The sequence below is a fragment of the Microtus pennsylvanicus genome, chromosome 17 (assembly GCF_037038515.1).
Source record: "Microtus pennsylvanicus isolate mMicPen1 chromosome 17, mMicPen1.hap1, whole genome shotgun sequence".
NCBI lineage: Eukaryota > Metazoa > Chordata > Mammalia > Rodentia > Cricetidae > Microtus > Microtus pennsylvanicus.
The window spans coordinates 13,229,418-13,373,596 of NC_134595.1; the positions used below are offsets into that span (position 1 = coordinate 13,229,418).

Sequence of the window (144,179 nt, forward strand, 5' to 3'; positions counted from 1 at the left end):
AACTTAAAGGAGAAGCCGATAAAGGAACAAGAAGCATACAAAACACCAAATAGATTGGGCCAGAAAAAAAATTATCCTTGACACTAATAATAATAAAGAAAAAAATGAATATTAAAGATGCAAAGGAAAAAATCGAGTAACATAGGAAGGCAGACATACTAGAATTATATGCGCCTTCTCAAAGGAGACTCTAAAATCAGAAGGGCCTGAACAGATGTGCTTAACACTCTAAGAGACCAGATGCCAGTCCAGACCACTATACATACATAGAAAAACATCCAATTGCCTAAGCCTAACTGCTAACCCTAAACCCTAACACCCCTAACCCTAACTCCTAACCCTAACTGACTGGTGAGAAGTCTGGCTATAACTGAAGGTGTAGAAGCAAGGTCTGCTGATACCTAGAGCTCTGAAAAAAGGTATCCTGACTGTTAGAGTCAGGCCTTGCCTACAGCTGTGAAGGGAAAGTGCACTGGATACCTACAGCTATGAGGAGAAAAGGTATCCTTGTGGAGGTCCAAATCCACCTGAAGGTCAGAGTTTGAGGTTGTTAAAGTTGTTACCAGGTGTGGTTCCACACTCTGACCTAAGATGTGGTTGTCTTGTGTTTTGGACTATAAGAGGGCCCACACAGGTAAATCTATTTCCCCCTTGAGGAAAGGGAGAGAATTCAAACATACTTCTCCTTTTGAATTAAGAGGTTGACTTAGGTAATGACTGCCTTTAAGGTACTTAGTATAGGGTGGATTCACTGCCTGAATAACAGAATGTTTTTCTCAATAATCATGGACTTGATGGCTCAAAGTATTGAAGCAAGGAACTGATTTATTTGTCCTATGCATCACGTTAAAGCAGTCTTTTGTCTTCTTCCCCCTGTTGTATCAGGGTATAAAAGTATATGAAAAATTAAATGCAGGCCGACTTACAGTATTCACTGGAACTCCCTCTCTATCTATGCTTCAGCTTCATTCTCCTCACTGTGTCTTCATTCTCTTTACTTATTTTTCGATTCCCCATGCCCCTAACCTGGTAAGTGGTATACTTGTCAAAGATGGTCCCTGATACATACTGACAATTATAAAGTCCAGCTATACCCAATGCTGTGTACCAGTGGTAGAGGTTCTTCATGCAGGATATACTGCTCCTCTCCAAGAAAGGCATAACATATGGGCCCTGTTTCATTCTGTTAAGAGAGCTTCAAAGCAGAGATGTCTATTGCTGTTCTGCTCTACTTTTCTAAGGGAGTTTGCTAGCAGAGGTTTCCAATGCTTCCCTGTTCCACCACACTAGGGAGTTTTCTAATACAGAGGTGAATTTCTCAGCTTCAGCCCAAATTGTTACTTCTCTGCTTCACTGGAGTTAATGGGAAACTGTTGCTGAAATGTTCCAGTCTCTGGTGAAGCATTGCTACTTCTGCCCTGTTTTTTTAAGAGAGTTTGCCAGCAGAGGTGATCAAAGCTTCTCTGTTAGAATCCAACAGTTTCTTATCACTCCAGTGAAAGTTCTTCACCCAAAACTCATTCAAGAAATTTATTTGGAAGGGAAGAATCCAGGAGAGGGGCTGCCTCTGCTAGGACAGAAATGAAAAGATGCCAAGTGAACGGGTACAGAACTTATATAGGACTCATAGGGACAGAATTTTCCCAGGGAGAAGATTCTCAGGGTGGGAATTGGTTCGATGTTCATCTCTAATCTTGAACAATGCAGAGATTGGCTGAATTGCATGCTCAGGGGTTGGTAGATCTCCAGTTTAGGGATTAGCTGGTTTTGTGCTCAGTTGATCAAGAATAGAGTGTGTATCTTTGGCTTTTGTTTCAGAGTCAAAGTGTGTTATTTTACTTACCCCTTAAAAATCTTTTGAGACTGGTTTCAGGGTCAGGTGTTTCTTTCATTGGCTCTGGATTCAGGAACAAAGTATGTTTCTTTGTCTTGATTTTGGAGTCAGGATATATTTCTTTGAATTCAGTTTCAGAGTCAAAATTATGTACTTCACTGGCTCTAGTTTCAGGGTCAGGATGTGTTTCTTTGGCTGGCCCATTTACCCTATACAAAGAGCTTCATATACTCATTTTTACCATGACTTTCTAAATAAAAACCATATAAAAAGGGCATAATGCTTGAAAAGATTGTTAACACTGCAAATTTATTTCTATAGAAGAAATACTCTTGTGTTATAGGCAGAGGATTCTTGTTCATTCCTGTCTCCCTAGACTGTAATAATCACATAGAATATCTATTAATTAAAACACTGCTTGGCCTATTAGCTCAGAATTTTTTTTTTTTTTTTGGTTTTTTGAGACAGGGTTTCTCTGTGGCTTTGGAGCCGGTACTAGAACTACCACTTGTAGACCAGGCTGGACTCGAACTCACAGATATCCACCTGCCTCTGCCTCCCAAGTGCAAGGATTAAAGGTGTACACCACCACGGCCCAGCTAGCTCAGGATTCTTATTAACTAACTCTGACATCTTTAATTAACCCGTTCCTATTATTTTGTATTTTACCACAAGACTTGTGATTTTCCAGTAAGTTTCCAGGGTATTGCTTTCTTCAGCAGATACATGGAGTCTGACTACACTTTCTTTTCTCCTCTGTCTCTGTGTGGAATTTCTGTCTTGCTCTATTCTGCCCTGCCATAGACACTGTTGTTTTTTTTTTTTTAAAAATGCTGCCAGATCCCTACGGCAGTAGGCAGCAGAAATGCTATAGGTCCCAAATGGTGGTAGCGGGCCATGTGGTGGCAGGCAGCTGGCTCTGGGAGCAGCCAGTCCCAGGCAGAAATGGCTGCCGGTCCCGAGGTGGTGGAAGGCAGTGGGCCCTGGAGCAGCCAGTCCCAGGCAGAGACAGCTGCTGGTCTCAGAGCAGTGGTGGCTGGCCATATGGCAGCAGGCAGTGGGCCCCAGGCAGAGAGACACATGGCAGGCGGGCAGGCAGAAGACAGAAACATGGATAGACAAGACATGCAGGGTGAGGTAGAATGTTTATTCAGGAGGTTATGGAGGAGGAAGGGTGAAGGGGGGACAGAGAGAGAGGGAGAGAGGCAGAAAGAGATAGAGAGAGAGAGAGAGAAGGGGGGAAGCAGAGAAGTGGGAAGAGAGGCAGAAGCGAAGCTGCCTCTCCAAGAGCAAGATGGAAAAGAGAACAAGCTCAGGCATGAAGCTGAAAATCAGCCTGCATCAGCAGATGGGGAGGGGAGTGGGTGTGGCTTGTCTCTTAAAGGGACCAAAACCATAACAGACACAAAGCAGCTTCTTTATTAAACAATGTTAACAAAATACATTCACAGAATACAGAGGGGAATCCCAAATCACTGTGTAGCTGATTATAAGAGTTTTGGCTAAAGATCTTACCAAATACTTTATAATAAGAAGTCCTCAGTATCTTTTCCAGGTACTCAATATCTACTATAATATACAAAGATTTTAACAGATTGTTGCATACAAAAAGTTTTGCTCTTATATAAAGTACAAAATTTGATCACACTGAAAACATTTATAGGATTATTCTGCAATATGAATTTTCTTATGATTTAGATTATTCATACATGCAAATGCTTTACCACACTGATTACATTCATAGAGTTTATGTCCAGTGTGTGATCTTTCATGCATTTAGAGTACTGTGAAGTGAAAAGGCTTTAACACACTCATTACATTCATAGGGTTTCTCTCCAGAAAGTGTTAGTTCATGTCTTTGAAGATGACTGTGATAAACAAAGAATTAACACACTAATTACAGTCATAATGTTTCTCTATGGTATGGGTTTCTTTTAGGTTTTCGGAGACTACCTTGACATGTAAAGGCTGATTACATTCAACACTGATTACATTCAAAGGGTTTCTCTCCAGTATGGGTTTTTTTTTATGTCTTTGGGGACTACTGTGATGAGCAAAGGCTCTACCACTCTGGTTACATTCATAGGGCTTCACTCCAGTATGGCTTCATTTATGCCTTTGATGATCTGTGGCATGCAAAGGCTTTACCACAGTGATTACATTTATATGGTTTCTCTCCAGTATGGCTTCTTTTATGTCTTCATAGATTACTGTGACGTGCAAAGGCTTTACCACAGTGATTACATTCATAGGGTTTCTCTCCAGTATGGCTCCTTTCATGACTTTGTAGATAACTGTGGCATGCAAAGGCTTTACCACAGTGATTACATTCATAGGGTTTCTCTCCAGTATGGGTTCTTTCATGAATTTGTAGATAACTGTGGCGTGCAAAGGCTTTACCACACTGATTACATTCATAGGGTTTCTCTCCAGTATGGCTCCTTTCATGACTTTGTAGATAACTGTGGCGTGCAAAGGCTTTACCACACTGATTGCATTCATAGGGTTTCTCTCCAGTATGGCTTCTTTCATGCATTTGTAGATGACTATATTGTGCAAAGGCTTTACCACAGTGATTACATTCATAGGGTTTCTGTCCAGTATGGGTTCTTTCATGAACTTGTAGATAACTGTGGCATGCAAAGGCTTTACCACAGTGATTGCATTCATAGGGTTTCTCTCCAGTATGTGTTCTTTCATGAACTTGTAGACGACTGTGTTTTGCAAAGGCTTTACCACACTGATTACATTCATATGGTTTCTTTCCAGTATGGCTTCTTTTATGAGTTAGGAGATTACTGTGACGAGCAAAGGCTTTAGCACAGTGATTACATTCATAGGGTTTCTCTCCATTATGGGTTCTTTCATGAATTTTTAGATGAGTGTGATGAGCAAAGGCTTTACCACAATGATTACATTCATAGGGTTTCTTTCCAGTATGGCTTCTTTCATGAATTTTTAAATGAGTGTGATGAGCAAATGCTCTACCACACTGATTACATTCATGTCGTTTCTCTCCAGTGTATGTTCTTTTATGCATTTGAAGAGGATTGTGTTGTGAAAAGGCTTTACCACACTCATTTTCTTCATAGGGTTTCAATCTAGTATGTGTTTTCTCATGCCTGTGAAGATGACTGTCACAGCGAAGGCTTTAACACATTCAGTATATCCAGAAGTTTTCTCTCTACTTTGACTTCTTTCATGCCTACAATGATAATGGTACATGTGAAAGCATTACTACATTTAATACATTGTTTAATTTTTTTATCTGTATAAATTAATTTTACAATTTAGTCCTATTTTAAAGAGGAATTATATGTTAAGGTTTTATCACCATGTTAACAGTCTTGTTTTTCCCCTTCATTAAAGCTTGCTTTTCATCTTTAAAGAAAACTGATAACAGCCTTTATTACATGGTTCACATTTACAGAATCTTTTTTTTCCTGTATGAGAATTATCATGTATTTGAAGAGAACTGAAAAACTCAGAGCTTCCCCACTCTTATTGTATTAATAAAGATTTCAATACTGTGTGTGATACTATATTTTCTAATGAACTAGGACAAACAGAAGTATTTACACAGTCCTAGTACTCATGGTACTTTTCTGAAATGTGAGCTTATCGATAGATTAACAATAAGAGTAGAAAATCAATTACTTGTATACTTGTACTCAAATTCAACAAGTATACTCAGCATGGTGTAGGCTACATTTCTTCTGTCTATTCGGAGAGAAAGAGAGGTATGTTATACCTTTTCCGATCCCTATGCTCACGTGGTTTGTGTCCAGAGTAACATATGATATACCTACTCAAGGTAGAATAACAAATATAAGGTTTTCACATTAACTTCACAGTTTGACTTTATGTCCTCATAGACTTGTGGTATCTGGATTAAGGTCTCTCCACAACAGCTACCCGTTGATTTGTGACTCTAACTGCCCCCTCATTAAACTTAACAAGTATATGGGTTAAACTACTCTCTCTATGGACTATTAGTGTAATAGAGAGTTTTGCAGATATACTTATCACATTTTCAACATGTATATCTTTTATACTATGAATAATATGAAATAAATGGATTGGCAATTTTTCAGTATAGCTCTCATTGTACTATGAATCAAATGGTAACATAGGTTAAGACATTGTTTCCTTGACTTCTTTCTTAAAAGAATGACTTGCCCAGTAATCTTGTCTACTTCCAATATGCAGGGGGATAATTATATGTTTTCATTTGGTTTCACCTACTTATGTAGTTTCACTGGGATTATGAATTATAGGCTCAATGTCCTTTATTTAAGGCTAGAAATTAATTATGAGTGAGGACATCCCATGTTCATCTTTTTGGGAAATAGGGGGTGGTGTGGGATGGGGGAAAGGGAGATGGGATAGAAAAGTTAGAAGGGGAGGATGGGGAGAGCTTGGGGGAATGGGATGGTTGGGATAAAGGAAGGGTGAATATCGGAGCAGGGAATCTTAATTCCGGGAGCCATTTTAGGGTTGGCAAGAGTCTTGACCCTAGAGGGGTTCCTAGGGGTCCAGAGAGAAGTCCTCAGCTTGGTCCTTGGGCAGCTGAGGAGAGAAAGCCTGAAATGGCCTGATCCTACAGCCATACTAATGAATATCTTGTATATCACCATAGAACTTTCATCTGGTAATGGATGGAGATAGAGATAGAGACCCACATTAGAGCACTGGACTGAGCTCCCAAGATCCAAATGAGGAGCAGAAGGAGGGAGAACATGAGCAAGGAAGTCAGGACCACGAAGGGTGCACCTACCCACTGAGATGGTGGGGCTGATATAACGGGAGCTCTCCAAGGCCAGCTGGATTGGGACTGAAAAAGCATGAGATAAAACCGGACTCTCCGAACATGATGGACAATGAGGGCTGCTGAGAAGCCAAGGACAATGGTACTGGGTTTTGATCCTACCGCATGTACTGATTTTGTGGGAGCCTAGCCTGTTTGGATGCTCACCTTCCTAGACCTAAATGGAGGGGGAAGGACATTGAAATTCCCACAGGGAAGGGAACACTGACTGCTCTTCGGATTGGAGAGGAAGGGGGAGGGGAGTGGGAGGAGGGCAGTGAGAGGAGGGGAGTGAAAGGAGGGGGAGGGAAAAGGGACACAGGGAGGACGTGGAAATTTTTTAGTAAAAAAAAAAGAATGACTTGCAAGTGCAGTTCACCTATCTGAAATCAAGGTATACGATTTTGTAAGTATTTAATAATCATTGAGGCACTTTATTATTTACTCTGTTGCTTTACTTTATAACATATAGGATACATTACAAATTCTTCAGAGATACATTTGTATCAGGTTATACATGAAAATTACCTTTCATGTCTTCTAGAACTTTGACAATGTTCTTCAATATTATGATCTTTCCAACTGTATCCTAAAAATATAGTGCCAGAAAAAATGTATGTTATATTAAAAATTGTAAAAAAGTTTAGTTTGCATTTGAAGCAAACCTTACAACCATGCCTGATTTATTTACCCCATTCTTTTATCTCAATAATATTACAAAAGAGTATCACTAACCAATGAATAGTTGTCTCCTTATTTGAAACATGAAAGATAATTAAGTCTTACCTATACTAGTGAGGTTCCTGTAGATCTCCCCCATCACATCTTTGTAGAGATTCTTCTGGGAAGGATCCAGCAAAGCCCATTCTTCCAAAGTGAAGTTGATATGCACGTCATCATAGGTCACTGCATTCTAAAATATCCCATACATGTGTACAACAGAAAGCATGAGTTTGACAACACTTTTAATATATACTTCGTTGACAGTATAATCATTTAATTCTGGTGCTCTCCATACTTATTCCATGACATAGACATCATAATTTAATCAATGAGTCACTTTAGAAGCAAACTGAATAGGAGGTTCACCTCTGTCATATCTAAATCCTTTGAATGGCTCACCTTGCAAGAGAAATGGGTACTAACCAAAAATAAAAGATATGTAAACAGATCAACAGTACAGAGTTAAGATAATAGAAATTGTACGAATGGTTATGTCCTAACTACAAAAAAGAAAAGATGAAAAAAGCTGGATGCGTTGAATCATGCCTCTTATCCTTGCACTCAGAAGGTAGAGGCATGTATTTCTCTATCTGCATCTGAGTTGAATATAAGCCTAGTCCATGCCATCACTTCTAGGAAATTTAGAAATACATATTAAATACCTGTTTCACATAAAAAATGATAAAACAAACATTAAAGATAGAAATAACTCATAGATTTTTGCTGAAGTTTCAACAAAGCGTTATGCATTTACTTCAACTCTTTATTCATCAACCAGAAACATGAAGTGCCCCAATTTAAACTGCAACATAAATAAGCTTTTACTAAAAGGCCCGGTATGTTTAAAAAGTTACAAATGGACAAATGAAAACAATAGCAATTAATATGCTGATGACAAATAATCAACACAGAGCAGGAAAGATGGTTCAACAGTACAGAGTCCTCCTGGTCTTGCATATAGGTGGGCTCATGGGTGATCATAACTATCCATTATTCCAAGTTCAGGGTTTCTAGTACCATGTTTTGATCAATATAAGAACCAGGTACTCACATGGTGCATATCCATGCATACAGGTTAAACACTCTTTTTAAAATAAAAATTCAAGACAAACAAACACAGGCAGGAAAAAGGATATGCACCTGCAATCCAATGACTAAGAAGGCACAGGCAGTATTATCATGAATACATGCCATCCTGAGAAACATAATGATAGACGCTCTGTAAAATTTTAAAATTCAAGACATGGGTGAAGCTCAGTACAACAGCATATGCTTGATAGGAACAAAACCATCATACAACAATATAAAAACAAAAAAGCCAGGAATGCTGGCCCACCTTTAATCACAGCACTTGGAAGTCAGAGCCAGAGGATCTCTGAGTTTGGAGCCATCATGGTATATATAGAGAGCTATTTTCAAGATAGCTAGGGATACATAGAGAAACCTTGTCTTCAAAAATAAACAAACAAAACTGAAAAGAGTACGCTACCAAACCACCTTAGCACTAGACAGCAGTTAATTCTACCGAATCTTATGTGATTTAGTGATAGAGTTCATAATGGTGGGGAAGTTATGACAGCAAAAGAAAAAAACTGACTGTTTAGTTTCAACCACAACACAATAGGCACAAAGAACAGGAAATAGGTTGAGGCTATAGAAACTCATATTGTGGGATTCCCCTCTGTATGCTGTGATTATCACTGGTTATTAAAGGAAATACTTTTGGCCTGTAGCAGAGCTATAGGATCTTAGAGATCTTAGAGAGCTTGGAAAGGAATTCTAGACACTAAAAAATGAAGCTTAGCTGCATTTATTTCCCCAGATGGGCTTTGCTTACTGATGACATGCTGTGGCTCTTTAAGAGAGGTTTTCCTGATTTAGAGGTAGAAATCAAAACAAAATCAATAATAAAAAAGCTGTGCCATTTTGAAATGCCAGCATTCTGGGCCATATTGCCAGCACAAACTCTTACTCTTTCTGGAAGACCAGCTATGGGGTCTATGAGCAGATTGCTAATTGCAACTTAGATTCCTTGTTTTCCTGAAAATGGGACAAGGTAAATGGCTCTCCGAGGCAGCAAACATACCTCTACTATGTTGGACTGGGTGGAGCAAGCTGGCAGGCCATATGGCACAGCCTAAGTTCATAAGTAGTCCTTAGCATTTTAAGAAGCACTCCTGAATAGTAAAAAATTACAGATACACAATAGGACAGACTCATACATAAAAGACCTCTAAATGAGACATAGTGTGTTTTAAAAATGTACATAGGCTTGGGAGAGAGAATGAAAAAATATAGTTATAAATACAAGTAAATGGTTTATAAAAAGTGAAATGAAGTCTTTAAAGGACAGTACAGGCAGTCATAAATTAAAGGAGTAAATAGAATAAAATAAATATCACAAAGTAATAGAATAAAGACAAATAAGGCACATAAAGATGGATTATATAGAGTGTCTAGATTATGTATATTATTGAGTTTTATTTGTATTTTTTGACTGTAAAGGAGTTAAGTAACCAACATATATGCTTTAAAGGTATGATGTCTTCACAATTTAGGTCTAAAGATTGATTGCTTTGGAAAAGAAGTTGTTCTTTTGTGTCCACAGAGGATGACAACCTGTGGAATACTTCCAGACTAATGTGGTTTGATGAATCAAGACTGCCCAAAAGGTCACTGTGAACACCCCTAAAAAAATCACTTCACCAAATAAAAAGCAGGAAGCCATTTAAAGAGAACTTTGTCCATATTCCCAAATGCTATTCATAAATGTTTTTTTTTTTTACAATTAAAGGGGTATATGCTATAGAAATTTGCATTGGTATGGATCTGGGTTTATTGATATAATTTTTTTTTTTTTTGATTTTGAGACAGGGTTTCTCCGTAGCTTCTTTGGTTCCTGTTTGGTACTAGCTCTTGTAGACCAGGCTTGCGTTGAACTCACAGAGATCCGCCTGCCTCTGCCTCCCGAGTGCTGAGATTAAAGGCATGTGCCACCACCACCAGGCTTATTGATACAAATGTAAGGTCAATTTTATTATATGCATTTCTGCTCTTGATTAAGCTATTGTATTTGTGCAGCTCCTTTTAAAATGTAATGTATAATTATGATATAGGTAAATAGAAAGTCATCTATAATAGTAATAGTCAAGTTTGTAGTCATGTTAGTTAGATTTTCTAGATGTACAGAGATGTATTTTAGATAGACAGGGATTCTTCAAATCTTTCAGAGACTGGCAGAATATGACATTTAAAATGTTTTAAGAGCTTAAGAGTTTCATGACAATGAGACACATCTGCTCCTGGCAGCACCAATCTACTGCAAGAGGATGATGGGCATTGAAGAAGCTCCTTATGAAGTTTGTTAGCCATTTGGGAAAGAAACTACTCTTGCCTGGACTGCTTGATGAACTGGATATGTAGGACCCACAGAGAAATGACTGCTGAACTTGCCTAAAGGGGATATGATTCTTCTGGGTTCCTGATTCATGAAAGACTCTGCCAGACATTCTGCAGGACACAGAAGAAACTGATGCACTTTTCCATTGCAAGACAGAACAGGTTTTCAAATTTTCTGCTTCCTGGAAATGTCTGCTGGATACTATGGGCCTGTGGGCTGAAGACTGGATGCCCCAACAACACAGAAGAATTTCTGGTAATTGTCCGGGCAACAAGATATCTGTCATTTATAGAGATTTGGAAGTTGCTTACAAGATACTTCCTGTTTATTTAGGTAAAATTATGTCCTTCTGGGGTCTTTGATGGAGTTGAAGAATTTGTAGTTGTAGTTAGTTTTCCTTAGTTACGATAAAAGACAAAATAGATAATAAGTATTGTAACTGTAATTCTTGCATGATACCTGTTTTGTTATGTGTAATTTTACTATGTTAAAATTACAAACTTCCTTTTCATTTAAACTGAAAAGGGGAGGTGATAAACAATTCCCTTATGCATGCTGTGATTATCTGGTAAGAAACAGCCATCTACAGGCTTTTGTAGTAAGATCTAATGACTCTCTGAATTTCCTCTGTGTTTGTGGTTATGTCCCCCTTTTCATTCCTGATCTTATTAATTTGCGTGTTCTCTCTCTGCCATTTGATTGGATAGGGGTTTATCAATCTTGTTGATTTTCTCCAGGAACCAGCTTCTTGTTTCATTGATTCTTTGTATTGTTTTCTGTGTTTCTATTTTGTTGATTTCAGCCCTCAGTTTGATTATTTCCAATCTTCTACTTCTCCTAGGTGAGTCTGCTTCTTTTTTTTCTAGAGCTTTCAGGTGGGCTGTTAAGTGTTCAATATGTGCTTTCTCTGTTTTCTTTAAGTGGGCACTTAGTGCGATGAACTTTCCTCTTAGCACTGCTTTCATAGTGTCCCATAAGTTTGAGTATGTTGTTTCTTTATTTTCATTGAATTCAAGGAAGACTTTCATTTCTTTCTTTATTTCTTCCTTAATCCAGGTATGGTTCAGTAGTTGACTGTTCAGTTTCCATGAGTTTGTAGGCTTTCTGGGGGTAGCATTGTTGTTGAATTCTAACTTTAATCCGTGGTGATCTGATAAGATGCAGGTGGTTACTAATATTTTTTTGTAACTGTGTAAGTTAGCTTTGCTACCGAGTATGTGGTCAATTTTCGAGAAGGTTCCATGAGCTGCAGAGAAGAAGGTATATTCTTTCCTTTTCGGGTGGAATAATCTATAGATGTCGGTTAAGTCCATTTGCTTCATTACCTCCATTAATTCTCTAATTTCTCTGTTAGGTTTCTGTTTGATTGACCTGTCCATTGGTGAGAGAGGAGTGTTGAAGTCTCCTACTATTAGTGTGTGTGGTTTGATGGCTGCCTTGAGTTTTAGTAATGTTTCTTTTACATACGTGGGTGCTTTTATATTAGGGGCGTAGATATTCAAAATTGAGACTTCATCCTGTTGAATTGTTCCTGTTATGAGTATAAAATATCCCTCTCCATCTCTTCTGATTGATTTAAGTTTGAAGTCAACTTTGTTAGAAATTAGTATGGCCACACCTGCTTGTTTCTTAGGTCCATTTGCTTGATAGGCCTCTTCCCAGCCCTGTACTCTGAGTAGGTGCCTGTCTTTGTGGTTGAGGTGTGTTTCTTGTACTAATTTTACTAACTTTTACTAATTTTACTAACCACCTGTGTCTTATCAGACGCCCATGGATTAAAGTTAGAATTCAACAACAATGCTACCCCCAGAAAGCCTACAAACTCATGGAAACTGAACAGCCAACTACTGAACCATACCTGGATTAAGGAAGAAATAAAGAAAGAAATGAAAGTCTTCCTGGAATTCAATGAAAATAAAGGAACAACATACTCAAACTTATGGGACACTATGAAAGCAGTCCTATGAGGAAAGTTCATAGCACTAAGTGCCCACTTAAAGAAAACGGAAAATGCATACATTGGGGACTTAACAGACCACCTGAAATCTCTAGAAAAAAAAGAAGCAGACTCACCTAGGAGGAGTAGAAGACTGGAAATAATCAAACTGAGGGCTGAAATCAACAAAATAGAAACACAGAAAACAATCCAAAGGATCAATGAATCAAGAAGCTGGTTCCTGGAGAAAATCAACAAGATTGACAAACCCCTATCCAAACTAGTAAAACAGCAGAGAGAAAATTTGCAAATTAATAAGATCAGAAATGAAAAGGGGGACATAACCACAAACACAGAGGAAATTCAGAGAGTCATTAGATCTTACTGCAAAAGCCTGTTTGCCACTAAACTGGAAAATGTAAAAGAAATGGACACTTTTTTAGATAAATACCATTTACCAAAATTAAACCAGGACCAGGTGAACAATCTAAACAGACCTGTAAGTCGCGAAGAATTAGAAGCTGTTATCAAAAACCTCCCTACCAAAAAAAGCCCAAGGCCAGATGGGTTCAATGCGGAATTCTACCAGAACTTCCAAGAAGACCTAATACCTATACTCCTCAATGTGTTCCACAATGTAGAAACAGAAGGGTCATTACCAAATTCCTTTTATGAAGCTACAGTTACTCTGATACCAAAACCACACAAAGACTCAACCAGGAAAGAGAATTACAGGCCGATCTCACTCATGAATATCGATGCAAAAATCCTCAACAAAATACTGGCAAACCGAATCCAAGAACACATCCGAAAAATTATACATTATGATCAAGTAGGCTTCATTCCTGAGATGCAGGGCTGGTTCAACATACGAAAATCTATCAATGTAATCCACCATATAAATAAACTGAAAGAAAAAAAACCATATGATCATTTCATTAGATGCTGGAAAAGCATTTGATAAAATTCAACATCCATTTATGTTAAAAGTCTTGGAGAGATTAGGGATACAAGGGTCATACCTAAATATAATAAAAGCTATATACAGTAAGCCGACAGCTAACATCAAATTAAACGGAGAGAAACTCAAAGCCATCCCGCTTAACTCAGGAACACGACAAGGCTGTCCACTTTCGCCATACCTCTTCAATATAGTGCTGGAAGTTCTAGCAATAGCAATAAGACAACATAATGGGATCAAGGGGATTCGAATTGGAAAGGAAGAAGTTAAACTTTCGTTATTCGCAGATGATATGATAGTGTACATAAGCGACCCCCAAAACTCCACCAAAGAACTTTTACAGCTGATAAACAACTTTAGTAATGTGGCAGGATACAAGATCAACTCCAAAAAATCAGTCGCCCTCTTATACACAAAGGATATGGAAGCAGAGAGGGAAATCAGAGAAGCTTCTCCATTCACGATAGCCACAAACAGCATAAAATATCTTGGGGTAAATCTAACCAAGGAAGTGAAAGATCTATTTGACAAGAACTTTAAGGCATTGTAGAAAGAAATTGAGGAGGAGACCAAAAAATGGATGGACATCCCTTGCTCTTGGATTGGGAGGATCAACATAGTAAAAATGGCAATTCTACCAAAGGCAATTTATAGATTCAATGCAATCCCCATCAAGATCCCATCAAAATTCTTCACAGATCTGGAGAGGACAATAATCAACTTTATATGGAAGAACAAAAAACCCAGGATAGCCAAAACAATCCTATACAATAAAGGATCTTCTGGAGGCATTACCATCCCTGACTTCAAACTCTATTACAGAGCTACAGTAATGAAAACAGGGTGGTACTGGCATAAAAACAGAGAAGTCGACCAATGGAATCGTATAGAAGACCCGGATTTAATTCCACAAACCTATGAACACCTCATTTTCGATAAAGAAGCTAAAAGTATACAATGGAAGAAAGAAAGCATCTTCAACAAATGGTGCTGGCACAACTGGATGTCAACCTGTAGAAGAATGAAAATAGACCCATATCTATCACCGTGCACAAAACTCAAGTCCAAATGGATTAAAGACCTCAAGATCAGCCCGAAAACACTGAACCTGATAGAAGAGAAAGTGGGAAATACCCTACAACAGATGGGCACAGGTGATCGCTTCTTAGGTATAACCCCAGAAGCACAGACATTAAGGGCAACATTGAATAAATGGGACCTACTAAAACTGAGAAGCTTCTGTAAAGCAAAGGACACTGTCACTAAGACACAAAGGCAACCTACTGACTGGGAGAAGATCTTCACCAACCCCGCAACAGACAAAGGTCTGATCTCCAAAATATATAGAGAACTCAAGAAACTAGACTTTAAAATGCTAATTAACCCAATTAAAAAATGGGGCACTGAACTGAACAGAGAATTCTCAACAGAAGAAGTTCAAATGGCCAAAAGACACTTAAGGTCCTGCTCAATCTCCTTAGCAATCAGGGAAATGCAAATCAAAACAACTTTGAGATATCATCTTACACCTGTCAGAATGGCTAAAGTCAAAAACACCAAGGATAGCCTTTGCTGGAGAGGCTGTGGAGGAAGGGGTACACTCATCCGTTGCTGGTAAGAATGCAATCTTGTGCAACCACTGTGGAAGTCAGTGTTTCGGTTTCTCAGGAAATTCGGGATGAACCTACCCGTCAAACCAGCAATACCACTCTTGGGAATTTACCCAAGAGATACTCTATCATATGTCAAAAGCATTTGTTCAACTATGTTCATAGCAGTATTATTTGTAATAGCCAGAACCTGGAAAAAACCTAGATGCCCTTCAATGGAAGAATGGATGAAGAAAGTATGGAATATATTCACATTAGAGTACTACGCTGCGGTAAAAAACAATGACTTCTCGAATTTTGCATGCAAATGGATGGAAATAGAAAACACTATCCTGAGTGAGGTATCCCAGACCCCAAAAGATGAACATGGGATGTACTCACTCATAATTGGTTTCTAGCCATAAATAGGGGTCACGGAGTCTACAATAGGCGAATCTAAAGAAGCTAAGTAAGAAGGTGAACCCAAGGAAAAACATATAGTTATCCTCTTGGATAAGGGAAGTAGACAAAATTGCCGGGGAGAAAAGTGGGATGTTGGGGGTGGGGTGGGATGGGGGAAAGGGTAGATGGGGAGAGAAAAGGTAGAAGGAAAGGAGGGGGGACTTGGGGAAACAGGAGGATCGTGATAAAGGAAGGTTGGATAGGGTAGCACGGAACCCCATTTCTTAGTTAAAGGACCCACTTTAGGATGGGCAGGAGACTTGACCCTAGAGGGGCTCCCAGGTGCCCAAGCTGAGGCCCCCAGTTAGTTCCTTGGGCAGCTGAGAATAGGGAACCTGAAATGACCCTATCCTAGAGCAATACTGACGAATATCATGCATATCATCCTAGAACTTTCATCTGGCGATGGATGGAGATAGAGACAGAGACCCACACTGGAACACTGGATAGAGCTCCCAAGGTCCCAAGGAGGAGCAGAAGGAGGGAGAACATGAGCAAAGAAGTCGGGACCACGAGGGGTGCACCCACCCACTGAGACAGTGGAGCTGATCTACTGGGAGCTCACCAAGGCCAGCTGGACTGTGACTGAAAAAGCATGGGATAAAACTGGACTCTCTGAACATGACGAACAATGAGGGCTGATGAGACGCCAAGGACAATGGCACGCAGTTTTGATCCAAAGCAATGTACTGACTTGGGGGAGCCTAGCCAGTTTGGATGTTCACCTTCCTAGATATGGACGGAGGGGGAGGACCTAGGACTTACCACAGGGCAGGGAACCCTGACTGCTCTTTGGTCTGGAGAGGGAGGGGGAGAGGAGTGGGGGAAGGGGAGAGGGGTGGGAGGAGGGGGAGAAGAGTGGGAGGAGGGGGAGAAGAATGGGAGGAGGGGGAGGGAAATGGGAGGCTGGGAGGAGGTGGAAATTTGTTTTTTTTTCTTTCTTTTCTTTATTCTCCTTTTATCAATAAAAAATGTTAAAAAAGAAATTCAAATTCAAATATCAAAAAAAAGTAAAAAAAAAGAAACTGCCATCTAGCAATACACAGATTAATAACAATGGGATAAATTAAAATGTAATAGTTAGCCAATAAGAAGCTAGAGATAATGGACCAAGCAAGATTTAATTCATACAGTTTCTGTGTGATTATTTTGGGGCAAGCAGCTGGGAACAAACAAGCAGCTATCCTTACTATATCATATCACATCCCCAATGAGAAATTTCATCCAGAAAGGCTCCTCCTACTAATGGTTTCACAAGCAATCAAATGAAATTTACCAAAAAGAGGCATATATTAAAATACATCTTCCTATCTGGGAGGTTTTTCATTCAATAAATTACATTCTGACCTGGGTCACTATAGGCTCCTGGTTATTTATCAGGAAAATTAATTTAGTCACTCATAGTCCACAATAGCCCCTACATTGTTCAAATGTTCAAAGTCTCTTCTGATGCTCATGACGATCATGTGACAGTGACTTGTCCCACAGTCATTCAGTCCCAAAGAAACACACAAAGGTCTACATTAATTATAAACTGGTTAGCCTATTAGGACAGGCTTCTTATTAACTAATTCTTACATCTTACATTAGTACATAATTCTTATCTGTGTTAAGCACATGGTTTGGTACCTTTTATCAGTGAGGCATTCTCATCTTGTATCCTCTGCATGTGGGTGATGACTGCAGACTGAGCCTTTCCTCTTACCAGAATTCTCCTGTTCTGATCACCCCACCTATCCTTCCTGCCTGGTTACTGACCAGTCAGAATTTTATTAAACCAATATGTGACAAATCTTTACAAGGTACAAGACCATTGTCCCACAGTAAGTAACATCTTGTAGAAATCAGAGAACAAAGTACATCTTTCCAACATACAATGGTACAGAATACCATTCACAATCCAAAGTAGAGAAATGGAGACATAGTGAGGGAAGATTGAACCAAGGCAAGACTGAAGCATAGCAGGACAAACATTAAATCTCATAGCTCTGTCTCAGATGCACAGGGCTTCAGTTTCAAAGGGCTTAGATGGCCCTATCCCTGCATCTTCTCATACATCTCTCTCTTTGGTTACTTCTACTCCCTATATTCAGCTAGCTCTCCATAGAAGATGTCTAATAGCTTAGGCATCTCTATATATTGTGGTACCAAACTGCAACCTAGGCTGTACCAAAATAAAACTCTGGCTGTTGTGGAATATTATTATTAAGATGTATTATATTTGTTGATGCTGTGAAACAATTGTTTCAATGATGCAAATATGTAATGCATTCTTTTATGTTGCATTTGTTTAATTCTGTAAAGATATGATACTGGGTTGGTCTAAAATGCATGTTTGGCCTAATGAACAGTCAATGGCTTGGTAGGAAAGATTAAGAAGGGCTGGAAGGCAGAGAGAATAAAAGGGAGTGTTGTTTTTCTCCACAAAACTGTCTATTCATTTCTTTCTACAGCACTCATATTTTTTTCTGCTTTAGACCTAAATAAATAAATAAATCAAAATACAATGTTCCCACATTCTACACAGCAACAAAATCACTTTGGGTGCACCACATTTTGACCTAATTATGTTTGTTTCTTGCTGTGATTAAATTCTCTAAATAAAAGCATATGAGGTAATAAACAGGCTTGTTTGACTGATATTTCCAGATCACAAGCCACAACTGTGGAAGGTTAGGATATAAACTCAAGTTAGAAACTAAATGCCAGAGACACAAGGAAAAAATGTTTACTGGCTTTCTTTCTTGCTTAGTCATTCTCTCAGATCCAGCTATCTTTCTTATCCCACTCAGTCACACTTGCTTAGTGGGTGATAACCTCCACCATCAGGGAAAGAGAAGAGCAGCCCCAAATTAATCATCAATCAACACAATTTTCTCCAAATAGTATGTAGCAATTTTGATCTGGGCAAAGCCTCAATTGATGTTCTCTCACATGTCTGTAATCTAAATCATGTTGGCAGCTGATGCTAATGAAGGAAGAGATGAAAATATATAAGACGATTGTTTTAAACACAAAATCAATATATTAACCATAACAAACACCAAGTTTTCATAACAAACATGTGTTTCCAAAAACACAGATTGGTCAAGAAATGGGAAAAGAGAACCTCTAAGATCAAGAAGAGAAAACTAAAACTGTCTCTGCAAAGAAACTTCCTAAACAAAGAAATGATCAGGGACCTCATAATATAGTATATTTTCTGAAAAAGAATCATGAAGATCTATCATTTTCCTAGAGAAACAACAATAAATTTAGATCATAATTCATAAAATAAAAGTATATACGGTATCATAGGCAAAACAAGACACAAAGACAGGCCTACAAATACATACCAGGGTTCCTTAAACAAGAAAGACAAGATACTAACAAAAAGTAAATAACAAGAAATCACTGGCCAGTAGTCATCCTGTGCACTCTAGTTCTCTCCTTGACTGATAATAGAAAATGGATTGGGTGAGGAGAGCTGTTCCACCAAAACTGGAAAATTTGCATAAAACTTTCAAATGTTTTAATTTTATACAATAGTTTTGATTACTAAAAGAATTTCATTCTGTTATAAAAAGAAAATTATATTGATTAAGATCACTTAGGAACCATTTTGTTTCTTATGACTGAAGATTGCCTGTAAGTCTACATCAGAGTGACAAAATAAAAACTTTCTCAAACCACATGCGAAGTAAAAATATAGAAAAACCAGTGTATAATTTGTATTATACACCTAAAGCAATTTGTTTTGCTCTAATTGTTTTAAGAGGCAGAGTACTTTTGAAAAGAAGTTTATCCCCACATTTTGTGTATGTTTATGTGTGAGAAAGAAAGTCTTCCATGTGTATAACAACAGAGGGTGTCATGTCAGATCCGCTGAATCTGGAGTAGAAGGTGGTTCTGAGCCTCCCCACTTGTATATTGGGATAGGAACAAGCCTAATAATTTCAAGTCAATGAAGAATTCTTAAAATATAGACTGGCATGAGCTGAGCAACACTTTAGCTATATCACTCTGGTTATCTATTGGGAAAAAACTTGTACAAAATTATAGAGTACAATGAAAATTAAGATGGTAGCTCCTCAGAAAATTGGGAATAGATCTACACCAGGATGCTGTTGTACCAATCTTGGGCATATACCCACAGATGATCCATTGTGTATTTACTGTTTTGTTTTGTTTTTACTCTTTGGCTATTGTGGGAGCCCACCATCCAGCTCCCAATTATATCACATGTAAAATTATTTTTACCCATGAATGCCCAGTCTTAGCTAGGTTCTAGTCAGCTTTTCTTAATTTAAATTATTCTATCTACCTTATGCCTTTGGGCTTTTATCTTTATTCTATATACCCTTCTTTACTTCTTACTTGTGGCTAACTGTGAAGTTGGTCCCAAACATTCTCCTCTTTCTTTTCTTGGTCCTCAATCATTCTCCCTTTTTCTCCTTTTATTTATTCTCTCAGTCTGGCATCCCAACCTATCCCTCTCCTGCCTAGCTACTGGACATTCAGATCTTTATTAGACCAATCAGGTGTTTTAGGCAGGCAAAGTAACACAGCTTCACAGAGTTGAAAAATGCAACATAAAAGAATGTAACACACTCTTGCATCACTAAATAAATATTCCACAGCATAAATAGATGTAATGTTTCACAACATTTCCCCTTTTGTCTAAACAAAAAAAATGAAAGGTTATAATTTTTCACTTTCTCCACAGCTGCTGTTTCCTTTTCATTAGCATTAAAACATTAAAATTAATAAACTACTGTGCAATCTATATCTAGGGGTATTAATTACCTTTTTCTGTTTATTAAGCATAGGTTTTAGGGGGACAGATAAAACATTAACTAATTAATCTTTATCAATAAAAATTGGGAGTCAGATATTACAGGTAAAAACCTGAAAGATCAGAGAAGTGGTGAAGAAGACACCAGTGACTCTCTCTGTTCCATTTCTCTATCCAAAAAAGGCCAAGATCCTCTCTCAGCCCAACATTATTACTTGTCTCCTTTCTATCCACAGTCCTCCAACTTCTATAGTATCATTGTAAGTAAATAGCTAGCTCTGTTCTCTGACTCCAAACATGCTTTTTTTATCAGAATATAAAAAAAATATCACACAACACCCTGCAACCTCATATATATCTCACTCTTGCTACTTCCACACTCCTATGCAGCTCTCCATGGAACATGTCCCATAGCTTGGGTATCTCAACATCCTGAAATCTGAAATGTGATCCAATTTCATATCCACCACTTCATGTAATGAACCCTCAAAATCTCTTCTTCACTGCAGCTCTGACTCTGCCAAACATAGATGGGCAAAATAGTGATGACCTGATCACAAAAGAAGAATCCATGATCTTTATATTTTGCATCTTTCATGTTTCCTGAATCAGTATGACATAGGTGATCCTGCCAAGATTTGATAGACTCTACCAAGCTTGGACCAAATTGGCTGCAAGTTCTATATGATGATGCTCCTGGGACAAGGAATTACTTTGTGTACTTCTTCCAAAAATTAAGGTCTTAGTTAGATGCAGTCTTACACTTGGAGCATCTTCCTAGGCTTCAAATGCACAGACAGGCTCTTTCCTTTAATGGTGCTAAAATTTTTGATAATCTCTGTACCTTTTTTCACCACTAGACTGCCATCTGAAAGTACCTAGTATTATTTTTATTAAGAAAACAGACTTTTTCTGATGTAAGCTGTGAATATGTGCTGCTTTTATTGGTTGATGAATGAACCTGTTTTGGCCTATGACAGGGCAGAATATAGCTAACAAGGAAATCCAAACAGATACAAAGAGAAAGAATTCAAGAAAACTCCAGGAGCCGCAGGAGGAAAAGGATGTGAAGTAATAAGTCATGAATCATGTAGCAAAGCAGATATACACAAACTATGGGTTATGGGTTAATTTAAATGTAAGAGTGAGCCATTAATAGTCTGAGTCATTGGCCAAATATTTATAATTAATATAAGCCTCTGAATGGTGATTTTGGAGGTGGCAGATGGGAGAGAAACTTGCAGCTATATTTGTCATCTCTTTATTCTTCATTTTTTTCACTATACACCTGAATGAGTCATCAGTAATCACCATCCAATAGAAGCAATGTTTTGTACAGGAAATCAGTTTATTCCTTTGTAATTCTACCTACACACTTTCTTAAGACATGGAGAGAATAAGAAAGATTAGGACAAAGATATCACACACATGATCTCTAGATAAATTTTTCATGAAGTCTTCTAAGTACCTCTGCTTATGTATCATGCTAAGATCACCTGATACATAAGGGGCCACAAGAAATAAATACAGACTTGTGCTGGAAATGCTACAGCAAGACAAGGCTGTGACTGTTTATTGAGGACAATCAGACTTTTCATTGATCAAAAACAGAAGATAATGGCAATTTCTATGACCACTACAGTTATAGCTTCCAGGAAGATGTGGGATTCCCGTTTGTAAGCTGTGACTATGTTTTATTGCCATTGGTTAATATAAAAATCTACTTTGGACTTAGGGCAGCACATAATAGCTAGGTGGGATTTCTGAGCAGAGAGAGAGGTGAAAAGAAAGGAGAGTTAGGAAGACACAATGTAGCTGCTAAGGAGACACATGCCAGATAGAACCTTACCAGTAGTCCACAGCAATATGGCAATACATAGATTTATAGAAATGAGTTAATTAAAAAAAAATTAAGTGTTACTTAATAAGAAGTCAAAGCTATTGGCCAAGCAGTGTTGTAATCATAGATTAAAGGAGTATAGAAAAATAAGCCATATAAAGATGTGACATACACAGAGTCTAGATTAAGTGCATTATTGTGTGTTCTTTGAGTTTTTTTGTCTGTGAATGAGCACAGAGAGACATTTCATTGTATGGGTTGCTAAGGCAAACCCACATATATACTTTAAAGGTATCTTGACTTCAAAATTTGGGTCTAAGAATATGTTGCTTTGGAAAAGAGGGCATCCAGAAACAAACAAATAGCCTCCGTTAACCAAATGGTGCCAAAATGAGGCAACTACAACACAAAATCTGAGAGAGTTAAAAAAAATCTAGACACAAAGAACAGAGTAAAGCTGACTTCTTGGTAGCCACATATTTTTCCAGATGGGATTTCTTAGCTGACAGCAAACAAGGGTGCCACAGCTCCTATAAGAGACGTCATCCTGATTCAGCCACAAAAAATTGACAGCTTTTTTAGGGAAGGGCTTCTTGGTTTGTGCTGGCACAAATAGCTCTGACCCTCTGGGAAGTACTGCACCTGGGATCTGTGTGCAGCATGTTACAAATTGCTTAATGGAGACACAGAAATGCCATGTCTCTTGAGCTGTGGCAGAAAGAATGGCTTGCAGAGCTGGCAGTAAACATACCTCTGCCATGTTGGACTAAGTAGAGCAAGCAGGCAGAGCTGAGGAGTTGGTCCTAGCCATGCCTGTTCAGCATTCTTTTTAAAAAAAAAAAAAAGTACTTCTGGTCAGAAAATAATTACAAGTATGCAAACAAGGCCAGATTCAAATAAAAAGAATTGTAAATGGGTCACAGTGTATAAATGTATGTAAGCTTCATAGATTAAAGGAGTATAGAAAAATAAGCCATATAAAGATGTGAAATACACAGAGAGTCTAGATTAAGTGCATTATTGTGTGTTCTTTGAGTTTTTTGTCTGTGAATGAGTACAGAGACACATTTCATTGTATGAGCTGCTAAGGCAAACCAACATTTATACTTTAAAAGTATCTTGACTTCAAAATTTGGGTCTAAGAATATGTTGCTGTGGAAAAGAGGTTCTGCTTTTGTTTTTGTATAGGATGAGAACCTGTGGATTCCTTCCAGAATAAGGTGGTTTGATGGACCAAGATATCCTGATAGGACTCCATGAACCCTCAAAAGACTTTGTCCAACAAAAAGCAGAAAGCAGTTTGGCGAGAAGTCCTCCAAAATTCCCAAATATTGTTTATAAATGTGTGTTTACATTTAAAGGGGATATGATATAGGGATAATCCTTTGTATTTGTATAGACTTTGGTCTATTGATACAAATTTAAGGTCAATTTTGTTAAATGAACCTCTGCTCTTGTTTAAGGTATTATATTTGTTCAGTTCATTTAAAGATGCAATGTATAGTTAAGAAATACAAACTAATAGATAGTCATTTATGTTAGTTAAAATTGTAGTAATGTTAGTTAGGTGTTCTAGATGTAATGAGATATATTTCATATGGATTGGTATTCTTCAAATCTTTCAAAGACATACATAATATGGCATTTTAAATGTTTTAAAAACTTAGGCCTTTTCATAATAGTAAGACATGTCTTCTTCTGGTAGCACCAATTATTTCAGAGAGGTTGATGGGTATTGGAAAAACTCATTATGAAATTTGCCTTCAATCTGACAAGGCTAGCCATTTGGGCAAGAAACTGCTCTTGCCAGGATCACTTGGTGGTAATGTTGTGTTGACTGGACATACAGGACCTAAAAAAATGACGGCTAAAGTTGCCTAATGAAGGTGAGATAGTTTCTGCTTCATGAAAGAGTCTGCTAGACATTCTGCAGGACACAGAAAAAAGGTGATTGTGAAACTGGCAATACAGGGGTAACTGTCTTTGAAATTTTCTGCTTCATTGAAAGGTCTGCCAGATACTATGGGCCTATAGACTGAAGATGGATGCCCCAATATTACAGAAGAACTTTGGGTGACTGTCCAGGCAGCAAGATGACTTTGTCAATTCTAGAGTTTTGGGTGTGCTTATAACTACTTAGGTAATATATGTCCTTCTGGAGTCTTTGATGGAGTTGAAGAAAGACAGTTTTGTAATTATAAAAGCTAGATTAGATATAAAACTTTAGACTCACAAAGATAGAATAGATGACATAGTATTTTCCTCAGTTTGCCAAATGTAAATGGACTAAATATTGTAACTATAATTCTTGTTTGATAATTGTTTTCTTGCATGTAATCTTGCTATATCAAAGTTAAAACCTTCCTTTTTACTTTTTACAGAAAAGGGGAAGTGATGTGCGATTCCCCTCTGTATGCAGTGAATATGTATTATTCCAGTTGGTTAATAAAGACACAGCTTGAACCTATGGCAGCAGAGAATAGAACAAGGGGTGAATTCCAAGGAGAGATAAAGGAGTAAAGAAGGAAGAATCAGGGAGATGCCACCTAGCCACTGCAGGAAACAAATGCTGGATGGAACCTTACTGGTAGGCCACAGTCATGTGGTGATACATAGATTAATAAATATGGGTTAATTTGAGATGTAAAAGTTACATGATAAGAAGCCTAAGCTATTGGATGTGCAGTCTTAAAATTAATACAATTTCTGTATAATTACTACAGGTCTGAGCAGTGTGGAAATGACCGAACAACCTCTGTTTTGGGGGTTTTTATTTATTTATTTATTTGTTTGTTTGTTTGTTTGTTTATTAAAGATTTCTGCCTCCTCCCCACCACCGCAGCAACCTCTGTTTATACCAGGATATAATGAAGTTTGCAAACTATATAACATACACAAGATTAATGCCTAAATTTAATTGTCCTGTTAAGCATTCATGATTCCTTGACTACTAAGTGATTATACAAAGAAGCACAAATCAGCCTGAATGATTCACTGCCTGAGGAAATTTAAAAGTCTGTCAGGAACTTAGAGGTATATAGTGACCCAGCAACCATGAGCTTTAACCTGAAAAACCTACAACATAGGTCTCTCAAAACACTTAGGTTAGGCCAACTCCATGGTTCCCTAAATAACCCACTGCCCAATAAAATCCTATGACCTTGACCTCTACTGTCTGTCATTACTCTCAACATTCCCATCTTCTAGTTCATACAGGAACAGCTGATTAAGCTCTTTGTCCAGTTTTCTGATATCTTCAGCATTCCTATAAGAGTCAACATTCCCAGGTCTTTTGCAGCAACAAAATCCCCTTTGAGTCCCATTTTTCTTCCACCTTTCTTCTCTGTTGCTTTTATTAAATTATGCAATCAAAAGCAACTCAGGTAATGAACATGTTTATTTGGTTGTTAGCCCTATTTTACAATTCCTCCTTATGAGAGCTTAGGATAGATACTCAAGCTAATAACTAAAGGCAAAGCATGTGGAATCATTGTTTTCTGGCTTTTCCTCTTGATTTGTCAAGGTTTTGTGCTCTAGAGCTAGCTCTCCTATCTATCCCAGTGCTGCTTGGTCAGAGATATCACCAACTCAGTGGAAGAGCCTTCCTACATCAATCAAAATCAACACAATCTCTCAGATACCTTAGTCAGATATTCTGATCTATGCATACTCTCAATTGGTATTTTCTCAGATCACTCTAAGCTATGTTATGCTGACAGCTGAGGCTAATTAGAAGAGTTAATAATATACAAGAAGATTTTAAAGACCCACAGGCAATGTACTAATCATATCAATCACTTCAGTAGCCAAAACACATAACAGGAAGATAGATATGCCAGGAAATGGAAAGAGGCAAACATCTAAGATAAAGAAGAGAAAACAAAAACTGTCTCTCCACAGAAATTTCCCAAACCAACAAAAACTCAAGGAGCGCAAAACATGAGAAATCTGAATACAAAATTGGTGAGACCTTATTTTCCAGAAATTAAACAGTATAGTTAAACAACAATGAGTAAAATTAACAACATGGATGGGGGGCACTGACAAAGACACAAAGACATAATATGCTCCTTTAAATGAAAACTACAAGATTCTAACCAAAGTCAAACACTAAGAAATCACTGACCAGCACTCATCTTATACACTACAGTTCTTTTTTGTTTTGTTTTGTTTTTTGTTCTTTTGATTTTTCAAGACAGGGTTTCTCTGTAGCTTTGGTGCCTGTCCCAGAATTAGCTCTTGTAGACCAGGCTGGCCTCGAACTCCCAGAGATCCACCGGTGCTACCACCTCCCGGCTACACTTCAGTTCTTTATCTTTTACCAATAATAGAAAATTGCTTGGGCAAGCAGCGCTGTTCCACCAAAATTGAAAAGATTAACCTAAAACCTTCTCATATCTTAACTTTATAGAAAATAGTTTTGACTACTAAAAAATTTTCCTGATCTTATAGTAATAAAAGTCTATTAGGATCACTTAGACACCATTTGCTCCCCCTGATTGATGAGTGCATGTAAGTCTGCAATCAGAGTGAGGAAATGGAAACATTTAAAAACAAAAATCAAGATAGCAGATTTTTAAAGAATCAGTGGACACCTAAAGCAACTTGTTTTACTCTAATTGCTTTATAAATCACAAGCACTTTTGAAAACAAGTTTGCTCCCTCTCCCCCTCCCTTCCTTGGTGGCAGAGGCCTCCCTGCTCTGCATGCCTGGGCGTTGGGTCCTAACCCAAAGCGGAGAGTAAAGGGGAGCTCGGTAGCTCCTTTGTCTCCATAGCCTGCCTGTAGCAAACAGGGTGGGCCTGTTGTTTGCGAGCTAACCAAGCAGCAAGGAGATCCGAACTGGACTCCTGGAGAAACATCACTGGGGAGTGACATCACTGGGAAGGTACATCAGTTGGCAAGAAGACCTGATCCTGTAAAAGAAGATCCATAGGAGAATATTGGGAGGAAGAGATGGGGAGACGCCAATGCAAGAATTCACCCAACAATCTGAAAAACAACACGAAACCACCAGAAGCCAGCGACCTCACAACAGGAGGACACGAACACCTTAATCAAGAAGAAGTAGAAAAAACTGACTTCATGAAAGTGATTGACGCCCTTAAACAGCATGTGAAAAATGCCCTTATAGAAATGGATGAGAAATATAACAGAAAGTTTGAAGAATTGAATAAATCAGTGAATGATACCCTAGAAAACCAAGGAAAAACAATCAAACAGATAATGGAAACAGTTCAAGACTTGAAAACTGAAATGGAGGCAAAGAAGAAAACACAAACAGAGGGCCGGCTGGACATGGAAAATCTAGGTAAACGAATAGAGACTACAGAAACAAGCATAACCAGCAGAATACAAGAGATAGAAGAAAGACTCTCAGATTCTGAAGATACCATAGAGAAAATAAAAACTATGATCAAAGAAAACAGCAAGTCCAACAAACTCTCATCACAAAACATTCAGGAAATATGGGACACAATAAAAAGACCAAACCTAAGAATAATAGGAGTAGAAGAAGGAGAAGAAGTGAAGCTCAATGGTCCAGAAAATATATTTAATAAAATTATAGAAGAAAACTTTCCCAACCTAAAGAAAGATATACCTATGAAGGTGCAAGAAGCATACAGAACACCGAATAGGCTGGATCAAAAAAAAACGTCCCCTCGCCATATAATTATCAAAACACAAAGCATACAGAATAAGGAAAAAATATTAAGAGCGGCAAAAGAAAAAGGCCAAATTACTTACAAAGGTAAACCTATCAGACTTACACCGGACTTTTCCATGGAAACCATGGAAGCCAGAAGGTCCTGGATAGATGTACTGCAGAAACTGAAAGACCATGGAAGCAAGCCCAGATTACTATACCCAGCCAAACTTTCATTCACTATAACTGGAGAAAATAAAATTTTCCAGAATAAAAACAAATTCAAACAATATGCAGCCACAAATCCAGCCTTACAGAAAGTAATAGAAGGAAAATCACTAACCAAGGAGTCCAACAATGACCACAATAACTCAGACATCTAGAGACCCTTCATCAACACAAACCAAAGAAGGGAAACACACAAACTCTACGACTAAAAAAAAAATGACCGGAGTTAACAACCACTGGTCATTAATATCACTTAATGTCAATGGACTCAACTCACCTATAAAAAGGCACAGGCTAAGAGATTGGATAAGAAAACAGGATCCAACATTCTGCTGTTTACAAGAAACACACCTCAACCACAAAGACAGGCACCTACTCAGAGTAAAGGGTTGGGAAAAGGCCTATCAAGCAAATGGACCTAAGAAACAAGCAGGTGTGGCCATACTAATGTCTAACAAAGTTGACTTCAAACTTAAATCAATCAGAGGAGATGGAGAGGGGCATTTTATATTCATAACAGGAACAGTTCATCAGGATGAAGTCTCAATCCTGAACATCTATGCCCCTAATATAAAAGCACCCACGTACATAAAAGAAACATTGCTAAAATTCAAGGCAGCCATAAAACCGCACACACTAATAGTAGGAGATTTCAACACTCCTCTCTCACCAATGGACAGGTCAATCAGCCAGAAACCTAATGGAGAAATAAGAGAATTAATGGAGGTAATGAAGCAAATGGACTTAACAGACATCTATAGAACATTCCACCCAAATAGGAAAGAATATACCTTCTTCTCTGCAGCTCATGGAACCTTCTCGAAAATCGACCACATAGTCAATAACAAAGCAAACATCCACAGTTACAAAAAAATATTACTAACCACCTGTGTCTTATCAGATCACCATGGATTAAAGTTAGAATTCAACAACAATGCTACACCCGGAAAGCCTACAAAGTCATGGAAACTGAACAGCCAACTACTGAACCATACCTGGATTAAGGAAGAAATAAAGAAAGAAATGAAAGTCTTAATTGAATTCAATGAAAATAAAGAAACAACATACTCAAACTTATGGGACACTATGAAAGCAGTCCTAAGAGGAAAGTTCATAGCACTAAGTGCCCACTTAAAGAAAACAGAGAAAGCACATATTGGAGACTTAACAGCCCACCTGAAAGCTCTAGAAAAAAAAGAAGCAGACTCACCTAGGAGGAGTAGAAGACTGGAAATAATCAAACTGAGGGCTGAAATCAACAAAATAGAAACACAGAAAACAATCCAAAGAATCAATGAATCAAGAAGCTGGTTCCTGGAGAAAATCAACAAGATTGACAAACCCCTATCCAAACTAGTCAAACGGCAGAGAGAAAATTTGCAAATTAATAAGATCAGAAATGATAAGGGGGACATAACCACAAACACAGAGGAAATTCAGAGAATCATTAGATCTTACTACAAAAGCCTGTATGCCACTAAACTGGAAAATGTAAAAGAAATGGACACTTTTTTAGATAAATACCATTTACCAAAATTGAACCAGGACCAGGTGAACAATCTAAACAGACCTGTAAGTCGCGAAGAATTAGAAGCTGTTATCAAAAACCTCCCTACCAAAAAAAGCCCAGGACCAGATGGTTTCAATATGGAATGCTACCAGAACTTCCAAGAAGACCTAATACCTATACTCCTCAATGTATTCCACAATATAGAACAGAAGGGTCATTACCAAATTCCTTTTATGAAGCTACAGTTACTCTGATACCAAAACCACACAAAGACTCAACCAGGAAAGAGAATTACAGGCCGATCTCACTCATGAATATCAATGCAAAAATCCTCAACAAATTCCTGGCAAACCGAATCCAAGAACACATTAGAAAAATTATCCATTATGATCAAGTAGGCTTCATTCCTGAGATGCAGGGCTGGTTCAACATACAAAAATCTATCAATGTAATCCACCATATAAATAAACTGAAAGAAAAAAAACCATATGATCATTTCATTAGATGCTGAAAAAGTATTTGACAAAATTCAATATCCATTTATGTTAAAAGTCTTGGAGAGATTAGGGATACAAGGGTCATACCTAAATATAATAAAAGCTATATACAGCAAGCCGACAGCTAACATCAAATTAAACGGAGAGAAACTCAAAGCCATCCCGCTTAACTCAGGAACACGACAAGGCTGTCCACTTTCGCCATACCTCTTCAATATAGTGCTGGAAGTTCTAGCAATAGCAATAAGACAACATAATGGGATCAAGGGGATTTGAATTGGAAAGGAAGAAGTGAAACTTTCGTTATTCGCAGATGATATGACAGTGTACATAAGCGACCCCCAAAACTCCACCAAAGAACTTTTACAGTTGATAAACAGCTTTAGTAATGTGGCAGGATACAAGATCAACTCCAAAAAATCAGTCGCCCTCTTATACACAAAGGATATGGAACAGAGAGGGAAATCAGAGAAGCTTCTCCATTCACGATAGCCACAAACAGCATAAAATATCTTGGGGTAAATCTAACCAAGGAAGTGAAAGATCTATATGACAAGAACTTTAAGGCATTGAAGAAAGAAATTGAAGAGGATACCAAAAAATGGATGGACATCCCTTGCTCTTGGATTGGGAGGATCAACATAGTAAAAATGGCAATTCTACCAAAGGCAATTTATAGATTCAATGCAATCCCCATCAAGATCCCATCAAAATTCTTCACAGATCTGGAGAGGACAATAATCAACTTTATATGGAAAAACAAAAAACCCAGGATAGCCAAAACAATCCTATACAATAAAGGATCTTCTGGAGGCATTACCATCCCTGACTTCAAACTCTATTACAGAGCTACAGTAATGAAAACAGGGTGGTACTGGCATAAAAACAGAGAAGTCGACCAATGGAATCGTATAGAAGACCCAGATTTTATCCCACAAACCTATGAACACCTCATTTTCGATAAAGAAGCTAAAAGTATACAATGGAAGAAAGAAAGCATCTTCAACAAATGGTGCTGGCACAACTGGATGTCAACCTGTAGAAGAATGAAAATAGACCCATATCTATCACCGTGCACAAAACTCAAGTCCAAATGGATTAAAGACCTCAATATCAGCACGAAAACACTGAACCTGATAGAAGAGAAAGTGGGAAATACCCTACAACAGATGGGCACAGGTGATCGCTTCTTAGGTATAACCCCAGAAGCACAGACATTAAGGGCAACATTGAATAAATGGGACCTACTAAAACTGAGAAGCTTCTGTAAAGCAAAGGACACTGTCACTAAGACACAAAGGCAACCTACTGACTGGGAGAAGATCTTCACCAACCCCGCAACAGACAAAGGTCTGATCTCCAAAATATATAGAGAACTCAAGAAACTAGACTTTAAAATGCTAATTAACCCAATTAAAAAATGGGGCACTGAACCGAACAGAGAATTCTCAACAGAAGAAGTTCAAATGGCCAAAAGACACTTAAGGTCCTGCTCAATTTCCTTAGCAATCAGGGAAATGCAAATCAAAACAACTTTGAGATATCATCTTACACCTGTCAGAATGGCTAAAATAAAAAACTCCAATGATAGCTTTTGCTGGAGAGGCTGTGGAGGAAGGGGTAACCCCATCCATTGCTGGTGGGAATGCAATCTTGTGCAACCACTGTGGAAGTCAGTGTTTCGGTTTCTCAGGAAATTCGGGATCAACCTACCCCTGGACCCAGCAATACCACTCTTGGGAATTTACCCAAGAGATGCTCTATCACATGTCAAAAGCATTTATTCAACTATGTTCATAGCAGTATTATTTGTGATAGCCGGACCTGGAAACAACCTAGATGCCCTTCAATGGAAGAATGGATGAAGAAAGTATGGAATATATACACATTAGAGTACTACGCTGAGGTAAAAAACAATGACTTCTCTAATTTTGCATGCAAATGGATGGAAATAGAAAACACTATCCTGAGTGAGTTATCCCAGACCCAAAAAGATGAACATGGGATGTCCTCACTCATAATTGGTTTCTAGCCATAAATAGGGGTCACGGAGTCTACAATAGGCGAACCTAAAGAAGCTGAGTAAGAAGGTGAACCCAAGGAAAAACATATAGTTATCCTCTTGGATAAGGGAAGTAGACAAAATTGCCGGGGAGAAAAGTGGGATGTTGGGGGTGGGGTGGGATGGGGGTAAGGGGAGATGGGGAGAGAAAAGGTAGAAGGGAAGGAGGGGGGACTTGGGGAAACAGGAGGATCGGGATAAAGGAAGGTTGGATAGGGGAGCACGGAACCACAATTCTTAGTTAAGGGACCCACTTTAGGGTGGGCAGGAGAATTGACATTAGAGGGGCTCCCAGGTGCCCAAGCTGAGGTCCCCAGTTAGTTCCTTGGGCAGCTGACGATAGGGAACCTGAAATGACCCTATCCTAGAGCAATACTGATGAATATCTTGCATATCATCCTAGAACTTTCATCTGGCAATGGATGGAGATAGAGACAGAGACCCACACTGGAGCACTGGACTGAGCTCCCAAGGTCCCAATGAGGAGCAGAAGGAGGGAGAACATGAGCAAAGAAGTCGGGACCACTAGGGGTGCACCCACTCACTGAGACAGTGGAGCTGATCTACTGGGAGCTCACCAAGGCCAGCTGGACTGCTACCAAAAAAGCATGGAATAAAACTGGACTCTCTGAACATGGCAAACAATGAGGGCTGATGAGACGCCAAAGACAATGGCACGTGGTTTTGATCCTATGCAATCTGCTGGCTTGGGGGAGCCTAGCCAGTTTGGATGTTCACCTTCCTAGATATGGACGGAGGGGGGAGGACCTAGGACTTACCACAGGACAGGGAACCCTGACTGCTCTTTGGACTGGAGAGGGAGGGGGAGAGGAGTGGGGGGAAGGGGAGAGGGGTGGGAGGAGGGGGAGAAGAGTGGGAGGAAGTACTTAAAGAAGGAGAAACTGGAGGTCACTCATTAGCTGGTCTATTCTTCCTTCTCAAAGACCAGTCAAGGCCCAGTCCTGAAGGAGTTGCAGGACTGTCTATCCAGCACTGGGCGACAGAGGCAGCATTAGGTGTTTAAAGCAATTTTCAGTTACATAGCATGAGGCAACAGGATTATAAGCTCATAGTCTCCCACACCATTATGGCAGAGCCTCCCCTTCCCCCAGGGAATCCACACTCAACAAAGATCAGGGGCCAATTGCCACTACCCAGGTCACCAGACTAATAAACAGACCGTGTCTCACTAATGGTCCACTCCTTTCCAAGCAGCTCTGACAGCTCAGCCAACCTGTTCTTCTTGGTCTGGGGACAGTGGTTCCTAAATTCACCATGGCCTGGTTTTGTGGTCCTCCTTACATCTCCCTTCAGCAAAACAAGAGAATCCTGGAAAGAACCTGTAAGCTACCTCCTACTGATGCTCCTGATTGCCAAGTAGAGTCCTTCATTAGCTAGAACCACCCAGCTGGGCTTCAAGACACTAGCAGTTACCATACTGTGTGAACAGAAATCAAATGTCTCAGAGAGCAAAAACCCTCCAGGTTTGGCCTTCCACACTAGGGTGAGACAAGACCCTAATCTTGGAAATTTGTAGTTTAGTACAATCCCCCATGACCCCAGAGCACTGTCTGTTCCTCCTCCAAGGCACAGGGTCCTACATGAACACATTCCATTACACAATCAATGTCAATAGTATCCAACCCTTTACTTCATAGCTGGGAGGTCATGCAACCAAACACAGGACACATTCAAACAGTAACTGTTAAACAAAAAGAGGCCATGGATTAGAACATGATAAAGGTTCCATGGAAACATTTGGAAGCAAGAGAGAGATAGTGAAAATAATGTAATTATGATATCAAAAAATATGGTTAAAAAGTTGAAACAAGCTTCATGGTCATGTGCTCCAGAGACTAGGGATCTGTATTAGAGCACACCAAGTACATCTCACATCATTTTTCTCAGGGTATAGTCATGTTAGGCAGGACCACACCATTTTATCCAGTTCTTCTAGTTTGCTTGAACTAATGTTGAAAGACCCCCGGTGAGGGGAGACTCTCACTCAAGTCTCGGGATAACAGGACCCCCACCAAAACTCAAGAGAGACCATCCTTGCTGCAATCAATCACACAAGGCTTTAATCCATGACATGAGATGAAACGAGAACCTGTGCACTGGGGCCAAGACTCACAACCCAAGCAGAGAAAGAGTTCGACCCCGAGTGACTGCGAGAACTGATTTTTAAGGGAAGAAACCACAGCCCAGTTAACTGGAATTGGCAGGGAGTGTCACAGAAAATTCCGAAAACACCAGTGAAGAACACAAAGGGGCAACTCCCTGCCTCCCAGGACCACTCCCAAGGTCATAATCAGCTAGTTCTTAAAACACAGCACAATGGGGGAAACTCCCTGTTTCTCAAGATTATTCTCAAGATTACAGCCCAACTTTAACTTCAGCTAGTTCCTGAAACACAGTCACCAAACTGGCTAATGCTAGATTCCTGATTCTTCTCTTCCTTGTTAGATTTTTGGCTAATTTTTTCCTGCTTGGGGGGGGGGTAGGAAACCTGGATTTATCCAGGGCTTTCTTTGGGGATACCAGGAGTTATCCAGGTCTTTCACTGTAATCGGAATTTATACCGATTCTTGAAGGCATGGTCTGTGGGGTTTCACTACTCATTGCTAATGTCCACTAATGTCACAGCAGAAAAGCTTTCACCCTCTTTATTGCCCACCCTTTTCTTTTGTGACTATGCTTGCTTTACAGTTGGTCAGTGAACTAAATTCTTACACAGGTCCTACTTCAGTTATAAATTCACAATAAAATATGGAGAAGTTGGAGGATACTCTTTCACTAATCTATTTCTCCTTCCCACAGAACAGTCAAGCTCCAGCTTATAAGGAGTTGCAGGATTGTCTTTCCAGCACTGGGTAGCAAAAGCAGGATTAGGTGTTCAAAGCAATTCTCAGTTACATAGTGGGAGGGAAGCCTGAGCTACAGGAGATATTAATATAAACCAGCTGTTCTCAGTCTTCCTAATGTTGTGATCCTTTAAAACAGTTTAGCATTGGAGTGTTACTTATACAGGAAATACTGTTTATAAGCTCCACAGAATTAACTCCTGAGGGATCCTAAACCTAAATAGTAAATGTTCAAGGTGCAGAACTTCCGGGACAGAAGTTCTTTGTGACTTTGGCAAATCTATGTTTCATTGCGTCAATACAAGCACTAAGGGAGCCCGCATTTCACAGGGAAGTCAGCAGCAATGGTATTTCAAAGCACAGTCCCATTCCCAAATCTCTAACAGGCGCAGTAAGGATAGTGAAGTTACTCAGAGGCTGACAGCCACTCGGAAATTTCAAAGAATATGCAGAATCACGCGGAATCGCGCAGACCCTGCTGGGGCATGCAGGACCAGCAGGACCAGGCAGAAACAGGATGAACTCTACATCTGGTCAATGGCTCCCACATGGCTATAGGAGGAAAAAGCACACTGTCTCCAAGGCTCAACTAGCTGCCTCTCCCGGTCTGAGAATAGCCCCAAGCTCACCACATCATGGTTTTCCAACTTGCCCATGCTCCTTGCTCAGCTTCCTGCACTCACAGCAGAGCACACAAAACCACTGAGGCGGACTTGTCCTCAAAGTCTAGCTTGGAAATGGCTGAGGCTGCCGCAGCCTAGGCTGCGGCCCCCTTGGCCCCCTCTGCCTATGCCTCCTCAGGAAGAATCTTGCAAAACTTCTGACTTGCAGGACACCTGGAGGGCCTGATTGGCTAGTGAGGCCTGAGTGACAAGAGCACCTCCCATAGAGTCCTACTCTGCTTAAAGACAAGGCTCAGCAGGGTGGTAACAGCAGAGGTGCAGGCCTCTAATTCCAGCACGTGGGGGGCAGAGGTAGGTGAATCTCTTTGATTTCTAGACCAGCCTGGTCTACAAGAGCTATTTACAGGAAAGCTGGAAAGCTACAGAGAAATCCTATCTTGCAAGACAATAGATAGATGATAGATAGATAGATAGATAGATAGATAGATAGATAGATAGATAGATATATCTACAAGAGCTAGTTAGCTCCAGGACAGGTTAGAAAGGTGCAGAGAAACCCTGTCTCTAAAAACTAAAAGTAAAAAAAAAATTAAATAAAAAATTAAAGAGAGAAAGAAAAAAAGAAAGAAATCTACAAATGCTAGTTCCAGGAAAGGCTCCAAAGCTACAGAGAAATCCTGTCTTGAAAAAAAAAATTAATAAATAAACTAATTAAATAAAAATTTAAAAAATAAAAATTAAAGAAACAGCTCCCGTGTGGATCTCTGTCTCTATCTCCATCCATCACCAGATGAAGGTTCTATGTTGGTATGCAAGATATTTGTCATTATAGCTATAGGATAGGATCATTTCAGGTTGCCTATCCTCAGCTGCCCAAGGGACTAACTGGGGACATCACCATGGGCTCCTGGGAGCCACTCTAGGGTCAAGTCTCTTGCCAACCGTAAAGTGGCTCCCTTAACTAAGAATTGTGGTTCCGTGCTCCCCTGTCCAAACTTCCTTTATCCCAATTCTCCAGTTTCCCCTAGTTCCCCCCCCCCCCTTCCTTCCCTTCTAACTTTTCTCTCCCCGTCTCCCCTTACCCCCATCCCACACCACCCTCAAGATCCCAATTTTCTCCCCGGCAATTTTGTCTACTTCCCATAGCCAAGAGGATAACGATATGTTTTTCCTTGGGTTCACCTTCTTATTTAGTTTCTTTAGGTTCACCAATTGTAGTCTGAGCTCCCAAGGTCCCAATGAGGAGCAGAAGGAGGGAGAAGATGAGCAAGGAAGTCAGGACCACGAAGGGCGCACCCACCCACTGAGAAGAGGGGGCTGATCTAGTGGGAGCTCACCAAGGCCAGCTGGACTGTGACTGAAAAAGCATGGGATAAAACCGGACTCTCTGAACAGGGCGAACAGTGAGGGCTGATGAGAAGCCAAGGACAATGGCACTGGGTTTTGACCCTTCTTCATGTTTTGGCTTTGTGGGAGCCTAGCCAGTTTGGATGTTCACCTTCCTAGACATGGAAAGAGGGGGGAAGACCTTGGACTTTCCACAGGGCAGGGAACCCTGACTGCTCTATGGACTGGAGAGGGAGGAGGAGAGGAGTTTGGGGGAGGGAGAGAAAGGTGGGAGGAGGGGGAGGGAAAAAGGAGGCTGGGAGGAGGCAGATACTTTGTTTTCCTTTTCTCAATAAAAAAAAAAGACACAGCTCAATGGTTCCTGACCCTGTCTTTCATCCCAAAGACCTTTTCTAGTTCAGCAGAGATGCATTTCCATAGCATGTGTCCATGGCCCCAATAGCAGACCCTGCTATCTTCCTGCTTTCCACAGGCACTTCCCATATTTCTCCTTGACACAATGTGGCTATCTAGCTTATGCGGGCCACAATATACTATGTCCCTGTCCCACAGGTGGAATGATGTCCAGAATATTAACAGGTAAATGGAGATGTAAAGATACAAAAGGAGATTTGGTTATTGTGAGACCCTCACAATGTGGGGACCAGTCATGAAAGCTAAGTCTGGGCAGGTTATCCAAAGGAAGTTCTTTACTTCCAACCATTATCACCTGGGACTCTGGTCATCAGTGCATTTAAATGGAGTCTGGAGTCTGAATAATTTACTTTGAGACAATGCCTAGCAGGCCGAGATTCCCCAAGGCCTACCCAAGAGCAGACCATTTAAAGGAAATTCCTAGCATTCCACGAACTGTAGATAGAAACACTTACCAGCAGGAACCAGGACACCCCTAGACAAAGGTCAGCCAATCAGGGGTCCTGAACCTCAGAGATTCTTCAGGATACTTTGAGAGATAAGCCAAGGCCACTCACTCTCCCATCCCCCAGAGGCAGCTCTTCCTTCCTGTTTGCAGGCTTTCTCTCTCTCTCTATCTCCCTCTCTCTCTCTCTTTTTGGGTTTTTCGAGACTGGGTTTCTCTGTTGTTTTGGAGCCTGTCCTGGAACTAGCTCTTGTAGACCAGGCTGGTCTCGAACTCACAGAGATCCGCCTGCCTCTGCCTCCCGAGTGCTGGGATTAAAGGTGTGCACCACCGCCCCCTGGCTTTAGTCTCTCTTTTTTTCCATCTCCCTCTCCCTACTTCTCCCCTTCCCCTGCTTCTATCTCCCCCTTATCTCTTTCTGCTCTTCTCCCCCTTTTCCCTTCCCCCTCATAATCCACCTAGTAAATTTCAACCTCACTCTGCAGGGTGTGCCTATCTATCTGTCTCTCACCTGCTGCCACCATAAGGCTCACCACTGGGGACCAGCCACCTTCAGAGACCTGTGGCATGGTCTCATGCTCTGTCCCTGCGTGGGACTGGCTGCTTTGGGACCCCGTGCCCACTGCCTGCCGCTGTTGGGATTCTTGCAGCAATTTTTAATAATCTGTTACACTCACCCCAACCTTTACTAATATAAAACCCTATTCTAATTGAGCTCCAGACTCTCTAGTTATTCCAATACCTTGGACATGTGGACAGACCGAGTTTGCAAACTTGATTAAAATAAAGGCTCTTTGCATTTACATATGGGACTCAGTCTCCTTTGTTGGCTTTTGTGGGGACCTACGGATTTGGACAGAACACACCCCTCATTCTCAAAGGGATGAGAAGGAATTTCCTAGTAAAATATTTTAAATTAGAAACTAGAATCACGTTCCCCTAAAGATAGTGGCTTTCCCTCCCATTTGGGAAATTCCAAAGCACAAGGACACCTGGCCACCTGGCTCTTGAAGACTGATAAAGATGGCCTGATTCAGGGGCAGGGTAGCCTTGCTTTGAATACAAAGAACAGCTGACTAAACAGGATGGGAAAGGGAGCAAAATCTCCCACCCATGTCAAACCCCTGTGATGGCTTATCTTGTAGTCTATACCTTTCAAAATGCAAACCCAAGAGAGGGACTCCAAACTCCTCTCTACCTTGCTGTGATGGAATGTTGGAGACAGTTTCGAACTAGTTAGTATTACACTATTTCTAAACCTTGCTTATTGCAGTCTGGGTTTCTCTGGTTTCTGGTGGTCTCTCTGGGGGTTGTAATCTGGGCACAGCAGGTATGTGACACCATACTGAGGGCAGATGAACTGAAGGCAATTTTTACCTGGTTGTCACAGGAACTTCAGATAAGGGGAAAAAAAACAAGAACTAGATCACAGATTAAAAACAGATAAGAAGTCTTTCTCCTACCAGAAAGCTGCATGATGATTCCCTTCCTTTGGAGTTTCATTCCTGAAATTCGGAACAAACTGTTGGCAAATGGATAATAAGAAAGGATAGTCATAAGGGAAAGTTGAATACTTAGAGAATAATGAGACTAGGAAAAAGTGTTTGCACACTAAAGCCATCACATCTTCCTCAATGGGCAGGTGAAAAAACCCACAGCAGCATTATTCAAAGTTGTCTCCATGAATAGCACTGGTAGAATGAATCTCTCCATGTATATAAAAAGTGGATTTATTAGACTGTCTTACAAGCTGTGGTCCAGGTAATCCAAAAATGACTGCCTAACAATAGAAATTTGAAGAATCTACTAGTTAAGTTCATGAGGCTGGATATCTCAGCTGGTCTTCAGTGTATACCAGAATTTCAAGGAAGTAAGCTCCAATGCTGGTAAAGGAATGAACTTGGTAGCCAGAGATAGGGCAAGCAGGCAAAGAGAAAGTTTCCTTTTTCAATAACGAAGAGTCCAGGAATAAAATATAAAACTTAAGGGTCTATTCCAGAAATACAGAAATGTAAAGCTGTAACCACAAACACATTATGGAGAGAGAGAGAGAGAGAGAGAGAGAGAGAGAGAGAGAGAGAGAGAGAGAGAGAGCTGGCAGCCACTGTTAACCTATAACAAACACTTTTTGCCTTAAGAGCAGACATTGTGGCAGCCACTGTGTACAGAGGTAACCTTTTAACTTTCCAGCTAGGCAGGTACTAGCAAAAAGGTTAGCTTCTAGCTATTGCCTCTATGGAACCCTCTGCTTGTATTCTTCTAATTTTTAACTGACCCTTTATGTTACTCTACTCTCTGCCTTACATTCTCTCAGGCACAGTGAAAAGTGGCTGTGCCAGCCACTGACTTTCACAAACAATCTAAGTTAACATTCTAATGTTCTAGAAACAAAAGTTGCAAAGCTAACAATGGAACGTGACATCAAGCCTGACCTCAAGGTTGTAAAAGCTCTTTGACACACACCTGGTGCTTGACTTTACTGTAGGAAGAGGCTCCAAACAAGCCCCCAGGGCCACAGTTTCAGGAGGTGATCTCTGGCTGTTATCATAGCTATAGGTTTCAAGCTTTGTGTGCCCATGGTGTTATATTCGTTCTCTAGACTAAAGCTTGCTTCTGGTCTAATGGATTTTGGTGGTCTATCCAACATCGTTGTGCGACCACCGAACACAACAAACATCCTTTATATATGTAGGTGACTACCAGAAAGTGTGATCCAGATTTAAGGCAGATCTTATTCTTTGTCTCATTGGTTCTTTTTGCTGTTGTTTTTGTTGTTGTTGAGATAGGGTTTTTTTTTTGTGAATCCCTGGAATTCATTTCTGTAGATAAGGCTGGCCTCACATTCCAAAAATCTGGCTGTTTTAGCCTTCTGAGTGCTGGGGATAGATGTGCACAAACAACCAAGCATCTGAAGGTGGATATTGCCTAAAATGATCCAGATTAAAGACGGGTCTTTAATTTCAAAACCTTTAGAACTATCCCTCATCGGTGTGCCCATTGGGTTTTAGTTAATTCCAGATATAGTCGATATGACTTCCAAGATTAGCCATCACAACAGTGAAGACAAAGAAATGAGAAAAATTGTTACCTGCAGGTGGCAGGGAAAGCATGGGAGTTATTTCCAGAACAATGCTTTTCAAAACAAAGGAAGCATGTGGATTTCACTAAGGGAATCTCTACACATTTATATGGAGTTCCATATATTCCTAAGCAGGCTCAGATAACAAACCCGTTTTTGAACATGACGACAATGTAAAAACAGGACATTCTCACGTCAAAGTCATGTAGAAACATATAAATTATAAAAATGATGTAAAGAAATGCCTCTGGCATGTTCATCTTGTACCACAAGTGTTAGTATTCAGGCATCTGTACTGGGCTGCCCCTGGGGTGCTGACAGGCTATGTCCTCAGCTGCAGTCTCTAAGAGCACCTCCTATGCACCTTAAAGGTGGGCCATTCCCACTTCCTCTCTCTCCCTCTCCCTCCCTTTCTTTTTTCCTTTTTCTTTCTACTTCTTTGCCTGTCTCTGTCTGTTCCTCTCTTCCTCTCTTTCTCTTGTTGGACTCTAGCATCCAAACACAGAGGAAGAGTCATCCCCAGAGACCATCTCATACACCACAGCCAATGCAAAATCATGAGGGTTTTATTAATTCTGTCATGACAGGGTCCCCAGCATTCGGGAAGCTGAGGGAACTCGATAGCTGGTACAGTCTACTTTTTTTTTTTTTTTTTTGGTTTTTCGAGACCGGGTTTCTCTGTGGTTTTGGAGCCTGTCCTGGAACTAGCTCTTGTAGACCAGGCTGGTCTCGAACACACAGAGATCCCCCTGACTCTGCCTCCTGAGTGCTGGGATTAAAGGCATGATCCACCACTGCCCAGCTACAGTCTACTTTTAAAGGGGCCACAGAAGCAAGAGGAGTTATTCTTTGACTATTCTGATTGTCTTATTCAAAAGAGCTATTACCAATAATTGACTGGAGAGCTGTTGCCAGATCAGATGAGGTAAGAGGTCATTTTGACCCCATTTCCCAGGGACCGAACCAAAACATACGTATATGGGTTATTGTTCAGGAGGTGAGTAAGGGCTCGTGTAGCTGTTAGGTCCTTGGTTCCCAGGGGAGGAGGGGAAGCACTATGGCACAGAGGCTGAGAGGATTCAGAATTGTCAAAAATGGCTTCAAGATTGTCTTAAAGTCTTACATTCCCTCCTCTTATTTGGTCAAATACCTCAATCTTGAGATATTAGTAAATTTGAAGGACCAATTGGATCTGTACACAGAAATTAACAAACCAGTGTTGTAGACCCATCATAGATCAATAAACTGCCAGATGAGTCTATTCCCTCATATTAGGGAGGTCCTGCTGACAAGCATAGCCAACAAGATTGGGTCCATTGGGGGTCAGTACTATTGAGCAAAGAAAAGGCTCCCTTATCAGATTAAACAGTCACTGGCCTGTATTAGAGCTTGCCAGCAGTGAAGCAGGGCTTGCAGAAGGGATTTTAGCACTAGGAGTGGAACCTAGGGCCCTGGCGAGGGGGCTACCTCAGGGGCTAGCTGGCCCTGGTCAGGTAATACCGGGTTTGGCCCTAGTACTATGGTCATGGGAGGTGTTACAACAACTCACAGGGCAAACAGAATCCCTATGTCTTTTTTTTTTTTTGGATTATATAACCATAAACCCCAAGTATTGTGTATTAACCAGTTAGCTCTTTCTCCTCAGTGAAAGTGATTGTGATTTCAGATTTTTTTTTCTGGTGTGGAACAGGTGAAAGCGACTAAGTCATTTTTGTTAACCCTCAACCAAGAGACATTGACCTTGGTTTTACATCCCCAGGCAGCACAATAAAATACTTTAGCCCACCCTCCCCCATACTGAAGAGTCTGCTTTTCCCCCAGACAAATATATCATTCAGAATATTTGCATACAGGATAAAAGTTTCTGGGGGTTTGCTCAGTATCCTCCCAAGAGTCATTTGCTAAAACACACAGGTCAAAAGTTAGCTGGGGGATCCAGGTATCCAGGGGATGAACTCCAGTGGCTAGCCTTAAGGCTGGCCCAGTCTCTAAGTTAGTCAGGGTCCAGGTTAAGTCCTGAGGTATAAACATCTGGGCAAAGATCAGCAAGCCTGGCAGAATCAGGCCTCCTTGAGAGGATTTTGTGTATGCTGAAGCTATCATTTGGATCATCCTGGGTCGTCCTGTGGAGGTGTAGGCTTGATGTGTGATGCATGGATCCAGGCTGCAATACCATCCACATTAGGACAGTAGGTGTAGGGTCCCTTCTAGCGAGGTTCAAGGTTCTGGGACCGGTGTCTCCGAACGTACACAGAATCGCCAAACTAGAATGGGTGTGAGATTTCCGAGTGCCTGAGTTGGTGTTGGGAGGTGCCAGCAGAGAAGCAGGGAGAGGAGCTTAGTCCAGCGGACAGCAGCAGGGATAGCTAGGGCCTCTTTAGGGAGGGTCTTGTCGGGCCAGCAGCAGCAAGCTCTGGTCAGATAGTAGTTGGTTTTAAATACCATCTAAAGCCCCGAGTCCTTTCCAAAACCCATGGATCTGTCCCACTGCTCAGCCCTGGGAGACTAGTGGGGGAGATGTCACAGGTCCCTGTGCTCCACATGGATACCTGGAAAGGTTTTTCCTCTCTGAGACATTTGATTTCTCCTCACCCAGTATGGTAACTGCTAGTGTCTTGAAGCCCACCTGGGTGGTTCTAGTTAATGAAAGACTCTACTTGGCAATCAGGAGCATAAGTAGAAAGTAGCTTACAGGTTCTTAACAGGATTCTCTGGTTCTACTGAAGGGAGTAGTAAGGAGGATGACAAAGCCATGCCATGGTCAATGTAGGGGCCACTGTCCCCAGACCAGGAAGAGCAGGTTGGCTGAGTTGTCAGAGCTGCTTGTAAAGGTGTGGACCATGAGCGAGACAGGGTTTATTAATTAGTATGGTGGCCTGTGTAGTGGCGCTTTGCCTCTGAGCTTTGTTGAGTGTGGATTCATTGGGGGAGGGGGAGACTCTGCCATACTGGTGTGGGAGAATATGAGCTTATAATCCTGTTGCCTCATGCTTTGTAACTGAAAATTGCTTCAAACACCTAATGCTGCCTCTGCTGCCCAGTGCTGGATAGACAGTCCTGCAACTCCTTCAGGACCAGGCCTTGACTCCAAATCACTTTTCAAAAAGACTGTAAATTCCCAATGAGGAGCAGAAGGAGGCAGAACATGAGCAAAGAAGTCAGGACCACAAAGGGTGCACCCACCCACGGAGACAGTGAGGCTGATCTATTGGGAGTTCACCAAGGCCAGCTGGACTGTGACTGAAAAAGCATGGGATAAAACTGGACTCTCTGAATATGGCAGACAATGAGGTCTGCTGAGAAGCCAAGGACAATGGCACTGGGTTTTGATCCTACTTCATGTTCTGGCTTTGTGGGAGCCTAGCCAGTTTGGATGTTCAACTTTCTAGATAAGGATGGATGGAGGAGGACTTTGGACTTTCCACAGGGCAGGGAACCCTGACTGCTCTTCAGACTGGAGAGGGAGGGGGAGAGGAGTGGGAAGAGGGGGAGAGGAGTGAGAGGAGGGGGCGGGAAATGGGAGGCTTGGAGGAAGTGGAAATTTTTTTTTCTTTCAATAAAAAAAAGAAAAAAGAAAAAAAGACTGGAAATGAATTCTAGAATTAATATACCTTTATGGCACAACAGGACATTATGCTGGTTGTGACCCTGTAATGGCCCCTTGAGCAGCATTTAGAAGCCAACTTTTTAATGGAGGGATGGGCACTTGTGCTGGTTGTAATTCAGGCTTGTCTCCTTTCTTATGGAAATGTGGCTGGTTAATCCTGGGAGACAAACCTTTATAAATTATCATATTAATTTCTAACAGACAACATTAGAATACCATTACCTTTGTGGTATTTGGGATGCAGTTCTCCCTTACCTAAATATTACTTTGTGACCTAATGTTTCCCAAGAACTGGTAATTCCTTATACCATCAATTCTATTAACATCAATCTTCTCTTCTACATCACGGTTTAGCAGTGGAGTGCTACTCTATACAGGAAATACTGTTTACAAGCTCCACTGAATTAACTCCAGATGGATCCTAAACCTAAATAATAAATGTTCAAGGTGCAGAACTTCTGGAACAGAAGACAGACCAGGGCTATGTGACTTTGGCAAATCTTTGTTCCATTGCGACAATACAAGCACTAAGGGAGCCTGCATTTCACAGTGAAGTCAACAGCAATGGTATTTCAAAGCACAGTCCCATTCCCAAATATGAACAGGTGCAGTAAGAATAGTGAAGTTACTCAGAGGCTGACAGCCAGTTCGAAAATTTCAAAGAACCTACAGAGTCGTGCAGGATCACGTAGATCCTGCTGGGGCATGCAGGACCTGCAGGTCCAGGCAGAAACAGGATGAACTCTGCATCTGGTCACCAGCTCCCACCAGGCCAGAAGAGAAAGCAGCACATTGTCTCCCATGGTTCAACTAGCCAATTCTCCCAGTCTGAGAATAGCCCCATGCTCACCACAATGTCATTTTCCAGCTTGCCCATGCTCCTTGCTCAGCTTCCAGCACTCACATCAGAGCACAGAAAACCACTGATGCCAGCTTCTCTTCAAAGTCAAACTTGAAAATGGCTGCCACCAGAAGAATCCTGCACAGCTTCCGATTGGCCAGTGAGGCCTTATTGACATGAGCACCTCCCATAGAGTTATACTGTGCTTAAAGACACAGCTCTGTTGGTTGGTGACAGTGTTGGTGGTGCATTCCTTTCATTCCAGCTCTTGGAAAGCAGAAGTAGGTGAATCTCTTTGATTTCTAGACCTGCCTGGTCTATAAGAGCTAGTTACAGGAAAGGCTCCAAAGCTACAGAGAAACCCTGTCTCGAAAGATAATAGAGAGATGGATGGATGGAGAGAGAGACAGAGAGAGAGAGAAAGATATCTACAAGAGCTAATTCTGGGACAGTGTGCAAAGGTGCAGAGAGACCCTGTATCAAGACAGAAAGAAAGAAAGAAAGAAAGAAAGAAAGAAAGAAAGAAAAAAAGAAAGAAAGAAAGAAAGAAGGAAAGATTGAATCTGCAAGAGCTAGTTCAAGGAAAGGCTCCAAAGCTATAGAGAAATCCTGTCTTGAAAAACAAAAAATTAATTAATTAACTAATTAAATAAAAATTTACAAACTGAAAATTAAAGACACAGCTCCATGGTTCCTGACCCTGCCTTTCATCCAGAAGATTTATTCTGGATCAGCAGAGATGCATTTCCATAGCTTGTGCCCCTGGCTCTAATAGCAGACCCTGCTGTCTTCCTTATCTCAACAGGCACTTCCCATTCTTCTCCTTGACACAATGTGGCTATCTAGCTTATACAGGTCACAATATACTATGTCCCTTTCCCACAGGTGGAAGGATGTTCAGAATATTAACAGCTAAAGGGAGATTTAAAGATACAAAAGGAGATACTTGTTATTGTGAGACCCTCACCCTGTGGGGGCCAGTCAAGAAAGCTAAGTCTGGGCAGGTCATCCAAAGAAAGTTCTTTACTTCCACCAACCATTATTACCTGGGACTCTGGCCATCAGTGAATTTAAATGGAGTCTGGAGTCTCAATAATTTACTTTGAGACAATGCCTGGCAGGGCAAGATTACCCAACCCCTACCCAAGAGCAGACCATTCAAAGGAAATTCCTAGCTTTCCAAGCACTGTAGATAGAAACACCTACCAGCACTTCACCAGGACACCCCTAGACAAATTTCAACCAATCAGAGGTTTTGAACCTCAGAGATTCCTCACTATAATGATCTGTCTCTTTAAGAGACAAGCCATGCCCACTCCCTCACCCATCCCCTGAGGCAGGTCTTCCTTCCTGCTTACAGCTTTAGTCTCTCTTTTTTTTAATTACCCTGTCAAAGAGGCAGCTTCTGTCTCTCCCTTTTCTCTCATCTCTTCTCTCTCTGCTCTTCTCCCCCTTTTCCCTTCCCCTCCATAATCCACCAATAAATTTCAACCTCAGTCTGCAGGGTGTGCCTATCCATCTGTCGCTCACCTCCCACTGTCATTTGGCTCACTGCCAGGGACCAGCCACCTTCAGAGACCAGTGGGATGGTCTTGGTGCTGTCCCTGCCTGGGACTGGCTGCTTTTGGGACACTCTGCCCACTTCCTGCCGCCATTGGGATTCTTGCAGTAATTTTTAATAATCCATTACACTCACCCACACTTGTACTACTATAAAACCCAATTCTAATTGAGCTCCAGACTCTCCAGTTATTCGAACACCTTGGACATGTGGAGAGACCAAGTTTGCAAACTTGATTAAAGTAAAGGCTCTTGCTTTGACATATGGGACTCAGTCTCCTTTGTTGGATTTTGTGGGGACCCATGGATTTGGACAGAAAACACCCTTCATTCTCAAAGGGATGAGAAGGAATTTCCTAGCAAAATGTTTTAAAATTAGAAACTAGCTTCACGTTCCCCTAAAGATAGTGGCCTTCCCTCCCTTTTGGGAAATTCTAAAGCACAAGGACACCCAGCAGGCCACCTGGCTGGTGTAGACTGATAAAGATGGCCTGATTTAGGGGCAGGGTAGCCTTTCTTTGAAAACAAAGAACAATCTGACTAAACAGGATGGGAGAGGCAGCAAAGATCTTGTCCCCATGCCAAACCCCCATGGTGGCTTTAGGGCTAGCTTGTAGTCTATACCTTTAATAAAGCAAACACAACAGAGGGACTCAGAACTCCTCTCTACCTTGGGATCTGTAACAACACCCAGTGCTCTTAATTGCTGAGCCATCTCTCTAGTCCCTCTTTTTATTTAAACTTATTTCCATAATGGTGTGGGAGGTCCTTCTGTCTATATGTTGATTTTTTTTTGCTCAATGTATGAGGAAAACTGGCTTGGTCTATAGCAAGGAAGGAAGAAGAAGGCAGAGTTAGTAGAAGCCATGGAGCTGCAGGAGACAGACACTGGTTGGAATCTAGCTGGTAAGCCACAGTCATGTGGTGATACACAGATTAATAGGAATGGGTTAAATCAATAAGTAAGAGTTAGCCAATAAGAAGCTAGAATTAATGGGCAAAGCAGTTATTTAAGAAATACAGTTTTATATGTGATTATTTTGGGTCTAAGCTAGCTGGCAGCTAGGAATCAACTAGCGGCTACCCTATAACACCATAAAATGATAATGAAAAGATAATGCATCACTTTCTATTTTTATTTCTTCATTCCCTCCTTTCCCAAATTTCTTCCAATTTCTCCCTTGATTTTTATTACATTATAAATAATACCAATCAAAATTCCCACTTCCTCCCCTCCTCCCACTTTTCTCCCCTTCCCCAATTCCCCTTCCCTCACACTCTGCAGTCAGTCCTAAGAGAGAGAAAGATACACTGCCTGTGGAAAGTCTAATGCCCTTCCTCCTACATACAGGCTTAGGAAGGTATGCATCCAATGAGAATAAAATCCTAATAAGGCCAGGATGTGCAGTAAAAACAAAGCCCAGTGCCATTGTCATTGGCCCCTCAGTCTGCCCCAATTGTCAACCACAACCACTACCACAATAGAAAACCAGAAAACAATCCAAAGAATCAATGAAACAGAACAGGTTCTTTGAGAAAATCAACAAGATTGACAAACTCCTATCCAAACTAATCAAAAGGAAGAGAGAGAACACACAAATTAACATGATCAGAAATGAAAAGGGGAACATAACAACACACATTGAGGAAATTCAAAGAATCATTAGGTGTTGCTACAGAAAAGCCTGTATGCCACAAAATTGGAAAAAGTAAAAGAAATGGACATTTTTTTAAAGTAAGTACCAACCAAAGCCCAGAACCAGATTGCTTTAGTGCAGAATTCCATCAGAACTTCCAAGAAGAGCTAATACATATACACCTTAATGTGTTTCATGTGAGAGAAACAGAAGAATCATTGCCAAACTCTTTTTTATCCAGCTAGTTACTCTGATACCAAAACCACACAAAGACTCAGCCAAGAAAGAGAGTTACAGACCAATCTCATTCATGAATATTGATGCAAACTTTCTCAATAAATTACTGGCAAACTGAATCCAAGAACACATAAAAAAGATATCAGTTATGATCAAGTAGGCTTCATCCCATAGATGCAGGGCTAGTTTAACATATGAAAATATATCAATATAATAAAGCATATAAATAAACTGAACAAAAATAAACCATATGATCATTTCATTAGATGCTGAAAAAGCATTTGACAAAATTCAACATCCTTTTATGGTAAAGGTCTGGGAGAGATTAAAGATACAATCTTTATTCATAAATATAATGAAACCAATATACAGCAAGCCGACTGCTACCATCAAATTAAATGGAGAGTAACTCAAAGCCATTCCACTAAAATCAGGAACAAGACAAGGTTGTCCATTCTCTCCATATCTCTTCAGTATAGTGCTTGAAGTTCTAACAATAGCAATAAGACAACATAAGGGGATCAAGCGGATTCAAATTGGAAAGCAAGAAGTCAAATTTTGTTATTTTCAGATGATATTATAGTGTACATCAGTGACCCCTAAAACTCTACCAAAGAACTTTTACAGCTGAAAAATGCTTTCAGTGATGTGGCAGGATAAAGGAGCTAAATTATACAATGGAAGAAAGAGAGAATCTTTAACAAATGGTGCTTTTATAACTGGATATCAACCTGTAGAAGAAGGAAGATAGATCCATATCTATCACTATGCTCAAAACTCAAATTCAAATGGATTAAAGGCCTCAATATCAATCTGACCACATTGAACCTGAGAGAACAGAAAGTGGAAAGTGGAAGGTAGCCTGCAATACGTGGGCACAGAAGACCACTTCCTGTATATAACCTCAGTAGCATAGACAATAAGAGAAACAATGAGTTAATGGGATCTTCTGAAACTGAGAAGCTTCTGGAAAGGAAGGGACGCAGCCACTAAGAAAAAGAGGCACCCCCCGAATGGGAGAAGATCTTCATCAACCCTACATCAGACAAAGGACTGATCTCCAAAATATATAAAGAACTCAAGAAACTAGACATTAAAATTATAAGTAATCGAATTAAAGAATGGGGTACTGAACAGAGAATTTTCAACAAGTTCAAATTGCCAAAAATACTTAAGGTCATGCTCAACCTCCTTAGTGATCAGGGAAATGCAACTCAAAACAACTTTGAGATACCATCTTACACCTGTCAGAATGGCTAAAATCAAAAACACCAATGATAGCCTTTGCTGGAGAGGTTGTGGAGTAAGGGGTACCCTCATCCATTGCTGGTGGGAATGCAAACTTGTGGAACCACTTTGGAAATCAGTGTGGTGGTTTCTCAGGAAATTCGGGATCAACCTACTCCAGGATCCAGCAATACCACTCTTGGGAAAATACCCAAGAGATGCCCAATCATAGGACAAAAGCATTTGTTCAACTATGTTCATAGCAGCATTATTTATAATAACCAGAACCTGGACAAAACCTAGAAGCCCCTCAATGGAAGAATGGATGAAGAAAGTGTGGCACATATAAACATTAGAGGACTACTCAGTGATTAAAAAAAATGACATCTTGAATTTTGCATGCAAATGGATAGAAATAGAAAACACTCTCCTGAGTGAGATAACCCAGACCCAAAAAGATGAATATGGCATATACTCACTCATTGGTGGACTCTAGCCATAAACAAAGGACAATGAGCCTCTAGTTCACAAGCTAGAGAAGAAATAATAATAAGGTGAACCCAAAGGATAACATATATAGATCCTCCTGGAAATTGGAAGTAGAAAAGATCACCAGGCAAAATGTGGGAGTATAGAATAGGATTGGGGTGGGGGAGAAGAGAAGAGCCTGAGAGACAAGGGGGAAGGTGAAGATTGGGACAACTTGGGGGAGTGGGATTGTTGTTATGAAGGAAGGGCAGATATGGGAGCTGGGAAGAAGCAATCCGGAGTTCAGAATTACACACTGGTGCAAATGCACCACAGGCCCCTGAAAGCTGCGGTTTCTCCCTAGTTGGACTTGGAGTTAGGATGAGGCTGGAGATGAGACATAAGAGTCAAAAACCAAATGTGGGGAGTGGACCACTGGTCATCAGGGACCGACTGGGAACACTGTTGCCAGGGTCAGGCACAAGCTTCTCAGTGCCACAGCTGGCTGAGAGACCTGGGGTTATTTGCCTTTGGCCAGTAGGCTCTCCTACACTGGTGGTTTGGGTTGCTGCTCAGAGGCTGTGGAATGCTATGAGCTGTAGGCAGGGTGGTGGATGCCAGCCTCAGCTCACACAACAGAAATAATGGGGCCTCGTGTGCATGGAGCTGGCCATGCCAGGCAGAAGTACAAGGGAGGTGATTTCCGCCTTGCCACAGTCAATGAGCTGTACAGCAGTTGGTTGATTCAGAGTGAACAGAATGGGATTGGAAAATTGGGGGTGTAGCTTGATATCTGAGTGGAGTAGATGCAGTCTCCATGAGTGAATAAAGAAGGTCTAGAGACAGAAATCTAGTGTCCCAGAAAAATAGCATGGACTTAAGCAAAAGCTGGCTTTGTGTTATCACTCACAAAGTCAAGGGGCTGTGAGAACAGATGAGCACAAACCAAATGCCTACATCATTATTTGGAGTTGGGAGCCTGAGTTAGGGGATTTAATTCTGATAGGCAAACAATTGACCAATAGAGTTTTTTTCTTTTTTATGAGGGGAACCACCACTGTGTGATTGCACACTCATGGATGCATGGCCAGATGTGTGGGAAGAACCTACCATTTGATGTTGGGTGTAGAATTCCAGTGATATTTAAGCTAGAAATTTGACCTTTTAGAAGGGTTAGAAGTTACAGGATCCCTATCAGTCCTCAGCTGCAAGGGATATCCTGCTGAGCTGGCAGCACCAATGGAAGATTAATGGTAGTATGAGCTGGCAGGTCTCTTGGTGTGTGGCAGACTGGGGAGGGTGGGAGACAGACAGATACACTGTGACGGGAGATTTTGAATATAGAGTATATTTAGTGGGTAAGTAGATTATGGAGTGAAGTAAAGAGAGAAACAGAGAGAAATGGATATAGAGAGACATAGATAGTGAGAGAGGAGAGATGGGGGGAGGTAAAAGCAGTGGTTTTCTCTTCAAAAGAGGGACACAGAAAGAAATTAGAAGAGAAAGAAGAGAACTTGCCAGGAGATGAGCTTGTCCTGGCTAGAAGATGCAGGGCATTAGGGGTGTGTGAATCTTATCTATTAAAGGAACAAGGTACCCACATGGCAGGGAAGGTCAGCAGAATAACAAAACTCTATCATTAAGCTCTCTAGTACATGTTTTCGTTATCTGTGGAACCATTGTCCTATTGTAATGCTCTAGCACAATGTCTAATTGCCTTATGGATAGCAGGGGAAAGATTCTTCAGAGAACTGAATCCAGCGACATACACGAGATAAGTCAGGCATATGAGCTTAGAGGCAGTCTCAGGGAGAGAACAGGGTTCCTTTTGTCAGGTGGAAGGAATCGTCACCTATATTGTCAAGCTTAGAGAAAGCTGCCAGACCATCATAGACTACAACTTCTGACCGTCAGGGCCTCCTAGAAGGGAGACATTGTCAAGACTACTATAAAGTCCAAAGATGGGAGGAGAAAGATCACTGACCTGAATCATCATGGCCAAATTAATTAAATCAAGAAATTAATTAAAGCAAGCTTTTTTATTCATGTACAGGTGCTGTTGTTGTTTGCTGTTGATCTCTTTATTCTTTCTCATATAGCAGTCTTTATTGTAGTTCTCAAGTCAGATGATGTCACCATGTATACTCTATAATCAATATTGTGTTAATATTTCTCTTTTCTTATGAAATTTTATCATCAGTTTTCCATTGTTGATAGCATAACTAAAAATCTTTATTGGACATCTGTTGAACATATAACTCAAATAATGAACTGATATTGTTAAATGCTGCAAGGTGGTTCTTGGCAGGCCAAGGGGCCATGTGGCAGGTGAGAGCCCAAGGTGGGTGAGGAACAGACACAACATGAAGGCAGATATTATGTGGGAGTTTTTTTTAATATATTTATTTATTTATTATGTATACAATATTCTTTCTGTGTGTATGCCTGAAGGCCAGAAGAGGGCACCAGACCTCATTACAGATGGTTGTGAGCCACCATGTGGTTGCTGGGATTTGAACTCAGGACCTTTGGAAGAGCAGACAATGCTCTTAACCGCTGAGCCATCTCTCCAGCCCACTTATGTGGGAGTTTTATTGAGATAAAGGGAGTGGGGGAAGGAAGAGAGAATGAGAAATATGGAGAGGAATAGGAAGGAGAGGCAATGACCAGCCTGCATCTCTTGAAGGGTGTGGGGAATCAGGAGTGGACAGAGCTTGACTCTTAAATTGACCTTTGCCCCTGCATAATCTGCAGATTCTACATAGTGACATAGTAGCCATAGGACCCTGGGCTTGCTGAGGAACTGCCTACATTTCTGTTCCCATTTAACTTGACTTGACCAAACACTTGTCTACAGCAAAAGAATGACACCAAAATAAAAATGCATTTTTTGTAGGTTATATATTGACCATTCTTAGTGGAATTACACCTACTAAGAGTGTTCTTTTCTAGTTCCTTGTGGAATAAATCTCAAGTTTGATGTAGCACAAATTCTAATTGGTCTTAATAACTAAAATCCCTGAGTCAGTTATTGGGGTAAATGGTGAAAGACCTGAGAAGTAAAGGAGCTAGACACTAGAGAGACTTTTTACATCTACTGAGTCCTCAGACCAAAGGGGACAAGATCCTGTCTCCACAAATCATCAGACTGAAGGGGTCTCCTGTCTCTATAAATTCTCAAACTGAATGGGGTAAACTCCTGTGTCCTCCTGCCTTATAATCCTCTCTCTGCACAGCCATATCACTTCCTGTCTCCACCTCTCTAGTGCTGGAATTAATGGCATGTGACTCCCAAGTATGAGTCGCCACCACCTGGCTCTTTCTCTTTTGACTGAATCTATCTCATATAACCCAGAGTGGCCTTGAACTCACAGAGATCCATCTGTCTCTGCCTCCTGAGTGCTGAGATTAAAGGTATGTGCCACCACTGCTTGACCTCTATGACTAACAAGTGGCTAGCTCCTCACTCAAAAGGGATGGCTATAAAGCCCACAGAGCAAAGCACTGCTTCCTTCAAGTGAAGGAAGAACTTCATAAACAGACACTATAGTACACATTTCAGAGTTCAGAGTCTTCCAATTTTTAAATGAACTTGAATTCATGGGCAAGGAAACATCTCTATTCTTGTCCATTTCCAAAGCTTCTCCTACCTGTTGTCAGGTCAAGTAGGAGCGGGCCCACAGAAAACCTCCATTTCATAAACTGACTAATATAGGGCAACTTTGCCAAGGGAAGACTGGCAGGCAGTTTTCACTCACATGTCTCCAAACATCGGAATTAAATACCAGTCTTGTACCTTATCCATTCAACAAAGGGACATAAGAATTCCCACTAAAACAGAAAGGGCCTTACCAGTATCAACAGTCCTTTTTGAACATACTATTCTGTTGTAGGAGGCCACTTGTTTGTTTCCAACTGCTCAGCCCCAAAGTAACCACACAGAAACTGTATTAATTAAATAACTGCTTGTTTTATTATATTATCACTTTTTATTGACTAGCTCTAACATCTTAATTTAACCCATTTCTCAGTCAGTAGAACATGAGACCCTTAATTGCATATTCTTTGATATAATCCCCACATTGGGTTCCAATTAGTTGTAGGAGGCCACTTGTTTGGTCCCAGCTGCTCAGCCCCAAAATAACCACACAGAAACTGTATTAATGAAATGGCTACTTGGCCTCTTAGCTCTGACTTCTAATTGGCTAGGTCTCACATCTTAATTTAACTCATTTTTACTAATTAATATTTTACCATGAAGCTAGTGGCCTACCGGCAAGTTTCCAATTAACAGCTCTCATCTTTCCCCTCTGATGGCTACATGATATCTCTCACTCCTTCTTCCTTCCACAATTCACTTTAGTTTCCCCCACCTACCTCTATTCTGCTCTGTGCATGAGGTGTTTAATTGAGCAATGAGATTCATAGCAGACCGAGGGAAATCCTACATCATTATTCTGCTGTGGGATATTACTTTAACTTTGCAAAGATGTGTTACATTTGTTTATGTTGTGGAATATTACTTTACCTAGGCAAAGATGTGTTATACTTGTTTATGCTGCATTTGTTTAACTTTGTAAAGATGTTTAAGGCACCTGATTTGTCTAATAAAAGGCTGAATACCCAATAGCTAGACAGCAGAGGGATAGGTGGGGTTCCTAGGCAGAGAGAATATATGGGAGAAGATGGAGAAAGAATGAGGGAAAAAAAGGGAGATGTAAAATATGCAGAATGATATAAAGGAAAGAAAAACCTGACGCAAAAGATAGATGAGGAGAAACCGGGTAATATAGGTTATAAGAGGTAGCAAGTAACAAACATAATACCAAGCATTTATAACTAATAAGTTTCTGTGTCATGATTTTGAAGATGATTGGTGACTCAAAAAATTTCCTGTTACAATATTTCTTGCTTAAGTTTCCTCACCTATTCAGTTTTTAAAATGAAATAATATATCCATAATGCTTGGTAACATCAGTCTTGCAGGAAGATTGACAATGAATTCATATATTAAATATTCTTTTACCAAGCTTATGCTTAAAATTTAATAATCTTAGTCCTCTCCTCTCCAAATAAGCCATAAAAGTATTTTATTTGCATGTATTAATGATGTACAATGGGTTTCATTATGACATTTTCATATATGTATATATTTCTTTTTTCTTTTAGTGTTTTTCTTAAGCAATTTTTTTGTGCACTCCTCTGACTTGCTCCCTTCTCCCAATTCCCATGGTCCCCATGCTCCCAATTTACTCAGGAGATCTTGTCTTTTTCTACTTCCCATGTAGATTAGATCCATGTATATCTCTTAAGGTCCTCTTTATTGTCTAGCTTCTTTGGGGTAGTAAATTGTAGGTAGGATTTTTTTCTTTGCTTTATGTTCAAGTCAATTATGAGTAAGTACATATTATATTTGTCTTTCTGGGTCTGGGTTACCTCATTCGATCTGATGTTTTCTAGATTTTTCTATTTGCCTGCAAATTTCAAGAGGTTATTTTTTTCTCCTGTGTAGTACTCCATTGTGTAAATGTGCCACATTTTCTTTATCCATTCTTCAGTTGAACGCATTTAAGTTGTTTCCAGGTTCTGGCTATGACAAATAAGTCTGCTATGAACACAGATGAGCACATATCCTTGTGGTATAATTGAGCCTCCTTTTGGTCTATACCCAAGAGTGGTATTACTGGGTCTTGAGGTAGGTTGTTTCCTAATCTTCTGACAAATCACTATACTGATTTCCAAAGTGGCTGTCCAAGTTTGCACTCCCACCAGCAATGGAGAAGTGTCCCCTTTATTCCACATCCTCTGTAGCATACGCTATCACCAGTGTTTTTGATCTTGGCCATTCTGTTAGGTTAAGATGGAATCTCAGAGTTGTTTAGATTTGTATTTCTTTCATGGCTAAGATTGTTGAGCATTTGCTTAAGTGTCTTTTAGCCATTATGGATTTGCCCATTAATAGTTTTCTATTGAGGTCTTTACCCCATGAAGTCATGAAGCTGACTTGATTTCTAGGTCTCAGTGGAGCTGGCTATTGTCAGCCTTGTTCTCAGTCTACCTATTTAGGGCCTGGATATGTAGAAAGACTGTATTTTCTCTTACACTACCACCACCAACAATAATAAAAATAAAAAAAAGGCTTCAAAAGTTGAGATGAAAGCTAAAGGGCAAAACACTAATTTAACATGAATAAAGTTCTGAACTAGGTAATCACTAATTAACAAGTATACCTTTCACCTTTGGACAAAATATCCCATTGTAATTTACCATAGTAATGAGCTGAGCACAAAACTATTGGAGCTCTAGTGGTGGTAATAGAGCTATTGTGTCTCTAGTAAAAGAAGAAAAGGGAAGGTGACAGGATCTTCCCTCAACATTCCAGTCAATGCTCTGCTTTCTCTTAATGGTAACTGATCTCAGGAGATGCTGCAGCAGATAAGTAATATTAATTGAAAAGGGGACTCTATAATGCAAGTTCAATGAAGTCATCATCTCTGAAGAGAAAATTTCTGATGATGTTTTGGGGTCATTTAAGTTTCTATAAATAACCCATCTTCATGTTCCATAAGTATCCCCCCAAAACACTGGTTCATCTAGTTGCATTTTGATGCCACTGTTATTTGGCCTGTTACTGCCACCCTTTCTGGTTAAACAGACATTTTTAGTCACAGCTCCAAAAAAACATTGAAACAAAAGTGGGGTAGGAAGGGTAAAGAAGCAGAGCCAGGTGTGGTGGCACATTCCCGCAATCCCACAACTTGGATGGTGAAGCCAAGACTATCAAGAGTTCAAAGTCATTCCTGAATACATAACGAATAAAATCAGTCTCCAAGAAACTAAACAAACAGACATAGATGGAAATGGTGGCTTACAACTGTGAACCACGTGCCCAAGAGTTTGAGGAAGAAAGATTGCCATCAAGTTAAGAACATCCTGAGATCCTCAGTGAATTCTAGGCCAGCTACTGGAGTTATACTTCAAGACCCTTCTTCAAAAAGTAGGCATAGAGGGCTGGAAAAATAATTCGTGATTATGAATAGTTGCTGCTGAACTAGGACTCGGGTTTGGTTCAGCACCCAATGGAAGATCACATACTGCTCTCACTTCAATTTTAGGGGATCTGATGCCTTATTTATTTATTTATTTATTTATTTATTTATTAAATTGATGCCTTCTTCTGACTTCCATGTGTAACAAGCATCCAGAAAGTACACACTGTGCCCAAGTTCACATAAAATGTTCAAGCAGAGACCATGCTTGACAGCAAACCAGGTAGGCTACAGATGTTTTCTCTTCTCCGTTTGTTTCCCCAGGTATATCCCCCAGTTACATCCAACTTCTACAAAACACCCGTGGGTACCTTTCCTGTACTCCCTGCTCCTATCTCCTGTGGATCCCACAGATCTTCCCCTTCTAATTTATACCCCAACTTGTTGTTTCATCCAGAACCAAACATCAGCAGACATGCATTGCTAATCCAAGAACTGCTCCTGCCAGGGCAACAGTGTGCAGATATTATGTCCACACCTCTCCTTCTGTTCTCCAGATACAACCCCCAAACTCTTATGCCAGTTCTGTAGCAGGAAACCTGCTGCTGTCTCCCTTTCCTCTCTGACCCCATCCCCAGTTGATCACAAAGATCTTCTCCTCCAACTCATACCATTATCCCATCCCTCAACACCAGCCGACATTCCCTGCAAACATACTAGCTGAACAGGAAAGGGAAGCAGATTAGCTAACTAAAGACCTTCAAACTTCTTCCTCTCCTTCAAACCCACTTTCCTAGTCTCATCCCTATCTATGCAGTAGATAATGGGCTTCAATCTTCCTTTTCTGTGTGCTGACACCTGTAGGTCCTATAGACTTTCCCCTCTTAAACGTCGTCTCCCCATTTGTTGCTTCATATGAGCCTACAACTAGGAAGCACCCCCCAATAAGCCACAGTTCACTTTGGCTAAGAAAGTGTGAAGGCTGGCAATTTTCCCTTTACTTTGTTCCTTAGGTCTAACCCTCAAGTCCCATACCCACTGCTATAACAGAACTTCTGGGCTTATCTCTTTTCACTGCCTCCCCACATTCAAAGGAGGTGAAATAAGCAGACCATGTTTTGCTCTCTTCTTCTTTCTCCTGTGAATGCCTTCAGACCCTAGTCTTTCTCTATTTCTAAGTGTAAGCTCCAAATATACAGAAACACATTTTATCTAAAATCCCTAGTGACTACAGCTATCAGCTTCAAGGAAAATTTCCTAACAGGCAACATACAGATATCATACGTTCCAAAAATCAATAAAGAAAATAAAAACCAGGGGAAGAAACACCCACCAAACAAAGTCAAACCCATAAATCAGCATCTATATCTCCTGTCATCCTAATCGTGGATTCTTTTATTCCAGTATAAGAACACAATAAGACTCAGAGGAATATGACTACATAAGAGTTCAGCTATCCTCCAAAACAGCAGGCCCTGAATATCCCAATATACTTCAAGCACAAGACAATGACCTGAAAACCACCCATATGAAGATAGAGGTCCTTAAAGAGGAAACTAACATATCCCTTGAAGAAATCCAGTAAAATGCAAGGAGATAGCAGAAAGGAAATACAAAATGCTGTTAAAGACCTGAAAAGGGAAATAGGATCAATAGAGAAGCCCCAAATTGAGGATATACTAGAAATGAAAAATTAAAGAATTCAGATAAGAAGTACAGAGTCAAGCTTCACAAACAGAACACAAGAGATAGAAGAATCTCAAGTGTTGAAGACACAAAAGCAGAAATGGTAATTTTAAAAAAAATATTAAACCTCAATGTTTCCTGAAAAAAATCCAGGAAATCAGACTCTATGAAAAGATAAAACCTATGAATAATAGGGATAGAGGAAGGATAAGAATTCTAGTTCAAAGGCTGAGAAATTATTTTTAACAAAATTCTAGAAGAAATCTCCATAACTTAAAGGAGAAGCCGATAAAGGAACAAGAAGCATACAAAACACCAAATAGATTGGGCCAGAAAAAAAATTATCCTTGACACTAATAATAATAAAAAAATGAATATTAAAGATGCAAAGGAAAAAATCAAGTAACATAGGAAGGCAGACATACTAGAATTATATGCGCCTTCTCAATGGAGACTCTAAAAGTCAGAAGGGCCTGAACAGATGTGCTTAACACTCTAAGAGACCAGATGCCAGTCCAGACCACTATACATACATAGAAAAACATCCAATTGCCTAAGCCTAACTGCTAACCCTAAACCCTAACACCCCTAACCCTAACTCCTAACCCTAACTGACTGGTGAGAAGTCTGGCTATAACTGAAGTTGTAGAAGCAAGGTCTGCTGATACCTAGAGCTCTGAAAAAAGGTATCCTGACTGTAAGAGTCAGGCCTTGCCTACAGCTGTGAAGGGAAAGTGCACTGGATACCTACAGCTATGAGGAGAAAAGGTATCCTTGTGGAGGTCCAAATCCACCTGAAGGTCAGAGTTTGAGGGTGCTAAAGTTGTTACCAGGTGTGGTTCCACACCCTGACCTAAGATGTGGTTGTCTTGTGTTTTGGACTATAAGAGGGCCCACACAGGTAAATCTGTTCCCCCTTGAGGAAAGGGAGAGAATTCAAACATACTTCTCCTTTTGAATTAAGAGGTTGACCGAGGGAATGACTGCCTTTAAGGTACTTAGTATAGGGTGGATTCACTGCCTGAATAACAGAATGTTTTTCTCAATAATTATGGACTTGATGGCTCAAAGTATTGAAGCAAGGAACTGATTTATTTGTCCTATGCATCACGTTAAAGCAGTCTTTTGTCTTCTTCCCCCTGTTGTATCAGGGTATAAAAGTATATGAAAAATTAAATGCAGGCCGACTTCAGTATTCACTGGAACTCCCTCTCTATCTATGCTTCAGCTTCATTCTTCTCACTGTGTCTTCATTCTCTTTACTTATTTTTCGATTCCCCATGCCCCTACCCTGGTAAGTGGTATACTTGTCAAAGATGGTCCCTGATACATACTGACTATTGTAAAGTCCAGCTATACCCGAGGCTGTTGTCCAGTGGTAGAGGTTCTTCATGCAGGATATACTGCTCCTCTCCAAGAAAGGCATCACATATGGGCCCTGTTTCATTCTGTTAAGAGAGCTTCAAAGCAGAGATGTCTATTGCTGTTCTGCTCTACTTTTCTAAGGGAGTTTTCTAGCAGAGGTTTCCAATGCTTCACTGTTCCACCACACTAGGGAGTTTTCTAATACAGAGGTGAATTTCTCAGCTTCAGCCCAAATTGTTACTTCTCTGCTTCACTGGAGTTAATGGGAAACTCTTGCTGAAATGTTCCAGTCTCTGGTGAAGCATTGCTACTTCTGCCCTGTTTTTTTAAGAGAGTTTGCCAGCAGAGGTGATCAAAGCTTCTCTGTTAGAATCCAACAGTTTCTTATCACTCCAGTGAAAGTTCTTCACCCAAAACTCATTCAAGAAATTTATTTGGAAGGGAAGAATCCAGGAGAGGGGCTGCCTCTGCTAGGACAGAAATGGGCAGATGCCAACTGAACGGGTATAGAACTTATATAGGACTCATAGGGACAGAATTTTCCCAGGGAGAAGATTCTCAGGGTGGGAATTGGTTCAATGTTCATCTCTAATCTTGAACAATGCAGAGATTGGCTGAATTGCATGCTCAGGGGTTGGTAGATCTCCAGTTTAGGGATTAGCTGGTTTTGTGCTCAGTTGATCAAGAATAGAGTGTGTATCTTTGGCTTTTGTTTCAGAGTCAAAGTGTGTTATTTTACTTACCCCTTAAAAACCTTTTGAGACTGGTTTCAGGGTCAGGTGTTTCTTTCATTGGCTCTGGATTCAGGAACAAAGTATGTTTCTTTGTCTTGATTTTGGAGTCAGGATATATTTCTTTGAATTCAGTTTCAGAGTCAAAATTATGTACTTCACTGGCTCTAGTTTCAGGGTCAGGATGTGTTTCTTTGGCTGGCCCATTTACCCTATACAAAGAGCTTCATATACTCGTTTTTACCATGAGTTTCTAAATAAAAACCATATAAAAAGGGCATAATGCTTGAAACGATTGTTAACACTGCAAATTTATTTCTATAGAAGAAATAGTCTTGTGTTATAGGCAGAGGATTCTTGTTCATTCCTGGCTCCCTAGACTGTAATAATCACATAGAATATCTATTAATTAAAACACTGCTTGGCCTATTAGCTCAGAATTTTTTTTTTTTTTTTTTTTTGGTTTTTGAGACAGGGTTTCTCTGTGGCTTTGGAGCTGGTACTAGAACTACCACTTGTAGACCAGGCTGGACTCGAACTCACAGATATCCACCTGCCTCTGCCTCCCAAGTGCAAGGATTAAAGGTGTACACCACCACGGCCCAGCTAGCTCAGGATTCTTATTAACTAACTCTGACATATTTAATTAACCCGTTCCTATTATTTTGTATTTTACCACAAGACTTGTGATTTTCCAGGAAGTTTCCAGGGTATTGCTTTCTTCAGCAGATACATGGAGTCTGACTACACTTTCTTTTCTCCTCTGTCTCTGTGTGGAATTTCTGTCTTGCTCTATTCTGCCCTGCCATAGACACTGTTGTTTTTTTTAAAAAAATGCTGCAAGATCCCCACGGCAGTAGGCAGCAGAAATGCTATAGGTCCCAAATGGTGGTAGCGGGCCATGTGGTGGCAGGCAGTGGGCTCTGGGAGCAGCCAGTCCCAGGCAGAAATGGCTGCCGGTCCCGAGGTGGTGGAAGGCAGTGGGCCCTGGAGCAGCCAGTCCCAGGCAGAGACAGCTGCTGGTCTCAGAGCAGTGGTGGCTGCCATATGGCAGCAGGCAGTGGGCCCCAGGCAGAGAGGGCTACTGGTCCATGCAATGGCTGGTCCCAGGCAGGGAGACACATGGCAGGCGGGCAGGCAGAAGACAGAAACATGGATAGACAAGAAATGCAGGGTGAGGTAGAATGTTTATTCAGGGGGCTATGGAGGAGGAAGGGTGAAGGGGGGACAGAGAGAGAGGGAGAGAGGGAGAGAGAGAGAGAGAGAGAGAGAGAGAGAGAGAGAGAGAGAGAAGGGGGGAAGCAGAGAAGTGGGGAGAGAGGCAGAAGCGAAGCTGCCTCTCCAAGGGCAAGATGGAAAAGAGAACAAGCTCAGGCATGAAGCTGAAAATCAGCCTGCATCAGCAGATGGGGAGGGGAGTGGGTGTGGCTTGTCTCTTAAAGGGACCAAAACCATAACAGACACAAAGCAGCTTCTTTATTAAACAATGTTAACAAAATACATTCACAGAATACAGAGGGGAATCCCAAATCACTGTGTAGCTGATTCTAAGAGTTTTGGCTAAAGATCTTACCAAATACTTTATAATAAGAAGTCCTCAGTATCTTTTTCAGGTACTCAATATCTACTATAATATACAAAGATTTTAACAGATTGTTGCATACAAAAAGTTTTGCTCTTATATAAAGTACAAAATTTGATCACACTGAAAATTTATAGGATTATTCTGCAATATGAATTTTCTTATGATTTAGATTATTCATACATGCAAATGCTTTACCACACTGATTACATTCATAGAGTTTATGTCCAGTGTGTGATCTTTCATGCATTTAGAGTACTGTGAAGTGAAAAGGCTTTACCACACTCATTACATTCATAGGGTTTCTCTCCAGAAACTGTTAGTTCATGTCTTTGAAGATGACTGTGATAAACAAAGAATTAACACACTAATTACAGTCATAATGTTTCTCTATGGTATGGGTTTCTTTTATGTTTTCGAAGACTACCTTGACATGTAAAGGCTGATTACATTCAACACTGATTACATTCAAAGGGTTTCTCTCCAGTATGGGTTTTTTTTTTATGTCTTTGGGGACTACTGTGATGAGCAAAGGCTCTACCACTCTGGTTACATTCATAGGGCTTCACTCCAGTATGGCTTCTTTTATTCCTTTGATGATCTGTGGCATGCAAAGGCTTTACCACAGTGATTACATTTATATGGTTTCTCTCCAGTATGGCTTCTTTTATGTCTTCGTAGATTACTGTAACGTGCAAAGGCTCTACCACACTGATTACATTCATAGGGATTCTCTCCAGTATGGCTCCTTTCATGAACTTGTAGATGACTCTGTTGTACAAAGGCTCTACCACACTGATTACATTCATAGGGTTTCTCTCCAGTATGGGTTCTTTCATGAATTTTTAGATGACTGTGGCGTGCAAAGGCTTTACCACAGTGATTACATTCATAGGGTTTCTCTCCAATATGGGTTCTTTCATGACTTTGTAGATAACTGTGGCGTGGAAAGGCTTTACCACAGTGATTACATTCATAGGGTTTCTCTCCAGTATGGCTCCTTTCATGTCTTTGTAGATAACTGTGGCATGCAAAGGCTTTGCCACACTGATTGCATTCATAGGGTTTCTCTCCAGTATGGCTTCTTTCGTGCGTTTGTAGATGACTATATTGTGCAAAGGCTTTACCACAGTGATAGCATTCATAGGGTTTCTCTCCAGTATGTGTTCTTTCATGAACTTGTAGATGACTGTGTTTTGCAAAGGCTTTACCACACTGATTACATTCATATGGTTTCTCTCCAGTATGGCTCCTTTCATGAACTTGTAGATGACTCTGTTGTACAAAGGCTCTACCACACTGATTACATTCATAGGGTTTCTCTCCAGTATGGGTTCTTTCATGAATTTTTAGATGACTGTGGCGTGCAAAGGCTTTACCACAGTGATTACATTCATAGGGTTTCTCTCCAGTATGGGTTCTTTCATGAATTTTTAGATGACTGTGGCGTGCAAAGGCTTTACCACAGTGATTACATTCATAGGGTTTCTCTCCAGTATGGCTTCTTTCATGAATTTTTAAATGAGTGTGATGAGCAAAGGCTTTACCACACTGATTACATTCATGTCGTTTCTCTCCAGTGTATGTTCTTTTATGCATTTGAAGAGGACTGTGTTGTGAAAAGGCTTTACCACACTCATTTTCTTCATAGGGTTTCAATCTAGTATGTGTTTTCTCATGCCTGTGAAGATGACTGTCACATGTGAAGGCTTTAACACATTCAGTATATCCAGAAGTTTTCTCTCTACTTTGACTTCTTTCATGCCTACAATGATAATGGTACATGTGAAAGCATTACTACATTTAATACATTGTTTAATTTTTTTATCTGCATAAATTAATTTTACAATTTAGTCCTATTTTAAAGAGGAATTATATGTTAAGGTTTTATCACCATGTTAACAATCTTGTTTTTCCCCTTCATTAAAGCTTGCTTTTCATCTTTAAAGATAACTGATAACAGCCTTTATTACATGGTTCACATTTACAGAATCTTTTTTTTTCTGTATGAGAATTATCATGTATTTGAAGAGAACTGAAAAACTCAGAGCTTCCCCACTCTTATTGTATTAATAAAGTTTTCAATACTGTGTGTGATACTATATTTTCTAATGAACTAGGACAAACAGAAGTATTTACACACTCCTAGTACTCATGGTACTTTTCTGAAATGTGAGCTTTTTGATAGATTAACAATAAGAGTAGAAAATCAATTACTTGTATACTTGTACTCAAATTCAACAAGTATACTCAGCATGGTGTAGGCTACATTTCTTCTGTCTATTCGGAGAGAGAGAGAGGTATGTTATACCTTTTCAGATCCCTATGCTCACGTAGTTTGTGTCCAGAGTAACATATGATATACCTACTCAAGGTAGAATAACAAATATAAGGTTTTCACATTAACTTCACAGTTTGACTTTATGTCCTCATAGACTTGTGGTATCTGGATTAAGGTCTCTCCACAACAGCTACCCGTTGATTTGTGACTCTAACTGCCCCCTCATTAAACTTAACAAGTATATGGGTAAAACTACTCTCTCTATGGACTATTAGTGTAATAGAGAGTTTTGCAGATATACTTATCACATTTTCAACATGAATATCTTTTATAATATGAATAATATGAAATAAATGGATTGGCAATTTTTCAGTATAGCTCTCATTGTACTATGAATCAAATGGTAATATAGGTTAAGACATTGTTTCCTTGACTTCTTTCTTAAAAGAATGACTTGCCCAGTAATTTTGTCTACTTCCAATATGCAGGGGGATAACTATATGTTTTAATTTGGTTTCACCTACTTATGTAGTTTCTCTAGGATTATAAATTATAGGCTCAATGTCCTTTATTTATGGCTAGAAATTAATTATGAGTGAGGACATCCCATGTTCATCTTTTTGGGAAATAGGGGGTGGTGTGGGATGGGGGAAAGGGGAGATGGGATAGAAAAGTTAGAAGGGGAGGATGGGGAGAGCTTGGGGGAATGGGATGGTTGGGATAAAGGAAGGGTGAATATGGGAGCAGGGAATCTTAATTCCGGGAGCCATTTTAGGGTTGGCAAGAGTCTTGACCCTAGAGGGGTTCCTAGGGGTCCAGAGAGAAGTCCTCAGCTTGGTCCTTGGGCAGCTGAGGAGAGAAAGCCTGAAATGGCCTGATCCTACAGCCATACTAATGAATATCTTGTATATCACCATAGAACTTTCATCTGGTGATGGATGGAGATAGAGAGAGAGACCCACATTAGAGCACTGGACTGAGCTCCCAAGGTCCAAATGAGGAGCAGAAGGAGGGAGAACATGAGCAAGGAAGTCAGGACCACGAAGGGTGCACCTACCCACTGAGATGGTGGGGCTGATATAACGGGAGCTCTCCAAGGCCAGCTGGATTGGGACTGAAAAAGCATGAGATAAAACCGGACTCTCCGAACATGATGGACAATGAGGGCTGCTGAGAAGCCAAGGAAAATGGTACTGGGTTTTGATCCTACCGCATGTACTGATTTTGTGGGAGTCTAGGCTGTTTGGATGCTCACCTTCCTAGACCTAAATGGAGGGGGAAGGACATTGAACTTCCCCCAGGGAAGGGAACACTGACTGCTCTTCGGATTGGAGAGGAAGGGGGAGGGGAGTGGGAGGAGGGCAGTGAGAGGAGGGGAGTGAAAGGAGAGGGAGGGAAAAGGGACACAGGGAGGAGGTGGAACTTTTTTAGTAAAAAAAAAAAGAATGAATTGCAAGTGCAGTTCACCTATCTGAAATCAAGGTATATGATTTTGTAAGTATTTAATAATCACTGAGGCACTTTATTATTTACACTGTTGATTTACTTTATAACATATAGGATACATTACAAATTCTTCAGAGATACATTTGTATCAGGTTATACATGAAAATTACCTTTCATGTCTTCTAGAACTTTGACAATGTTCTTCAATATTATGATCTTTCCAACTGTATCCTAAAAATATAGTGCCAGAAAAAATGTATGTTATATTAAAAATTGTAAAAAAGTTTAGTTTGCATTTGAAGCAAACCTTACAACCATGCCTGATTTATTTACCCCATTCTTTTATCTCAATAATATTACAAAAGAGTATCACTAACCAATGAATAGTTGTCTCCTTATTTGAAACATGAAAGATAATTAAGTCTTACCTATACTAGCGAGGTTCCAGTAGATCTCCCCCATCACATCTTTGTAGAGATTCTCCTGGGAAGGATCCAGCAAAGCCCATTCTTCCAAAGTGAAGTTGATATGCATGTCATCATAGGTCACTGCATTCTAAAATATCCCATACATGTGTACAACAGAAAGCATGAGTTTGACAACACTTTTAATATATACTTTGTTGACAGTATAGTCATATAATTCTGGTGCTCTCCATACTTATTCCATGACATAGACATCATAATTTAATCAATGAGTCACTTTAGAAGCAAACTGAATAGGAGGTTCACCTCTGTCATATCTAAACCCTTTGAATGGCTCACCTTGCAAGAGAAATGGCTACTAACCAGAAATAAACGATATGTAAACAGATCAACAGTACAGAGTTAAGATAATAGAAATTGTACGAATGGTTATGTCCTAACTACAAAAAAGAAAAGTAAGATGAAAAAAGATAGATGCGGTGAATCATGCCTCTTATCCTTGCACTCAGAAGGTAGAGGCATGTATTTCTCTATCTGCATCTGAGTTGAATATAAGCCTAGTCCATGCCATCACTTCTAGGAAATTTAGAAATACATATTAAATACCTGTTTCACATAAAAAATGATAAAACAAACATTAAAGATAGAAATAACTCATAGATTTTTGCTGATGTTTCAACAAAGAGTTATGCATTTACTTCAACTCTTTATTCATCAACCAGAAACATGAAGTGCCCCAATTTAAACTGCAACATAAATAAGCTTTTACTAAAAGGCCCGGTATGTTTAAAAAGTTACAAATGGACAAATGAAAACAATAGCAATTAATATGCTGATGACAAATAATCAACACAGAGCAGGAAAGATGGTTCAACAGTACAGAGTCCTCCTGGTCTTGCATATAGGTGGGCTCATGGGGGATCATAACTATCCATTATTCCAAGTTCAGGGTTTCTAGTACCATGTTTTGATCAATATAAGAACCAGGTACTCACATGGTGCATATCCATGCATACAGGTTAAACACTCTTTTTAAAATAAAAATTCAAGACAAACAAACACAGGCAGGAAAAAGGGTATGCACCTGCAATCCAATGACTAGGAAGGCACAGGCAGTATTAATGTCATGAATACATGCCATCCTGAGAAACATAATGATACACACTCTGTAAAATTTTAAAATTCAAGACATGGGTGAAAAAAAAAGACATGGGTGAAACTCAGTACAACAGCATATGCTTGATAGGAACAAAACCATCATACAACAATATAAAAACAAAAAAGCCAGGAATGCTGGCCCACTTTTAATCGCAGCACTTGGAAGTCAGAGCCAGAGGATCTCTGAGTTTGGAGCCATCATTGTATATATAGAGAGCTATTTTCAAGATAGCTAGGGATACACAGAGAAACCTTGTCTTCAAAAATAAACAAACAAAACTGAAAAGAGTACGCTACCAAACCACCTTAGCACTAGACAGCAGTTAATTCTACTGAATCTTATGTGGTTTAGTGATAGAGTTCATAATGGTGGGGAAGTTATGACAGCAAAAGAAAAAAGCTGACTGTTTAGTTTCAATCACAACACAATAGGCCCAAAGAACAGGAAATAGGTTGAGGCTATAGAAACTCATATTGTGGGATTCCCCTCTGTATGCTGTGATTATCACTGGTTAATAAAGGAAATACTTTTGGCCTGTAGCAGAGCTATAGGATCTTAGAGATCTTAGAGAGCTTGGAAAGGAATTCTAGACACTAAAAAATGAAGCTTAGCTGCATTTATTTCCCCAGATGGGCTTTGCTTACTGATGACATGCTGTGGCTCTTTAAGAGAGGTTTTCCTGATTTAGAGGTAGAAATCAAAACAAAATCAATAATAAAAAAGCTGCGCCATTTTGAAATGCCAGCATTCTGGGCCATATTGCCAGCACAAACTCTTACTCTTTCTGGAAGACAAGTTATGGGGTCTAACTAACCAAGGAGTCCAACAATGACCACAATAACTCAGACATCTAGAGACCCTTCATCAACACAAACCAAAGAAGGGAAACACACAAACTCTACGACTAAAAAATAAATGACCGGAGTTAACAACCACTGGTCATTAATATCACTTAATGTCAATGGACTCAACTCACCTATAAAAAGGCACAGGCTAAGAGACTGGATAAGAAAACAGGATCCAACATTCTGCTGTTTACAAGAAACACACCTCAACCACAAAGACAGGCACCTACTCAGAGTAAAGGGTTGGGAAAAGGCCTATCAAGCAAATGGACCTAAGAAACAAGCAGGTGTGGCCATACTAATCTCTAACAAAGTTGACTTCAAACTTAAATCAATCAGAAGAGATGGAGAGGGGCATTTTATATTCATAACAGGAACAGTTCATCAGGAGGAAGTCTCAATCCTGAACATCTATGCCCCTAACATAAAAGCACCAACGTACATAAAAGAAACATTGCTAAAATTTAAGGCAGCCATCAAACCGCACACACTAATAGTAGGAGACTTCAACACTCCTCTCTCACCAATGGACAGGTCAATCAGCCAGAAACCTAACGGAGAAATAAGAGAATTAATGGAGGTAATGAAGCAAATGGACTTAACAGACATCTATAGAACATTCCACCCAAATAGGAAAGAATATACCTTCTTCTCTGCAGCAGAGGAAACTCAGAGAATCATTAGATCTTACTACAAAAGCCTGTATGCCACTAAACTGGAAAATGTAAAAGAAATGGACACTTTTTTAGATAAATACCATTTACCAAAATTAAACCAAGACCAGGTGAACAATCTAAACAGACCTGTCAGTCGCGAAGAATTGGAAGCTGTTATCAAAAACCTCCCTACCAAAAAAAGCCCAGGGCCAGATGGTTTCAATGTGGAATTCTACCAGAACTTCCAAGAAGACCTAATACCTATACTCCTCAACGTATTCCACAATATAGAACAGAAGGGTCATTACCAAATTCCTTTTATGAAGCTACAGTTACTGTGATACCAAAACCACACAAAGACTCAACCAGGAAAAAGAATTACAGGCCGATCTCACTCATGAATATCGATGCAAAAATCCTCAACAAATTCCTGGCAAACCGAATCCAAGAACACATCCGAAAAATTATCCATTATGATCAAGTAGGCTTCATTCCTGAGATGCAGGGCTGGTTCAACATACAAAAATCTATCAATGTAACCCAGCATATAAATAAACTGAAAGAAAAAAAAACCATATGATCATTTCATTAGATGCTGGAAAAGTATTTGACAAAATTCAATATCCATTTATGTTAAAAGTCTTGGAGAGATTAGGGATACAAGGATCATACCTAAATATAATAAAAGCTATATACAGCAAGCCGACAGCTAACATCAAATGAAACGGAGAGAAACTCAAAGCCATCCCGCTTAACTCAGGAACACGACAAGGCTGTCCACTTTCGCCATACCTCTTCAATATAGTGCTGGAAGTTCTAGCAATAGCAATAAGACAACATAATGGGATCAAGGGGATTCGAATTGGAAAGGAAGAAGTTAAACTTTCGTTATTCGCAGATGATATGATAGTGTACATAAGCGACCCCCAAAACTCCACCAAAGAACTTTTACAGCTGATAAACAGCTTTAGTAATGTGGCAGGATACAAGATCAACTCCAAAAAATCAGTCGCCCTCTTATACACAAAGGATAAGGAAGCAGAGAGGGAAATCAGAGAAGCTTCTCCATTCACGATAGCCACAAACAGCATAAAATATCTTTGGGTAAATCTAACCAAGGAAGTGAAAGATCTATATGACAAGAACTTTAAGGCATTGAAGAAAGAAATTGAAGAGGATACCAAAAAATGGATGGACATCCCTTGCTCTTGGATTGGGAGGATCAACATAGTAAAAATGGCAATTCTACCAAAGGCAATTTATAGATTCAATGCAATCCCCATCAAGATCCCATCAAAATTCTTCACAGATCTGGAGAGGACAATAATCAACTTTATATGGAAAAACAAAAAACCCAGGATAGCCAAAACAATCCTATACAATAAAGGATCTTCTGGAGGCATTACCATCCCTGACTTCAAACTCTATTACAGAGCTACAGTAATGAAAACAGGGTGGTACTGGCATAAAAACAGAGAAGTCGACCAATGGAATCGTATAGAAGACCCAGATTTTATCCCACAAACCTATGAACACCTCATTTTCAATAAAGAAGCTAAAAGTATACAATGGAAGAAAGAAAGCATCTTCAACAAATGGTGCTGGCACAACTGGATGTCAACCTGTAGAAGAATGAAAATAGACCCATATCTATCACCGTGCACAAAACTCAAGTCCAAATGGATTAAATACCTCAATATCAGCCCGAAAACACTGAACCTGATAGAAGAGAAAGTGGGAAATACCCTACAACAGATGGGCACAGGTGATCGCTTCTTAGGTATAACCCCAGAAGCACAGACATTAAGGGCAACATTGAATAAATGGGACCTATTAAAACTGAGAAGCTTCTGTAAAGCAAAGGACACTGTCACTAAGAAACAAAGGCAACCTACTGACTGGGAGAAGATCTTCACCAACCCCGCAACAGACAAATGTCTGATCTCCAAAATATATAGAGAACTCAAGAAACTAGACTTTAAAATGCTAATTAACCCAATTAAAAAATGGGGCACTGAACTGAACAGAGAATTCTCAACAGAAGAAGTTCAAATGGCCAAAAGACACTTAAGGTCCTGCTCAATTTCCTTAGCAATCAGGGAAATGCAAATCAAAACAACTTTGAGATATCATCTTACACCTGTCAGAATGGCTAAAATAAAAAACTCCAATGATAGCCTTTGCTGGAGAGGCTGTGGAGGAAGGGGTACCCTCATCCATTGCTGGTGGGAATGCAATCTTGTGCAACCACTGTGGAAGTCAGTGTTTCGGTTTCTCAGGAAATTCGGGATCAACCTACCCCTGGACCCAGCAATACCACTCTTGGGAATTTACCCAAGAGATGCTCTATCACATGTCAAAAGCATTTGTTCAACTATGTTCATAGCAGTATTATTTGTGATAGCCGGAACCTGGAAACAACCTAGATGCCCTTCAATGGAAGAATGGATGAAGAAAGTATGGAATATATACACACTAGAGTAGTACGCTGCGGTAAAAAACAATGACTTCTCTAATTTTGCATGCAAATGGATGGAAATAGAAAACAATTAGTACAATACCTCATTCCCCCAGAGCACTGTCTGTTCCTCCTCCAAGGCATAGGGTCCTACGTGTACACATTCCATTACGCAATCAACCTCAACAGTAGCCAACCCTTTACTTCATAGAGGTGAGGTCATGCAACCAAACACAGGACACATTCAAACAGTAACTGTTAAACAAAAAGAGGCCATGGATTAGAACATGATAAAGGTTCCATGGAAACAGTTGGAAGCAAGAGAGAGATAGTGAAAATAATGTAATTATGATATCAAAAAATATGGTTAAAAAGTTGAAACAAGCTTCATGGTCATGTGCTCCAGAGACTAGGGATCTGTATTAGAGCACTCCAAGTACATCTCACATCATTTTTCTCAGGGTATAGTCATGTTAGGCAGGACCACACCATTTTATCCAGTTCTTCTAGTTTGCTTGAACTAATGTTGAAAGACCCCCGGTGAGGGGAGACTCTCACTCAAGTCTCGGGATAACAGGACCCCCACCAAAACTCAAGAGAGACCATCCTTGCTGCAATCAATCACACAAGGCTTTAATCCATGACATGAGATGAAACGAGAACCAGTGCACTGGGGCCAAGACTCATAACCCAAGCAGAGAAAGAGTTCGACCCTGAGTGACCGCGAGAAGTGATTTTTAAGAGAAGAAACCACAGCCCAGTTAACTGGAATTGGCAGGGAGTGTCACAGAAAATCCCGAAAACACCAGTGAAGAACACAAAGGGGCAACTCCCTGCCTCCCAAAAACACTCCCAAGGTCATAATCTGCTAGTTCTTAAAACAGAGCACAATGGGGGAAACTCCCTGTTTCTCAAGATTATTCTCAAGATTACAGCCCAACTTTAACTTCAGCTAGTTCCTGAAACACAGTCACCAAACTGGCTAATGCTAGATTCCTGATTCTTCTCTTCCTGGTTAGATTTTTGGCTATTTTCTTCCTGCTTGGGGGAGGGGGGGAGGACACCTGGATTTATCCAGGGCTTTCTTTGGGGATAACTGGAGTTAGCCAGGTCTTTCACTGTAACTACAATAATTTGGTTTAATAATAAGTTCGAATTTTATACCGATTCTTGAAGGCATGGTGTTTGGGGTATCACTACTCATTGCTAATATCCACTACTGTCACAGCAGAAACGCTTTCACCCTCTTTATTGCCCATCCTTTTCTTTTGTGACTATGCTTGCTTTACAGTTGGTCAGTGAACTAAATTCTTACACAGGTCCTACTTCACTTTTAAATTCACAATAAAATATGGAGAAGTTGGAGGATACTCTTTCACTAATCTATTTCTCCTTCCCACAGACCAGTCAAGCTCCAGCTTGTAAGGAGTTGCAGGATTGTCTTTCCAGCACTGGGTAGCAAAAGCAGGATTAGGTGTTCAAAGCAATTTTCAGTTACATAGTGTGAGGGAAGCCTGAGCTATAGGAGATATTAATATAAACCAGCTGTTCTCAGTCTTCCTAATGTTGTGATCCTTTAAAACAGTTTAGCATTGGAGTGTTACTTATACAGGAAATACTATTTATAAGCTCCACAGAATTAACTCCTGAGGGATCCTAAACCTAAATAGTAAATGTTCAAGGAGCAGAACTTCCGGGACAGAAGTTCTTTGTGACTTTGGCAAATCTATGTTTCATTGCGACAATACAAGCACTAAGGGAGCCTGCATTTCACAGGGAAGTCAGCAGCAATGGTATTTCAAAGCACAGTCCCATTCCCAAATCTCTAACAGGCGCAGTAAGGATAGTGAAGTTACTCAGAGGCTGACAGCCACTCGGAAATTTCAAAGAACATGCAGAATCACGCGGAATCGCGCAGACCCTGCTGGGGCATGCAGGACCAGCAGGACCAGGCAGAAACAGGATGAACTCTACATCTGGTCAATGGCTCCCACGTGGCTATAGGAGGATACAGCACACTGTCTCCAAGGCTCAACTAGCCGCCTCTCCCGGTCTGAGAATAGCCCCAAGCTCACCACATCATGGTTTTCCAACTTGCCCATGCTCCTTGCTCAGCTTCCTGCACTCACAGCAGAGCACACAAAACCACTGAGGCGGACTTGTCCTCAAAGTCCAGCTTGAAAATGGCTGAGGTTGCCGCAGCCTAGGCTGCCTCCACCTTGGCCCCCTCTGCCTATGCCTCCTCAGGAAGAATCTTGCAAAATTTCTGACTTGCAGGACACCTGGCGGGCCTGATTGGCTAGTGAGGCCTGAGTGACAAGAGCACCTCCCATAGAGTCCTACTCAGTTTAAAGACAAGGCTCAGCAGGGTGGTGACAGTGGAGGTGCAGGCCTCTAATTCCAGCACGTGGGGGGCAGAGGTAGGTGAATCTCTTTGATTTCTAGACCAGCCTGGTCTACAAGAGCTATTTACAGGAAAGCTGGAAAGCTACAGAGAAATCCTATCTTGCAAGACAATAGATAGATGATAGATAGATAGATAGTTGATAGATAGATAGATAGATAGATAGATAGATAGATAGATCTACAAGAGCTAGTTAGTTCCAGGACAGGTTAGAAAGGTGCAGAGAAACCCTGTCTCTAAAAACTAAAAGTAAAAAAAAAAATTAAATAAAAAATTAAAGAGAGAAAGAAAAAAAGAAAGAAATCTACAAATGCTAGTTCCAGGAAAGGCTCCAAAGCTACAGAGAAATCCTGTCTTGAAAAAAAAAATTAATAAATAAACTAATTAAATAAAAATTTAAAAAATAAAAATTAAAGACACAGCTCCAGTGTGGGTCTCTGTCTCTATCTCCATCCATCACCAGATGAAGGTTCTATGGTGGTATGCAAGATATTTGTCATTATTGCTATAGGATAGGATCATTTCAGGTTGCCTATCCTCAGCTGCCCAAGGGACTACCTGGGGACATCACCATGGGCTCCTGGGAGCCACTCTAGGGTCAAGTCTCTTGCCAACCCTAAAGTGGCTCCCTTAACTAAGAATTGTGGTTCCGTGCTCCCCTGTCCAAACTTCCTTTATCCCAATCCTCCAGTTTCCCCTAGTTCCCCCCCCTTCCTTCCCTTCTAACTTTTCTCTCCTCGTCTCCCCTTACCCACATCCCACACCACCCCCAAGATCCCAATTTTCTCCCCGGCAATTTTGTCTACTTCCCATAGCCAAGAGGATAACGATATGTTTTTCCTTGGGTTCACCTTCTTATTTAGTTTCTTTAGGTTCACCAATTGTAGTCTGAGCTCCCAAGGTCCCAATGAGGAGCAGAAGGAGGGAGAAGATGAGCAAGGAAGTCAGGACCACGAAGGCGCACCCACCCACTGAGAAGAGGGGGCTGATCTAGTGGGAGCTCACCAAGGCCAGCTGGACTGTGTCTGAAAAAGCATGGGATAAAACCGGACTCTCTGAACAGGGCGAACAATGAGGGCTGACGAGAAGCCAAGGACAATGGCACTGGGTTTTGACCCTTCTTCATGTTCTGGCTTTGTGGGAGCCTAGCCAGTTTGGTTGTTCACCTTCCTAGACATGGACAGAGGGGGGAAGACCTTGGACTTTCCACAGGGCAGGGAACCCTGACTGCTCTATGGACTGGAGAGGGAGCAGGAGAGGAGTTTGGGGGAGGGGGAGAATAGGGAGGAGGGGGAGGGAAAAAGGAGGCTGGGAGGAGGCAGATACTTTGTTTTCCTTTTCTCAATTAAAAAAAAAAGACACAGCTCAATGGTTCCTGACCCTGCCTTTCATCCCAAAGACCTTTTCTAGTTCAGCAGGGATGCATTTCCATAGCATGTGTCCATGGCCCCAATAGCAGACCCTGCTATCTTCCTGCTTTCCACAGGCACTTCCCATATTTCTCCTTGACACAATGTGGCTATCTAGCTTTTGCGGGCCACAATATACTATGTCCCTGTCCCACAGGTGGAAGGATGTCCAGAATATTAACAGGTAAATGGAGATGTAAAGATACAAAAGGAGATATTTGTTATTGTGAGACCCTCACAATGTGGGGACCAGTCATGAAAGCTAAGTCTGGGCAGGTTATCCAAAGGAAGTTCTTTACTTCCAACCATTATCACCTGGGACTCTGGTCATCAGTGCATTTAAATGGAGTCTGGAGTCTGAATAATTTACTTTGAGACAATGCCTAGCAGGCCGAGATTGCCCAAGGCCTACCCAAGAGCAGACCATTTAAAGAAAATTCCTAGCATTCCACGAACTGTAGACAGAAACACTTACCAGCAGGAACCAGGACACCCCTAGACAAAGGTAAGCCAATCAGGGGTCCTGAACCTCAGAGATTCTTCAGGATAGTTTGAGAGATAAGCCAAGGCCACTCACTCTCCCATCCCCCAGAGGCAGCTCTTCCTTCCTGTTTGCAGGCTTTCTCTCTCTCTCTCTCTATCTCTCTCTCTCTCCCTCTCTTTGGTTTTCGAGACGGGGTTTCTCTGTGGTTTTGGAGCCTGTCCTGGAACTAGCTCTTGTAGACCAGGCTGGTCTCAAACTCACAGAGATCCGACTGCCTCTGCCTCCCAAGTGCTGGGATTAAAGGTGTGCACCACCGCCCCCTGGCTTTAGTCTCTCTTTTTTTCCATATCCCTCTCCCTACTTCTCCCCTTCCCCTGCTTCTATCTCCCCCTCATCTCTTTCTGCTCTTCTCTCCCTTTTCCCTTCCCCCTCATAATCCACCTAGTAAATTTCAACCTCACTCTGCAGGGTGTGCCTATCTATCTGTCTCTCACCTGCTGCCACCATAAGGCTCACCACTGGGGACCAGCCACCTTCAGAGACCTGTGGCATGGTCTCATTCTCTGTCCCTGCCTGGGACTGGCTGCTTTGGGACCTGCTGCCCACTGCCTGCCGCTGTTGGTATTCTTGCAGCAATTTTTAGTAATCTGTTACACTCACCCCAACCTTTACTAATATAAAATCCTATTCTAGTTGAGCTCAAGACTCTCTAGTTATTCCAATACCTTGGACGTGTGGACAGAGCGAGTTTGCAAACTTGATTAAAATAAAGGCTCTTTGCATTTACATATGGGACTCAGTCTCCTTTGTTGGCTTTTGTGGGGACCTACGGATTTGGACAGAACACACCCCTCATTCTCAAAGGGATGAGAAGGAATTTCCTAGCAAAATGTTTTAAAATTAGAAACTAGCTTCACGTTCCCCTAAAGATAGTGGCCTTCCCTCCCATTAAGAAATTCCAAAGCACAAGGACACCTGGACACCTGGATGGTGGAGACTGCTGAAGATGGCCTGATTTAGGGGCAGGGTAGCCTTGCTTTGAATACAAAGAACAAGCTGAGTAAACAGGATGGGAAAGGGAGCAAAATCTCCCACCCATGTCAAACCCCTGTGATGCCTTATCTTGTAGTCTATACCTTTCAAAATGCAAACCCAAGAGAGGGACTCCGAACTCCTCTCTACCTTGCTGTTATGGAGTGTTGGAGACAGTTCCGAACTAGTTAGTATTACACTATTTCTAAACCTTGCTTATTGCAGTCTGGGTTTCTCTGGTTTCTGGTGGTCTCTCTGGGGGTTGTAATCTGGGCACAGCAGGTATGTGACACCATACTGAGGGCAGATGAACTGAAGGCAATTTTTACCTGGTTGTCACAGTAACTTCAGATAACCAGGAAAAAAAAACAAGAACTAGATCACAGATTAAAAACAGATAAGAAGTCTTTCTCCTACCAGAAAGCTGCATGATGATTCCCTTCCTTTGGAGTTTCATTCCTGAAATTCGGAACAAACTGTTGGCAAATGGATAATAACAAAGAGTAGTCATCAGGGAAAGTTGAATACTTAGAGAACAATGAGACTAGGAAAAAAGTGTTTGAACACTAATGCCATCACATCTTCCTCAATGGGCAGGTGAAAAAACCCACAGCAGCATTATTCAAAGTTGTCTCCATGAATAGCACTGGTAGAATGAATCTCTCCATGTATATAAAAAGTGGATTTATTAGACTGTCTTACAAGCTGTGGTCCAGGTAATCCAAAAATGACTGCCTAACAATAGAAATTTGAAGAATCTACTAGTTAAGTTCATGAGGCTGGATATCTCAGCTGGTCTTCAGTGTATACCAGAATTTCAAGGAAGTAAGCTCCAATGCTGGTAAAGGAATGAACTTGGTAGCCAGAGATAGGGCAAGCAGGCAAAGAGAAAGTTTCCTTTTTCAATAACGAAGAGTCCAGGAATAAAATATAAAACTTAAGGGTCTATTCCAGAAATACAGAAATGTAAAGTTGTAAGCCCAAACACATTGTGGAGAGAGAGAGAGAGAGAGAGAGAGAGAGAGAGAGAGAGAGAGAGAGAGAGAGAGAGCTGGCAGCCACTGTTAACCTTTAAGAAACACTTTTTGCCTTAAGAGCAGACATTGTGGCAGCCACTGTGTACAGAGGTAACCTTTTAACTTTCTCAGCTAGGCAGGTACTAGCAAAAAGGTTAGCTTCTAGCTATTGCCTCTATGGAACCCTCTGCTTGTATTCTTCTAATTTTTAACTGTCCCTTTATGTAACTCTACTCTCTGCCTTACATTCTCTCAGGCACAGTGAAAAGTGGCTGTGCCAGCCACTGACTTTCACAAACAATCTAAGTTAACATTCTAATGTTCTAGAAACAAAAGTTGCAAAGCTAACAATGGAACGTGACATCAAGCCTGAACTCAAGGTTGTAAAAGCTCTTTGACACACACCTGGTGCTTGACTTTACTGTAGGAAGAGGCTCCAAACAAGCCCCCAGGGCCACAGTTTCAGGAGGTGATCTCTGGCTGTGGTCATAGCTATAGGTGACAACCTTTGTGTGCCCATGGTGGTTTTATTCTTTTTCTAGACTAAAGCTTGCCTCTGGTCTAATGGGTTTTGGTGGTCTATCCAACATCGTTGTGTGACCACCAAACACAACAAACATCCTTTATATATGTAGGTGACTACCAGAAAGTGTGATCCAGATTTAAGGCAGATCTTATTCTTTGTCTCATTGGTTCTTTTTGCTGTTGTTGTTGTTGTTGTTGAGACAGGGGTTTTTTGTGAATCCCTGGAATTCATTTCTGTAGATAAGGCTGGCCTCACATTCCAAAAATTTGGCTGTTTTAGCCTTCTGAGTGCTGGGGATAGATGTGCACAAACAACCAAGCATCTGAAGGTGGATATTGCCTCAAATGATCCAGATTAAAGACAGGTCTTTAATTTCAAAACCTTTAGAACTATCCCTCATCGGTGTGCCCATTGGGTTTTAGTTAATTTTAGATATAGTCGATATGACTTCCAAGATTAGCCATCACAACAGTGAAGACAAAGAAATGAGAAAAATTGTTACCTGCAGGTGGCAGGGAAAGCATGGGAGTTATTTCCAGAACAATGCTTTTCAAAACAAAGGAAGCATGTGGATTTCACTAAGGGAATCTCTACACATTTATATGGAGTTCCATATATTCCTAAGCAGGCTCAGATAACAAACCCGTTTTTGAACATGACGACAATGTAAAAACAGGACATTCTCACGTCAAAGTCATGTAGAAACATATAAATTATAAAAATGATGTAAAGAAATGCCTCTGGCATGTTCATCTTGTACCACAAGTGTTAGTATTCAGGCATCTGTACTGGGCTGCCCTTGGGGTGCTGACAGGCTTTGTCCTCAGCTGCAGTCACTAAGAGCACCTCCTATGCACCTTAAAGGTGGGCCATGCCCACTTCCTCTCTCTCCCTCTCCCTCCCTTTCTTTTTTCCTTTTTCTTTCTACTTCTTTGCCTGTCTCTGTCTCTTCCTCTCTTTCTCTTGTTGGACTCTAGCATCCAAACACAGAGGAAGAGTCATCCCCAGAGACCATCTCATACACCACAGCCGATGCAAAAGCATGAGGGTTTTATTAATTCTGTCATGACAGGGTCCCCAGCATTCGGGAAGCTGAGGGACCTCGATAGCTGGTACAGTCTACTTTTTTTTTTTTTTGATTTTTCGAGATAGGGCTTCTTTGTGGTTTTGGAGCCTGTCCTGGAACTAGCTCTTGTAGACCAGGCTGGTCTCGAATACACAGAGATCCCCCTGACTCTGCGTCCTGAGTGCTGGGATTAAAGGCATGCTCCACCACTGCCCAGCTACAGTCTACTTTTAAAGGGGCCACAGAAGCAAGGGGAGTTGTTCTTTGACTATACTGATTGGCTTATTCAAAGGGGCTATTACCAATAATTGACTGGAGAGCTGTTGCCAGATCAGATGAGGTAAGAGGTCATTTTGACCTTGTTTCCCAGGGGACCGAACCAAAACATACCTTTAGCCGGGCGATGGTGGCGCACGCCTTTAATCTCAGCACTCGAGAGGCAGAGGCAGGCGGATCTCTGTGAGTTCGAGACCAGCCTGGTCTAGAGAGCTAGTTCCAGGACAGGCTCCAAAGCCACAGAGAAACCCTGTCTCGAAAAACCAAAAAAAAAAAAAAAAAAACATACCTTTATGGGTAATTGTTCAGGAGCTGAGTAAGGGCTCCTGTAGCTGTTAGGTCCTTGGTTCCCAGGGGAGGAGGGGAAGCACTATGACACAGAGGCTGAGAGGATTCAGAATTGTCAAAAATGGCTTCAGGATTGTCTTAAAGTCTTACATTCCCTCCTCTTATTTGGTCAAATATCTCAATCTTGAGATATTTGGAGGACCAATTGGATCTGTACACAGAAATTAACAAACCAGGGTTGTAGACCCATCATAGATCAATAAACTGCCAGATGAGTCTATTCCCTCATATTAGGGAGGTCCTGCTGACAAGCATAGCCAACAAGATTGTGTCCATCTGGGGTCAGTACTATTGAGCAAAAAAAAGGCTCCCTTATCAGATTAAACAGTCGCTGGCCTGTATTAGAGCTTGCCAGCAGTGAAGCAGGGCTTGCAGAAGGGTTCTTAGCAATAGGAGTGGAGCCTAGAGCCCTGGCAAGGGGGCTACCTCAGCAGGGGCTAGCTGGCCCTGGTCAGGTAATACCGGGTGGGGCCCTAGTACTATGGTCATGGGAGGTGTTACAACAACTCACAGGGCAAACAGAATCCCTATGTCTTTTTTTTTTTTTTTTGGATTATATAACCATAAACCCCAAGTATTGTGTATTAACCAGTTAGCTCTTTCTCCTCAGTGAAAGTGATTGTGATTTCAGATTTTTTTTTCTGGTGTGGAACAGGTGAAAGCGACTAAGTCATTTTTGTTAACCCTCAACCAAGAGACATTGACCTTTGTTTTACATCCCCAGGCAGCACAATAAAATACTTTAGCCCACCCTCCCCCATACTGCAGAGTCTGCTTTTCCCCCAGACAAATATATCATTCAGAATATTTGCATACAGGATAAAAGTTTCTGGGGGTTTGCTCAGTATCCTCCCAAGAGTCATTTGCTAAAACACACAGGTCAAAAGTTAGCTGGGGGATCCAGGTATCCAGGGGATGAACTCCAGTGGCTAGCCTTAAGGCTGGCCCAGTCTCTAAGTTAGTCAGGGTCCAGGTTAAGTCCTGAGGTATAAACATCTGGGCAAAGATCAGCAAGCCTGGCAGAATCAGGCCTCCTTGAGAGGATTTTGTGTATGCTGAAGCTATCATTTGGATCATCCTGGGTCGTCCTGTGGAGGTGTAGGCTTGACGTGTGATGCATGGATCCAGGCTGCAATACCATCCACATTGAGGGCAGTAGGTGTAGGGTCCCTTCTAGCGAGGTTCAAGGTTCTGGGACCAGTGTCTCCGAACGTACACAGAATCGCCAACCTAGAATGGGTGTGAGATTTCTGAGTGCCCGGGCTGGTGTTGGGAGGTGCCAGCAGAGAAGCAGGGAGAGCAGCTTAGTCCAGCAAACAGCAGCAGGGATAGCTAGGGCCCCTTTAGGGAGGGTCTTGTCGGGCCAGCAGCAGCAAGCTCTAGTCAAATAGTAGTTGGTTTTAAATACCATCTCATGCCCCAAGTCCTTTCCAAAACCCACGGATCTGTCCCACTGCTCAGCCCTGGGAGACTAGTGGGGGAGATGTCACAGGTCCCTGTGCTCCACATGGAAACCTGGAAAGGTTTTTCCTCTCTGAGACATTTGATTTCTCCTCACCCAGTATGGTAACTGCTAGTGTCTTGAAGCCCACCTGGGTGGTTCTAGTTAATGAAGGACTCTACTTGGCAATCAGGAGCATAAGTAGAAAGTAGCTTACAGGTTCTTAACAGGATTCTCTGGTTCTGCTGAAGGGAGCAGTAAGGAGGATGACAAAGCCATGCCATGGTCAATGTAGGGGCCACTGTCCCCAGACCAGGAAGAGCAGGTTGGCTGAGTTGTCAGAGCTGCTTGGAAAGGTGTGAACCATGAGCGAGACAGGGTTTATTAATTAGTATGGTGTCCTGTGTAGTGGCGCTTTGCCTCTGAGCTTTGTTGAGTGTGGATTCATTGGGGGAGGGTAGGCTCTGCCATACTGGTGTGGGAGAATATGAGCATATAATCCTGTTGCCTCATGCTTTGTAACTGAAAATTGCTTCAAACACCTAATGCTGCCTCTGCTGCCCAGTGCTGGATAGACAGTCCTGCAACTCCTTCAGGACCAGGCATTGACTCCAAATCACTTTTCAAAAAGACTGAAAATTCCCAATGAGGACAGAATGAGGCAGAGCATGAGCAAAGAAGTCAGGACCACAAGGGGTGCACCCACCCACGGAGACAGTGAGGCTGATCTATTGGGAGTTCACCAAGGCCAGCTGGACTGTGACTGAAAAAGCATGGGATAAAACTGGACTCTCTGAATATGGCAGACAATGAGGTCTGCTGAGAAGCCAAGGACAATGGCACTGGGTTTTGATCCTACTTCATGTTCTGGCTTTGTGGGAGCCTAGCCAGTTTGGATGTTCAACTTCCTAGACAAGGATGGATGGAGGAGGACTTTGGACTTTCCACAGGGCAGGGAACACTGGCTGCTCTTCAGACTGGAGAGGGAGGGGGAGAGGAGTGGGAGGAGGGGGAGAGGAGTGAGAGGAGGAGGAGGAAAATGGGAGGCTTGGAGGAAGTGGAAATTTTTTTTTTCTTTCAATAAAAAAAAGAAAAAAGAAAAAAAAACTGGAAATGAATTCTAGAATTAATATACCTTTATGGCACAACAGGACATTATGCTGGTTGTGACCCTGTAATGGCCCCTTGAGCAGCATTTAGAAGCCAACTTTTTAATGGAGGGATGGGCACTTGTGCTGGTTGTAATTCAGGCTTGTCTCCTTTCTTATGGAAATGTGGCTGGTTAATCCTGGGAGACAAACTTTTATATTTTATCATATTAATTTCTAACAGACAACATTAGAATACCATTACCTTTGTGGTATTTGGGATGCAGTTCTCCCTTACCTAAATACTACTTTGTGACTTAATGTTTCCCAAGAACTGCTAATTCCTTATACCATCAATTCTATTACCATCAATCTTCTCTTCTACATCACGGTTTAGCAGTGGAGTGCTACTCTATACAGGAAATAATGTTTACAAGCTCCACTGAATTAACTCCAGATGGATCCTAAACCTAAATAATAAATGTTCAAGGTGCAGAACTTCTGGAACAGAAGACAGACCTGCGCTTTGTGACTTTGGCAAATCTTTGTTCCATTGCAACAATACAAGCACTAAGGGAGCCTGCATTTCACAGTGAAGTCAACAGCAATGGTATTTCAAAGCACAGTCCCATTCCCAAATATGAACAGGTGCAGTAAGAATAGTGAAGTTACTCAGAGGCTGACAGCCAGTTCGAAAATTTCAAAGAACCTACAGAGTCGTGCAGGATCACGTAGACCCTGCTGGGACATGCAGGACCTGCAGGTCTAGGCAGAAACAGGATGAACTCTGCATCTGGTCACCAGCTCCCACCAGGCCAGAAGAGAAAGCAGCACATTGTCTCCCATGGTTCAAATAGCCAATTCTCCCAGTCTGAGAATAGCCCCATGCTCACCACAATGTCATTTTCCAGCTTGCCCATGCTCCTTGCTCAGCTTCCAGCACTCACATCAGAGCACAGAAAACCACTGATGCCAGCTTCTCTTCAAAGTCAAACTTGAAAATGGCTGCCACCAGAAGAATCCTGCACAGCTTCCGATTGGCCAGTGAGGCCTTAGTGACATGAGCACCTCCCATAGAGTTACACTGTGCTTAAAGACACAGCTCTGTTGGTTGGTGACAGTGGTGGTGGTGCATTCCTTTCATTCCAGCTCTTGGAAAGCAGAGGTAGGTGAATCTCTTTGATTTCTAGACCTGCCTGGTCTATAAGAGCTAGTTACAGGAAAGGCTCCAAAGCTACAGAGAAACCCTGTCTCGAAAGATAATAGAGAGATGGATGGATGGAGAGAGAGACACAGAGAGAGAGAAAGATATCTACAAGAGCTAATTCTGGGACAGTGTGCAAAGGTGCAGAGAGACCCTGTATCAAGACAGAAAGAAAGAAAGAAGGAAAGAAATAAAGAAAGAAAGAAAGAAAGAGAGAGAGAGAGAGAGAAAGAAAGAAAGAAAGAAAGAAAGAAAGAAAGAAAGAAAGAAGGAAAGATTGAATCTGCAAGAGCTAGTTCAAGGAAAGGCTCCAAAGCTATAGAGAAATCCTGTCTTGAAAAACAAAAAATTAATTAATTAACTAATTAAATAAAAATTTACAAACTGAAAATTAAAGGCACAGCTCAATGGTTCCTGACCCTGCCTTTCATCCAGAAGATTTATTCTGGATCAGCAGAGATGCATTTCCATAGCTTGTGCCCCTGGCTCTAATAGCAGACCCTGCTGTCTTCCTTATCTCAACAGGCACTTCCCATTCTTCTCCTTGACACAATGTGGCTATCTAGCTTATACAGGTCACAATATACTATGTCCCTTTCCCACAGGTGGAAGGATGTTCAGAATATTAACAGCTAAAGGGAGATTTAAAGATACAAAAGGAGATACTTGTTATTGTGAGACCCTCACCCTGTGGGGACCAGTCAAGAAAGCTAAGTCTGGGCAGGTCATCCAAAGAAAGTTCTTTACTTCCACCAACCATTATTACCTGGGACTCTGGCCATCAGTGAATTTAAATGCAGTCTGGAGTCTCAATAATTTACTTTGAGGCAATGCCTGTCAGGGCGAGATGACCCAACCCCTACCCAAGAGCAGACCATTCAAAGGAAATTCCTAGCTTTCCAAGCACTGTAGATAGAAACACCTACCAGCACTTCACCAGGACACCCCTAGACAAATGTCAACCAATCAGAGGTTTTGAACCTCAGAGATTCCTCACTATAATGATCTGTCTCTTTAAGAGACAAGCCATGCTCACTCCCTCACCCATCCCCTGAGGCAGGTCTTCCTTCCTGCTTACAGCCTTAGTCTCTGTTTTTTTTCATTACCCTGTCAAAGAGGCGGCTTCTGTCTCTCCCTTTTCTCTCATCTCTTCTCTCTCTGCTCTTCTCCCCCTTTTCCCTTCCCCTCCATAATCCACCTAATAAATTTCAACCTCAGTCTGCAGGGTGTGACTATCCATTTGTCTCTCACCTCCCACTGTCATTTGGCTCACTGCCAGGGACCAGCCACCTTCAGAGACCAGTGGGATGATCTTGGTGATGTCCCTGCCTGGGACTGGCTGCTTTTGGGACACTCTGCCCACTTCCTGCCGCCATTGGGATTCTTGCAGCAATTTTTAATAATCCATTACACTCACCCACACTTTTACTACTATAAAACCCAATTCTAATTGAGCTCCAGACTCTCCAGTTATTCGAACACCTTGGACATGTGGAGAGACCAAGTTTGCAAACTTGATTAAAGTAAAGGCTCTTGCTTTGACATATGGGACTCAGTCTCCTTTGTTGGATTTTGTGGGGACCCATGGATTTGGACAGAAAACACCCTTCATTCTCAAAGGGATGAGAAGGAATTTCCTAGCAAAATGTTTTAAAATTAGAAACTAGCTTCACGTTCCCCTAAAGATAGTGGCCTTCCCTCCCTTTTGGGAAATTCTAAAGCACAAGGACACCCAGCAGGCCAGCTGGCTGGTGTAGACTGATAAAGATGGCCTGATTTAGGGGCAGGGTAGCCTTGCTTTGAAAACAAAGAACAATCTGACTAAACAGGATGGGAGAGGCAGCAAAGATCTTGCCCCCATGCCAAACCCCCATGGTGGCTTTAGGGCTAGCTTGTAGTCTATTCCTTTAATAATGCAAACACAACAGAGGGACTCAGAACTCCTCTCTACCTTGGGATCTGTAACAACACCCAGTGCTCTTAATTGCTGAGCCATCTCTCTAGTCCCTCTTTTTATTTAAACTTATTTCCATAATGGTGTGGGAGGTCCTTCTGTCTATATGTTGATTTTTTTTGCTCAATGTATGAGGAAATCTGGCTTGGTCTATAGCAAGGAAGGAAGAAGAAGGCAGAGTTAGTAGAAGCCATGGAGCTGCAGGAGACAGACACTGGTTGGAATCTAGCTGGTAAGCCACAGTCATGTGGTGATACACAGATTAATAGGAATGGGTTAAATCAATAAGTAAGAGTTAGCCAATAAGAAGCTATAATTAATGGGCAAAGCAGTTATTTAAGAAATACAGTTTTATATGTGATTATTTTGGGTCTAAGCTAGCTGGCAGCTAGGAATCAACTAGCGGCTACCCTATAACACCATAAAATGATAATGAAAAGATAATGCATCACTTTCTATTTTTATTTCTTCATTCCCTCCTTTCCCAAATTTCTTCCAATTTCTCCCTTGATTTTTATTACATTATAAGTAATACCAATCAAAATTCCCACTTCCTCCCCTCCTCCCACTTTTCTCCCCCTCCCCAATTCCCCTTCCCTCACACTCTGCAGTCCTAAGAGAGGGAAAGATACACTGCCTGTGGAAAGTCTAATGCCCTTCCTCCTACATACAGGCTTAGGAAGGTATGCATCCAATGAGAATAAAATCCTAATAAGGCCAGGATGTGCAGTAAAAACAAAGCCCAGTGCCATTGTCATTGGCCCCTTAGTCTGCCCCAATTGTCAACCACAACCACTACCACAATAGAAAACCAGAAAACAATCCAAAGAATCAATGAAACAGAACAGGTTCTTTGAGAAAATCAACAAGATTGACAAACTCCTATCCAAACTAATCAAAAGGAAGAGAGAGAACAAACAAATAAACATGATCAGAAATGAAAAGGGGGACATAACAACACACATTGAGGAAATTCAAAGAATCATTAGGTGTTGCTACAGAAAAGCCTGTATGCCACAAAAATGGAAAAAGTAAAAGAAATGGACATTTTTTTTATTTTTTTTTAAATATTTATTTATTATGTATACAATATTCTGTCTGTATGAGTGAAGGCCAGAAGAGGGCGCCAGACCTCTTTACAGATGGTTGTGAGCCACCATGTGGTTGCTGGGAATTGAACTCGGGACCTTTGGAAGAGCAGGCAATGCTCTTAACCACTGAGCCATCTCTCCAGCCCCCGAAATGGACATTTTTTTAAAGTAAGTACCAACCAAAGCCCAGAACCAGATTGTTTTAGTGCAGAATTCCATCAGAACTTCCAAGAAGAGCTAATACATATACACCTTAATGTGTTTCATGTGAGAGAAACAGAAGAATCATTGCCAAACTCTTTTTTATCCAGCTAGTTACTCTGATACCAAAACCACACAAAGACTCAGCCAAGAAAGAGAATTACAGACCAATCTCATTCATGAATATTGATGCAAACTTTCTCAATAAATTACTGGCAAACTGAATCCAAGAACACATAAAAAAGATATCAGTTATGATCAAGTAGGCTTCATCCCATAGATGCAGGGCTAGTTTAACATATGAAAATATATCAATATAATAAAGCATATAAATAAAATGAACAAAAATAAACCATATGATCATTTCATTAGATGCTGAAAAAGCATTTGACAAAATTCAACATCCTTTTATGGTAAAGGTCTGGGAGAGATTAAAGATACAATCTTTATTCATAAATATAATGAAACCAATATACAGCAAGCCGACTGCTACCATCAAATTAAATGGAGAGTAACTCAAAGCCATTCCACTAAAATCAGGAACAAGACAAGGTTGTCCATTCTCTCCATATCTCTTCAGTATAGTGCTTGAAGTTCTAACAATAGCAATAAGACAACATAAGGGGATCAAGCGGATTCAAATTGGAAAGCAAGAAGTCAAATTTTGTTATTTTCAGATGATATTATAGTGTACATCAGTGACCCCTAAAACTCTACCAAAGAACTTTTACAGCTGAAAAATGCTTTCAGTGATGTGGCAGGATAAAGGAGCTAAATTATACAATGGAAGAAAGAGAGAATCTTTAACAAATGGTGCTTTTATAACTGGATATCAACCTGTAGAAGAAGGAAGATAGATCCATATCTATCACTATGCTCAAAACTCAAATTCAAATGGATTAAAGGCCTCAATATCAATCTGACCACATTGAACCTGAGAGAACAGAAAGTGGAAAGTGGAAAGTAGCCTGCAATACGTGGGCACAGAAGACCACTTCCTGTATATAACCTCAGTAGCATAGACAATAAGAGAAACAATGAGTTAATGGGATCTTCTGAAACTGAGAAGCTTCTGGAAAGGAAGGGACACAGCCACTAAGAAAAAAAGGCACCCCCCGAATGGGAGAAGATCTTCATCAACCCTACATCAGACAAAGGACTGATCTCCAAAATATATAAAGAACTCAAGAAACTAGACATTAAAATTATAAGTAATCGAATTAAAGAATGGGGTACTGAACAGAGAATTTTCAACAGAAGTTCAAATTGCCTAAAATACTTAAGGTCATGCTCAACCTCCTTAGTGATCAGGGAAATGCAAATCAAAACAACTTTGAGATACCATCTTACACCTGTCAGAATGGCTAAAATCAAAAACACCAATGATAGCCTTTGCTGGAGAGGTTGTGGAGTAAGGGGTACCCTCATCCATTGCTGGTGGGAATGCAAACTTGTGGAACCACTTTGGAAATCAGTGTGGTGGTTTCTCAGGAAATTCGGGATCAACCAACTCCAGGATCCAGCAATACCACTCTTGGGAAAATACCCAAGAGATGCCCAATCATAGCACAAAAGCATTTGTTCAACTATGTTCATAGCAGCATTATTTATAATAACCAGAACCTGGACAAAACCTAGAAGCCCCTCAATGGAAGAATGGATGAAGAAAGTGTGGGACAGATAAACATTAGAGGACTACTCAGTGATTAAAAAAAATGACATCTTGAATTTTGCATGCAAATGGATAGAAATAGAAAACACTCTCCTGAGTGAGATAACCCAGACCAAAAAAGGGGAATATGGCATATACTCACTCATTAGTGGACTCTAGCCATAAACAAAGGACAATGAGCCCCTAGTTCACAAGCTAGAGAAGAAATAATAATAAGGTGAACCCAAAGGATAACATATATAGATCCTCCTGGAAATTGGAAGTAGAAAAGATCACCAGGCAAAATGTGGGAGTATAGAATAGGATTGGGGTGGGGGAGAAGAGAAGAGCCTGAGAGACAAGGGGGAAGGTGAAGATTGGGACAACTTGGGGGAGTGAGATTGTTGTTATGAAGGAAGGGCAGATATGGGAGCTGGGAAGAAGCAATCCGGAGTGCAGAATTACACACTGGTGCAAATGCACCACAGGCCCCTGAAAGCTGCGGTTTCTCCCTAGTTGGACTTGGAGTTAGGATGAGGCTGGAGATGAGACATAAGAGTCAAAAACCAAATGTGGGGAGTGGACCACTGGTCATCAGGGACCGACTGGGAACACTGTTGCCAGGGTCAGGCACAAGCTTCTCAGTGCCACAGCTGGCTGAGAGACCTGGGGTTATTTGCCTTTGGCCAGTAGGCTCTCCTACACTGGTGGTTTGGGTTGCTGCTCAGAGGCTGTGGAATGCTATGAGCTGTAAGCAGGGTGGTGGATGCCTGCCTCAGCTCGCACAACAGAAATAATGGGGCCTCGTGTGCATGGAGCTGGCCATGCCAGGCAGAAGTACAAGGCAGGTGATTTACGCCTTGCCACAATCAATGAGCTGTACAGCAGTTGGTTGATTCAGAGTGAACAGAATGGGATTGGAAAATTGGGGATGTAGCTTGATATCTGAGTGGAGTAGATGCAGTCTCCATGAGTGAGTAAAGAAGGTCTAGAGACAGAAATCTAGTGTCCCCAAAAAATAGCATGGACTTAAGCAAAAGCTGGCTTTGTGTTATCACTCACAAAGTCAAGGGGCTGTGAGAACAGATGAGCACAAACCAAATGCCTACATCATTATTTGGAGTTGGGAGCCTGAGTTAGGGGATTTAATTCTGATAGGCAAACAATTGACCAATAGAGTTTTTTTCTTTTTTATGAGGGGAACCACCACTGTGTGATTGCACACTCATGGATGCATGGCCAGATGTGTGGGAAGAACCTACCATTTGATGTTGGGTGTAGAATTCCAGTGATATTTAAGCTAGAAATTTGACCTTTTAGAAGGGTTAGAAGTTACAGGATCCCTATCAGTCCTCAGCTGCAAGGGATATCCTGCTGAGCTGACAGCACCAATGGAAGATTAATGGTAGTATGAGCTGGCAGGTCTCTTGGTGGGTGGCAGACTGGGGAGGGTGGGAGACAGACAGATACACTGTGACGGGAGATTTTGAATATAGAGTATATTTAGTGGGTAAGGAGATTATGGAGTGAAGTAAAGAGAGAAACAGAGAGAAATGGATATAGAGAGACATAGATAGTGAGAGAGGAGAGAAGGGGGGAGGTAAAAGCAGTGGTTTTCTCTTCAAAAGAGGGACACAGAAAGAAAGTAGAAGAGAAAGAAGAGAACTTGCCAGGAGATGAGCTTGTCCTGGCTAGAAGATGCAGGGCATTAGGGGTGTGTGAATCTTATCTATTAAAGGAACAAGGTACCCACATGGCAGAGAAGGTCAGCAGAATAACAAAACTCTATCATTAAGCTCTCTAGTAGATGTTTTCGTTATCTGTGGAACCATTGTCCTATTGTAATGCTCTAGCACAATGTCTAATTGCCTTATGGATAGCAGGGGAAAGATTCTTCAGAGAACTGAATCCAGCGACATACACGAGATAAGTCAGGCATATGAGCTTAGAGGCAGTCTCAGGGAGAGAACAGGGTTCCTTTTGTCAGGTGGAAGGAATCGTCACCTATATTGTCAAGCTTAGAGAAAGCTGCCAGACCATCATAGACTACAACTTCTGACCATCAGGGCCTCCTAGAAGGGAGACATTGTCAAGACTACTATAAAGTCCAAAGATGGGAGGAGAAAGATCACTGACCTGAATCATCATGGCCAAATTAATTAAATCAAGAAATTAATTAAAGCAAGCTTTTTTATTCATGTACAGGTGCTGTTGTTGTTTGCTGTTGATCTCTTTATTCTTTCTCATATAACAGTCTTTATTGTAGTTCTCAAGTCAGTTGATGTCACCATGTATACTCTATAATCAATATTGTGTTAATATTTCTCTTTTCTTATGAAATTTCATCATCAGTTTTCCATTGTTGATAGCATAACTAAAAATCTTTATTGGACATCTGTTGAACATATAACTCAAATAATGAACTGATATTGTTAAATGCTGCAAGGTGGATCTTGGCAGGCCAAGGGGCCATGTGGCAGGTGACAGCCCAAGGTGGATGAGGAACAGACACAACATGAAGGCAGATCTTATGTGGGAGTTTTTTTTAAATATATTTATTTATTTATTATGTATACAATATTCTTTCTGTGTGTGTGCCTGAAGGCCAGAAGAGGGCACCAGACCTCATTACAGATGGTTGTGAGCCACCATGTTGTTGCTGGGATTTGAACTCAGGACCTTTGGAAGAGCAGACAATGCTCTTAACCGCTGAGCCATCTCTCCAGCCCTTTTATGTGGGAGTTTTATTGAGATAAAGGGAGTTGGGGAAGGAAGAGAGAAAGAGAAATATGGAGAGGAATAGGAAGGAGAGGCAATGACCAGCCTGCATCTCCAGAAGGGTGTGGGGAATCAGGAGTGGACAGAGCTTGACTCTTAAATGGACCTTTGCCCCTGCATAATCTGCAGATTCTACATAGTGACATAGTAGCTATTGGACCCTGGGCTTGCTGGGGAACTGCCTACATTTCTGTTCCCATTTAACTTGACTTAACCAAACACTTGTCTACAGCAAAAGAATGACACCAAAATAAAAATGCATTTTTTGTAGGTTATATATTGACCATTCTTAGTGGAATTACACCTACTAAGAGTGTTCTTTTCTAGTTCCTTGTGGAATAAATCTCAAGTTTGATGTAGCACAAATTCTAATTGGTCTTAATAACTAAAATCCCTGAGTCAGTAATTGGGGTAAATGGTGAAAGACCTGAGATGTAAAGGAGCTAGACACTAGAGAGACTTTTTACATCTACTGAGTCCTCAGACCAAAGGGGACAAGATCCTGTCTCCACAAATCATCAGACTGAAGGGGTCTCCTGTCTCTATAAATTCTCAAACTGAATGGGGTAAACTCCTGTGTCCTTCTGCCTTATAATCCTCTCTCTGCACAGCCATATCACTTCCTGTCTCCATCTCTCTAGTGCTGGAATTAATGGCATGTGACCCCCAAGTATGAGTCGCCACCACCTGGCTCTTTCTCTTTTGACTGAATCTATCTCATATAACCCAGAGTGGCCTTGAACTCACAGAGATCCATTTGTCTCTGCCTCCTGAGTGCTGAGATTAAAGGTATGTGCCACCACTGCTTGACCTCTATGACTAACAAGTGGCTAGCTCCTCACTCAAAAGGATGGCTATAAAGCCCACAGAGCAAAGCACTGCTTCTGGCTTTCTTCAAGTGAAGGAAGAACTTCATAAACAGACACTATAGTACACATTTCAGAGTTCAGAGTCTTCCAATTTTTAAATGAACTTGAATTCATGGGCAAGGAAACATCTCTATTCTTGTCCATTTCCAAAGCTTCTCCTACCTGTTGTCAGGTCAAGTAGGAGCGGGCCCACAGAAAACCTCCATTTCATAAACTGACTAATATAGGGCAACTTTGCCAAGGGAAAACTGGCAGGCAGTTTTCACTCACATGTCTCCAAACATCGGAATTAAATACCAGTCTTGTACCTTATCCATTCACCAAAGGGACATAAGAATTCCCACTAAAACAGAAAGGGCCTTACTAGTATCAACAGTCCTTTTTGAACATATAATTCTGTTGTAGGAGGCCACTTGTTTGTTTCCAACTGCTCAGCCCCAAAGTAACCACACAGAAACTGTATTAATTAAATAACTGCTTGGTTTATTATATTATCACTTTTTATTGACTGGCTCTAACATCTTAATTTAACCCATTTCTCAGTCAGTAGAACATGAGACTCTTAATTGCATATTCTTTGATATAATCCCCACATTGGGTTCCAATTAGTTGTAGGAGGCCACTTGTTTGGTCCCAGCTGCTCAGCCCCAAAATAACCACACAGAAACTGTATTAATGAAATGGCTACTTGGCCTATTAGCTCTGACTTCTAATTGGCTAGGTCTCACATCTTAATTTAACTCATTTTTACTAATTAATATTTTACCATGAAGCTAGTGGTCTACCGGCAATTTCCTATTAACAGCTCTCATCTTTCCCCTCTGATGGCTACATGATATCTCTCACTCCTTCTTCCTTCCACAATTCACTTTAGTTTCCCCCACCTACCTCTATTCTGCTCTGTGCATGAGGTGTTTAATTGAGCAATGAGATTCATAGCAGACCGAGGGAAATCCTACATCATTATTCTGCTGTGGGATATTACTTTAACTTTGCAAAGATGTGTTACATTTGTTTATGTTGTGGAATATTACTTTACCTAGGCAAAGATGTGTTATACTTGTTTATGCTGCATTTGTTTAACTTTGTAAAGATGTTTAAAGCACCTGATTTGTCTAATAAAAGGCTGAATACCCAATAGCTAGACAGCAGAGGGATAGGTGGGGTTCCTAGGCAGAGAGAATATATGGGAGAAGATGGAGAAAGAATGAGGGAAAAAAAGGGAGATGTAAAATATACAGAATGATAGAAAGGAAAAAACAACCTGACGCAAAAGATAGATGAGGAGAAACAGGTTAATATAGGTTATAAGAGGTAGCACGTAACAAACATAATACCAAGCATTCATAACTAATAAGTTTCTGTGTCATGATTTTGAAGATGATTGGTGACTCAAAAAATTTCCTGTTACAATATTTCTTGCTTAAGTTTCCTCCCCTATTCAGTTTTCAAAATGAAATAATATATCCATAATGCTTGGTAACATCAGTCTTGCAGGAAGATTGACAATGAATTCATATATTAAATATTCTTTTACCAAGCTTATGCTTAAAATTTAATAATCTTAGTCCTCTCCTCTCCAAATAAGCCATAAAAATATTTTATTTGCATGTATTAATGATATACAATGGGTTTCATTATGACATTTTCATATATGTATATATTTCTTTTTTCTTTTAGTGTTTTTCTTAAGCAATTTTTTTGTCCACTCCTCTGACTTGCTCCCTTCTCCCAATTCCCATGGTCCCCATGCTCCCAATTTACTCAGGAGATCTTGTCTTTTTCTACTTCCCATGTAGATTAGATCCATGTATATCTCTTAAGGTCCTCTTTATTGTCTAGCTTCTTTGGGGTAGTAAATTGTAGGCAGGATTTTTTTCTTTGCTTTATGTTCAAGTCAATTATGAGTAAGTACATATTATATTTGTCTTTCTGGGTCTGGGTTACCTCATTCGATCTGATGTTTTCTAGATTTTTCTATTTGCCTGCAAATTTCAAGAGGTTATTTTTTTTCTCCTGTGTAGTACTCCATTGTGTAAATGTGCCATATTTTCTTTATCCATTCTTCAGTTGAATGCATTTAAGTTGTTTCCAGGTTCTGGCTATGACAAATAAGTCTGCTATGAACACAGATGAGCACATATCCTTGTGGTATAATTGAGCCTCCTTTTGGTATATACCCAAGAGTGGTATTACTGGGTCTTGAGGTAGGTTGTTTGCTAATCTTCTGACAAATCACTATACTGATTTCCAAAGTGGCTGTCCAAGTTTGCACTCCCACCAGCAATGGAGAAGTGTCCCCTTTATTCCACATCCTCTGTAGCATACGCTATCACCAGTGTTTTTGATCTTGGCCATTCTGTTAGGTTAAGATGGAATCTCAGAGTTGTTTAGATTTGTATTTCTTTCATGGCTAAGAATGTTGAGCATTTGCTTAAGTGTCTTTTAGCCATTATGGATTTGCCAATTAAGAGTTTTCTATTGAGGTCTTTACCCCATGAAGTCATGAAGCTGACTTGAATTCTAGGTCTCAGTGGAGCTGGCTATTGTCAGCCTTGTTCTCAGTCTACCTATTTAGGGCCTGGATATGTAGAAAGACTGTATTTTCTCTTACACTACCACCACCAACAATAATAAAAATAAAAAAAAGGCTCCAAAAGTTGAGATGAAAGCTAAAGGGCAAAACACTAATTTAACATGAATAAAGTTCTGAACTAGGTAATCACTAATTAACAAGTATACCTTTCACCTTTGGACAAAATATCCCATTGTAATTTACCATAGTAATGAGCTGAGCACAAAACTATTGGAGCTCTAGTGGTGGTAATAGAGCTATTGTATCTCTAGTATAAGAAGAAAAGGGAAGGTGACAGGATCTTCCCTCAACATTCCAGTCAATGCTCTGCTTTTTCTTAATGGTAACTGATCTCAGGAGATGCTGCAGCAGATAAGTAATATTAATTGAAAAGGGGACTCTATAATGCAAGTTCAATGAAGTCATCATCTCTGAAGAGAAAATTTCTGATGATGTTTTGGGGTCATTTAAGTTTCTATAAATAACCCATCTTCATGTTCCATAAGTATCCCCCCAAAACACTGGTTCATCTAGTTGCATTTTGATGCCACTGTTATTTGGCCTGTTACTGCCACCCTTTCTGGTTAAACAGACATTTTTAGTCACAGCTCCAAAAAAACATTGAAACAAAAGTGGGGTAGGAAGGGTAAAGAAGCAGAGCCAGGTGTGGTGGCACATTCCCGCAATCCCAGAACTTGGATGGTGAAGCCAAGACTATCAAGAGTTCAAAGTCATTCCTGAATACATAACGAATAAAATCAGTCTCCAAGAAACTAAACAAACAGACATAGATGGAAATGGTGGCTTACAACTGTGAACCACGTGCCCAGGAGTTTGAGGAAGAAAGATTGCCATCAAGTTAAGAACATCCTGAGATCCTCAGTGAATTCTAGGCCAGCTACTGGAGTTATACTTCAAGACCCTTCTTCAAAAAGTAGGCATAGAGGGCTGGAAAAATAATTCGCAATTATGAATAGTTGCTGCTGAACTAGGACTCGGGTTTGGTTCAGCACCCAATGGAAGATCACATACTGCTCTCACTTCAATTTTAGGGGATCTGATGCCTTCTTTTATTTATTTATTTATTTATTTATTTATTTATTTATTTATTAAATTGATGCCTTCTTCTGACTTCCATGTGTAACAAGCATCCAGAAAGTACACACTGTTCCCAAGTTCACATAAAATGTTCAAGCAGAGACCATGCTTGACAGCAAACCAGATAGGCTACAGATCTTTTCTCTTCTCCGTTTGTTTCCCCAGGTACATCTCCCAGTCACATCCACGTTCTACAGAACACCCGTGGGTACCTTTCCTGTACTCCCTGCTCCTATCTCCTGTGGATCCCACAGATCTTCCCCTTCTAATTTCTACCCCAACTTGTTGTTTCATCCAGAACCAAACACCAGCAGACATGCATTGCTAATCCAAGAACTGCTCCTGCCAGGGCAACAAGTGGGCAGATATTATGTCCACACCTCTCCTTCTGTTCTCCAGATACAACCCCCAAACTCTTATGCCAGTTCTGTAGCAGGAAACCTGCTGCTGTCTCCCTTTCCTCTCTGACCCCATCCCCAGTTGATCCCAGAGATCTTCTCCTCCAACTCAGACCATTATCCCATCCCTCAACAACAGCTGACATTCCCTGCAAACATACTAGCTGAACAGGAAAGGGAAGCAGATTAGCTAACTAAAGACCTTCAAATTTCTTCCTCTCCTTCAAACCCACTTTCCTAGTCTCATTCCTATCTATGCAGTAGATAATGGGCTTCAATCTTCCTTTTCTGTGTGCTGACACCTGTAGGTCCTATAGACTTTCCCCTCTTAAACGTCGTCTCTCCATTTGTTGCTTCATATGAGCCTACAACTAGGAAGCACCCCCCAATAAGCCACAGTTCACTTTGGCTAAGAAAGTGTGAAAGCTGGAAATTTTCCCTTTACTTTGTTTCTTAGGTCTAACCCTCAAGTCCCATACCCACTGCTATAACAGAACTTCTGGGCTTATCTCTTTTCACTGCCTCCCCCCATTCAAAGGAGGTGAAATAAGCAGACCATGTTTTGCTCTCTTCTTCTTTCTCCTGTGAATGCCTTCAGACCCTAGTCTTTCTCTATTTCTAAGTGTAAGCTCCAAATATACAGAAACACATTTTATCTAAAATCCCTAGTGACTACAGCCATCAGCTTCAACGAACATTTCCTAACAGGCAACATACAGATATCATACGTTCCAAAAATCAATAAAGAAAATAAAAACCAGGGGAAGAAACACCCACCAAACAAAGTCAAACCCATAAATCAGCATCTATATCTCCTGTCATCCTAATCACGGATTCTTTTATTCCAGTATAAGAACACAATAAAACTCAGAGGAATATGACTATATAAGAGTTCAGCTATCCTCCAAAACAGCAGGCCCTGAATATCCCAATATACTTCAAGCACAAGACAATGACCTGAAAACCACCCATATGAAGATAGAGGTCCTTAAAGAGAAAACTAACATATCCCTTGAAGAAATCCAGTAAAATGCAAAGAGATAGTAGAAAGGAAATATAAAATACTGTTAAAGACCTGAAAAGGGAAATAGGATCAATAGAGAAGCCCCAAATTGAGGATATACTAGAAATGAAAAATTAAAGAATTCAGATAAGAAGTACAGAGTCAAGCTTCACAAACAGAACACAAGAGATAGAAAAATCTCAAATATTGAAGACACAAAAGCAGAAATGGTAATTTAAAAAAAAATATTAAACCTCAATGTTTCCTGAAAAAAATCCAGGAAATCAGACTCTATGAAAAGATAAAACCTATGAATAATAGGGATAGAGGAAGGATAAGAATTCTAGTTCAAAGGCTGAGAAATTATTTTTAACAAAATTCTAGAAGAAAATCTCCATAACTTAAAGGAGAAGCCGATAAAGGAACAAGAAGCATACAAAACACCAAATAGATTGGGCCAGAAAAAAAATTATCCTTGACACTAATAATAATAAAGAAAAAAAATGAATATTAAAGATGCAAAGGAAAAAATCGAGTAACATAGGAAGGCAGACATACTAGAATTATATGCGCCTTCTCAAAGGAGACTCTAAAATCAGAAGGGCCTGAACAGATGTGCTTAACACTCTAAGAGACCAGATGCCAGTCCAGACCACTATACATACATAGAAAAACATCCAATTGCCTAAGCCTAACTGCTAACCCTAAACCCTAACACCCCTAACCCTAACTCCTAACCCTAACTGACTGGTGAGAAGTCTGGCTATAACTGAAGGTGTAGAAGCAAGGTCTGCTGATACCTAGAGCTCTGAAAAAAGGTATCCTGACTGTTAGAGTCAGGCCTTGCCTACAGCTGTGAAGGGAAAGTGCACTGGATACCTACAGCTATGAGGAGAAAAGGTATCCTTGTGGAGGTCCAAATCCACCTGAAGGTCAGAGTTTGAGGTTGTTAAAGTTATTACCAGGTGTGGTTCCACACTCTGACCTAAGATGTGGTTGTCTTGTGTTTTGGACTATAAGAGGGCCCACACAGGTAAATCTATTTCCCCCTTGAGGAAAGGGAGAGAATTCAAACATACTTCTCCTTTTGAATTAAGAGGTTGACTTAGGGAATGACTGCCTTTAAGGTACTTAGTATAGGGTGGATTCACTGCCTGAATAACAGAATGTTTTTCTCAATAATCATGGACTTGATGGCTCAAAGTATTGAAGCAAGGAACTGATTTATTTGTCCTATGCATCACGTTAAAGCAGTCTTTTGTCTTCTTCCCCCTGTTGTATCAGGGTATAAAAGTATATGAAAAATTAAATGCAGGCCGACTTACAGTATTCACTGGAACTCCCACTCTATCTATGCTTCAGCTTCATTCTTCTCACTGTGTCTTCATTCTCTTTACTTATTTTTCGATTCCCCATGCCCCTAACCTGGTAAGTGGTATACTTGTCAAAGATGGTCCCTGATACATACTGACAATTATAAAGTCCAGCTATACCCAATGCTGTGTACCAGTGGTAGAGGTTCTTCATGCAGGATATACTGCTCCTCTCCAAGAAAGGCATAACATATGGGCCCTGTTTCATTCTGTTAAGAGAGCTTCAAAGCAGAGATGTCTATTGCTGTTCTGCTCTACTTTTCTAAGGGAGTTTGCTAGCAGAGGTTTCCAATGCTTCTCTGTTCCACCACACTAGGGAGTTTTCTAATACAGAGGTGAATTTCTCAGCTTCAGCCCAAATTGTTACTTCTCTGCTTCACTGGAGTTAATGGGAAACTCTTGCTGAAATGTTTCAGTCTCTGGTGAAGCATTGCTACTTCTGCCCTGTTTTTTTAAGAGAGTTTGCCAGCAGAGGTGATCAAAGCTTCTCTGTTAGAATCCAACAGTTTCTTATCACTCCAGTGAAAGTTCTTCACCCAAAACTCATTCAAGAAATTTATTTGGAAGGGAAGAATCCAGGAGAGGGGCTGCCTCTGCTAGGACAGAAATGAAAAGATGCCAAGTGAACGGGAACAGAACTTATATAGGACTCATAGGGACAGAATTTTCCCAGGGAGAAGATTCTCAGGGTGGGAATTGGTTCGATGTTCATCTCTAATCTTGAACAATGCAGAGATTGGCTGAATTGCATGCTCAGGGGTTGGTAGATCTCCAGTTTAGGGATTAGCTGGTTTTGTGCTCAGTTGATCAAGAATAGAGTGTGTATCTTTGGCTTTTGTTTCAGAGTCAAAGTGTGTTATTTTACTTACCCCTTAAAAATCTTTTGAGACTGGTTTCAGGGTCAGGTGTTTCTTTCATTGGCTCTGGATTCAGGAACAAAGTATGTTTCTTTGTCTTGATTTTGGAGTCAGGATATATTTCTTTGAATTCAGTTTCAGAGTCAAAATTATGTACTTCACTGGCTCTAGTTTCAGGGTCAGGATGTGTTTCTTTGGCTGGCCCATTTACCCTATACAAAGAGCTTCATATACTCATTTTTACCATGAGTTTCTAAATAAAAATCATATAAAAAGGGCATAATGCTTGAAAAGATTGTTAACACTGCAAATTTATTTCTATAGAAGAAATACTCTTGTGTTATAGGCAGAGGATTCTTGTTCATTCCTGTCTCCCTAGACTGTAATAATCACATAGAATATCTATTAATTAAAACACTGCTTGGCCTATTAGCTCAGAATTTTTTTTTTTTTTTTTTTTTTGGTTTTTTGAGACAGGGTTTCTCTGTGGCTTTGGAGCCGGTACTAGAACTACCACTTGTAGACCAGGCTGGACTCGAACTCACAGATATCCACCTGCCTCTGCCTCCCAAGTGCAAGGATTAAAGGTGTACACCACCACGGCCCAGCTAGCTCAGGATTCTTATTAACTAACTCTGACATCTTTAATTAACCCGTTCCTATTATTTTGTATTTTACCACAAGACTTGTGATTTTCCAGTAAGTTTCCAGGGTATTGCTTTCTTCAGCAGATACATGGAGTCTGACTACACTTTCTTTTCTCCTCTGTCTCTGTGTGGAATTTCTGTCTTGCTCTATTCTGCCCTGCCATAGACACTGTTGTTTTTTTTTTTTTTAAAAATGCTGCCAGATCCCCACGGCAGTAGGCAGCAGAAATGCTATAGGTCCCAAATGGTGGTAGCGGGCCATGTGGTGGCAGGCAGCTGGCTCTGGGAGCAGTCAGTCCCAGGCAGAAATGGCTGCCGGTCCCGAGGTGGTGGAAGGCAGTGGGCCCTGGAGCAGCCAGTCCCAGGCAGAGACAGCTGCTGGTCTCAGAGCAGTGGTGGCTGGCCATATGGCAGCAGGCAGTGGGCCCCAGGCAGAGAGACACATGGCAGGCGGGCAGGCAGAAGACAGAAACATGGATAGACAAGACATGCAGGGTGAGGTAGAATGTTTATTCAGGAGGTTATGGAGGAGGAAGGGTGAAGGGGGGACAGAGAGAGAGGGAGAGAGGCAGAAAGAGATAGAGAGAGAGAGAGAGAGAGAGAGAAGGGGGGAAGCAGAGAAGTGGGAAGAGAGGCAGAAGCGAAGCTGCCTCTCCAAGAGCAAGATGGAAAAGAGAACAAGCTCAGGCATGAAGCTGAAAATCAGCCTGCATCAGCAGATGGGGAGGGGAGTGGGTGTGGCTTGTCTCTTAAAGGGACCAAAACCATAACAGACACAAAGCAGCTTCTTTATTAAACAATGTTAACAAAATACATTCACAGAATACAGAGGGGAATCCCAAATCACTGTGTAGCTGATTATAAGAGTTTTGGCTAAAGATCTTACCAAATACTTTATAATAAGAAGTCCTCAGTATCTTTTTCAGGTACTCAATATCTACTATAATATACAAAGATTTTAACAGATTGTTGCATACAAAAAGTTTTGCTCTTATATAAAGTATAAAATTTGATCACACTGAAAACATTTATAGGATTATTCTGCAATATGAATTTTCTTATGATTTAGATTATTCATACATGCAAATGCTTTACCACACTGATTACATTCATAGAGTTTATGTCCAGTGTGTGATCTTTCATGCATTTAGAGTACTGTGAAGTGAAAAGGCTTTACCACACTCATTACATTCATAGGGTTTCTCTCCAGAAAGTGTTAGTTCATGTCTTTGAAGATGACTGTGATAAACAAAGAATTAACACATTAATTACAGTCATAATGTTTCTCTATGGTATGGGTTTCTTTTATGTTTTCGGAGACTACCTTGACATGCAAAGGCTTTACAACACTGATTACATTCAAAGGGATTCTCTCCAGTATGGATTTTTTTTTTTGTCTTTGGGGACTACTGTGATGAGCAAAGGCTCTACCACTCTGGTTACATTCATAGGGCTTCACTCCAGTATGGCTTCTTTTATGCCTTTGATGATCTGTGGCATGCAAAGGCTTTACCACAGTAATTACATTCATAAAGTTTCTCTCCAGTATGGGTGCTTTTAAGTCCTTGTAGATCACTGTTATGTGCAAAGGCTTTACCACAGTGATTACATTCATAGGGTTTCTCTCCAGTATGGCTTCTTTTATGTCTCCGTAGATTACTGTGACGTGTAAAGGTTTTACCACAGTGATTACATTCATAGAGTTTCTCTCCAGTATGGCTCCTTTCATGAACTTGTAGATGACTCTGTCGTACAAAGGCTCTACCACACTTATTACATTCATAGGGTTTCTCTCTAGCATGGCTTCTTTTATGCCTTTGAAGAAGACTGTATTGTGCAAAGGCTCTACCGCACTGATTACATTCATATGGTTTCTCTCCAGTATGGCTCCTTTCATGAACTTGTAGATGACTCTGTTGTACAAAGGTTCTACCACACTGATTACATTCATAGGGTTTCTCTCCAGTATGGGTTCTTTCATGACTTTGTAGGTAACTGTGGCATGCAAAGGCTTTGCCACACTGACTACATTCATAGGGTTTCTCTCCAGTATGGCTTCTTTTATGAGTTAGGAGATTACTGTGACGAGCAAAGGCTTTACCACACTGATTACATTCATAGGGTTTCTCTCCAGCATGGCTTCTTTTATGTCTTTGTAGATGACTGTTATGTGCAAAGGCTTTACCACAGTGATTGCATTCATAGGGTTTCTCTCCAGTATGGGTTATTTCATGACTTTGTAGATAACTGTGGCATGCAAAGGCTTTACCACACTGATTACATTCATAGGGTTTCTCTCCAGTGTGGCTCCTTTCATGACTTTGTAGATAACTGTGACGAGCAAAGGCTTTACCACACTGATTACATTCATAGGGTTTCTCTCCAGTATGGATTCTTTCATGAACTTGTAGATGACTGTGTTGTGAAAAGGCTTTACCACACTGAATACATGCATAGGGTTTCTCTCCAATATGGCTTCTTTCATGCCTTTGTAGATGACTGTATTGTGCAAAGGCTTTACCACACTGATTACATTCATACGGTTTCTCTCCACTATGGCTTCGTTCATGACTTTGTAGATAACTGCGGCGTGCAAAGGCTTTACCACAGTGATTGCATTCATAGGGTTTCACTCCAGTATGGCTTCTTTCATGAACTTGTAGACGACTGTGTTTTGCAAAGGCTTTACCACACTGATTACATTCATAGGGTTTCTCTCCAGTATGGGTTCTTTTATGAACTTGTAGATAACTGTGGCATGCAAAGGCTCTACCACACTGATTACATTTATAGGGTTTCTCTCCAGTATGGCTTCTTTTATGTGTTAGGAGACTACTGTGACGAGCAAAGGCTTTACCACACTGATTACATTCATACGGTTTCTCTCCAGTATGGCTTCTTTCATGGACTTGTAGATGACTGTGTTGTGCAAAGGCTTTACCACAGTGATTGCATTCATAGGGTTTCTCTCCAGTATGGCTTCTTTTATGTGTTTGAAGACTACTGTGATGAGCAAAGGCTTTACCACACTGATTACATTCATAGGGCTTCTCTCCAGTATGGCTTCTTTCATGAATTTTTAGATGAGTGTGATGAGCAAAGGATTTTCCACACTGATTACATTCATAGGGTTTCTCTCCAGTATGGATTCTTTCATGAATTTGTAGATGACCGCGTTGTGCAAAAGCTTTACCACAGTGGTTACATTCATAGGGCTTCTCTCCAGTATGTGTTCTTTTATGCATTTGACAATGACTGTGATATGCGAAGGTTTTACCACATTTATTACATTCATATCGTTTCTCTCTAGGGTATGTTCTTTTATGCATGTGAAGATGATTGTGATGTGAAAAGGCTTTACCACACTCATTTTCTTCATAGGGTTTCAATCTAGTATGTGTTTTCTCATGCCTGTGAAGATGACTGTCACATGCAAAGGCTTTAACACATTGAGTATATGCAGAAGTTTTCTCTCTACTTTGACTTCTTTCATGCCTACAATGATAATGGTACATGTGAAAGCATTACTACAGTTAATACATTGTTTAATTTTTTTATCTGTATAAATTAATTTTACAACTTAGTCCTATTTTAAGGAGGAATTATATGTTAAGGTTTTATCACCATGTTAACAATCTTGTTTTTCCCCTTCATTAAAGCTTGCTTTTCATCTTTAAAGATAACTGATATCAGCCTTTATTACATGGTTCACATTTACAAAATCTTTTTTTTTCTTTAAGGAAATTATCATGTATTTGAAGAGAACTGAAAAAACTCAGAGCTTCCCCACTCTTATTGTATTAATAAAGTTTTCAATACTGTGTGTGATACTATATTTTCTAATGAACTAGGACAAACAGAAGTATTTACACAGTCCTAGTACTCATGGTACTTTTCTGAAATGTGAGCTTATCGATAGATTAACAATAAGAGTAGAAAATCAATTACTTGTATACTTGTACTCAAATTCAACAAGTATACTCAGCATGGTGTAGGCTACATTTCTTCTGTCTATTCGGAGAGAGAGAGAGGTATGTTATACCTTTTCAGATCCCTATGCTCACGTGGTTTGTGTCCAGAGTAACATATGATATACCTACTCAAGGTAGAATAACAAATATAAGGTTTTCACATTAACTTCACAGTTTGACTTTATGTCCTCATAGACTTGTGGTATCTGGATTAAGGTCTCTCCACAACAGCTACCCGTTGATTTGCGACTCTAACTGCCCCCTCATTAAACTTAACAAGTATATGGGTTAAACTACTCTCTCTATGGACTATTAGTGTAATAGAGAGTTTTGCAGGTATACTTATCACATTTTCAACATGTATATGTTTTATAATATGAATAATATGAAATAAATGGATTGCAGTTTTTCACTATAGCTCTCATTGTACTCTGAATCAAATGGTAATATAGGTTAAGACATTGTTTCTTTGACTTCTTTCTTAAAAGAATGACTTGCCCAGTAATCTTGTCTACTTCCAATAGGAAGGAGGATAACTATATGCTTTCATTTGATTTCACCTACTTATGTAGTTTCTCTAGGATTATGAATTATAGGCTCAATGTCCTTTGTTTATGGCTAGAAACTAATTGTGAGTGAGTACAACCCATGTTCATCTTTTTGGGAAATAGGGTGTGGTGTGGGATGGGGGAAAGGGGAGATGGGATAGAAAAGTTAGAAGGGGAGGTTGGGGAGAGCTTGGGGGAATGGGATGGTTGGGATAAAGGAAGGGTGAATATGGGAGCAGGAAATCTTCATTCCGGGAGCTATTTTAGGGTTGGCAAGAGTCTTGACTCTAGAGGGGTTCCTAGGGGTCCAGAGAGATGTCCTCAGCTAGGTCCTTGGGCAGCTGAGGAAAGAAAGCCTGAAATGGCCTGATCCTACAGCCATACTAATGAATATCTTGTATATCACCATAGAACTTTCATCTGGTAATGGATGGAGATAGAGACCCACATTAGAGCACTGGACTGAGCTCCCAAGGTCCAAATGAGGAGCAGAAGGAGGGAGAACATGAGCAAGGAAGTCAGGACCGCGAAGGGTGCAGATACCCACTGAGGTGATGGGGCTGATATAACGGGAGCTCTCCAAGGCCAGCTGGATTGGGACTGAAAAAGCATGAGATAAAACCGGACTCTCCGAACATGATGGACAATGAGGGCTGCTGAGAAGACAAGGACAATGGCACTGGGTTTTGATCCTACTGCATGTACTGATTTTGTGGGAGCCTAGGCTGTTTGGATGCTCACCTTCCTAGACCTAAATGGAGGGGGAAGGACATTGAACTTCCCACAGGGAAGGAACACTGACTGCTCTTCGGATTGGAGAGGAAGGGGGAGGTGTGTGGGAGGAGGGGTGTGAGAGGAGGGGAATGAAAGGAGGGGGAGGGAAAAGGGACACAGGGAGGACGTGGAAATTTTTTAGTAAAAAAAAAAAAGAATGAATTGCAAGTGCAGTTCACCTATCTGAAATCAAGGTATACGATTTTGTAAGTATTTAATAATCATTGATGCACTTTATTATTTACACTGTTGCTTTACTTTATAACATATAGGATACATTACAAATTCTTCAGAGATACATTTGTATCAGGTTATACATGAAAATTACCTTTCATGTCTTCTAGAACTTTGACAATGTTCTTCAATATTATGATCTTTCCAACTGTATCCTAAAAATATAGTGCCAGAAAAAATGTATGTTATATTAAAAATTGTAAAAAAATTTAGTTTGCATTTGAAGCAAACCTTACGACCATGCCTGATTTATTTACCCCATTCTTTTATCTCAATAATATTACAAAAGAGTATCACTAACCAATGAATAGTTGTCTCCTTATTTGAAACATGAAAGATAATTAAGTCTTACCTATACTAGCGAGGTTCCTGTAGATCTCCCCCATCACATCTTTGTAGAGATTCTTCTGGGAAGGATCCAGCAAAGCCCATTCTTCCAAAGTGAAGTTGATATGCACGTCATCATAGGTCACTGCATTCTAAAATATCCCGTACATGTGTACAACAGAAAGCATGAGTTTGACAACACCTTTAATATATACTTCGTTGACAGTATAGTCATATAATTCTGGTGCTCTCCATACTTATTCCATGACATAGACATCATAATTTAATCAATGAGTCACTTTAGAAGCAAACTGAATAGGAGGTTCACCTCTGTCATATCTGAACCCTTTGAATGTTTCACATTGCAAGAGAAATGGTTACTAACCACCAATAAAAGATATGTAAACAGATCAACAGTACAGAGTTAAGGTAATAGAAATTGTATGAATGGTTATGTCCTAACTACAAAAAAGAAAAGTAAGGTGAAAAAAGCTGGATGCGTTGAATCATGCCTCTTATCCTTGCACTGAGAAGGTAGAGGCATGAATTTCTCTATCTGCATCTGAGTTGAATATAAGCCTAGTCTATGCCATCACTTCTAGGAAATTTAGAAATACATATTAAATACCTGTTTCACATAAAAAATGATAAAACAAACATTAAAGATAGAAATAACTCATAGATTTTTGCTGAAGTTTCAACAAAGAGTTATGCATTTACTTCAACTCTTTATTCATCAACCAGAAACATGACTTGCCCCAATTTAAACTGCAACATAAGTAAGGTTTTACTAAAGGCCTGGTATGTTTAAAAAGATACAAATGGACAAATGAAAACAATAGCAATTAATATGCTGATGACAAATAATCAACACAGAGCAGGAAAGATGGTTCAACAGTACAGAGTCCTCCTGGTCTTGCATATAGGTGGGCTCATGGGGGATCATAACTATCCATTATTCCAAGTTCAGGGTTTCTAGTACCATATTTTGATCAATATAAGAACCAGGTACTCACATGGTGCATATCCATGCATACAGGTAAAACACTCTTTTTAAAATAAAAATTCAAGACAAACAAACACAGGCAGGAAAAAGGGTATGCACCTGCAATCCAATGATTAGGAAGGCACAGGCAGTATTAATGTCATGAATACATGCCATCCTGAGAAACATAATGATACACACTCTGTAAAATTTTAAAATTCAAGACATGGGTGAAGCTCAATACAACAGCATATGCTTGATAGGAACAAAACCATCATACAACAATATAAAAACAAAAAAGCCAGGAATGCTGGCCCACCTTTAATCGCAGCACTTGGAAGTCAGAGCCAGAGGATCTCTGAGTTTGGAGCCATCATTGTATATATAGAGAGCTATTTTCAAGATAGCTAGGGATACATAGAGAAACCTTGTCTTCAAAAATAAACAAACAAAACTGAAAAGAGTATGCTACCAAACCACCTTAGCACTAGACAGCAGTTAATTCTACCGAATCTTATGTGATTTAGTGATAGAGTTCATAATGGTGGGGAAGATATGACAGCAAAAGAAAAAAACTGACTGTTTAGTTTCAACCACAACACAATAGGCACAAAGAACAGGAAATAGGTTGAGGCTATAGAAACTCATATTGTGGGATTCCCCTCTGTATGCTGTGATTATCACTGGTTAATAAAGGAAATACTTTTGGCCTGTAGCAGAGCTATAGGATCTTAGCGATCTTAGAGAGCTTGGAAAGGAATTCTAGACACTAAAAAAATGAAGCTTAGCTGCATTTATTTCCCCAGATGGGCTTTGCTTACTGATGACATGCTGTGGCTCTTTAAGAGAGGTTTTCCTGATTTAGAGGTAGAAATCAAAACAAAATCAATAATAAAAAAGCTGCGCCATTTTGAAATGACAGCATTCTGGGCCATATTGCCAGCACAAACTCTTACTCTTTCTGGAAGACCCGCTATGGGGTCTGTGAGCAGATTGCTAATTGCAACTTAGATTCCTTGTGTTCCTGAAAATGGGACAAGGTAAATGGCTCTCCGAGGCAGCAAACATACCTCTACTATGTTGGACTGGGTGGAGCAAGCTGGCAGGCCATATGGCACAGCCTAAGTTCATAAGTAGTCCTTAGCATTTTAAGAAGCACTCCTGAATAGTAAAAAATTACAGATACACAATAGGACAGATTCATACATAAAAGACCTCTAAATGAGACATAGTGTGTTTAAAAAATGTACATAGGCTTGGGAGAGAGAATGAAAAAATATAGTTATAAATACAAGTAAATGGTTTATAAAAAGTGAAATGAAGTCTTTAAAGGACAATACAGGCAGTCATAAATTAAAGGAGTAAATAGAATAAAATAAATATCACAAAGTAATAGAATAAAGACAAATAAGGCACATAAATATGGATTATATAGAGTGTTTAGATTATGTATATTATTGAGTTTTATTTGAATTTTTTGACTGTAAAGGAGTTAAGTAACCAACATATATGCTTTAAAGGTATGATGTCTTCACAATTTAGGTCTAAAGATTGATTGCTTTGGAAAAGAAGTTGTTCTTTTGTGTCCACAGAGGATGACAACCTGTGGAATACTTCCAGACTAATGTGGTTTGATGAATCAAGACTGCCCAAAAGGTCACTGTGAACACCCCTAAAAAAATCACTTCACCAAATAAAAAGCAGGAAGCCATTTAAAGAGAACTTTGTCCATATTCCCAAATGCTATTCATAAATGTTTTTTTTTACAATTAAAGGGGTATATGCTATAGAAATTTGCATTGGTATGGATCTGGGTTTATTGATATAATTTTTTTTTGATTTTGAGACAGGGTTTCTCCGTAGCTTCTTTGGTTCCTGTTTGGTACTAGCTCTTGTAGACCAGGCTTGCGTTGAACTCACAGAGATCCGCCTGCCTCTGCCTCCCGAGTGCTGAGATTAAAGGCATGTGCCACCACCACCAGGCTTATTGATACAAATGTAAGGTCAATTTTATTATATGCATTTCTGCTCTTGATTAAGCTACTGTATTTGTGCAGCTCCTTTTAAAATGTAATGTATAATTATGATATAGGTAAATAGAAAGTCATCTATAATAGTAATAGTCAAGTTTGTAGTCATGTTAGTTAGATTTTCTAGATGTACAGAGATGTATTTTAGATAGACAGGGATTCTTCAAATCTTTCAGAGACTGGCAGAATATGACATTTAAAATGTTTTAAGAGCTTAAGAGTTTCATGACAATGAGACACATCTGCTCCTGGCAGCACCAATCTACTGCAAGAGGATGATGGGCATTGAAGAAGCTCCTTATGAAGTTTGTTAGACATTTGGGCAAGAAACTACTCTTGCGTGGACTGCTTGATGAACTGGATATGTAGGACCCACAGAGAAATGACTGCTGAACTTGCCTAAAGGTGAGATGATTCTTCTGGGTTCCTGATTCATGAAAGACTCTGCCAGACATTCTGCAGGACACAGAAGAAACTGATGCACTTTTCCATTGCAAGACAGAACAGGTTTTCAAATTTTCTGCTTCCTGGAAATGTCTGCTGGATACTATGGGCCTGTGGGCTGAAGACTGGATGCCCCAACAACACAGAAGAATTTCTGGTAATTGTCCGGGCAACAAGATATCTGTCATTTATAGAGATTTAGAAGTTGCTTACAAGATACTTCCTGTTTATTTAGGTAAAATTATGTCCTTCTGGGGTCTTTGATGGAGTTGCAGAATTTGTAGTTGTAGTTAGTTTTCCTTAGTTACGATAAAAGACAAAATAGATAATAAGTATTGTAACTGTAATTCTTGCATGATACCTGTTTTGTTATGTGTAATTTTACTATGTTAAAATTACAAACTTCGTTTTCATCTAAACTGAAAAGGGGAGGTGATAAACGATTCCCTTATGCATGCTGTGATTATCTGGTAAGAAACAGCCATCTAGCAATACACAGATTAATAACAATGGGTTAAATTAAAATGTAATAGTTAGCCAATAAGAAGCTAGAGATAATGAACCAAGCAAGATTTAATTAATACAGTTTCTGTGTGATTATTTTGGGGCAAGCAGCTGGGAACAAACAAGCAGCTATCCTTACTATATCATATCACATCCCCAATGAGAAATTTCATCCAGAAAGGCTCCTCCTACTAATGGTTTCACAAGCAATCAAATGAAAGTTACCAAAAAGAGGCATATATTAAAATACATCTTCCTATCTGGGAGGTTTTTCATTCAATAAATTACATTCTGACCTGGGTCACTATAGGCTCCTGGTTATTTATCAGGAAAATTAATTTAGTCACTCATAGTCCACAATAGCCCCTACATTGTTCAAATGTTCAAAGTCTCTTCTGATGCTCATGACGATCATGTGACAGTGACTTGTCCCACAGTCATTCAGTCCCAAAGAAACACACAAAGGTCTACATTAATTATAAACTGGTTAGCCTATTAGGACAGGCTTCTTATTAACTAATTCTTACATCTTACATTAGTACATAATTCTTATCTGTGTTAACCACATGGTTTGGTACCTTTTATCAGTGAGGCATTCTCATCTTGTATCCTCTGCATGTGGGTGATGACTGCAGACTGAGCCTTTCCTCTTACCAGAATTCTCCTGTTCTGATCACCCCACCTATCCTTCCTGCCTGGTTACTGACCAGTCAGAATTTTATTAAACCAATGTGACAAATCTTTACAAGGTACAAGACCATTGTCCCACAGTAAGTAACATCTTGTAGAAATCAGAGAACAAAGTACATCTTTCCAACATACAATGGTACAGAATACCATTCACAATCCAAAGTAGAGAAATGGAGACATAGTGAGGGAAGATTGAACCAAGGCAAGACTGAAGCATAGCAGAACAAACATTAATTCTCATAGCTCTGTCTCAGATGCACAGGGCTTCAGTTTCAAAGGGCTTAGATGGCCCTATCCATGCATCTTCTCATACATCTCTCTCTTTGGTTTCTTCTACTCCCTATATTCAGCTAGCTCTCCATAGAAGATGTCTAATAGTTTAGGCATCTCTATATATTGTGGTACCAAACTGCAACCTAGGCTACCAAAATAAAACTCTGGCTGTTGTGGAATATTATTATTAAAATGTATTATATTTGTTTATGTTGTGAAACAATTGTTTCAATGATGCAAATATGTAATGCATTCTTTTATGTTGCATTTGTTTAATTCTGTAAAGATATGATACTGGGCTGGTCTAAAATGCATGTTTGGCCTAATGAACAGTCAATGGCTTGGTAGGAAAGATTAAGAAGGGCTGGAAGGCAGAGAGAATAAATGGGAGTGTTGTTTTTCTCCACAAAACTGACTTTTCATTTCTTTCTACACCGCTCATATTTTTTTTCTGCTGTAGACCTAAATAAATAAATAAATCAAAATACAATGTTCCCACATTCTACCCAGCAACAAAATCACTTTGGGTGTACCACATTTTGACCTAATTATGTTTGTTTCTTGCTGTGATTAAATTCTCTAAATAAAAGCATATGAGGTGATAAACAGGCTTGTTTGACTGATATTTCCAGATCACAAGCCACAACTGTGGAAGGTTAGGATAGAAACTCAAGTTAGGAACTAAATGCCAGAGACACAAGGATAAAAATGTTTACTGGCTTTCTTTCTTGCTTAGTCATTCTCTCAGATCCAGCTATCTTTCTTATCCCACTCAGTCACACTTGCTTAGTGGGTGATGACCTCCACCATCAGGGAAAGAGAAGAGCATTCCCAAATTAATCATCAATCAACACAATTTTCCCCAAATAGTAAGTAGCAATTTTGATCTGGGCAAAGCCTCAACTGATGTTCTCTCACATGACTGTAATCTAAATCATGTTGACAGCTGAAGCTAATGAAGGAAGAGATGAAAATATATAAAAAGATTCTTTTAACCACAAAATCAATATATTAACCATAACAAACACCAAGTTTTCATAACAAACATGTGTTTCCAAAAACACAGATTGGTCAAGAAATGGGAAAAGAGAACCTCTAAGATCAAGAAGAGAAAACTAAAACTGTCTCTGCAAAGAAACTTCCTAAACTAAGAAATGCTCAGGGACCTCATAATATACTATATTTTCTGAAAAAGAATCATGAAGATCTATCATTTTCCTAGAGAAACAACAATAAATTTAGATCATAATTCATAAAATAAAAGTATATATGGTATCATAGGCAAAACAAGACACAAAAACAGGCCTACAAATACATACCAGAGTTCCTTAAACAAGAAAGACAAGATACTAACAAAAAGTAAATAACAAGAAATCACTGGCCAGTAGTCATCCTGTGCACTCTAGTTCTCTCCTTGACTGATAATAGAAAATGGATTGGGTGAGGAGAGCTGTTCCACCAAAACTGGAAAATTTGCATAAAACTTTCAAATGTTTTAATTTTATACAATAGTTTTGATTACTAAAAGAATTTCATTCTGTTATAAAAAGAAAATTATATTGATTAAGATCACTTAGGAACCATTTTGTTTCTTATGACTGAAGATTGCCTGTAAGTCTGCATCAGAGTGAGGAAATAAAAACTTTCTCAAACCACATGCAATGTAAAAACATAGAAAAACCAGTATATAATTTGTATTATACACCTAAAGCAATTTGCTTTGCTCTAATTGTTTTAAGAGGCGGAATACTTTTGAAAAGAAGTTTATCCCCACATTTTGTGTATGTTTATGTGTGAGAAAGAATGTCTTCCATGTGTATAACAACAGAGGGTGTTATGTCAGATCCGCTGAATCTGGAGTAGCAGGTGGTTCTGAGCCTCCCCACTTGTATATTGGGATAGGAACAGGCCTAATAATTTCAAGTCAATGAAAAATTCTTAAAATATAGACTGTCATGAGCTGAGCAATACTTTAGCTATATCATTCTGGTTATCTATTGAGAAAAAACTTGTACAAAATTATAGAGTACAATGAAAATTAAGATGGTAGCTCCTCAGAAAATTGGGAATAGATCTACCCCAGGATGCTGTTGTACCAATCTTGGGTATATACCCACAGATGATCCATCCTGTAGTTACTGTTTTTTTTAATTTTTTATTTATTTATTTATTTATTTATTTACTCTTTGGCTATTTTGGGAGCCCACCATCCAGCTCCCAATTATATCACATGGAAAATTATTTTTACCTATGAATGCCCAGTCTTAGCTTGGTTCTAGTCAGCTTTTCTTAATTTAAATTATTGTATCTACCTTTCGCCTTTGGGCTTTTATCTTTATTCTATATACCTTTCTTTACTTCTTACTTGTGGCTAACTGTGAAGTTGGTCCCAAACATTCTCCTCTTTCTTTTCTTGGTCCTCAATCCTTCTCCCTTTTTCTCCTTTTATTTATTCTCTCAATCTGGCATCCCAACCTATCCCTCTCCTGCCCAGCTACTGGACATTCAGATCTTTATTAGACCAATCAGGTGTTTTAGGCAGGCAAAGTAACACAGCTTCACAGAGTTGAAAAATGCAACATAAAAGAATGTAACACACTATTGCATCACTAAATAAATATTCCACAGCATAAATAGATGTAATGTTTCACAACATTTCCCCTTTTGTCTAAATAAAAAAAACGAAAGGTTATAACTTTTCACTTTCCCCACAGCTGCTGTTTCCTTTTCATTAGCATTAAAACATTAAAATTAATAAACTACTGTGCAATCTATATCTAGGGGTATTAATTACCTTTCTCTGTTTATTAAGCATATGTTTTAGGAGGCCAGAAAAACATTAACTAGTTAATCTTTATCAATAAAAATTGGGAGTCAGATATCACAGGTAAAAACCTGAAAGATCAGAGAAGCAGTGAAGAAGACACCAGTGACTCTCTCTGTTCCATTTCTCTATCCAAAATAGGCAAGATCCTCTCTCAGCCCAACCTTATTACTTGTCTCCTTTCTATCCACAGTCCTCCAACTTCTATAGTATCATTGTAAGTAAATAGCTAGCTCTGTTGTCTGACTCCAAACATGCTTTTTTTTTATCAGAATATGAAAAAAATATATCACACAACACCCTGCAACCTCTTATATATCCCACTCTTGCTACTTCCACACTCCTATGCAGCTCTCCATGGAACATGTCCCATAGCTTGCGTATCTCAACATCTTGAAATCTGAAATGTGATCCAGTTTCATATCCACCACTTCATGTAATGAACCCTCAAAATCTCTTCTTCACTGCAGCTCTGACTCTGCCAAACATAGATGGGCAAAATAGTGATGACCTGATCACAAAAGAAGAATCCATGATCTTTATGTTTTGCATCTTTCATGTTTCCTGAATCAGTATGATATAGGTGATCCTGCCAAGATTTGATAGACTCTACCAAGCTTGGACCAAATTGGCTGCAAGTTCTATATGATGATGCTCCTGGGACAAGGAATTACTTTGAGTACTTCTTCCAAAAATAAAGGGCTTAGTTAGATGCAGTCTTACACTTCGAGCATCTTCCTAGGCTTCAAATGCACAGACAGGCTCTTTCCTTTAATGGTGCTAAAATTTTTGATAATCTCTGTACCTTTTTCACCACTAGACTGCCATCTGAAAATACCTAGTATTATTTTTCTTAAAAAAACAGACTTTTTCTGATGTAAGCTGTGAATATGTGCTGTTTTATTGGTTGATGAATTAACCTGTTTTGGCCTATGACAGGGCAGAATATAGCTAGCTAGGAAATCCAAACAGATACAGAGAGAAAGAATTCAAGAAGACTCCAGGAGCCGCAGGAGGAAAAAAATATGAAGTAATTAAGTCATGAATCATGTAGCAAAGCAGATATACACAAACTATGGGTTATGGGTTAATTTAAATGTAAGAGTGAGCCATTAGTAGTCTGAGTCATTGGCCAAATATTTATAATTAATATAAGCCTCTGAATGGTGATTTTGGAGGTGGCAGATGGGAGAGAAACTTGCAGCTATATTTGTCATCTCTTTCTTCTTCATTTTTTTCACTATACACCTGAATGAGTCATCAGTAATCACCATCCAATAGAAGCAATGTTTTGTACAGGAAATCAGTTTATTCCTTTGTAATTCTACCTACACACTTTCTCAAAAATGGAGAGAATAAGAAAGATTAGGACAAAGATTTCACACAAATGATCTCTAGATAAATTTTTCATGAAGTCTTCTAAGTACCTCTGCTTATGTATCATGCTAAGATCACCTGATACATAGGGGCCACAAGGAATAAATACAGACTTGGGCGGAAAGGCTACAGCAAGACAAGGCTTTGACTGTTTATTGAGGACAATCAGACTTTTCATTTATCAAAAACAGAAGATAGGCCGGGCGGTGGTGGCACACGCATTTAATCCCAGCACTCGGGAGGCAGAGGCAAGTGGATCTCTGTGAGTTCAAGACCAGCCTGGTCTACAAGAGCTAGTTCCAGGATAGGCTCCAAAACGACAGAGAAACCCTGTCTCGAAAAACCAAAAAAAAAAAAAAAAAAAAAAAAAGATAATGGCAATTTCTATGACCACTATAGTTATAGCTTCCAGGAAGATGTGGGATTCCCGTTTGTAAGCTGTGACTATGTTTTATTGCCATTGGTTAATATAAAAATCTACTTTGGGGCTGGAGAGATGGCTCAGTGGTTAAGAGCACTGCCTGCTCTTCCAAAGGTCCTGAGTTCAATTCCCAGCAACCACATGGTGGCTCACAACCATCTGTAATGAGGTCTGATGTCCTCTTCTGGCCTTCAGACAGAATATTATATACATAATAAAAAAATAAATATTTAAAAAAAATAATAAAAATGGGTTAATATGAGATGTAAAAGTTACTTGATAAGAAGCCTAAGCTATTGGATGTGCAGTCTTAAAATTAATACAATTTCTGTATAATTACTACAGGTCTGGACAGTGAGGAAATGACCAAGCAACCTCTATTTTTGGGGTTTTTTTATTTATTTATTTTTATTTCTTTCTTTTTTTTTTTATTAAAGATTTCTGCCTCCTCCCTACCACCGCAGAAACCTCTGTTTATACCAGGATATAATGAAGTTTGCAAACTATATAACATATACAGGATTAATGCGTAAATTTAATTGTCCTGTTAAGCATTCATGATTCCTTGACTACTAAGGGATTATACAAAAAAGCACAAATCAGCCTGAATGCTTCACTAGCTGAGAAAATTTACAAGTCTGTCAGGAACTCAGACATATATAGTGACCCAGGAACCATGAACTTTAATCTGAAAAACCTACGACATAGGTCTCTCAAGACAGTTTAGGTTAGGCCAACTCCAAGGCCTAAATAGCCTACTGCCCACTAAAATCCTATGACCTTGACCTCTACCAGCTGCCATTACTCTCAACATTCACATCTTCTAGTTCATACAGGAACAGCTGATTAAGCTCTTTGTCCAGTTTTCTGATATCTTCAGCATTCTTATGAGAGTCAACATTCCCAGGTCCTTTGCAGCAACAAAATCCCCTTTGAGTCCCATTTTTGTTCCACCTTTCTTCTCTGTTGCTGTTATTAAATTATGCAATCAAAAGCAACTCAGGTAATGAATATGTTTATGAAGGCGTAAGTCACAAACAATGCCACACCAATGTGGGATTATGATTAATAGGGTGATATTTATTTAAACGGGAAAAAACTTACAGATCACTGTCCCAGGCAACGGCCCTCTACGCAACGCAACCAGGAGTCTAGTCGCCGGCGGAGCAGGAAGTGAAGAGAGAGAGGAGAGGGAAGTGGCCGCTTTTTTAAAAGGAGAGAGACCACGCCCCAAGCGGCTGGTATCTCAGCTTTGATAGGCTGGAGGAGTGGGAGGACCTCCCGCAACACCTCCCCCTTCTGTTTAAATAAGAGAGTTCTAAACCTACTATGAAATTATATACAATAAGTACAAATATCCTATTCTAACTAGCTTAGGTCTTGTATAATAAATAACTTGGCCAAGTCATGAGAGAAAGTAACTACATTTATATAGTCTTCAACCCCATCAAAGATCTGAGAAGGGAAATAATGTTACCTGGGTAATTAGGAAGTTCAGTAAAACAACTTCCAAAACATGCAACAAATCACAGAGACAACTAGCTACCTAGGCAATCACCCAAAGTCACATTAGCAGCGTTGAAGCAACCAACTTTGGCTAAGGCCTAACATAACTGACACACCATTTTCAAAGGCAAGCAACTTTTCAAAACTATCTTACCCTGTCTTGGCAGGATAAAACAGTCCTGTTTTATCCATTGATGCATGCTCTGTATCTTTGTCGGTGGTTGAGGTATGGGCATTTCTTTGCCCCAAGGCCAGTTCTGCCAAAAGGAAATGCTCCAGGTGGAGTGTCTTTGGTGCTCAACATTCTCTTGGGAATAGAGTGGTGTTGCCAGGAGCAATTGTGTCTCACTACCACAAAACTCTGAGTTAGATTAAAGGCCATTTTCTACAGCTCTTTGAAGAAGTTGAAGATTATCTATCTATACTGAGTATAATCTCTATATATCTAAAGAACCTGATTAGTCTAATTATAAATGACAAACTTAGATGACTATTAGTCTATATAATTCTCAATATCTATCTAACTTAAAGACTAAGACAATAAACGACTGTGAAACAAATGAGGACAATGACCTCCAAATATAAACAATGTACAAATATACATTGCAGTAGGTAAATATATATCAATACACAAACATTATATAAGTATCTTAATCAGAGGTAGAAATGTACACTGCAATATGGTAAATATATACAATATATATATATATATCAATACAATATATGTCAATACATAAAAAATGTTTTAAACAGAGGTAGAAACATGAATGCATACAATAGTCAATACAATTTAACTTTGTATCAATATACAAGAATCTATATCAATATATTTGTCTAACAACAGTAACTCACAATTACAAATCTATTATCCCATCATCCCTCTTTTTTTTTTTTTCAAAATGATCCCTGAGCTTATAAAATTCCTCCCCCAACCCTCAATCGTATACTAATTATAATCAACCCCTAAATGATGTCCCTAAACCCAAGGGCAAACTTTACTGGGAGAGGGGACGTCGTCCTCTAAAATTACTTCCAGCTGTCATAGGGGCGACGTTCTTTCTGGGGGATCCTGTGAAAGTAAAATGATGGTTAAATTTCAAGATCAATGTCTTTTAAAATTGCCAATAGTCTCTGAGTAAATGACGCCCAGACGTGTGGCTAACTAAACCCACTTAAAAAACCTGAGAAGGCTTAAAAATAAGGGAGAGAGCATTTAACACAGATTTTTGCTGTTTGTTGGTGGCGTGCTGTAGAGAGATTTCCTGATTCGGCAACAGCAGCAGAAAAAACGCTGTGTCATTTTAAAGCGCGGCTTCCTGGGGCTGTGCCACCAATGCAAACTCTGGCTTTATGTTGTGTTCCCACTTGGGATCGGAAGGAGAGTGCTCTGAGACCGTGCTGATGGTTCTCAGCGCTCCCCGCCTGCACCTGGGCAGACGGCCGAATCAGGCTTAGGCAGGCGGAAGAGCATGGCGGATTCCTGCCGCCATACAGGGATGTGTTTTCAGACTGCGCAGTGCTCTGCGTGTCAGATTTGGATGTAATTTGGATGAAAAGAATTTCTGTGCTGCATGCTCAGTCTCAGAATTAAAGTGCTGAGTGCCGCTCCTACCTGGTAGCCCCAAGAGGCTTCCTGACTCAGCTTCAGCTGCAAAGCCTGCAGCTCATTAAGAGGTCCTGCCACGAAACACTTAAACGGTGTTGATGAAAAGCTGAACGCATGCTTTTCGGTTTTCAGCCGTAGCAGGAAAAAAACTGCGCTGTTTAAAAATGCCGGCTTTCTGGGCCATCCTGCCAGGGCAAACTCTGACTGTTTGACGCAGGAGGGCCAGCTACCGAGAGAGTACTTGAGTGTTGTCTGTTGTAGCTCTCTGGTTGGCAAGGACCTTGAAAAGCCAGTTGTGGCTATAAACATGGCTACAGCCATTACCTCAGCCATGAGGCTGAAAAGCTAAGGATCCAGCCGTCAAAGCCACGCCTTTAGTCCTACTGAGATTGCTTGGTAAATTAAAGGCTCTTGTGGTCAGAAAAAGAGAGATATACAGTAAAGAGAGATTCAAAGACAGAGAAAATTTCTGAATGGTTTAAAGTGTGTTAAAAATATATGCAAGCTGAAAGTTGAAGTTCTTAAAGCAAAAAACAAAAAAAGGAAGAGAGTTGTTGTGTGTACACACCTTTAATCCCAACACTTGGGAGGCAGAGGGAGATAGACCTCTGTGACTTCAAGGTGTGGTAGCACACGCCTTTAATCCCAGTGCCTAGAAGGCAGAGACAAACAGATGTCTGTGAGTTCAAGTAGTAGCAAACACCTTTAATCCCAATGCCTGGGAGGCAGAGACAGGCGGATCTCTGAGAGTTCAAAGACAGCCTGGTCTACAGGGTTATTCCAGGTCAAAGATATGCGCTCAAAAAAACAAAAACTTAATCTAGGCATGTCTCAGATTAGATTCTTAAGCGCCTAATGATTTAAAGGCGCAAATCAAAAGTGCTCCTGGATAGTAAAAAATTGCAGATTCACAATAGGACAGATTCAGACCACTGAATGAGTCACACTGTTGGATGAATGTACGTAGGCTTGGGAGAGAGAAGAAAAAGAATAAAGAGAATAAAGTTAATGGTTAAAAAAAAAGTAAAAGTAAAGTCTTTAAAGAGGCAGAATAAAGTAAAGTGATAGAGTAAAAATAAGCCGCGTAAAGATGAAAAATTCACAGAGAGTCTGGATTCTTTGTATTATTGTGTTTTCTTTAAAATTTTTGACTGTGAAGGAGCTAAGTACAGAGAGACATTTCATTACATGGGCTGCCAAGCTAAACCAGAATGGATATAAGGGTATTACGATTTCAGAATTTGGGTCTAAGGATATGATGCTTTGGAGAGAGTCTTCTTTTGTTTTCACAGAGGATGAGACTCTATGGATTTCTTCTATTCCAATTTGGTATGATGGACCACGTCCTCCTGAAGGGTTGCTGTGAACATCTTCAGAAAATTGCTTTGCTCAACTGCCAACTGAGATAAACCTGGCACACAGGTTACACCCTAAATAATCTGATTAACGACGCCCCCATTCAGCAGGAAGCAGTTTGGAGTGAAAAAACTGCGCCCATGTTCCCAAATATAGTTTATAAATGTTCTTTTACATTTAAAGGGGGAAATGATATAGGTATGAATAATTTGCATTGGTATGGATTTTAAGGTCAATTTTGTTATATGTATAAATGTTTCTGATGTAACTTTTACTTGATAACTGTTATATGTAATTTTGCTATGTTAAGGTTAAAGCCTTCCTTTTTTTGTTTAAACAGAAAAAGGGGAAGTGATGTGGGAGTGTCATATATCAATCTGTTGATTTCACTGGCTAAGAATAAAGAAACTGCTAGGCCCATTGGATAGGCCACCCTTAGGTGGGTGGAGTAAACAGAACAGAATGCCGGGAAGAAGAGGAAGTGAGGTCAGACTCCACAGCTCTCCTCTCCGGAGCAGACTCTTCAGAGAGACGCCATGCCCCAGCTCCGACCCAGGATGGACTTAGGCTAGAATCTTCCCGGTAAGCGCACCTAGGGGCGCTACACAGATGATTAGAAATGGGCTAAATTAATATGTGAGAATTAGCCAGTAAGGGCTAGAGCTAAGGGCCAAAGCAGTGTTTAAATGAATACAGTGTCTATGTAATTATTTGGGGCATAAGCTAGCCGGGCAGGGCAGGCGGCTGGGGTTTTGGGGACTCAACTCCATAGCCCCACCGCCGCTCCCCTTATTACCACAATAATATAGTTTGTATGTGATTATTTTGGTTCTGGGATGCCAGAAATGAACAAGCAGCCTCCCCCAACATGTTTATTTGGTTGTTAGCCCTATTTTACAATTCCTCCTTATGAGAGCTTAGGATAGATACTCAAGCTAATAACTAAAGGCAAAACATGTGGAATCATTGTTTTCTGGCTTTTCCTCTTGCTTTGTCAAGGTCTTGTGCTCTAGAGCTAGCTCTCCTATCTATCCCAGGGCTGCTTGGTCAGAGATATCACCAACTCAGTGGAAGAGCCTTCCTACATCAATCAAAATCAACACAATCTCTAAGATACCTTAGTCAGATATTCTGATCTATGCATACTCTCAATTGGTATTTTCTCAGATCACTCTAAGCTATGTTATGCTGACAGCTGAGGCTAATTAGAGGAAAGAGGTAATACTATACAAGAGGATTTTAAAGACCCAAAGGCAAGGTACTAATCATATCGATCACTTCAGTAGCCAAAACACATAACAGGAAGATAGATATTCCAGGAAATGGAAAGAGGCAAACATCTAAGATAAAGAAGAGAAAACTAAAACTGTCTCTCCACAGAAATGTCCCAAACCAACAAAAACTCAAGGAGCGCAAAACATGAGAAATCTGAATACAAAATTGGTGAGACCTTATTTTCCAGAAAATAAACAGTATAGTTAAACAACAATGAGTAAAATTAACAACATGGATGGGGGGCACTGACAAAGACACAAAGACATATTATGCTCCTTTAAATAAAAACTACAAGATTCTAACCAAAGTCAAACACTAAGAAATCACTGACCAGCACTCATCTTATACACTACAGTTCTTTTTTGTTTTGTTTTGTTTTTAGTTCTTTTGATTTTTCGAGACAGGGTTACTCTGTAGCTTTGGTGCCCGTCCCAGAATTAGCTCTTGTAGACCAGGCTGGCCTTGAACTCCCAGAGATCCACCTGCGCTACCACCACCCGGCAACCCTTCAGTTCTTTATCTTTTACCAATAATAGAAAATTGCTTGGGCGAGGAGCGCTGTTCCACCAAAATTGGAAAGATTCACTTAAAACCTTCTCATATCTTAACTTTATAGAAAATAGTTTTGACTACTGATAAAATTTCCTGATCTTATAGTAATAAAAGTCTATTAGGATCACTTAGACACCATTTGCTCCCCATGACTGATGACTGCATGTAAGTCTGCAATCAGAGTGAGGAAATGGAAACATTTAAAAACAAAAATCAAGATAGCAGATTTTTAAAGAATCAGTGGACACCTACAGCAACTTGTTTTACTCTAATTGCTTTATAAATCACAAGAACTTTTGAAAACAAGTTTATTGCTATTTTTTGCATATGTGCGTGAGTGAGAATGTCTTCCATATGTATACAAGTAAGAAAAAAGATGGGTTCAGATGCCCTGGATCTGAACTGGTATATGAGCCTCGCAACTTGAGTATAGGTATCTGAATTCAGGTCACCTCCAAAATGAATATGTGTTGAGCCACCTGCCAACATTCATAATAATTTTTATCCAATAAACCAAAAGGCTCTCACAGATTAACAACAATAGAAAAAAAGCATAAACAAATAAATACATGTAAATAAATGATCCTTAGAAACATGATGCATCAAAATTAAGATGATATGTATGGTAAATTTACACCATAAATACAGTACAATGGAAATTCCCAATAATTTTTAACAAGAAAGCTGATTACAAAACTACATTCATGTTCAAGCACTCATACTAATCAATGGGATTATGAAAAAATAGTGCACAGATTGACATAATATAATATGACTTCTTTCTGGGTGGTGGTGGTACATACCTTTAATCCCAGCACTCAGGAGTCATAGACAGGAGGATCTCTGTGAGTTAGAAGCCAGCTTGGTCTACAGAGCAAGTTCCAGGACAGGCTCCAAAGCTACAGAGAAACCCTGTCTCAGGGAAAAAAAATCACCACAACAAAGCTGATCAATCAAGAATGTGTATGGTATTGGGGAAAGAATAAAGAGGATGGAGAAAAAGCCAAGAAAAAAGGCAGGAAAATACAATCAGCTATTAACCAAAGGACCAAAGGAAACTAGTCAGGAAACGTGTGATCTTGACCAATGATACCCAGCTGCCTATGATTCTGTGTATAGAAATTAAATAAAGACTTCACAATTTTCACAAAATATTTCAAAGTGACCCTTAAACTGTTGTTTCTGACACTCTAGCTACTGGTATTTCTTCCAGAGAGGCCCCATGCTCTAGAGCTCTCTCTGCAAAAGTGATAATCTCTTGCTATGGTTCTTTAGGCCCTTAGACCTCCTTGTGGTTTCAGGAAAACCCAGCCCCATTGATGCCCAATCTCAAAACAATATAGAATAATTTCTGCTTCCTGTCAAATGGATTATAGCACAAGGTATAGATTCTGCTCTGTCTTCCTGCCCAATACCATACACACCTAAGAAACCACTGCAGCTCAGAAACTCCCTTTGTCCCCTGGAACTAAACATCACTGAATCACACCACTGCAGCTAGTGGTAGCAGAAAGTTAGAAGCATTTTAATCACGTATTGCTAAAAGACAATCAACATCATCATAGTTCTACCAGCTTTTAAACTATTTCAAATATTTATAAGACAAACTTGAAAGTAGACTGCAATATTCAGAAGTTCTAGAAGCCAGATTATCAGTTTTCAAATCTGTCTTCCCACTGCACACCAAAAGCATGTCCCTGTGTGTACACTGGACAATGATATTACAAGCACTATAGACTACCAGGCCAGTGCTACAGAGTCTTCTTCTCCCAGGAAATCCATACAGAGGAAGGCTCAGAGGACAAGGAGCCCTGACCAGGTCATTACATAGAGCAACAGAACCACAGCCTGGCTCATGGTCCATCCAAACCTCAGCAGAAATGACAGCTCAACAGACCTCCCCTGAATGCACTACACTCACTATGGCATAGCTTGTGTGTGGTCTTCCTTAAAACTCATCACAACAAAAGTAGAGAAGAATCCTGGAGAGAACCTGCAAGCTACCTGCCACTATTCTTCCTGATTGCTAAGACTTCCCAGAGTCCCTCATTGGTTAAGGCCTCCCTGCTGGGTCTCAGACTATGATCAGCTCCCTTAATGGGTGAGCAGAGATGAAATGACTCAGAGAGCACAGCACTTCCCGTTCTGCCCTTCCAGCCCAGTAGGCAGGGCCCTAGTCCACAAAGTCTGTATTTTAGTAGACATTCACCCACTTTCCTAGAGCGTACCCTGACCCTCATCCAAAGCACATTCCATTACACACTGAATGTGCAGTGCAGCCAACCCATGGCCTCTCACCTGGGAATGCTGCAGCCAAACACAGGTCACATTCACAACAGTTGTTAAAGAAAAATGGCCATAAATTAGAAGATAATAATGGGCCTTGTAAGGCTTGGGGACAGGAAAGAGACTGTGGATATGATATAATCTCAAAAAATTATTTGAAAAAGTTGAAACAGGTTTTATGGCCATGTGCTTCAGAAACTAGGGATTTATATAAGAGCACATCAAAGATTTCTTAAACCTTTGGTCTCAGGTTTTTTATATTTAAAACCAGTAAAATAACAGTCCTGTTAGGCAGTGCTATATTTTACTCAATCTATTTTGGTTGAACTACTGCAACTATAGCAATTTGGTTTAATGAGAAGGTCAGTTCTTTATCCAGAGTCTTGAAAGCCCTGGCCACCGGGACATTTATGGAGCATCTAAAATTGATTACCTAATTCCTAATTCGGTAATTAGTACATAGTAGTAATAACAATTACTACTGTTGAAGTAGATAAGTTCACAACCCCTGTATTGTCTCTCCCTTTCTGCACTGTGAATCTATCAGCTTGAAGATTGACCTATATACTCAATTTTTGCACAGATCCCTCTTCATTTATAAGGAAGTACTTAAAGACAGAGATACTGGAGGTCACTCATTAGCTGGTCTATTCTTCCTTCTCACAGACCAGTCAAAGCCTGGTCCTGAAGGAGTTGCAGGACTGTCTATCCAGCACTGGGCGACAGAGGCAGCATTAAGTGTTTAAAGGAATTTTCAGTTACATAGCATGAGGCAACAGGATTATAAGCTCATAGTCTCCCACGCCAGTATGGCAGAGCCTCCCCCTGCCCCAGGGAATCCACACTCAACAAAGCTCAGAGGCCAAGGGCCACTACCCAGGTCACCAGACTAATTAACAGACCGTGTCTCACTCATGGTCCACTCCTTTCCAAGCAGCTCTGACAGCTCAGCCAACCTGTTCTTCTTGGTCTGGGGACAGTTGTTCCTAAATTCACCATGGCCTGGTTTTGTGGTCCTCCTTACATCTCCCTTCAGCAAAACAAGAGAATCCTGGAAAGAACCTGTAAGCTACCTCCTACTGATGCTCCTGATTGCCAAGTAGAGTCCTTCATTAGCTAGAACCACCCAGCTGGGGGCTTCAAGACACTAGAAGTTACCATACTGTGTGAACAAAAATCAAATGTCTCAGGGAGCAAAAACCCTCCAGGTTTGGCCTTCCACACTAGGGTGAGACAAGACCCTAATCTTGGAAATTTGTACTTTAGTACAATCCCCCATGCCCCCAGAGCACTGTCTGTTCCTCCTCCAAGGCACAGGGTCCTATGTGTACACATTCCATTACACAATCAAAGTCAACAGTAGCCAAACCATTACTTCATAGCTGGGAGGTCATGCAACCAAACACAGGACACATTCAAACAGTAACTGTTAAACAAAAAGAGGCCATGGATTAGAAGATGATAAAGGGCCCATGGAAACAGTTGGAAGCAAGAGAGAGATAGTGAAAATAATGTAATTATGATATCAAAAATATGGTTAAAAAGTTGAAACAAGCTTTATGGTCATGTGCTCCAGAGACTAGGAATCTGTATTAGAGCACACCAAGTACATCTCACATCATTTTTCTCAGGGTATAGTCATGTTAGGCAGGACCACACCATTTTATCCAGTTCTTCTAGTTTGCTTGAACTAATGTTGAAAGACCCCCGATGAGGGAAGACTCTCACTCAAGTCTCGGGATAACAGGACCCCCACCAAAACTCAAGAGAGACCATCCTTGCTGCAATCAATCACACAAGGCTTTAATCCATGACGTGAGACAAACCAAGAACCAGTGCACTGGGGCCAAGACTCACAACCCAAGCAGAGAAAGAGTTCGACCCCGAGTGACCGCGAGAAGTGATTTTTAAGGGAAGAAACCACAGCCCAGTTAACTGGAATTGGCAGGGAGTGTCACAGAAAATTCCTAAAACACCAGTGAAGAACACAAAGGGGCAACTCCCTGCCTCCCAAAACCACTCCCAAGGTCATAATCTGCTAGTTCTTAAAACAGAGCACAATTGGGGAAACTCCCTGTTTCTCAAGATTATTCTCAAGATTACAGTCCAACTTTAACTTCAGCTAGTTCCTGAAACATAGTCACCAAACTGGCTAATGCTAGATTCCTGATTCTTCTCTTCCTGGTTAGATTTTTGGCTATTTTCTTCCTGCTTGGGGGAGGGGGAGAGGACACCTGGATTTATCCAGGGCTTTCTTTGGGGATAACTGGAGTTATCCAGGTCTTTCACTGTAATCAGAATTTATACCGATTCTTGAAGGCATGGTCTGTGGGGTATCACTACTCATTGCTAATGTCCACTACTGTCACAGCAGAAAAGCTTTCACCCTCTTTATTGCCCATCCTTTTCTTTTGTGACTATGCTTGCTTTACAGTTGGTCAGTGAACTAAATTCTTACACAGGTCCTACTTCACTTGGAGGCAGAGGCAGGCGGATCTCTGTGAGTTCGAGACCAGCCTGGTCTACAAGAGCTAGTTCCAGGACAGGCTCCAAAACCACAGAGAAACCCTGTCTCGAAATATCAAAAAAAAATTCACAATAAAATATGGAGAAGTTGGAGGATACTCTTTCACTAATCTATTTCTCCTTCCCACAGACCAGTCAAGCTCCACCTTGGAAGGAGTTGCAGGATTGTCTTTCCAGAACTGGGTAGCAAAAGCAGGATTAGGTGTTCAAAGCAATTCTCAGTTACATAGTCTGAGGGAAGCCTGAGCTATAGGAGATATTAATATAAACCAGCTGTTCTCAGTCTTCCTAATGTTGTGATCCTTTAAAACGGTTTAGCATTGGAGTGTTACTTATACAGGAAATACTGTTTATAAGCTCCACAGAATTAACTCCTGAGGGATCCTAAACCTAAATAGTAAATGTTCAAGGTGCAGAACTTCCGGGACAGAAGTTCTTTGTGACATTGGCAAATCTATGTTTCATTGCGACAATACAAGCACTAAGGGAGCCTGCACTTCACAGGGAAGTCAGCAGCAATGGTATTTCACAGCACAGTCCCATTCCCAAATCTCTAACAGGTGCAGTAAGGATAGTGAAGTTACTCAGAGGCTGACAGCCACTCGGAAATTTCAAAGAACATGCAGAATCACGCGGAGTCGCGAAGACCCTGCTGGGGCATGCAGGACCAGCAGGACCAGGCAGAAACAGGATGAACTCTACATCTGGTCAATAGCTCCCACGTGGCTGGAGGAGGATACAGCACACTGTCTCCAAGGCTCAACTAGCCGCCTCTCCCGGTCTGAGAATAGCCCCAAGCTCACCACATCATGGTTTTCCAACTTGCCCATGCTCCTTGCTCAGCTTCCTACACTCACAGCAGAGCACACAAAACCACTGAGGCAGACTTGTCCTCAAAGTCCAGCTTGAAAATGGCTGACGCCGCCGCCGCTGAGGCCACTGCCGCCAAGGCCGCCGCTTCTGCTGCTGAGGCCTCAGCCTCCACCAAGGCCCCCTCTGCCTATGCTGCATCAGGAAGAATCTTGCAAAACTTCTGACGTGCAGGTCACCTGGAGGGCCTGATTGGCTAGTGAGGCCTGAGTGACAAGAGCACCTCCCATAGAGTCATACTCAGCTTAAAGACACAGATCAGCAGGGTGGTGACAGTGGAGGTGCAGGCCTCTAATTTCAGCACGTGGGGGCAGAGGTAGTTGAATCTCTTTGATTTCTAGACCAGCCTGGTCTACAAGAGCTAGTTACAGGAAAGCTCCAAAGCTACGGAGAAACCCTATCTCGAAAGACAATGGATAGATGATAGATAGATAGATAGATAGATAGATAGATAGATAGATAGATAGATAGATAGATAGATAGATGATAGATAGATAGAAATATAGATGTATCTACAAGAGCTAGTTAGTTCCAGGACAGGTTAGAAAGGTGCAGAGAAACCCTGTCTCTAAAAACTAAAAGTAAAAAAAAAAAAAAAAATTAAATAAAAATTAAAGAGAGAAAGAAAAAAAGAAAGAAATCTAAAAATGCTAGTTCCAGGAAAAACTCCAAAGCTACAGAGAAATCCTGTCTTGAAAAACAAAAAAATTAATTAACCAATTAAATAAAAATTTAAAAAATAAAAATTAAAGACACAGCTCCAGTGTGGGTCTCTGTCTCTATCTCCATCCATCACCAGATGAAGGTTCTATGCTGGTATACAAGATATTTGTCTGTATTGCTATAGGATAGGTTCATTTCAGGTTGCCTATCCTCAGCTGCCCAAGGGACTAACTGGGGACATCACCATGGGCTCCTGGGAGCCACTCTTGGTTCAAGTCTCTTGCCAACCCTAAAGTGGTTCCCTTAACTAAGAATTGAGGTTCCGTGCTCCCCTGTCCAAACTTCCTTTATCCCAATCCTCCTGTTTCCCCTAGTTCCCCCCCTCCTTCCCTTCTAACTTTTCTCTCCCCATCTTCCCTTACCCCCATCCCACACCACCCCCAAGATCCCAATTTTCTCCCCGGCAATTTTATCTACTTCCCATAGCCAAGAGGATAACTATATGTTTTTCCTTGGGTTCACCTTCTTATTTAGTTTCTTTAGGTTCACCAATTGTAGTCTGAGCTCCCAAGGTCCCAATGAGGAGCAGAAGGAGGGAGAAGATGAGCAAGGAAGTCAGGACCACGAAGGGCGCACCCACCCACTGAGACAAGGGGGCTGATCTAGTGGGAGCTCACCAAGGCCAGCTGGACTGTGACTGAAAAAGCATGGGATAAAACCGGACTCTCTGAACATGGTGAACAATGAGGGCTGATGAGAATCCAAGGACAATGTCATGGTGTTTTGACCCTACTTCCTGTTCTGGCTTTGTGGGAGCCTAGCCAGTTTGGTTGTTCACCTTCCTAGAAATGGACAAAGGGGGGAAGACCTTGGACTTTCCACAGGGCAGGGAACCCTGACTGCTTATGGACTGGAGAGGGAGCGGGAGAGGAGTTTGGGGGAGGGGAGAAAGGTGAAAGGAGGGAAATGGGAGGCTGGGAGGAGGCAGATACTTTGTTTTCCTTTTCTCAATAAAAAAAAAAGACACAGCTCAATGGTTCCTGACCCTGCCTTTCATCCCAAAGACCTTTTCTAGTTCAGCAGAGATGCATTTCCAAAGCATGTGTCCCTGGCCCCAATAGCATACCCTGCTGTCTTCCTGCTTTCCACAGGCACTTCCCATTCTTCTCCTTGACACAATGTGGCTATCTAGCTCATACAGGCCACAATATAATATGACCCTGTCCCACAGGTGGAAGAATGTCCAGAATATTAACAGCTAAAGGGAGATTTAAAGATACAAAAGGAGATATTTGTTATTGTGAGACCCTCACAATGTGGGGGCCAGCCATGAAAGCTAAGTCTGGGCAGGTTATTCAAGGAAGTTCTTTACTTCCAACCATTATTATCACCTGGGACTCTGGCAATCAGTGAATTTAAATGGAGTCTGGAGTCTGAATAGTTTACTTTGAGACAATTCCTAGCAGGCCGAGATTGCCCAATGCCTACCCAAGAGCAGACCATTTAAAGGAAATTCCTAGCGTTCCACGAACTGTAGATTGAAACACTTATAGCAGGAACCAGGAAACCACTAGACAAACGTCAGCCAATCAGGGGTCCTGAACGTCAGAGATTCCTCAGGATACTTTGAGAGATAAGCCAAGGCCACTCACTCTCCCATCCCCCAAGGCAGCTCTTCTTTCCTGTTTGCAGGCTTTCTCTCTCTCTCTCTCTCTTTTTGGGTTTTTCGAGACTGGGTTTCTCTGTTGTTTTGGAGCCTGTCCTGGAACTAGCTCTTGTAGACCAGGCTGTCCTCGAACTCACAGAGATCCACCTGCCTCTGCCTCCCAAGTGCTGGGATTAAAGGTGTGCACCACCGCCCCCTGGCTTTAGTCTCTCTTTTTTTCCATCTCCCTCTCCCTACTTCTCCCCTTCCCCTGCTTCTATCTCCCCCTTATCTCTTTCTGCTCTTCTCCCCCTTTTCCCTTCCCCCTCATAATCCACCTAGTAAATTTCAACCTCACTCTGCAGGGTGTGCCTATTTATCTGTCTCTCACCTGCCGCCACCATAAGGCTCACCACTGGGGACTAGCCACCTTCAGAGGCCTGTGGCATGGTCTCATTCTCTGTCCCTGCCTGGGACTGGCTGCTTTGGGACCTGCTGCCCACTGCCTGCCGCTGTTGGGATTCTTGCAGCAATTTTTAATAATCTGTTACACTCACCCCAACCTTTACTAATATAAAATCCTATTCTAATTGAGCTCAAGACTCTCTAGTTATTCCAATACCTTGGACGTGTGGACAGAGCAAGTTTGCAAACTTGATTAAAATAAAGGCTCTTTGCATTTACATATGGGACTCAGTCTCCTTTGTTGGCTTTTGTGGGGACCCACGGATTTGGACAGAACACACCCCTCATTCTCAAAGGGATGAGAAGGAATTTCCTAGCAAAATGTTTTAAAATTAGAAACTAGCTTCACGTTCCCCTAAAGATAGTGGCCTTCCCTCCCATTAAGAAATTCCATTTATCCCGATCCTCCTATTTCCCCAAGTCCCCCCTCCTTCCCTTCTACCTTTTCTCTCCCCATCTCCCCTTACCCTCTTCCCACCCCACCCCCAAGATCCCACTTTTCTCCCTGGCAATTTTGTCTACTTCCCTTATCCAAGAGGATAACGATATGTTTTTCCTTGTGTTGACCTTCTTACTTAGCTTCTTTAGGTTCGCCAATTGTAGATTCTGTGACCCCTATTTATGGCTAGAAACCAATTATGAGTGAGTACATCCCATGTTCTTCTTTTTGGGTCTGGGATACCTCACTCAGGATAGTGTTTTCTATTTCCATCCATTTGCATGCAAAATTCGAGAAGTCATTGTTTTTTACCGCAGCGTAGTACTCTAGTGTGTATATATTCCATACTTTCTTCATCCATTCTTCCATTGAAGGGCATCTAGGTTGTTTCCAGGTTCTGGCTATTACAAATAATACTACAATGAACATAGTTGAACAAATGCTTTTGACATGTGATAGAGCATCTCTTGGGTAAATTCCCAAGAGTGGTATTGCTGGGTCCAGGGGTAGGTTGATCTCGAATTTCCTGAGAAACCGAAACACTGACTTCCACAGTGGTTGCACAAGATTGCATTCCCACCAGCAATGGATGAGTGTACCCCTTCCTCCACAGCCTCTCCAGCAAAGGCTATCCTTGTTGTTTTTGACTTTAGCCATTCTGACAGGTGTAAGATGGTATCTCAAAGTTGTTTTGATTTGCATTTCCCTGATTACTAAGGAAATTGAGCACGACCTTAAGTATCTTTTGGCCATTTGAAGATCTTCTGTTGAGAATTCTCTGTTCAGTTCAGTGCCCCATTTTTTAATCGTGATAAAGGAAGGTTGGATAGGGGAGCACGGAACCACAATCCTTAGTTAAGGGACCCACTTTAGGGTGGGCAGGAGAATTGACCCTAGAGGGGCTCCCAGGTGCCCAAGCTGAGGTCCCCAGTTAGTTCCTTGGGCAGCTGAGGATAGGGAACCTGAAATGACCCCATCCTAGCGCAATACTGACGAATATCTTGCATATCATCTTAGAACTTTCATCTGGCGAGGGATGGAGATAGAGACAGAGACCAACACTGGAGCACTGGACTGAGCTCCCAAGGTTCCAATGAGGAGCAGAAGGAGGGAGAACATGAGCAAAGAAGTCGGGACCACGAGGGGTGCACCCACCCACTGAGACAGTGGAGCTGATCTACTGGGAGCTCAACAAGGCCAGCTGGACTATTACCAAAAAAAGCATGGGATAAAACTGAACTCTCTGATCATGACGAACAATGAGGGCTGATGAGACGCCAAGGACAATGGCACGCAGTTTTGATCCTACGCAATCTGCTGGCTTGGTGGGAGCCTAGCCAGTTTGGATGTTCACCTTCCTAGATATGGACGGAGCGGGGAGGACCTAGGACTTACCACAGGGCAGGGAACCCTGACTGCTCTTTGGACTGGAGAGAGAGGGGGAGAGGAGTGGGGGGAAGGGGAGAGGGGTGGGAGGAGGGGGAGAAGAGTGGGAGGAGAGGGAGAAGAGTGGGAGGAGGGGGAGGGAAAGGGGAGGCTGGGAGGAGGTGGAAATTTGTTTTTTTTTCTTTATTCTTCTTTTATCAATAAAAAAATGTTAAAAAAAAAAAAGAAATTCCAAAGCACAAGGACACCTGGCCACCTGGATGGTGGAGACTGCTGAAGATGGCCTGATTTGGGGCAGGGTAGCCTTGCTTTGAAAACAAAGAACAAGCTGACTAAACAGGATGGGAAAGGGAGCAAAATCTCCCACCCATGTCAAACCCCTGTGATGGCTTATCTTGTAGTCTATACCTTTCAAAATGCAAACCCAAGAGAGGGACTCCAAACTCCTCTCTACCTTGCTGTGATGGAGTGTTGGAGACAGTTCCGAACTAGTTAGTATTACACTATTTCTAAACCTTGCTTATTGCAGTCTGGGTTTCTCTGGTTTCTGGTAGTCTCTCTGGGGGTTGTAATCTGGGCACAGCAGGTATGTGACACCATACTGAGGGCAGATGAACTGAAGGCAATTTTTACCTGGTTGTCACAGGAACTTCAGATAACCGGGAAAAAAAACAAGAACTAGATCACAGATTAAAAACAGATAAGAAGTCTTTCTCCTACCAGAAAGCTGCATGAAGATTCCCTTCCTTTGGAGTTTCATTCCTGAAATTCGGAACAAACTGTTGGCAAATGGATAATAAGAAAGAGTAGTCATAAGGGAAAGTTGAATACTTAGAGAATAATGAGACTAGGAAAAAGTGTTTGCACACTAAAACCATCACATCTTCCTCAATGGGCAGGTGAAAAAACCCACAGCAGCATTATTCAAAGTTGTCTCTATGAATAGCACTGGTAGAATGAATCTCTCCATGTATATAAAAAGTGGATTTATTAGACTGTCTTACAAGCTGTGGTCCAGGTAATCCAAAAATGACTGCCTAACAATAGAAAATTGAAGAATCTACTAGTTAAGTTCATGAGGCTGGATATCTCAGCTGGTCTTCAGTGTATACCAGAATTTCAAGGAAGTAAGCTCCAATGCTGGTAATGGAATGAACTTGGTAGCCAGATCTAGGGCAAGCAGGCAAAGAGAAAGTTTTCTTTTTCAATAATGAAGAGTCCAGGAATAAAATATAAAACTTAAGGGTCTATTCCAGAAATACAGAAATGTAAAGTTGTAAGCACAAACACATTAGAGAGAGAGAGAGAGAGAGAGAGAGAGAGAGAGAGAGAGAGAGAGAGAGGGAGAGAGAGAGAGAGAGAGAGAGAGAGAGAGAGAGAGAGAGAGAGAGAGAGAGAGAGAAAGAGCTGGCAGCCTCTGTTAACCTATAACAAACACTTTTTGCCTTAAGAGCAGACATTCTGGCAGCCACTGTGTACAGAGGTAACCTTTTAACTTTCCAGCTAGGCAGGTACTAGCAAAAAGGTTAGCTTCTAGCTATTGCCTCTATGGAACCCTCTGCTTGTATTCTTCTAATTTTTAACTGACCCTTTATGTTACTCTACTCTCTGCCTTACATTCTCTCAGGCACAGTGAAAAGTGGCTGTGCCAGCCACTGACTTTCACAAACAATCTAAGTTAACATTCTAATGTTCTAGAAACAAAAGTTGCAAAACTAACAATGGAATGTGACATCAAGCGTGACCTCAAGGTTGTAAAAGCTCTTTGACACACACCTGGTGCTTGACTTTACTGTAGGAAGAGGCTCCAAACAAGCCCCCAGGGCCACAGTTTCAAGAGGTGATCTCTGGCTGTGGTCATAGCTATAGGTTTCAAGCTTTGTGTGCCCATGGTGTTATATTCGTTCTCTAGACTAAAGCTTCCTTCTGGTCTAATGGATTTTGGTGGTCTATCCAACATCGTTGTGTGACCACCAAACACAACAAACATCCTTTATATATGTAGGTGACTACCAGAAAGTGTGATCCAGATTTAAGGCAGATCTTATTCTTTGTCTCATTGGTTCTTTTTGCTGTTGTTGTTGTTGAGACAGGGTTTTATTGTGAATCCCTGGAATTCATTTCTGTAGATAAGGCTGGCCTCACATTCCAAAAATCTGGCTGTTTTACCCTTCAGAGTGCTGGGGTTAGATGTGCACAAACAACCAAACATCTGAAGGTGGATATTGCCTCAAATGATCCAGATTAAGGACAGGTCTTTAATTTCAAAACCTTTAGAACTATCCTTCATCAGTATACCCATTGGGTTTTAGTTAATTCCAGATATAGTCGATATGATTTCCAAGATTAGCGATCACAACAGTGAAGACAAAGAAATGAGAAATTGCTACCTGCAGGACGCAGGGAAAGCATGGGAGTTATTTCCAGAACAATGCGTTTCAAAACAAAGGAAGCATGTGGATTTGACTAACGGAATCTCTACACATTTATATGGAGTTCCATCTATTCCTAAGCAGGCTCAGTTTTCAAACCCGTTTTTGAACATGACGACAACGTAAAAACAGGACATTCTCACGTCAAAGTCATGTAGAAACATATAAATTATAAAAATGATGTAAAGAAATGCCTCTGGCATGTTCATCTTGTACCACAAGTGTTAGTATTCAGGCATCTGTACTGGGCTGCCCTTGGGGTGCTGACAGGCTATGTCCTCAGCTGCAGTCACTAGGAGCACCTCCTATGCACCTTAAAGGTGGGCCATGCCCACTTCCTCTCTCTCCCTCTCCCTCCCTTTCTTTTTTTCCTTTTTCTTTCTACTTCTTTGCCTGTCTCTGTCTCTTCCTCTCTTCCTCTCTTTCTCTCGTTGGACTCTAGCATCCAAACACAGAGGAAGAGTCATCCCCAGAGACCATCTCATACATCAGAGCTGATGCAAAAGCCTGAGGGTTTTATTAATTATGTAATGACTGGGTCCCCCAGCATTCGGGAAGCTCAGGGACCTCGAATAACTGGTACAGTCTACTTTTTTTTTTTTGGTTTTTCGAGACAGGGTTTCTCTGTGGTTTTGGAGCCTTTCCTGGAACTAGCTCTTGTAGACCAGGCTTGTCTCGAACTCACAGGGATCCTCCTACCTCTGCCTCCCGAGTGCTGGGATTAAAGGAGTGTGGGACCACCGCCCGGCTACAGTCTACTTTTAAAGGGGCCACAGAAGCAAGGGGAGTTGTTCTTTAACTATACTGATTGGCTTATTCAAAAGGGCTATTACCAATAATTGACTGGAGAGCTGTTGCCAGATCAGATGAGGTAAGAGGTCATTTTGACCCCGTTTTCCAGGGGACCAAACCAAAACATACGTATATGGGTAATTGTTCAGGAGCTGAGTACCTGCGAGTGTAGCTGTTAGGTCCTTGGTTTCCAGGGTTGGAGGGGAAGCACTATGACACAGAGGCTGAGAGGACTCAGAGTTGTCAAAAATGGCGTCAGGATTGTCTTAAAGTCTTACATTCCCTCCTCTTATTTGGTCAAATATCTCAATCTTGAGATATTAGTAAATTTGGAGGACCAATTGAATCTGTACACAGAAATTAACAAACCAGTGTTGTAGACCCATCATAGATCAATAAACTGCCAGATGAGTCTATTCCCTCCTATTAGGGAGGTCCTGCTGACAAGCATAGCCAACAAGATTGGGTCCATCTGGGGTCAGTACTATTGAGCAAAGAAAAGGCTCCCTTATCAGATTAAACAGTCGCTGGCCTGTATTAGAGCTTGCCAGCAGTGAAGCAGGGGTTGCAGAAGGGTTCTTAGCACTAGGAGTGGAGCCTAGGGCCCTGGCGAGGGGGCTAACTCAGCAGGGGCTAGCTGGCCCTGGTCAGGTAATACCGGGTTGGGACCTAGTACTGTGGTCGTGGGAGGTGTTACAACAACTCACAGGGCAAACAGAATCCCTATGTCTTTTTTTTTTTTTTTGGATTATATAACCATAAACCCCAAGTATTGTGTATTAACCAGTTAGCTCTTTCTCCTCAGTGAAAGTGATTGTGATTTCAGATTTTTTTTTCTGGTGTGGAACAGGTAAAAGCGACTAAGTCGTTTTTGTTAACCCTCAATCAAGAGACATTGACATTGGTTTTACATCCCCAGGCAGAACAATAAAATACTTTTGACCACCTTACCCCATACTGAAGAATCTGCTTTTCCCCCAGACAAATATATCATTCAGAATATTTGCATACAGGATAAAAGTTTCTGGGGGTTTGCTCAGTATCCTCCCAAGAGTCATTTGCTAAAACACACAGGTCAAAAGTTAGCTGGGGGATCCAGGTATCCAGGGGATGAACTCCAGTGGCTAGCCTTAAGGCTGGCCCAGTCTCTAAGTTAGTCAGGGTCCAGGTTAAGTCCTGAGGTATAAACATCTGGGCAAAGATCAGCAAGCCTGGCAGAATCAGGCCTCCTTGAGAGGATTTTGTTATGCTGAAGCTATCATTTGGATCATCCTGGGTCGTCCTGTGGAGGTGTAGGCTTGACGTGTGATGCATGGATCCAGGCTGCAATACCATCCACATTGAGGGCAGTAGGTGTAGGGTCCCTTCTAGCAAGGTTCAAGGTTCTGGGACCGGTGTCTCCGAATGTACACAGAATCGCCAACCTAGAATGGGTGTGAGATTTCCGAGTGCCCGGGCTGGTGTTGGGAGGTGCCAGCAGAGAAGCAGGGAGAGTAGCTTAGTCCAGCAAACAGCAGCAGGGATAGCTAGGGCTTCTTTGGGGAGGGTCTTGTCGGGCCGGCAGCAGCAAGCTCTAGTCAAATAGTAGTTGGTTTTAAATACCATCTCATGCCCCAAGTCCTTTCCAAAACCCATGGATCTGTCCCACTACTCAGCCCTGGGAGACTAGTGGGGGAGATGTCACAGGTCCCTGTGCTCCACATGGAAACCTGGAAAGGTTTTTCCTCTCTGAGACATTTGATTTCTCCTCACCCAGTATGGTAACTGCTAGTGTCTTGAAGCCCACCTGGGTGGTTCTAGTTAATGAAGGACTCTACTTGGCAATCAGGAGCATAAGTAGAAAGTAGCTTACAGGTTCTTAACAGGATTCTCTGGTTCTGCTGAAGGGAGCAGTAAGGAGGATGACAAAGCCATGCCATGGTCAATGTAGGGGCCACTGTCCACAGACCAGGAAGAGCAGGTTGGCTGAGTTGTCAGAGCTGCTTGGAAAGGTGTGAACCATGAGCGAGACAGGGTTTATTAATTACTATGGTGGCCTGTGTAGTGGCGCTTTGCCTCTGAGCTTTGTTGAGTGTGGATTCATTGGGGGAGGGTAGGCTCTGCCATACTGGTGTGGGAGAATATGAGCTTATAATCCTGTTGCCTCATGCTTTGTAACTGAAAATTGCTTCAATCACCTAATGCTGCCTCTGCTGCCCAGTGCTGGATAGACAGTCCTGCAACTCCTTCAGGACCAGGCATTGACTCGAAATCACTTTTCAAAAAGACTGAAAATTCCCAATGAGGAGCAGAAGGAGGCAGAACATGAGCAAAGAAGTCAGGACCACAAGGGGTGCACCCACCCACGGAGACAGTGAGGCTGATCTATTGGGAGTTCACCAAGGCCAGCTGGACTGTGACTGAAAAAGCATGGGATAAAACTGGACTCTGAATATGGCAGTCAATGAGGTCTGCTGAGAAGCCAAGGACAATGGCACTGGGTTTTGATCCTACTTCATGTTCTGGCTTTGTGGGAGCCTAGCCAGTTTGGATGTTCAACTTCCTAGACAAGGATGGATGGAGGAGGACTTTGGACTTTCCACAGGGCAGGGAACCCTGACTCCTCTTCAGACTGGAGAGGGAGGGGGAGAGGAGTGGGAGGAGGGGGAGAGCAGTGAGAGGAGGAGGAGGGAAATGGGAGGCTTGGAGGAAGTGGAAAATTTTTTTTCTTTCAATAAAAAAAAAGAAAAAAGAAAAAAAAACTGGAAATGAATTCTAGAATTAATATACCTTTATGGCACAACAGGACATTATGTTGGTTGTGACCCTGTAATGGCCCCTTGAGCAGCGTTTAGAAGCCAACTTTTTAATGGAGGGATGGGCACTTGTGCTGGTTGTAATTCAGGCTTGTCTCCTTTCTTATGGAAATGTGGCTGGTTAATCCTGGGAGACAAACTTTTATGTTTTATCATATTAATTTCTAACAGACAATATTAGAATACCATTACCTTTGTGGTATTTGGGATGCAGTTCTCCCTTACCTAAATCCTACTTTGTGACTTAATGTTTCCCAAGAACTGGTAATTCCTTATACCATCAATTCTATTACCATCAATCTTCTCTTCTACATCACGGTTTAGCAGTGGAGTGCTACTCTATACAGGAAATACTGCTTACAATCTCCACTGAATTAACTCCAGATGGATCCTAAACCTAAATAATAAATGTTCAAAGTGCAGAACTTCTGGAACAGAAGACAGACCAGGGCTATGTGACTTTGGCAAATCTGTGTTCCATTGCGACAATACAAGCACTAAGGGAGCCTGCATTTCACACTGAAGTCAACAGCAATGGTATTTCAAAGCACAGTCCCATTCCCAAATGTGAACAGGGGCAGTAAGAATAGTGAAGTTACTCAGAAGCTGACAGCCAGTTCGAAAATTTCAAAGAACCTACAGAGTCATGCAGGATCACGCAGACCCTGCTGGGGCATGCAGGACCTGCAGGTCTAGGCAGAAACAGGATGAATTCTGCATCTGGTCACCAGCTCCCACCAGGCCAGAAGAGAAGGCAGCACATTGTCTCCCATGGTTCAACTAGCCAATTCTCCCAGTCTGAGAATAGCCCCATGCTCACCACAATGTCGTTTTGCAGCTTGCCCATGCTCCTTGCTCAGCTTCCAGCATTCACATCAGAGCACAGAAAACCACTGATGCCAGCTTCTCTTCAAAGTCAAACTTGAAAATGGCTGCCACCAGAAGAATCCTGCACAGCTTCTGATTGGCCTTAGTGAGGCCAGTGAGGCCTTAGTGAGGTGAGCACCTCCCATAGAGTTATACTGTGCTTCAAGACACAGCTCTGTTGGTTGGTGACAGTGGTGGTGGTGCATTTCTTTCATTCCAGCACTTGGAAAGCAGAGGTACGTGAATCTCTTTGATTTCTAGGCCTGCCTGGTCTACAAGAGCTAGTTACAGGAAAGGCTGCAAAGTTACAGAGAAACCCTGTCTCGAAAGATAATAGAGAGATGGATGGATGGAGAGAGAGACAGAGAGAGAGAGAGAGAGAGATCTACAAGAGCTAATTCTGGGACAGTGTGCAAAGGTGCAGAGAGACCCTGTATCAAGACAGAAAGAAAGAAAGAAAGAAAGAAAGAAAGAAAGAAAGAAAGAAAGAAAGAAAGAAGGAAGGAAGGAAAGATTGAATCTGCAAGAGCTAGTTCAAGGAAAGGCTCCAAAGCTATAGAGAAATCCTGTCTTGAAAAACAAAAAAATTAATTAATTAACTAATTAAATAAAAATTTACAAACTGAAAATTAAAGACACAGCTCAATGATTCCTGACCCTGCCTTTCATCCAGAAGATTTATTCTGGATCAGCAGAGATGCATTTCCATAGCTTGTGCCCCTGGCTCTAATAGCACACCCTGCTGTCCTCCTTATCTCAACAGGCACTTCCCATTCTTCTCCTTGACACAATGTGGCTATCTAGCTTATACAGGTCACAATATACTATGTCCCTTTCCCAGAAGTGGAAGGATGTTCAGAATATTAACAGCTAAAGGGAGATTTAAAGATACAAATGGAGATACTTGTTATTGTGAGACCCTCACCCTGTGGGAACCAGTCAAGAAAGCTAAGTCTGGGCAGGTCATCCAAAGAAAGTTCTTTACTTCCACCGACCATTATTTCCTGGGACTCTGGCCATCAGTGAATTTAAATGGAGTCTGGAGTCTCAATAATTTACTTTGAGGCAATGCCTGTCAGGGCGAGATTACCCAACCCCTACCCAAGAGCAGACCATTCAAAGGAAATTCCTAGCTTTCCAAGCACTGTAGATAGAAACACCTACCAGCACTTCACCAGGACACCCCTAGACAAATGTCAACCAATCAGAGGTTTAGAACCTCAGAGATTCCTCACTATAATGATCTGTCTCTTTAAGAGACAAGCCATGCCCACTCCCTCACCCATCCCCTGAGGCAGGTCTTCCTTCCTGCTTACAGCCTTAGTCTCTTTTTTTTAAATTACCCTGTCAAAGAGGCAGCTTCTGCCTCTCCCTTTTCTCTCATCTCTTCTCTCTCTGCTCTTCTCCCCCATTTCCCTTCCCCTCCATAATCCACCTAACAAATTTCAACCACAGTCTGCAGGGTGTGACTATCCATCTGTCTCTCACCTCCCACTGTCATTTGGCTCACTGCCAGGGACCAGCCACCTTCAGAGACCAGTGGGATGGTCTTGGTGCTGTCCCTGCCTGGGACTGGCTGCTTTTGGGACACTCTGCCCACTTCCTGCCGCCATTGGGATTCTTGCAGCAATTTTTAATAATCCATTACACTCACCCACACTTTTACTACTATAAAACCCTATTCTAATTGAGCTCCAGACTCTCCAGTTATTCGAACACCTTGGACATGTGGAGAGACCAAGTTTGCAAACTTGATTAAAGTAAAGGCTCTTGCTTTGACATATGGGACTCAGTCTCCTTTGTTGGATTTTGTGGGGACCCATGGATTTGGACAGAAAACACCCTTCATTCTCAAAGGGATGAGAAGGAATTTCCTAGCAAAATGTTTTAAAATTAGAAACTGGCTTCACGTTCCCCTAAAGATAGTGGCCTTCCCTCCCTTTTGGGAAATTCTAAAGCACAAGGACACCCAGCAGGCCAGCTGGCTGGTGGAGACTGATAAAGATGGCCTGATTTAGGGGCAGGGTAGCCTTGCTTTGAAAACAAAGAACAATCTGACTAAACAGGATGGGAGAGGCAGCAAAGATCTTGCCCCCATGCCAAACCCCCATGGTGGCTTTAGGGCTAGCTTGTAGTCTATACCTTTAATAAAGCAAACACAACAGAGGGACTCAGAACTCCTCTCTACCTTGGGATCTGTAACAACACCCAGTGCTCTTAAGTGCTGAGCCATCTCTCTAGTCCCTCTTTTTATTTAAACTTATTTCCATAATGGTGTGGGAGGTCCTTCTGTCTATATGTTGATTTTTTTTTTTTTGCTCAATGTATGAGGAAAACTGGCTTGGTCTATAGCAAGGAAGGAAGAAGAAGGCAGAGTTAGTAATAGCCATGGAGCTGCAGGAGACAGACACTGGTTGGAATCTAGCTGGTAAGCCACAGTCATGTGGTGATACACAGATTAATAGGAATGGGTTAAATCAATAAGTAAGAGTTAGCCAATAAGAAGCTATAATTAATGGGCAAAGCAGTTATTTAAGAAATACAGTTTTATATGTGATTATTTTGGGTCTAAGCTAGCTGGCAGCTAGGAATCAACTAGCGGCTACCCTATAACACCATAAAATGATAATGAAAAGATAATGCATCACTTTCTATTTTTATTTCTTCATTCCCTCCTTTCCCAAATTTCTTCCAATTTCTCCCTTGATTTTTATTACATTATAAATAATACCAATCAAAATTCCCACTTCCTCCCCTCCTCCCACTTTTCTCCCCCTCCCCAATTCCCCTTCCCTCACATTCTGCAGTCCTAAGAGAGGGAAAGATACACTGCCTGTGGAAAGTCTAATGCCCTTCCTCCTACATACAGGCTTAGGAAGGTATGCATCCAATGAGAATAAAATCCTAATAAGGCCAGGATGTGCAGTAAAAACAAAGCCCAGTGCCATTGTCATTGGCCCCTCAGTCTGCCCCAATTGTCAACCACAACCACTACCACAATAGAAAATCAGAAAACAATCCAAAGAATCAATGAAACAGAGCTGGTTCTTTGAGAAAATCAACAAGATTGACAAACTCCTATCCAAACTAATCAAAAGGAAGAGAGAGAACATACAAATTAACATGATCAGAAATGAAAAGGGGGACATAACAACACACATTGAGGAAATTCAAAGAATCATTAGGCGTTGCTACAGAAAAGCCTGTATGCCACAAAATTGGAAAAAGTAAAAGAAATGGACATTTTTTTAAAGTAAGTACCAACCAAAGCCCAGAACCAGATTGCTTTAGTGCAGAATTCCATCAGAACTTCCAAGAAGAGCTAATACATATACACCTTAATGTGTTTCATGTGAGAGAAACAGAAGAATCATTGCCAAACTCTTTTTTATCCAGCTAGTTACTCTGATACCAAAACCACACAAAGACTCAGCCAAGAAAGAGAATTACAGACCAATCTCATTCATGAATATTGATGCAAACTTTCTCAATAAATTACTGGCAAACTGAATCCAAGAACACATAAAAAAGATATCAGTTATGATCAAGTAGGCTTCATCCCATAGATGCAGGGCTAGTTTAACATATGAAAATATATCAATATAATAAAGCATATAAATAAACTGAACAAAAATAAACCATATGATCATTTCATTAGATGCTGAAAAAGCATTTGACAAAATTCAACATCCTTTTATGGTAAAGGTCTGGGAGAGATTAAAGATACAATCTTTATTCATAAATATAATGAAACCAATATACAGCAAGCCGACTGCTACCATCAAATTAAATGGAGAGTAACTCAAAGCCATTCCACTAAAATCAGGAACAAGACAAGGTTGTCCATTCTCTCCATATCTCTTCAGTATAGTGCTTGAAGTTCTAACAATAGCAATAAGACAACATAAGGGGATCAAGCGGATTCAAATTGGAAAGCAAGAAGTCAAATTTTGTTATTTTCAGATGATATTATAGTGTACATCAGTGACCCCTAAAACTCTACCAAAGAACTTTTACAGCTGAAAAATGCTTTCAGTGATGTGGCAGGATAAAGGAGCTAAATTATACAATGGAAGAAAGAGAGAATCTTTAACAAATGGTGCCTTTATAACTGGATGTCAACCTGTAGAAGAAGGAAGATAGATCCGTATCTATCACTATGCTCAAAACTCAAATTCAAATGGATTAAAGGCCTCAATATCAATCTGACCACATTGAACCTGAGAGAACAGAAAGTGGAAAGTGGAAGGTAGCCAGCAATACGTGGGCACAGAAGACCACTTCC

The 144,179-nt window shown here is 40.8% G+C and overlaps 2 protein-coding genes and 1 long non-coding RNA gene across 8 annotated transcripts; all 3 read right to left on the minus strand.

Annotated features, from left to right (window-relative positions):
* Positions 1-4,034: 4,034 nt before the first annotated feature.
* Positions 4,035-67,248, minus strand: LOC142836862 (uncharacterized). Of its 6 annotated transcripts, none has more exons than XM_075951517.1 (4): positions 67,128-67,248; positions 66,870-66,930; positions 63,614-64,653; positions 4,035-4,840 (listed from the first exon to the last, which is right to left on the minus strand). In XM_075951517.1, exons 1-4 carry the CDS (start codon positions 67,231-67,233, stop codon positions 4,035-4,037), a joined length of 2,013 nt encoding a protein of 670 aa, XP_075807632.1. In that variant the 5' UTR covers positions 67,234-67,248. The 6 variants fall into 6 exon arrangements, with proteins under 6 accessions (XP_075807632.1, XP_075807630.1, XP_075807629.1 ...); XM_075951515.1 differs by having other exon boundaries at positions 4,035-4,900; positions 63,581-64,653; positions 67,128-67,233; XM_075951514.1 differs by having other exon boundaries at positions 4,035-4,918; positions 63,596-64,737; positions 67,128-67,233.
* Positions 4,985-7,549, minus strand: LOC142836869 (uncharacterized). Its single transcript, XR_012908169.1, has 3 exons — positions 7,428-7,549; positions 7,170-7,230; positions 4,985-5,039 (listed from the first exon to the last, which is right to left on the minus strand). It is a non-coding gene; the product is annotated as an uncharacterized LOC142836869 (long non-coding RNA).
* A 34,930-nt stretch (positions 67,249-102,178) lies between the features above and the next one.
* LOC142836864 (uncharacterized) lies at positions 102,179-107,024 on the minus strand. Its single transcript, XM_075951520.1, has 4 exons — positions 106,911-107,024; positions 106,653-106,713; positions 102,534-104,526; positions 102,179-102,202 (listed from the first exon to the last, which is right to left on the minus strand). The coding sequence occupies exons 1-4, from the start codon at positions 106,942-106,944 to the stop codon at positions 102,179-102,181; spliced, it is 2,112 nt and encodes a 703-aa protein (XP_075807635.1). The 5' UTR covers positions 106,945-107,024.
* Positions 107,025-144,179: the final 37,155 nt, after the last annotated feature.

Excerpts from the sequence above, each read along its gene's own strand:
- LOC142836862 (XM_075951514.1), bottom strand. The coding sequence starts at position 67,233 with ATGCATATCAACTTCACTTTGGAAGAATGGGCTTTGCTGGATCCTTCC. Across the intron at positions 66,931-67,127 it reads CTGGAACCTCGCTAGTATAG|GATACAGTTGGAAAGATCAT; the intron begins GTAAGACTTAAT and ends CTATATTTTTAG. Across the intron at positions 4,919-63,595 it reads ATATAAATGTAATCACTGTG|AAAATGAGTGTGGTAAAGCC; the intron begins GTAAAGCCTTTG and ends AACCCTATGAAG.
- LOC142836864 (XM_075951520.1), bottom strand. The coding sequence starts at position 106,944 with ATGGGGGAGATCTACAGGAACCTCGCTAGTATAG. Across the intron at positions 106,714-106,910 it reads CAGGAACCTCGCTAGTATAG|GATACAGTTGGAAAGATCAT; the intron begins GTAAGACTTAAT and ends CTATATTTTTAG. Across the intron at positions 104,527-106,652 it reads AGTTCTAGAAGACATGAAAG|GCATGAAAGAAGTCAAAGTA; the intron begins GTAATTTTCATG and ends TTATCATTGTAG.